The sequence below is a fragment of the Saccostrea echinata genome, unplaced genomic scaffold, assembly GCF_033153115.1.
Source record: "Saccostrea echinata isolate AGI-Se365-2 ecotype Australia unplaced genomic scaffold, CSIRO_AGI_Sech_v1 ptg000005l, whole genome shotgun sequence".
NCBI lineage: Eukaryota > Metazoa > Mollusca > Bivalvia > Ostreida > Ostreidae > Saccostrea > Saccostrea echinata.
Window position 1 is genome coordinate 715,149 of NW_026889754.1, and position 144,179 is coordinate 859,327.

General features: G+C 34.8%; 3 protein-coding genes, 1 long non-coding RNA gene and 1 pseudogene across 4 annotated transcripts in view; 2 read left to right on the top strand and 3 right to left on the bottom strand.

The window, feature by feature from the left end:
* Positions 1–31,824: 31,824 nt before the first annotated feature.
* On the bottom strand, positions 31,825–32,298 carry LOC133179959 (uncharacterized; annotated as a pseudogene).
* An 11,214-nt stretch (positions 32,299–43,512) lies between these two features.
* Positions 43,513–106,033, top strand: LOC133179762 (unconventional myosin-Va-like). Its single transcript, XM_061314455.1, has 46 exons — positions 43,513–43,802; positions 48,602–48,643; positions 50,289–50,399; positions 51,694–51,805; positions 52,036–52,237; positions 54,241–54,397; positions 56,649–56,779; positions 57,423–57,517; positions 58,033–58,140; positions 58,424–58,530; positions 58,715–58,846; positions 59,542–59,675; positions 60,164–60,245; positions 60,346–60,486; positions 64,067–64,276; positions 64,497–64,637; positions 65,310–65,339; positions 67,153–67,250; positions 67,978–68,064; positions 68,189–68,300; positions 68,918–68,950; positions 73,796–74,007; positions 74,299–74,413; positions 74,676–74,867; positions 75,360–75,449; positions 75,832–76,056; positions 76,585–76,678; positions 76,767–77,032; positions 78,241–78,324; positions 78,623–78,787; positions 81,819–81,995; positions 83,988–84,114; positions 84,867–84,905; positions 85,582–85,771; positions 96,600–96,720; positions 101,073–101,150; positions 101,680–101,773; positions 102,171–102,323; positions 102,653–102,804; positions 103,089–103,178; positions 103,414–103,564; positions 103,870–104,003; positions 104,317–104,388; positions 104,569–104,654; positions 105,239–105,410; positions 105,613–106,033. Exons 1-46 carry the CDS (start codon positions 43,776–43,778, stop codon positions 105,850–105,852), a joined length of 5,811 nt encoding a protein of 1,936 aa, XP_061170439.1. The 5' UTR covers positions 43,513–43,775; the 3' UTR covers positions 105,853–106,033.
* Positions 106,034–112,156: 6,123 nt separating this feature from the next.
* Positions 112,157–129,048, top strand: LOC133179764 (atos homolog protein A-like). Its single transcript, XM_061314456.1, has 12 exons — positions 112,157–112,571; positions 114,570–114,763; positions 115,404–115,600; positions 118,948–119,082; positions 119,444–121,547; positions 121,841–121,960; positions 125,029–125,102; positions 125,528–125,654; positions 126,522–126,680; positions 127,055–127,123; positions 127,324–127,490; positions 128,018–129,048. Exons 1-12 carry the CDS (start codon positions 112,556–112,558, stop codon positions 128,172–128,174), a joined length of 3,519 nt encoding a protein of 1,172 aa, XP_061170440.1. The 5' UTR covers positions 112,157–112,555; the 3' UTR covers positions 128,175–129,048.
* A 3,099-nt stretch (positions 129,049–132,147) lies between these two features.
* Positions 132,148–137,487, bottom strand: LOC133179768 (uncharacterized). The gene is made up of 2 exons (XM_061314461.1): positions 137,332–137,487; positions 132,148–134,052 (listed from the first exon to the last, which is right to left on the bottom strand). The coding sequence occupies exons 1-2, from the start codon at positions 137,483–137,485 to the stop codon at positions 132,395–132,397; spliced, it is 1,812 nt and encodes a 603-aa protein (XP_061170445.1). The 5' UTR covers positions 137,486–137,487; the 3' UTR covers positions 132,148–132,394.
* A 6,615-nt stretch (positions 137,488–144,102) lies between these two features.
* The window catches only part of LOC133179960 (uncharacterized), a 5,140-nt gene continuing 5,063 nt past the window's right edge, over positions 144,103–144,179 (bottom strand). Inside the window, exon 4 of the long non-coding RNA XR_009720214.1 lies at positions 144,103–144,179. This exon is cut by the window's right edge and continues 100 nt beyond it. This is a non-coding gene — a long non-coding RNA (uncharacterized LOC133179960).

The window sequence follows — 144,179 nt, forward strand, 5'->3', positions numbered from 1 at the left end:
TCATTCAGATACTGTACATGTATTAATTTTTTTTCGTAGACAGCAAGAATGAAGGGCAGACAGGACAAAAAACATGCGTCCGATCTTCGATCTTTGAATTTAGACATAAAATTTACTACTAAATTCTGTTTCATTGATAATGTTTTCGCACATTTACGCAAATATCCTTTCTATATAATTGTGCAGTGAAGTACATTTATTTAGATGAGTATTTTTCGTAATTTTATATTTTTGGCATATACTTATGTACATATTTTCTTTCTAAATGTTCTATTGCTTAACTCGAGTTATCTTTTTCATTTAAATAAAAAAAAAAATAATGTAACTACAACTCACGCATGCTGTAGAAGACATCAATACATATCTGATTTCATTGTCAAACCCAGAAAGAATATTATGTTCTCCTTATGTTCATACAACGGAGACTTTAAGTTTACAGGGGGAAAAATCAGTAAATTAAAAAAATTATAGTGAACTATTTATGAGGAGCCGACAAAACTATTGCGGGGGGGGGGGGGGGTGGGGGGGGTGGGGTGTGTGTGTGTGTTGTTATCACTTTCCTTAGTCAATTTCTCCAGATACCTAAATTTCTTTACCAATTCACAACGGATCTGTGTTTCCTGGTGTAATTGATATTGGTTAAATTACTGCATGATGAAATTAATGGAAGAGTCTTATGTGACGACCATTTACACGGATAACTGCTCGACATTTTCTCAAATGAAAAATAATCGATGTTACCCGACGTCTGGACTGTCGACGAAAGTCAGCAGGTACAACGCATTTATCAGGCATGTAGTATCGGGGGGGGGGGGGGCTGCCCCCACTTTTTTGCCAGTTATAACCTTTAACTGTTGAAAAATGTTCAGTGGTGGTGAATAAAATTTGGCTAGGTAAGTTGTAAAAATCCCCCCCCCCAACTTTCAAAAACGATACTAAGTGCCTGTTTATAGAAATTTGAGTCGCTGCCACTTGATGTTATTTTTCTTTTAATGAAAAAATATACCCCCTACCTAATTATTAGGTAGGGGGTATATTTTTTTTATTGAAAGAAAAATAAGTAACGTCAGGTGCCTGTGGTTGCATCCTATTTCTTAAAGATTAGGTAGGGGGTCTATATAATATTTTTTAAATTTTTTATACTAAAAGAAAAATAAGTAACGTCAGGTGCCCGTGGTCGCTTCCTTTATTAAAGTATTGGATAGACAGAATTGATTGTCCCTTCTGTAGTATGTTTTAGATACAGGTCAGATCTTAAAATTCAAAAAAGTTAAGCTCCAGACTATATATAATTATAAATGGATAAGAAGTCTCCATATTTTCATGGACGCCTACTCAACACATTCTAGGTAGTACATGTACATGTATTTCCGCTTCTCGGAAAGGCCCCAGAAGTTGCGATTGTTGATCTGAAAGAGACAAACCAAAGCGCATTATGTACAAGCACAATAAAAAAGGTTCAGAAAACAGAGATTTGTTAGGAATTTTCAAAGTCCAAGGGCTGGGGCATGTATATACTAGTATATACGTCCCTGCTAAGGGCCATAAGCCCATAATTTTCGTAAAGATGGGTAAGTCAACACGAAACTCATACTTGATCTGTAAGACATCAATATCAAAAGACATACTAAAAATCAGCTCATTATATACCAGTAGTATCTTCAAGTATAGACATAAAAATCTGGAAAATGAAGGACGGACAGGGGGTAACACTACACAAGACAAAATTGCTAACGCACCACCAAATAAAATTAAAATGCTAATTTTCTATAATTGTTTATGATGTTTTTGAGAAACAAATATGTTATCAAAGTAAAAAATGAAACATTTAACTTATCAATAACTACGATGTTAACTGAAGCGTGACCATTTGTAGAAATAATGAAAATCGTGCTCATACTCTTTGGAGGAAGAAATTTTTATTTTTTTTTCTTTGTGTTTGTATTCTTTATGTTTGTACTAACTAAAAACCCAGAAAAAATTACAACTATGCCACGTTTGACCTTGGAAAAGCGTGCCTAAGCAGTTAGCTAGTATGGCGTGTGCAGGGGGTTGCTTTGAAGAAATTTGTATATAAAAAAAATTAAAACAATTCATACATCATTCTTTCTTCTAGTGAAGATTAGTTACAATTAGATTAACAAATATAAAAATTGTTTACTTTAGATAGCCATGGCATTTAATAAGCACCACAGGACAATTTCAAGATTCTTCCACAAAACTGGGGCAACCGGAAGTCAGGTAGACTAGGTATGGACACCAAGGCACTGGATGAATACTAGGCAATATGATAGTCAATCGCTGTATATTATTTGATTTTTCACTCGGAGACTGCTTTTGTTGCAACCTCACGGACCACAATTTGTAATTACCAACTTCATATATTTGAAAGAAACGATGCGCAGTGCATGTCGGGAAAATGGTTTTCGGGCAAAGAAGGTCACAAAAGTTTTTTGTCATGACACTGAGACATTTGTCTATTCCACTGTATTGGGAAAGATGGTATATTAGATATACAAGTACCGATTATGTAAATGTTCAATTCACAAACAAGAATAACAAGTGGTGCGTTAGCAATTTTGTCTAGTGTATATGTTCCGGCCATTGAAAATGCAAAAAAATTCAAAGTAAACGTGGAAACAACGGAAACAGTGGCTAACTATCATTACTAGGCATTTTCTGTAGCTTGCCGAAATGCAAAATCAGCGACTCTAGCTAGTCATGTTTGATCTGCAGATTACACTCGGATGGATCACTGAAAATAAAGACTACTCCCTTGGATGCAAAAAAGTCATGTCATACCGGATTGTTTCAAGTTGAATTGTACTGTATGAAATCTGAAGCAAAAATGATTGAGAAATGATAAAATTGAAATGTTTTAATGATTTTGTTTTCTTACAAAACAAGTGAAGATTAAAGTGAAGTGGATGCGCTCATGTGGAACAGACAGTCATATTGAGACATTACCAGCTTTTTATTAAAATACATGTGCGTGATTCTGTAAATGTTAAACTGAAAAAAGATGCACGCGTGTTTCAAACTTCCTTCATGCCTCTCTTAGCATAAACATTATAGAGCTTCAGTCTTATCATGCAGTCATTTTGGTTTTCAGTGTACAATGTAGATGGAATTACATGTATTAGTATTGAGATCGATCGGAAGTACATGTATACACGTCACCTTAGATTTCTGTAAACATGATCTAAATTGTACATAATTAAATAATTTATCAGGAAGAAAGGCATTTTAAAGTCCAGTTAACTTCTTTTTGCAGATACACAGAGACTATACGTATCCATGACTTGCATGTTTTTTTTTTTGTTTTTTTTTGTTTGTTTTTTTTTTTTGTTTGTTTGTTTAGTTTTTTTTTTTTTTTTTTTTTTTGGATTTTATTAAATTAAGAGATTGAGAAGAAATATTTCAATTGATCGTTTGGTTTTGCACACATATATATATATGTTTCTTCAACTCTTCAGGGTCAAATGTTCTTCCTGACAGGTTGCTGAAGTCTTCATCCGGGAAAAAAATTGCTGTCACAATAATTCATTTAGTACATTGTTTTGAAAATAAGAAATGGGTGTCCTTAATATGTTAACTGCATCGGATACAATCGTGTGCTGCTGCTGCTGTCTGCTATAGATAAGAAAAATCCTCATTCAATACGTGTGTTCTGCAAGGATAAACACCGAGGTCTACAAGTATACGGTTATGAAGGTAATATAAGCGAAGACAATTTTTCTTTATTTTTTGTACTGTTTCACAGGAAGGTTGGAATTTATTCAAAAACTTCTACACGAGAAGAAGAAAACACTTGCTGTGGCCTTCAACTCGACATTTCGATATATCGACGACGTATTATCAATTAACAACAATTACTTTCATTCATATGTTGACTCGATATATCCCAGTGAAGATACCACAGAGTCTGACACATCTGTTTCATATTTAGATATTTTACTAGAAAAAGACGTTAATGGTAACCTAACAACAAAGCTTCATGATAAACGTGATGACTTCAACTTTTCAATCGTCACCTTCCTTACTTATGTAGCAATATACCCTTATCACCTGCATCTCTCGATACACAAGAGCATGCTCTACCTATGAACAATTTCTAAAACGAGGCAAGCAATTGACAAACAAGTTGATGAAACAAGGATATCAACAGTCTCGTTTGATGTCATTTTTTCGCAAGTTTTACGGTCGATACAATGATCTTGTCAGCACGTACAACTTATCATTGAGTCAAATGCTGACTGATGTTTTTCATACTAATTGTTAGGCCATTATTTATACACTGAACTGTCTATGGGTTTTTCCGTTTTTCCCGATCATGTCAAGGAGCACACGGCGGGGCAGGGGATGCTCACTCCTCCACTGGCACCTGATCCCACCTCTAAATTTTGAGGTCCATGTTTGCTCTGCTCCAAATTTGTATCTTTTCATTGGACTTTCCAGATTGAATACTGTTCGATATATCTTCATCTTTTCATACAGATGACAATTAAGAGAAAAAAAAATTCCTGAAATACAAGTATACATGTATTCTAATTTTGATAAAACATTATAGTTTTTGGAATGAATTAAGATAAAGAGCTACAAAATATTTTCCTCGTCTCTATTTATAAACAGGCATGTAGTATTCGGGGGGGGGGGGGGGTCTGCCCTCCTTTTCCAAACGTACCCCCCCCCCCCAAAAAAAAAACCCACACATACGTTCGAAAAACGTTACTACGTGCCTGATATATATACACAAAGATGTTCACTGCAGGACTTGAACTCATCATGAACAACAAGAACACTCACGGCTAGCTTGTTAATCAATAAAAATAATTTTTGGTGATCGAGTTTTAGATGAAATATTTTTCAAGCTACAAAAATAATGTACTCAGATGTCCGCACTTTACAAAATGCAGTATGAATTTTGGTCAATAGTGCCGCATTTTTTAAAAAAATATAGTCACAAATGAAGAATCAGTGTATTAAATCCAAGATGCTCTCCTTAATTATTACCACTTCGGATTACATTGTACATTATACCAAAGGTTTTTTCTTTTAAATTTTATTTTATCCAGAATCTAACATCTAGCGGCTTGACAAGCTTTCCGTTAAATACAGTTACATATAATATCTATCACCTGGCTGCTAAGTTAAGCTTACAATCAACTCTCTACCATCGACTTATCAGTGATAGAAATAAACAACAGTTCTGCAAAGGAGACCTGCTACAATCTTGAACACAACCATCAAATAACCTACTTTCACGTAAAAGTAACGGCACATACAGAGAGAGATTTCATATTTACGAAATTTTTATTAATCTACATGTATAAAATAGTATCAAATACAGATATTAAAAAATTTTACTAATCCTTTGTATAGGCATTTTATGTTAAAAATCTGTTGCAGCTTGCAAGGGCAGTTCCAGGAATTTTTTCCCAAGCGGAAGGGGGGGGGGGGCTTTCACACAAACTAACACCTATCTTACTTCTAAGGGCAGCTCACTCTAACTGCATAAAACTACCCTATTCGGCAAACCTCGGCTGATTCCGCCACCTTCATCACAGAGGTACGAATCGGCCGAGGTGTGCCGAGTGAAAACTACCCAACAAGTAGAACTCTTTAGTATGCAGTGTTTAGAGCTTCTTTAAGAATTCTTGAAATTAAATAGTCGCAATTATAAAGTTAAAAATTATTAAGAGATATGTGTACCAGAAGTAAACATCTACATGTCGATCTGTAGAAGCCGATACAGAAGATCCCAACGCCAAAGGGTAAAGTGGCACCCGCACCCCATCCCCGCAAGTCGGGAAAAGGTGGCTTCTTCTTTAAACTGTTCAAAGTTTTGTGCTTAACCGAGAAAAACACCATGTGTGTAGCATACACTGTAAACTATTATATTTTTTTTTCTGCACGTTAATATTTCTTAAGTAGGATAACCCGTAAATGTTATGAAATCTTGAAGATCGTTAGTACTAAATAATAAATACTCAACATAATTTGTGGTTCATTAAACTTCCCATTCAAACAATATATAAGAACTACTGAAAATTTTCAGTTGATGAAATAAAAATAAAATCTTTATGTTAAAAATTTTCAAATTAATTGGTTAGTAATAAAATGATAGAACTTTGGATCACGTTGTCGTTTTCCGTAGCATGCTAAAAACGGAAAAGAACATGCATGATCCGAACAATTTGAGTTTAAAGATATACCTTCTTGTATTATCTATCGTGCCTGAAAAAGAAATGTATGGTTAAAGCTGAAAATTAACTGTAGCCCATGTACCGGTATATGCCTATATATTAATATTGCCCACCTGCCACCAAGTTTTAAAAAAAAAAAGTGTTGAACATCTCATAAATCGTTCAATTATAAAATTATTGTATAAGCTAAATGCACAACAACCTAAATCTTCTACTGGATTTGACAATATATATTATTGGCTTGAAGACATCTAATGTTTGCAAGAAATGTTATAATTGCTCTAATTTAAACCAAAAAAATAAAATCAAGCGTAGCAATGGATTGACAGATACAACACATTGAACATGGGGGGGGGGGGGTTCTTCCATAAGTATTAGCGATTTTTTTTTTTAATTTTATATTTTATACTTGTAATTCAATGAGAGTCATTAAATTTTACACAACTACAGGATATAAATTTTGCATGTATGGTGATTAAATGTAAAAAAAATAATTATATTTTTTTAAAATGACCACGAAACACAGAATTTGGTAGAGGATTACACAAATCGGTCGCATATATACCATATACAGTATATTTTTTGTTCTGTCTGTGTTTCATTCTATTACATTTAGTTGTCTATCTGCGAAAACTCTAATATTTCACCTAGGCCTAACTTAAATTTGAACCGTAGTAGGTAAAATTTTCAATCACCTGCAATGTATAAATTACTTATGCTTTTTGAAGTGTATTTAGAACAAAGACTCTGTTTCTGCTTAACCATAATCTAAACATATACAGTAATATACTTGTATGTACATCCATAAATTAATCTGGGCTATCCCTAATTTTCAGGCCCGTAGGAAGCAATTTCAGTGTGTGTGGGGGGGGGGGGGACTACCAAAATTCCTTGACAAGCACAATTTTTTTTTAAAAAAATCCATCAGACGCCTTTTTTTTATAGAGGTACAAGCATCAAATAGCTATTTTTCTATAGTATAAAGCATACTGGCAAAATTATTGGGTGTTGGGGTGGCACGGCCCCTGCCACATTTTTTTTTATTACACTGAATCGAGCCTTCCAATGTTCTGCAAGAATTGGTAATTGTTTCTTAGCGGCAATAGCCAGTAGTCACTACACTCTTTTTTTGGATAATTCCTTCAGGGTGGGTCTGATTTTAATAAATAAATAATAAAATCAAAATATTTCATATGTGCTTTATGATATTATTGCTTCCGTGTAATAAAAACCATCACTGAATTGAAAATGATTGAAAAGGGGTGTGGGGTGGGGTATAAGGCTTGGAAATGGAAAGACTATGTAAATAATGTCCAATATGATATAATTTTTTTTTTTTTTTTTTTTTTTTTTTTTTTGATTATTGAGATATTCCATGTCTTTTTTTTCAGGGATGATTTTTAAAAATAATTTGCGACTAAGTAAACGACCATTTGATTCTGACGGAGCAGGGGGGGGGGGGTATTCATTTCGAACATGTCCAGGGACAGATAATCAATTTTAAGTTAAGAAAAGAAAATTAACCTCTCAAACAAAACTTTATTTCATGTATGTTTGGGAGGAGGCAAAAAACGGTCAGATTATTTATTTCTCCCTTATTTTTAACATTTATTCCCAGAATCTGCCACCACCCCCTCCCCTTTCAAAATCAACTGATCTCGTCTCTTAAGGTTAAAATGTAATTATTGTCGTTTTTTCTTTTCTTCAAATTAATTTCAAAATGGTATTTATCTTCTTTCTAATAATACAAGCAATGTTCAGCACAGTCTGTTCCCCGTTAGATGTAAGCCTACATATTTATGGTTGTGAGTGTGACGTCACATCGACTTTGAAACTCGAGATATGCACACTAAATATGCACCTCTTAGCTGAGGTGAAACAAGTGGGCGGATCATGGATCTTCAAATTTTTGTAACCTGTTTTCTGTACTAAATACTCCCCACTTTCGTCTCCTCTTCTGATATTTGATTACCTAAGTAAAGGAAAACTTTAATCTAAAGGAATAAAGTTTGTGTGTTGTACTACGATGACAGAATACCTTATATTACATACAATGCCTATTCGCCATTTTGACACAGAAAGTTCGGGAAAACAGTGTACGTGTGACGTCGCACTTCGAAAAGTGACGTCGAACAGGAGTTGTCTGCAGTGTATTGGCAGTGTTGACATCGTCGCATTTCTCTGGTTATTTGTTGGATTTAATCGTTGTTGACTGTAAAAATACTTGTTAGTGTTTTCGGTTATCGTAATGAATATGCATTGGTATGTATTTTCGTTCTCTGCGAGTTATTTCTTTAGGATATCGGCATGTATAGTCTTCATTCATGGATACTTGTAGAACGGAATACTTGGGATTTTTAAGCGTAGCATGACAGTACAAATACTTCTACCGTGTTAATTACCGTTTAATTTGTACATCGCCTGGACTGATTAACAATACAGACTGAATACACATTGTGATTAACTACAGGATTTTTACCTATCTCAACTGGCGCATGCTCAAAGGGGTTAGTCGCCGCTCAGCGGCGACTAACCCCTTTAGGCATGCGCCAACTAACCCCATAAAATTTTCATCTAACCCCTGCCATTACAAGCAACCTTGTTTACACAAATAAATAAACAAACACAACAATAAACAAACAAACAAATAAAAAGAAAAAATAATTAGGGTGAGTTAACCATGCATCGGACACATACCTTGCTTCGGACAACTTTCAGCAATAAACTTTCATTGAACCCGAGTCTCCCCGTGTTTTTATTTGTTTCTGTCTTAAAGGTAAAGATATAAACTTTTTAATGATGCCGATTTTTATTTCCATGTTGTGATAAAAATACCACAAGAATGGCCTTGAAATTACGTCATATTTTGCATCATCAAAGGGGAGTAACCAGAATTTTACGATTCTGCAATTTTTAGAGTTGTCGCTCTTTTAAATAGACTTCAACGGAACGAGTCGGACCTAGGTAAAATTTATCAATGATTGATAATTTTACAGAAATTTTTCAAAAATTTTACTTCAATGTTTGTAAAATAATTTTTAGAGTTGTCTTTTACTAGTATGTTTATTTCACCGTACATCGGACAGAAATTAACCATGCATCGGACACTTTCCGATGCATGGGTAATCACTTCCATTTTCATGTAAAACCCAAATGACAGCTGTTTTTTTACGGAAATAGAAAATAGAAACTCTAAATTGTCAGTGAAAATACAAATTATCGATATATGACGACTAGAAGTGGACTCAATTTACTTCTTTAAACAAGATGATTTTAACCCACGAGACAAAGGCGTGAGTTGCCATATTACTAGCATTGTAAAGCCTTTCTAAGGCGATATGATGCAACTAAAATCTCTTCATATTTGTGGATCGAAATAGTCATTCAAATTTAATTAGAAGTTTAATTTTTTAATAAAAGATAAAAATGTTTCGATATCAGTAATTTTAAAGCACCGAGATCAAGGTATGATATTTTTCTGGTATAAATATCGTATGTCCGATGCATGGTGAATATTGTCCGATCCATGGTGAATTCTGACTTATTTCGAAAAAATCGGTTTTTAATGAGATTTTCTCAATAAATAGGGCACGAATATGTCAAAAAATTATAATTTAACCACATACTACATGTTAAGTTCCATTTTGATAATATTCGGTCGGTAGCGATATCGCTAGAACTTGTTGAAGTGCAAGGGTGTCCGATGCATGGTGAATTCACCCTACAAGAAATAAAATAAATTATTTATAGAGAGATAAACAAAATCTTTACTCAATACTGTATAAGACACAAAATGCAGAGAATTAAGGCAACATTTTTTTTCTTCTGAGCTACAAGTACATGTAAGGAGACTTAGTTGCTTATTTTTTTCAATTCTTTATATTCCGAATGAAATAATTATTCCGAGTTAAAATAATACCCTGTTTTGTGATCATTTCCAGTTTCAGGATGAGGATGACTTCAAGGGGTCATAACCTTTATACCATTTAATGAATAATGACTCGAGGGACAATATTATATATGGTTAAGGGGAGAGTTTTCAACCATTTTCAAGATACAATGTATATGATCATTTAAAGTTCTAGGGGTTGGGAATGACCTCTGGGGGGTCATGATCCCATATATCCTATTATGTGTGTTATAATACAAAGATGACTTAGGGGCTTTTGCTCTAATGACAGCTATTTCATTGTTTCCCGTTCCAAAGATCGAGTGGAATGACCCCAGGGACTTGCCTCATTGTATATTTTGTATAATTGTGGCATTCCAATGATCTTTGACCCTTTTCCACCTATAGGCCCCTAACCATTTTCATTTCCGATTATTTTACCCCGTTCTAGTCGCCCGTGTGGCGCAGTGGTTAGAACGTCTGCTCTAGAGTCGTGGAGTAAGGAGTTGATCCTTAAGTTGCGGGTTCGAATCCACTGCGTAACGTGGAGACCAGTTGTTTGTATGAGACTGTATAAACCGAGGTCCCTAGTTGTTGGCACAAAAAAGATCCCTCAATGTTCAATGGCCCTAAGTGTCGACCATAGGTGATGGCGTCTCCACATGAGCGAAAAATTCTCGAGAAGGACGTAAAACAACAAACAAACCCCGTTCTATACTAAACGTTTAAAATAATATATTCATAAGGTACTTACCGCCTGTTATAGGTACTGTTAACTTGATAGAATAATAAATCCATTTAAAACACACACTAAATATTAATAATCCCAGTGGTAATAATGATGTAAATACACCATGTGCAAAACAATAATGATAACGGTAAAAGTAGTGCTCGCAGTGTGACGTAATTTCACGCACGAGTCCAGAAATTTTCCAAAAAGGTGTACATTAGTAAAATTTATATTATAATTACATACAATTTTTTTTTCATAAGTTTGTGTTAAATCTATTCGAAATATGACAGGAAAACGAGTGAATCGTGGGTGGGGGTTGATTTTTGACGAAGTTGATTGGGTTAAGATTTGGAAAGGGGTTCTCCGAGTCCTACCCAAATACTGATAAAAATTTGCACAAGTTGTAATTTTGGCATCTAATTTTTTTTAAGTTCATCAAAGAAGCTATGCACTAAATTAATAATATTTGTTGTTTAAATGACAATAAATTCAACAAGTTCCAATTATGGGTAGAAAATTAACCACCACCCTTTTTTACACAAATCTTTCAAAAAATTCTCTCTTTATCAGAATTTACTTTATTAGGTAATATCAGACTTGTAATGAAATATTTACATGCGCGGATCTAGAGGGGGGGGGGGGTTCGAAACCTATTTATGAAATCTATATACGAAAGCAACTAAAAGTGACCTTGGACCCCCCCCCCCTAGAAAACACGGACCCCTGTTAAGTTGGTACGAAAAGTTATACAAGTGAAGCTTAAAAAGTGAGCAGCCAAACCCCTCTCTTCCCCCCCCCCCCCCACCTGTCACTTGAGAAGCCAAAATTTTTTTTTTTCAAAACTCAAAATACTCATTTAAAACACACCATATATTAATAATCCCATTTCCCATAATCCTATTTCGTGGGGTGGGGGTGGGTTCCAACTTCTTTCAGTACCCCAATTTTATATGTACACTACTACATTACCTTTATTTGACTATAATGCAACAAAAAGTGGGGGAGGGGGTGGGGGAAACAACCCTTTCAAGAACATTTTCAATAGTAAAAAGTTATGTTTCGAAAAAGGGGGGGGGGCAGGCCCCCTCTGCCCCCCCCCCCCCCCCCCCCCGATGCTACGTGCCTGCATTTAGAGGCAAACACATCAGTGCGGGTATTACTGTCTTATGACAGCATCTATTTTTTTTTTTTTTTTTTTTGGTTTGGTTTTTTGCTTCTCAGGAAATTGGGGGCTGGAAATTTTTTTGATTGAGGTGTGGACCCCCCCCCCCCTCCCCGGAAAAATTCCTGGATCTGTGCATGTAACTAAATGTTATGTCGACAACGGGAGATAACTCTTCAGAATGTGAAATTCGTCTATTGTGGCGTCCGATGATCTTTGATCCTTTCTTAACTTTAACCTAACCATTTGCATTTGGGTTTATTTTACTCCAATCTATACTTAAACTTGTACTTACCGACTATCATAGGTCCTGTCAACTTCATGAAATATAATCCAATTAAAACACAAAATGAATTAATTCCTACTGATATACATGTAATGATTGCACCATCTAAAAATAATAATGGTAAAACTAGTACTAGTAGGGTGACGCAAGCCCAATGTGATGTAGAAATTTTCAAAAAGGTATTCACATACATGTACAGTACAAGAACAAATTTTAAATTATCATAACAAACGATGTTTTAACATAACTTTGCCATCTAGGCCTATTTCCAAAAACAGGCACATTGTGTGTGTGTGTTGGGGGGTGGGTGACAAAATTGATTGGTTTTGGCTTTTCAAGAAGGTTTTTGCCTAATCAAATACTAAAAAAAAGTTTGCACATTTTGATAAATTCATTAAAAACGCTTTGTACTAAAGTAGTATTATTTGTTGTTGAGAAAATAAATTTAAAAAGTTCAATTATGGGCCAAAAATTTATATCCCCCCTTTAATCAAAACCTATTTTATATCATTAATTAAATTCTGTTATTTCAGACTGGTAATGAATTAAGCAAAGGAAATACCTATAAGAGGCTCATAGGTCACATGGTCACCTGAGCATTTTATACTCGATTTAACGAAACATGTACTGTGTAAATTGTAGAATTATTTTGACTTTTTCTTTGGTAAGCCCAATTTGAAGGAGTGTGCATTTAGAGGCAAACACCTAAGTGCGGGTATTACTGTCTCATGACAGCATCTAGTTTTTCATTTGTAAGTTATGTACTTAAGTGCGGCCAATTTATATAGAGAGTTCTATAAGCTATATATAAGCGTATTTGTTACGATATCACATGACCTACTTGATCACGTGACGGTCATTTCTACTGTTTTGAAGTGTTTCATATAAATGACTTCGGCGAAGCTGATTAACACAATTATTATTAACTTTCTGTCACATAAATAAACTTGAAGCATCCTTGTGAACCCTAAATGTTATATGACTTATTATAAAGTTATACTATTACTCTGGTACAAAATATTTCACAATAAATTCAACTTTCCGACAAATTTGAGGGTATTTCCCACTCAATATCGTCATATGTATTAAAACAAAGCCATCACACATTTTCCCCAGCAAAATTCAGTCAGAGGGGAAACTCCTCTTACAGATTTCGACAAAAGATCTCAAATAAATCCTCATTAATCACCTGCGCCAGGCTTTTTTATACACCTATTATAAATTCTACTTCTATCCATGTGTCTAAAAAAGGGTAAATGTCAAACATATATTTTCGTATATATTTTGAACATGCTGACTTTTAAACAAGAGTAATAAAGCAAAATTATCTGAAATATTCGGATATATAAGATTTTAAAAAAAATTAAAACACGTTTATTTTACACTACCTTTCTGATACTTTATATCAGATTGAAATAATGTGTAAAGTTTATGACACTCTCCCCATCATAACAACTCAAGTTTGCAGTGACTTGACGTAATTTTCAATTATGACGTCATACATTTGTAGTTCAGAGAAGTGAAGGCACAGAGTACACTGCGATATTCTCTGGGAAGCCTTAACGTACCTGCGTATCAGCGTTTTTCTTTGGTTTTTCAGAGTATCAAAGTTTTCACTATATGGTTTCATAGTTTTTCATAGTATTAATGTTTTCACTATGGTTTTTAAAAAAAAAAACTTTTGACACTACATCATGGAAAATAATATGCTAAACATTAGATTCTTTAATTTGAGAGAGTCAGTTAAAAACTGGGTTCATTTTTTTAATATTGGAATTAAATCATGTGTCATACAAAATGGAATCACATTTTTTACTACATGATTCCCCAAAGGGTATAAAATATAAAAGGTTTAGAAAAACATAATAATTCAAGATTATATAATGTGGGTGTTGAAAATGATTGAATATATGGATTTTTTCTGTGAATTAAAATCAATATGTATCCGAAGATTGATTCACTCAGACACAAATTGGCGAAAACTTCTTGAATCAGAATTAGGAATGAAAATTGAATCTCAATGGGTAAGGGGTTCAGGGCATTAGACTTTACTGTTAACATGTATTAGTATTGAAAAGAGGTTTTACTTAATTGGGTCAAATTATTGAATCCAATATGGATCATCATATGGATCATGGAATATGCCATCAGGTGGCCAAACTGATATGCAAATTCTTCATGGAAAAATGTGATTTCTATTTTTGTTAAAATATTAAAGACATCCTATATATCGGTCACTTGGGAGCCTGCATTTTAGAATGTGTTCATACTGTCTAAACGCGATATAACATTCTCTTGTTAAATGCAAAGTAGCTTTTGATCCATAAATAGTAGAGGGCTGATATTTGGAAATGTATATAAGGAGTCTCCATTCTTTATGTACAATAAAGGTCAAAGTCATATTAAGAAGTCAAAGGTCAAATATTGTGACGTCATTCACTGAATCTTTAATTTTTTGCCATTGAATTTTTTTAATTGCCAAAATATCTGAAAACACCGGTTCAATTTTCCGTATTTTGTCACATTTTATTTTTGGATCCATTTCAATCATTCTGTTGATTTTTTGTAAAAATTGAATTATACATTTTCTATTAAGAGGACTTAAAGTGTAGCAATTTTACATGTGAATTTTCAATTCCGGGATTATGTTTGTTCTATTTTTACATAATATTTTATTCAAATTTACTGGAATTAACATATTTTACTGAATTTTAGTAACTAAAAGTTTGCCTTTATAAACATCATCACATAAGTTTGCATTTGATCAATTGATAGTTTTTAAATAAGGCACATTCTCAAGTCGAATGTCTGACTTCACAATCTTCTTACAGGGGTCTGATAGGCCATTTTTCAAACAATGTGGGCAAAAATTGTGCGGTTAAATTTCTTTCATATTATATATAAAGAAAGATTTTGTATCCTATAACAAAATATAAAGTTTCCAAAAAGTTGAATTTGAGGAAAATTTAGGCCTATCTAATGTGTACTACCTTAAATTAATATTTGTAATGTAGCCTGTTACTAGAAGCTACGTACCTTTACTCACATTTTAAGTCAGTTTCTAGTAGCCAGCTACTAGTAGCTAGCTTTATTTACATGTCGTAGCCAGTTACTAGTAGCTTGTTTTATTCACATTTTAAGTTAGTAACTAGTAGCCACTTACTAGTAGTTAACTTTACCTACTTTTCGTAGCCAGTCACTAGTAGACAGTTATTAGTGGACATTTTCTGTTGTGTGAATATTTACAAAATAGTGACTACGAATTTTCAGTATGGAGCGCATTTTGCACTTAAAATATTGCATACTTTTTATACCTGAGATGGGATGTCGTTAAATATTGCTAATAATTTTTTTTAACTTTTGAAACATTTTTGAATAAAGATACCAAAGCCCGAAGCCCATGAAAGCTTTTGAATGCTAAAGTTTAAGTAGATCAAAAATGAAGTCTTCTGAGAGGACACTTCATACTATTTGTTGTCGTCATTATTGATGACTTATTATAAAATAAATTAAATTTCCATAATAAATCGAAACACCGATATAATGAGCTGCTGAACTGACAGCTGCGTTAGTTTGAGTGTAGTTGGAGACATAAAATGATGCAGCTTGATGATTTTTTTTCTAAATACGCACGTAAAGGACATTTACTAAAAAATTCAAGCAAAAAAAAACATGATATTCATCTTTAATACTTCAATCCTTACAAAAATTAAAATATACTAAAGCTTCTTTCATTTTCTGGTAAATGCCAGTTTCTACATTCAATCAAGAAGGGTTCTCATTCTAGAAATATTCTTGTTAGATATTAAGTGAATACGTTTAGTCAAATATTAATTTGATAAAAATACTTCACAACATGTTCTACATATCGTACAAGTCGAAGTTCATATCATACAATCTTGCCTTCTTTAAAGAAATAAAATTTATTGAGTTGGGTCAATAAAATCTTAATTGGTCCAAGAATTCCAGGCCCTTAAGAACTCTTCCAGTTTGCGGTAGACACTAGCAAGCAAAATTTACTCAGATTCGTAGTATTGTTTTAAGGGGGGCAGTCAGAAAAAAAATCAACTAATCCGAAAAACCTGACGGGCAAATTAGGTTCCAATTTCTCTCATTACTAATTTTTATTCATAAACTAATACATTACACGTATTTGACTGTACTGTAACAAATATTTGGGAAGGGGTTGGGGTTGGCAACCGGACAATATTCAATAATATTTGCAATAGTAAAATATTTTCGTTGGAAAAAATTGGAGGGGGCAGCCCGTGCCTCCCTAATGCTCCGTGCCTGTTCCCTCGCAAGCCAAAAAGGTCATCAGACGTATTTATTTGGGGGGGGGACACATCAAAAAAATAGTTTTATTTTCTGTAGTTTACTATAAATTGTAAAATTATTTAAGGAGGGGGGCTCCACTGCCACCCTTTTAGATTCATATCACCACGAATATCATATTCCTTTCTTAACAATTCATTCCTAATATCCCTTACCCGACGTTGGCTCTATTTCGAAAATTTTGTGGAATGCGTTCCCAGTATCTCATTGTCGGAGTAAAGCTTACTTTTTAAAAAGCTTACTCCAGCTTTCAGCATCACATGTCTTTCTTATTCGCAAGTTTTATAATTTACATTTGGAGCAGGTAGTAGACTTCAAACTTCTGAGTTAGAATTTGAAGCCAACTCTTATAAACAAATTATTTGTAGCCAAACTAAAATTTCTCTTTCAAGCTAGAGTTTGAGCTGAAGCCCTAGGCAACGTTTAAAACCTACTTGCCAGATTAATTTTATTATTTTCAAGGGGTCAGAAATACGGTGGTTAATATATACAGAATATATTATAATATTACGGTTTTGGCGTTTGGTATTTTGCGCAAATGGAACAATATACTTTATCGAATACTTTTTGTTTTGAACCATTAAAACAATTGCAGTATCGAAAGTATCCAATAAACATTTTGATTGACTAGATTATATCATTTGTTTGCATTACTTATTTCATTTTGGCACAACATGGTATCTACGTTTCGTTATCCATAGTCGCTGATAGTTGTAGAAGTTCACCCATCCGAAAATGTCCAAAAGCCAGCTACTAGTAACAAACTTTACATATCTCATACACTATCTGCTTTCGTCTGTTGATAGTAAACTTTTGAACATTTTCAGTTTTTCCTCATAAACAGCTTTATGTTAAAGGTGAAGATAACGAACGGCGATGGATTTCACATGAGTGAAAAATTCTCGAGAAGGACGTTAAACATAAAACAAACACAAAATACAGAAGACAAAACAAATCATGAACACGGCAAAGCCACGGACCCCTGGAACCATCAGAGGGGTGATCAGGTAATTCTAGTCAATTCGGCACCTGGGAAGTTCGGCACCAAGTGAGATGAAAACGCTCTAATGATGAATTTCGAAGATGATGCTACAAACGTAGTCCATCACTGGAGCTTGGACCCTTGGAGCACGGCCAACCAGACGTTTAAGGCATATTCGATATGATCCACAGGGAGGAATTGAAAGGCAGATAGTTGGCTGACGAGCTTGAATACTTTGTCATTTTTATTGTACGCTGTCTATAAGAGTTAAAAATATATCAATTGATTAGATAATACAGATGCTGAATTAACAAGATTGAACCAAACAAATTGATGAAATAGGCATATCAACAGTCTCATTTGAATTCATCATTTCGCAAGATTTATGGTCGATACAAAGACCTTTTCAGCAAATACAACCTATCATGAAGTCAAATGCTGACTGACGTTTTCCATACAAATTGTTAGGCCATTATTTACACACTGAATTGTCAACGGATTTTTCCTTTTTTTCCCGATCATGACAAGGAGCACACGGCGGGTGTGACCGGTTGACAGAGGATTTTCACGCCGCCATGGCATCTGATTACCTCTGATGTTTTTAAAGGTTCTTTGTTTGCTCTACTCCAAATTTTGTATTGCTCCAATGGATTTTGAGATTGATTGCTATTTGTTATTTTTCGTATTTCATTCCAAATTCACTAGATGCCAAATTCACCAGGTGCCGAATTCACGTGTACCCTAGGAAGAGTAAGCAAGTCCTGTTGACACTCTCCATGAACTCCTTAGTCAGTTTTAGTATAAAAGCGATCAGCTAAGACATGGTATGAAATATATCAGCAAAATAGGACCCAGCGATTACAGGTTGTGTTTACAAACAAGGGCATCATAACGATCGTGGACTTATTTTGCTCAGAACAAGGAATAAATTGGAATATCATAAAAACATATGAAATAGAAAAACAAAAAAACATCTAGCTTTAAAACTTTACTTGTAAATCCAATATTAACAATTTTATCTGTTTTATTTGAAAACTCAAATCCATTTGATATGGAATAATTCTGGACCTTTATGTAATACAGTAATCTGAACAAGAGTACAACAGAAATTCCGAATCTTGAGCGTCGAATGAGCCTTCTGACATTTTCTTATATTTGACTATCAAAAAATCATTTAGAGATATAATTAATAAAAAATTAATTAACACATATATTTGTAATTAATTTAGTATTTATCTGATTTTCATTCAATTACCTTGGGATCCCTTTCACTCATGAATGTAACTGTTAGATGCTGTTCAAATCTGTATATGTTTTTACTCCTCTATGGCACCTGATCTCACCTCTAAATTTTGAGGTCCGTGTTGCCCTGCTTCAAATTTGTATCGTTTCATTGGACTTTCGAGATTGAATGCTGTTCGTTATCTTCATATTTCATTCATTATTTTCTTCCTAAGGACAGATTATACCAAAAATCTGTTAATGATGCATATAATAATTTTCTAAAATATTATGTAGTTATAAACCTTTCAAGATGTTTACAATTAAATCTTTCTGCAACCATCCTTATTAATCAATACAACTTTTTGTCACGTTAAATCCAATTTTAGTGAAACTCGGAATGAAAATTGAAAATACATAGGGTTACATTTATTCATTTTGCATATATTAACTGACTTCAGTTGCTATTTTCAAGACTTTTGATAAATGTTTGTTTGTATCACCTGTCCGTAATTGTTTCTTACGTTTCTCTTACGTTAGTTTGATCAAATATACTGAATGAAATGAAATTTTGTTTTAGATAAAGGCAGGCAATCCCAGCACTTCGATGGCTTCTGGACAAGAAATGGAAGGCCGATCTAGATTTGCAAAACTTGGAGTGGTAATAAACGATGTTTTAAATCAGGCATACAGAGATATACTAGAGATGGAGGTCCCCCCTTCCCTTATCTATAACAGAGTAAAATCATCACCAATTTATAAAAGATTGCGTCCAGAGCAAGAACATCTCTTACGAAATGCTAAACAATCGGGATATAAGAATTTTGATATTTCATTAACATACACATTGATTAGAAACATTTGTAGAAAGATTCCTAAACCAACAAATGGAAAATGGGGAGAAGGGCCTTCAGCAGGAGAGATAACAGTGGGTGATGATATTGAGAGAATTAGATTGATGCGAAACAGTGTGACTGCACATGTGAGTTTAGCCTCCTCTACTCAGACAGAATTCGATGAAACGTGGTCGACGATATGTGATATCTGCCAAAGATTGGAAGCATTCACTGGAAAAAAGTACCTGAATCATTTGAAATACATTCACAAACTTCCTTTAAAAGAGAAAGATGAATTTGCTATTTTAGATATAGTAGAAAAATATAATGAGCAACATGATAAAATATTGAAGACTCTCATTTCAAATACGCAAGGTTTAAAGTCAGATATGCAGGAAGTCATGTCATTGACGAAGGATTTAAAACAAAATTAAAGTACTCGGATGACCTTAATGTATTCAAAATCTTACCATAAGAAAGGCATATTTAGATGTTAAAATAGAAAAAGTTAGAATAGAAAGTCAACATGAACTCAAATGGAGTCAATTGTGCAAGAAACTAAAGCAGTAGTGTCGAGGATTGTAAGTAACATGCTTCGAATTAAGAGAATTAATCTTGGCAAATTATGTGGAGCATATCAATAAATTACATGTATGTAATTTGAAACTATTTTTTCTCAATGTTATCTCATTATATTATTTGTAAGGAGATCTTAGACGTGCATGTTTTGTCGACGTAATTATTCGCCGAGTGCTACATAACTATTAATCATGAATATAAATTTTCAAAACATCTAAATGTTCAGTATGATATTTGCCGATTTTTTTTTTATTTTATTACTTTACATCTGTAGTATAACAAAATGCGAAAAATATTAGCATACCTGCCACAGTTTATTTTTCTATGTATAATTACATATATAATATTGCCATTTATATCCCCGTGTGCTTTAATTTTCTGTATTAAGTTTTTGTTTTATGACGAATTGATGCCATCTGTTTCGATTTTCTTCTGTATGTGACTTTGTTTAAATTAAATCTTATATGAAACAAACGTATTAGTTCATTCATGCATTTTCATCACAGAAGCTCAGTCGGTAGAGCACTTGCTCTGTGATCAGAAAGTCTTGTGCTCGAATCACGGCCGCAAATGACCTTAGTCGATAAAAGAAATTGGTAGCAAATGTCCCTTTCCCAAGCGCTCGACACTTTGAACTGACGGTTGTGGGTCATTCGGATAAGATCTTAAAACCGAGGTCCCTTGTCACGGTAGGCGTTGGCACGATAGAGAACCCTCACTGCTCAATGGCCCTAAGTGCCAAGTAAATCTGAAGTCCTTCACCGTAATATGGTGTCGTCTCTTTATGAGTGAAAACTCCCGAACGGGGCGTAAAACAACATGTACATTCATTCAATCAATCAGTCATGCCTTAAATCATGCCAAGGTCTAGGACACAGCAAAACAGGGATATATATTGGTAACTGAAAAATTTAATTTTTTAAACTAGATTCAATGAGAGAAGTGAACTTTTCTGATCAGTGCAGATTTAATTTAAGTGTTTACATCTAATTTCTGTTATGCACACATCAAAATTAAATCGTTACTACTGCGTGAATAAGGTATATCGTGGCGGAATTGTCAAACAAAACAACAAATTGAGAAAGTTGAAAGATATATATATATATAAATAAATCACGAGCATAAGGTATTAACACTATCTCGAATGCATTCATAAAAAAAACAATTTGATATAACATAAATAATGTTTTAGTGAATATAATATTATTTTGTAACTCCAGTGGGTGATCAGATTGATAAATGAACTGCTAATCAGAATGTTAAATGAAAAGCTGCAGTAAACTACCCGGTAATGAAAATGTTAAATGAACAATCTTAATGCTATCGTTTTGTAAAATATATTTTGATTAAATAATAGAATGATGTTTGAAGCAGTTAATCGAGCATTAACGAGAGCGAAGTCTTTTGATTGTGACGTCATAATTGAACGACGCATAAACACGCTGACGCTTCGCCGGTAAAACTCAGTTTGCGACCATTAACGAGGCCCAGCTAGAAATTATGAAAACGGACCGGCAAATATTTTTTTTTTATTTTTGATATTTATTGATATGTACCATGCTAAGAAAAATTAGTTTGAAATTTTGTTACCTTGCCTTGATTGTAGTGGAATGGGGGCATTTCAAAATATGGACAATTTTTCAAACTAAATGGTAAAAATGTTTTGCTTTTAACATATGCAATATCCATTCCTCTTTTTAGAAAATAAAAGTAGGGGTAGCCTTTATTGTAGTGAAAAGAGGGCATATCAAAACACAAAAATAGGACTTTAAATTATATCTTAGATACTTTATAAGTAGCAGTAGGTTTACATAATATCAAGAAATGATTGTTATATTGTATATTTAGTCAATCAAAAGCTCACTAGACCTTGTTTCGTCTTTTAACTACCATACTGACTTTAAAATTTAATTGCTCCTTACATTATGAAAGAATGTTCTCCCCAATCGTTATTTTGTCAAACACAAAACGTAGCTATACGTGAAAAAGAAGAGGAAGGGGAGGGGGGATGCAATAAAATTACAAAGTTTTTAATATGTAGAAAACGTAAGTATTTCTTTCTGGTTTGCATTTTAATGAATCGTAGATTTTTTTTAAAAAGTCAATCTACTGCTTGCATAATTAAGTTTTCAACAAAAATTTTAAATAAACATTGTACTGGCTAAGGAAAGTAAAGAAACTTATTGTAAATGCGTCCAAAGATTTTATTGATGAGGGTGACGATAACTGTTAAATGAGGTTGAAATAACAAATGACGATGAATGATGTAATACGTTCAAATACGTTGAAAATGGCGTTTGACGTAGAAATATGACGTTGAATGACGATTGATGATTTACTATAAAATATACAAAGAAAAAATACTATAAATTCAAGATAATTCCAATAAATCACACATGATAACACATCCTAGCAAATTAATTCTGATGTATTACATATACTAGAAAATAATAGCCTCTACAGATTCAATACGTAAGATTGTTGACAAAATGAAAACAAAAGAGGCATAACTCTTGATTAAAACAGATCATGATAATAAAATATGGCGGAAATAGAGTTATCTCCCGTACATAATAAATGTGCACATATCCAGAGATATCACATATATGTTTCAATAACGTACTTAACTTCCTAACATACTAATGTATTATAAATAATAAACTTGAGTGCACGGGTACATTAAACAATAACTTTATACTGACATTAATAAATATGCAAAATTTACCAAGATATACAAATGCACAGTGTTTACAGCTAAACGATAAACAAAGTAACACTCACCAATTTAAAAGTTTCCTCCAGTAACATAAAAATAAATAATCAGTATAAAGCTGACTGGAAAACTAGTAATTCTAAGTTCTAACACTGCAGGCACCCAGCCCTGCCGCGTCCTGCCATAATATCACGCTCTCTACACAAAAAAAAATGACGTCATTTTAACTGTGAAGTTGTTGTATTCAATTGTAACGGCAATCAAGGGTATTGTTACGCCTCTGAAACAACGCTGCGTGAAAATATGCGCAAACCAAGTAGAGTAATTGAGCCTCATTAAATCAGCATTAACGGTCGGAAATAAAAATTGAGAAGATAATTATTCCCTAATTTTAAGTCAACAAATCAGAAGATAAAAGGACCAGAAAAATTGTCAAAATACAGTCAAACCTCGTTATCTCGACCTATAAAACACTTCGAGATAACCGAGAATTCGAGATATCCAGGGTAAAATATTTAAGGAATAAGCAGTTGGGACTTCGAAATTACTTCCATATATCCATGGTATTCGAGATATCTATCCATGTTCGAGATACCGAAGTTCAACAGTACAACTATTTAAAATTATAACTTACCCAAATTTCATAGCAAAAATCCAATTCTTTATGACACAAGGTATTTTGTAAGAATAATCCAACACGTTCGGCAGAAAATCAATTAATTATGTGTTTCCTAGATTAAACAGAAAACCCGAAGAAATTGTATATCAAAGAGGTTTTAACAACAAAGTACCCACAAAAGACTATTACGTTATATTTAACATTAAACATTCCTAACACATAATCTATATGACTTTTAGCTCTCACATTACGATATAAATTAAAAAGGAATAAAATATAAAATACATTTACGTAAATACTGGAACTAAACCAAAGGTTTACAGAAAGCTTTCATAAAATCCATGATATTTACGAAAAGTAACCTTAGAATAATACTTGCATTTATTTCAGCTTGTCTGTTAATATGTGCCGTTATCTAAGCTATTCTCCTCATAATATTGTTTTAAGCTAATATTGATAGGGATTTATGTGTTTGTTGGGTACACTAGGGCATCAACGAACGTTAGAAACTTGGGATAATTTGCATACGGGAACGAAGATAGTTTCCTGTGACCTCACAAAATCAACTCTATTGCTCTCTGTATAGAAAAATCCATAAAGGTGTCAAACGTGAAGATTGAAGTATTTGCCTATATTCAGACATCACGATGGTAAATACCTGTGCTGAGTTGGGTTGAACTTATCACTTAATAGTTCGTCACTAACAATGCTGAATACGAGGGGAAAAACTGCCAGCGACACAGAAGCAGCATGAAACAGATTTTTAAAAGACAAATGAGGAATCATCCTAGATACTGCAATTTTGTACCTTTGCAACAGTACATTCACTCAACAGACTTCACAAAGAGATTTTGAAGTGTTCAAGAAGTCAAAATAAGATTAACAAATTTCTTTTTGCCGAAAATTCGAATATTTTGACCAATATATCAAAATGTACATCACTAGCCCCAACTTTTTCTTTCATGATTTTAAACCTATAAGCATTTAAGTTGTAAGAAGCTTGATACAAGAAAATATTTTATTGCCTTATTAGATTTTAAATATCCCAAGTACAAATAGGTCATACAATTATTTACGCGCATTAATTTAGACAGATTTTTTCTATCTATTTTTTCTAATAAGATATGAAGATAACGAGCAGTATTCAAGCTCAAAGGTCCATTAAACAATACAAATCAGGAGCAGACCAAACACAGTCCTCTAAAACGTCAGAAGTGGGATCAGGTGCCATGGAGGAGTGAGCATCCCCTGCCGACCGGTCACACCCATCGTGTGCTCCTTGTCATGATCGGTAAATAACGGAAAAATCCGTCGACAATTCAGTGTGTAAATAGTGGACTAACAATTAGTATGAAAAACGTTAGTCAACATATGCCTTAATGATAGGTAGTATTTGCTGACAAGGTCATTGTATCGACCATAGAACTTACGAAATGATGACTTTAAACGAGACTGTTGTTATTCTTGTTTCATCAACTTGTTTGTCAATAACTTACTTCGTTTTAGAAATTGTTCATACGTAGAGCATGCTCTTGTGTATCGAATCAACTGAGAGATATACACCCATATGCAGGTGATAAGGGTATGTTGCTACATAAGTAAGGGAAATTGACGATTGAAAAGTCAAAGTCATCAAATTAAAGTCATCATATGTAGTGTGTGAGTTATCATTTCAGATGTGAGTAGAAATATTGTTTCTCTGATGCGTACGTGCATTTTTAGTAAATTAAAAGCATTACTTATAAAAGCATAAAAATATGTTGCTAAAAATTTCATTCAAACTGTAAACCTTTATCATATTACAGTAAAACTTATCTTATTCGGATGTTGTGTATTCAGAAATCTTGTCTAATATGATTGAAACTTCAAGTCCTTTTCAGTAATTTCAGATGCTTAAATGTTGCCTTATTCGAAATATTTTCTAATCCGGCCAATTTCTTTGGAATCAGTGGTAGCCAGATTAGACAATTTTTGTTGTATTTTACATACACCCTACTAGGCTAGACGTTTTGCATTCAAAGTATCTAAATTAAAAACAATCTTGATAAACATTGATAATAAATGATAAATATTCAAAGTATTTATCAACCAATATTGTATATTTGACAGGTACAGACCCATTTAAACATCTGTACCACACTTAAGACATCTGGCAAAAAGCCAGGAAACTGGCCTATATGCTGGGAGAAATTGCTAAAAAGGCAGCAAATAAAGATCTTTTGCCTTTGATTCGACCTGTAGTGAACCCATTTTTGGTATAGCTGTAGCACTTTAAAGGGGAAAGTTGAAAAATTAGTGAAAAAGTGGTTTGGCATTCTCCATCATGCCACCAACCAACACTTTTGGCCTGGAGGAAGGTAATTTGGAAATCCTTTTAATATCAAATTGTGAATCACTTCCATTAAGCAGATCATACAATATACTTCTGTCACAGTAGTAGTATATAGACTCCCTAAATCAAACCTGTAGGGTTCGATAATTATCTATTTTCAATATATGCTAAAATTGGTTGACCAATTAGATAACTAATTTGTTCACATAATGAAATGTAAGACTAAGGATATGGAGAGCGAGACAAATTCTGCCTTACTCTTGGCTGTCCTAGGGTGGAGTGAGCTAGTCATAGTATTTGGTTCCAAGCATGGGCACCTATATCTATCGATATCAATGTGGTAAAACTACTCACACACTCCTCACTCTGAAATATCTATCCATCATACAACTCTAATCATCACAACTCTGTCACAAGCACATATGACCTTTCAAACATTCAACTCCATGAATATGAATTAGATACTTGTATGAATAGACATAAAGAATTTTTTCATGTTTCCATGATTGCAGATGCCATCACCCAACAAACTCATGTTCAAATGAAAAATGGCTCAGAAGGAATTCATCTGCATTTCACGAACTAAGGTGTGTTTTTGGAAGGAAGTTTTCTATGTTAACTCTTTTTATTTCATTTTCAACAGTGAAATACTGTATTTATTTATTGAACAAAAGTGACACCGTGTGAGAGGATATCAAAATGTTATTCTCACAGTGTGAGAATATCAGAAGTGCGGCAAAACTTTCGATTTTCCTTCCCTTCACGAAGACTTTTTTTAAAAAAACTCCCTGGCCTGTTCTACAGAAATAAATAAACCATCCTGACAGAGACTAATACTGCTAAAGTTTCTCCAAATTAATATGGTCTTAAAAACCCATGTTAACAATGTTTTATCAATCTCGCAATCGCTTAGCAATGATGTCTCAACCGCTCAACTATGACATCACAGCCTATGGCACTGTGTTACGAAAAGACAGAGGCAAAGGGAAAATCAAAGAAAATGAAATAAACAGAAAATTCAATGTTTTGTAATTGAATATGGCATTTATTTCACTCGTGAGACAGGATTTTTTTTATATTTTCACTCGTGATTCGCACTCGTGAAAATATCAAAAAATCCTTCCCACTCGTGAAATACTGTAAAACGACTACTAATTTTAGCGCCTTTGTCTCAAACGCCCCTTAACGCTAAAATTTATTGCGCGCTAACGGATTTCTATATATTAATTTTTTGCGTACAAAGCAGTTCAATGTCAAACGGAACGCGCGATTACGTAATGTCGTAGGGTCGCTGTATTTTTGTATAGTTATACACTCGTACTGGCAAGCTGTAGGGTCGATCGAAAAAGTTCTGCTAAATCATGAATTAATTGAACAATTGTTAGTTGTTACCTGGTACTTATCATCAGCACCTTCAAAGTTGGGCTTCTCGCCGTGTTAATCATCTATTGCCTCGATTGAACAATGCGATCAAGCATGGCGATCGACCTTGCAGAAAAATAAACCGATTGTGAAGTAACTTATTTCCAATGCATGCATGTTTGTAATGTTTCCAGTCTGAGGTTATTGGAAGCGACATTCAACCTCGTGAAGAGGGTAAAAAAACTACAAACAATTCAAAAAGAATCCAAAATAAATGACATATACATCATCTAGATTTACCCAAAAACATAATAATTGACATTAACAATAGTTTCTTGTACATGACTTCACTGAACAAACTGACATTTTACTAGATTATTGAAACATTTAAATTTAGCAGCAGCATTTGTATAAAACAATTCATATATGTTCTTAACATTATTTTTCTTGAAAATTTATGAATTTAGATAATTACTTATTCCTGTGAGGCTTTACCAAGTACAAGCACATGTTAAATTGAAACATTTCTGCTCGGGCGGAAACAAAAACAGATACATAATAATAAAACCTGTAACGGAAAATTCTCCGGATCGGGGACTTAACACTCCCCCTCTGATTTTGTCAAAAATCACTGAAACTTCACACAAAAATTACACTGCACATTCATTATGTTTATGCATATGAAAATAAAATAACCAGCATAAAATTTTGATACATATGTAATACAGTACATCAGTGACCAATGTCACAAAGAAGACAAAAAATAAAATGTTCACTCATCAACTTCCAACAAAAGAATAAGATCTGTTATTGGCCTTAAACACAAAACTTGTTTTTCGTCCTTTACAACAGCTATTTCTTCTTTTCTAACAAGTCCATCTCCACCTTCGAATGTTTGGCGCACGACTCCCATAGGCCATTCATAGCGAGGGGACTCATCTCCAGGCTTGATATTCCTCGACTGTTTTTGCCACTTTTCACGTTTTTGCAATTGGTGCAAATATTCCGACTTCCATCGTCGCAAAAATTCTTCTGCCAAGACTTGAACATTTTTCCAAGCTGACTTAAGAGCATCCTTTGTTCCAAGGGGTGGAAATGGCTTGACATCTGGGTAAGTCTTCATGGTAAGTAGCATTGACGGCGTAAGTAGGTGTGGTGATCGTCCGGATCACATGACACATCCATCAGCGGTCTGTTATTAACAATGGCACATATTTCTGACATAAGCGTAACGAGTTCCTCATGTGTTAAGTCTCTACCTTGTCGTTGCAAAAACATGGAATTCAGTATACGCTTGACTGTTCCAATAAGTCGTTCCCACACCCCACCCATGTGTGGGGCATGAGGAGGATTAAACTTCCAAGTAGTACGACAGTTGGAGAGAAAGTCTAACACCGGTCCCTTCTCAATAAATTCTGCGTTGATAGACAAATCTTCTGACGCACCCACAAAATTAGTACCACGATCAGATCGGAATTGGGTCACGGGTCCACGTAATGCAACAAAACGTCTGAGAGCATCGATGAAAGACGAACTGGTGAGTTGTTCTATGATCTCAATGTGAATGGCTCTGGTAATTAGACATATGAATAAAAGACCCCATCGTTTCTGATTAGCACTACCACCTCTTGTGCGACAGAATGACACCATCCAAGGTCCAAACGTAACAATGCCCACATATGAAAAATGTGGACTAGGTTTGCAGCGATTTTCTTGAAGATCCGCCATCTTTTGTTGACTGAATTTACCCCGAAGCTTGTGACACACCACACACTTGCTGATGAAAGATAAAACTTTCCTCTTCAATCCAACAATCCAATATCCTGCCGCACGCACAGCACCCTCTGTGAAATGGCGTCCCTGGTGAAACACTTTTGAATAAAAGTAACCAATAAGCAGGTGACTGACATGATTGTTTTTAGGTAAAATTATCGGGTTGCGCTATTGCCCACTCAGTTCTGCGTCGTTCACTTTCTTCAGTCTCCCACCAACTCTTAGAACACCTTCACTGTCCAACACAGGAGAGAGAGATTGGATGGTACTGTTGTGTGGAATTCTGCCTGACTCTTTCATGTACTTCATTTCTTCCTTATAGTTGTCTTTTTTAACACATGCAACTATTGCAAGTTCACTGTCCCTTAGCAACTGAGGATGATCAAATCGAGTACAGGAACTCTCACTCCTTCGTTTGCAGCGAGCCCAGTACTTGATACGAGCAACTGTCCTAACCAGTCTGTTCCAAGATGAAAATGTTGAGAAGCGGTCTAAAAAGGATTTTGATGTTTTAGGACAATCTTCTGTATCCACTCCTTGCTTGCAGCTGGTGACTTCTGGTCGAACTTCAATGTCATGTTCCGGATTAACAAGTTCAAACTCTGACTTGGTTGTTACTTCAGGTGTCTCCCCTGCACCACGAAGCCATACTGAATCATCAAGTTGTGATGCATCAATGCAACGGGTAGCAACATCTGCAGGATTACATTCTGTTCTAACGAAATGCCATTGCGATGGTTTGCTAAAAAGACGTATTCTCCAAACACGATTAGCAACATAAATGTAAAATCTTCTTACTTCATTGGAAATATATCCAAGCACAACTTGACTATCTGTAAAGAAGTGAAAGTTGTTCGGAGGAATCTTAAGTTGATCTCGCACATTTTCTTCTATCTCGGTGGCAAGCACAGCTGCACACAACTCCAAGCGAGGAATTGTGCCCATGTGTCGGTGCAAGCTTTGCTTTACCCATCAGAAAGCTAGTTGTGGATTTTTTCTCTTCATATAACTTGAGATATGCAACAGCTGCCACTGCATTCTTTGACGCATCCGCAAATATTAAAACCTCTCTATGGGTGGCATCCTCAAACGAGATATCACTGTACATTCTAGGTATGTGAAGAGTCTCAAGATAGCTTAAAGAGTTCATCCATGAGATCCATTTGTTATACAGTGGTTCTGGTAATGGGTCATCCCAATCAGTTTTGCTGGTCACAGACATCATTTCACGTAGTAAGAGTTTTCCTTCGATGATGACAGGTTGTAAAAACAATAGGGTCGAAAACACTATTGATGACACATAGAAGTCCACGTCGAGTGTATGACTTTTCAGCAGAGTTGACTTTAAATGTAAAGCTATCTGTATCTGTATTCCATAGTAGGCCTAGACTTCTCCGAGTGGGAAGAGTAGCCGTTCCTAAATCATGGTCCTTTAAATCCTTTGCTAAGTCACCTTGGTCCAGCCCATTTAGCAATTGTCTGCTGTTTGACGCAAACTTGTGAAGTCTTATTCTACCGTTGTCATGTAAGGCTTGTTTTTTTTTTTTGCGAAGGACAAGGTCAACGGTGTGTTCAACGGTTTACAGGATACCAATCCGTCGTCAACGTAGAAGCTTTCTCTGATGAGGTTCTGTACATCTTCCTCAGCAGTTTCTACAACTTTGCGGAATCCATAGTTGGCAACTGCAGGCAATGCAGTATTGCTAAATACATGTCTAGTCTAGTCATTTGATAATCAACAAGGGGTTGTTCGAAGTCATTGTTTTGGTGCCATATAAAACGCAAATAACATCGCTGTTCTTCTGGTACTTTGAAATTATAAAATATATGTTGTACGTCCATGGTAATGGCTACCTTTTCCTGACGGAATCGAAGAAGGATACCAACCAGACTGTTCACCAAGTAAGGTCCTTGAAGAAGCACAGAATTCAATGTCACATCTTGATATTTGCAGATGAATCGAACACCACACGGCTTCTTTGGATGAAATACAGCGAACATTGATAAGTACAATCGCTCGACATTAACAGGTAGTTCTGGAGCCAATTCAGCATGCTTATTCTGTAAGAAGCTTCTCTGCAAATTCAACGACTTGCTTTTTCTTCTCTGTGTTACAGCGCAAGTTGGCATCAAATGACTTGGCTCTACGCAAGGCCATTGACCGATTATCTGGTAGAGGTTGTCTACTTTCCCGAAAGGGTAAAGGCGCCTCCCAAATCCATCGCTAAATCTATGGAAACGTGACTCCATGATGTGAAGAAACTTCTTGTCTTCCTCCACCTGATGCTAACTGATGCTAACCCTAACCCTAACCCTGATCTGTTGCTTTGGTCATCTATTAGACAGTAAACTTTTCGTTCCGGATAACGTTCTCCCTCTGTCACTAACACAATTTTTGAACAAGATTTAGAAGTGTTTCGGGCTACATTACATATTTCTGTGCAACACATATTCATTTAAGCATTTTTTGTTAAGGATAAAAATGTAAAATGAGATGATTTTGTTTTACACTCAATTTTCCTGATTACATGTATTGCTATTACTTTATTTGATTAAAATTTCTTGTTCATGAAGGTTTTAAAGATAATGTTCTAAATTTAATTTTAGAACTTATTGTAACATGCATAAAGGAAATATATGGGAGTCCTTGTGCAGGTTATACAAGGAGTAAGCAGTCCAAAGACCTTGGCAGCATCTCTGCCAATTTATCAGGCATAGAAAATCCTGGATCAAGGCTTTTACTTTCAGAAATGAAAAGCAGAATAAAGTGTGGTAAGTTTTTTAAATGTAATGATTTTATTCAGAGTCTGAATTGGCTAAATGATAGCCTCTATATGCTCTATGTAGTTCAAGAAACCTCCGTCTAACTGCCACAGTCACACAAGATTGCACTGGTGCTCTCTTCCCTGCTCTAAGAGGACCATGCTGCCACAAAACAAAATTGCGATATGCCTGGTTCCGGAAAGTAGAGGGGGCAAACGAAGGTTCAAGATTAGTACGAAAACTCCAGTCCAGAATGTTGGCAATCTCCAGCACATCATGCCTCAAACACATATTTCTAAACCCTTCTTTTGTGGTAATGCATGGAGATTGACAACAGCATAGGTTCATGCGAGGATCCTCAAATACTTTGCATCCTCCACATAAGCACCATGCAATTTCTGAACTGGAGTTTTCATACTGTAATTAACCCTGGTTGTAAGATTTCATGAAATCTGGTTCTGCCTCTACAGCTCTTTTCAACACCTGGCGCATTTGGTTTTTATCCATTTGTTTTAAAATATCCTACAAGTATAGTAATAAAAGTTAATGTATTTAGAGTGAGAAAAATAAAACAAGAGATATATGTAAATTTGGATAATATATTTAGATTGAAATAATTTCTCAGTAAAATATAATTTATGATTCTTTAATCCTTTAAATAAATTTTCAAATTGTCAAGAAGTATTAAATATTTGATAAACATAACTTATTTTTAGTACATACTTGCAATGTTGACACTAACTGACTGTCCTCTCTGTTTTCAGGACTTCCTGCTGCCTCTGGCAAATCATTTCTCCTGGGAAGGTGTCCCCTGCTGATCTTGCGTGTGCTCTGGCTAGCATAAGGATGGTAACGAGCAGACTACAACAGTTATAGTTATTGTGAGATCTACGATATAAATGTATAACCATTCTGATCTAGGAGGACCTCATCATGGCGGAAGGGTTAACATCATAGCATTAACAGATGGCCAACACTCCTACGTGTACATGTAGCAATACAATCCATCATACTTACTTCCTGTGTACTTTCGGCTTTACAGTTGCCTCTGTTTTCACTTGGACAGCACTGCTAAATGTAAATTTTTGTAGTACTTCATTTTTCAAACGTTCTTTTGATTTCTAAAATTAATATATAATTCTTATTTTCATTATCAATACATTTTTTTGAAATTACTTTAAAGTTGTCAGAATTATTGAAATATATATGTTTCCTAGTTTAAATTTTGGTAAAATATGAAAATGGTTAAATTTTCAAATACATGGTCTGGAATTGTATACATGTATATCAACTTTGTAAACAGATGCGCATGAAACTTTCATTTTGTGTCTGTATTAAACTTTCAGAATTAAATTGTGAATCATATCATGAACTTACAATATCACCATTTTTTTAGTGAACAGTTTTTCAATTCATCATCAATTACCTAACATTTTATTCACCTTTACAATCTCTGAGGAACTGTTCATGTATAGATGTAAATAAATAGTCATGAAATATTGTGAACATTATTTATGGCTGAGAATTTTTTTTTCATTTCACATTGTTTGTTTCTTTGACACCATTTTACTTCTGTAATAAAGATACAGAAAAATGGTTTTGCTGTATTTTTGTTAACTTTTTTTAATTACTGGAATAAAAACTATATTCTAAAGTTTAGGTAAAGTTCCTATCAAAGATCTAGAGGAACGGGATTAATTGCATAAGTAGGCTGCCGAACTTCATATGTGCAAGTAATTACTTTTCCATGCAAAAAGCAATTCTTCATGTGCAAAAATAGTCCTCAAATCTTCTAAGATGCATGTGGCATATGTATAATTTAAAAAAAAAAATTATAAAATACCATTAGCTATGATTTTGAACTTGGTACTCAACAATACGCTTCAAAAATAGAAATAAATGAAGATATGGTACTAGTATTGTTTTAAAATAATTTTTGACCTCTGTAAAATTCAATTTTAAGAAATGGCTGCATTTTTATCCATCATTGAGAATGTGTACCTCACCCCCCCCCCCCCCTTAGGTTTTAAACTGTGCATATGCAATCCAAATACATGTTTTTGTTGTTGTTGTTGTTGTTTTCAATTGGGGAAATTATACATTATTTCCTTATTAAACAAATTAACCAAGTACATTTTTTTCGATAACGAATCTTTGAAGGTGTAACCTATAGACGCAATGTGAGGTACTATATATCAGGAATCGGTCAGAGATCAACGCAACCAGACATGCTAAACTTCCTCAAACGTAAAGGAATATCTGTCTCTCATTGTGTGTCTTTTTAAACTGAAACACTCTGGGTCCCGCCGCAACGCAAAAATAAATGTAGCTCTGTCCAACGCCCAAACCGTGGAAGCTCCTGGATTTTGGCCGCAAGGAATCTCTTGTCGACTTTGGCTGAGTGAAAAGGACTGGGAATCAAATATTGCGCAAAGTAGACCTCCTGAAAATGATACTTCACAGTCTTGATTCTCTCGCTCTGCAATAAACAAGTATTTTGTCCTATCATTAAAATGTCTAATTCCATAAATATTTTGACTTGGAATATCCGTGGTGTCATATCGTCGTCACTTTGTTTAGCTGAACTCTTAGTAAAAACAAACAGTGATGTTGCAATAATAACAGAACATAAATTAAAATCAAGCAGTGTAAATTACCTGGATTCCATATGTTCTAAATCTACTAATGATACTCTAACCGATATTTGTCGATTTTTGGGCAAGGGTGGAGTAAGTATAATGTACAAGAAACCTGGCATGCCCCGACATAGACTTCAAAACAAAAGGCTCGAACTTCACTTTTAATACGACACGCACTACATTAGACTACATCATCTGCAGCAAAACTATGTGCAATTATGTCATAAACTATCATGTTCCTGAAGAGGGCTCTTTCAGCTCTACTTCTGACCATCTGTCAATTAGTATGGAACTACAAACTGACATTAAAACACTTCTATGTAAACCATCCGTCTCGCTCCCAGCCTGGCAAAAAGCAAATCCAGATCAAATAAAGGAATACGAAAAATGTATTCATAATCATGCAGACTTTCTAAAAAAAGTCTGAAAACTATAGAAGAACTTGACAAGTTCTGCACAGAGTTAAACATTGTATTACATTCTGCATCATCGTTGTCTATCCCCACAGCAAAGTACAAACCCTTTTTGAGGCCAGAATGGACCCCCAAAGTAAAATCGCTACACGAAACAGAGCGTCAAATGCGAAGGGTATGGATAAATGAAGGTCACCCTCGAGGAATGACACACAGCTCCTACAAAAATTACAAACAAGTGAAACGAAACTTCCGGAACGAACTCAACGACGAACATGATCGATACATGTCTGATGTTTTCAAGGATTTAGATGAATCATTGTGATGTTCGCCTGTTCTGGAAGTTAATCAGACGATTAAAAAGCGTTCCTCTTGTACTTATCCTGTTATTGAGTATAATGACGAACAGTTCGATGACCCCCCTGGCGTCTCTTTCGCATTTGCAAAGCATTTCTCAGATATTTATAATGCCAAAGAAAATGCAAATTATCATTCAGAATTCCTCACTTTAATTGAAAACCGTTATAGTGAACTCGAGCGCGCTTCCAGTTCATCAAATGATAGTTTCCCAGGAGGTCCTGAGACCGTCAACGAAATACAAAACATCATTCGAAATCTCAAACGCAGAAAAGCGCCTGGTCTCGATCTCTTTCAAAACGAAAATTTTATTCATGGTGGTATACAACTAGCTAGATGCATTACTCACCTTTTCAACACAATTCTGGAAGTCGGGTATGTCCCATCCTGTTGGAAAAAAGACTTGATTGTGCCCATCTATAAAGGCAATAACAAACCTCGGAAATCTCCCGATAGTTACAGACCAATTGCTCTCCTCCCTTGCACGTTTAAAGTGTTTGAAAAGTTTATTCTCACTAGGATACAGTCAAACTTACTGTCCTCAATCTCATTTCCTTGTTCTCAACAACAACATGGAAAAAGTCCAGCCTGACTTAGGCGCAATTTATTAGACAGACTCAATGTTTCAATACCAGTTTAACAATTTATAAATTAGACGGATTCAGGGTGGACTCAGGATGTATATGACTCGAAATATTTAAATGAGTTAAGACGTATTCCGTGTAAACAAAATCCACCTATTGACGCCTAATAACCTTGATGGATTCCTCCTTAATTATTTAGGCGGATTCCGCCTTAAGGTTAGGCAGATTCCACCTTAAGGGTATACATGGATTCCGCCTTAAGTTTAACCAGAATCAGTCATGTTGTGGTAGGCTGAATCCGCCTTACGATTCCATGGCCACTGCTAATTAGAGTGTAATGAGCCCAAATCCCCTTTTGGTACAGATTAAAGCAAACACCTTTTTTTAAGACTTGGATGCCATTTTGAGTGACTTTAAAGGGAAATATACTTGATTGAAATTGGCCAGTTCCTCCTGCCTTATAGGTAGTCATAATTGTACTGACTCAGTGCATAGCCCTTTGTCTCCAAACTTGTAGATCCTCTGGAGTGCCTTAATAATAGATATATGTACATTTTTTTTTACCTTATAGACAGCCTAAATTATATTTTAACAAAGAATCTGAGACTAAAACTGAATCTGTTTATTATATACAGACATAGTTTTGTTTAAATTTGCAATTTGCTACTTGTATATCATTTCGATAAGATCGCAAATTAAACAAATTTAATGTGTAAAAATGGCTACTATCAGGCACTTGGATCACTGTATTATAAATTATATAGAATGTATTCATATATGTGGTAGTACCTGGGTTTGTTTCATCTTTCTGGACAGTTGTTTCAAGTGATTTATAAATATGCTGTGTAAGTTTTGACTTTTACCTTTCAAAACATCCAATTTATCCTGATCCAGCACAGGTCTGATGTCACCCTTTTTTGCATCCCGAATTCCTTGACCCCTCTACTGGGCAAATTCTTCAGTACTGAAAATAAGCACAGCAAGCTTGCTTCAAGGTGTAGGCTGCTTTACCACCCTCTTAATGGCTTGCAGCTGTAGTGGCTTTCCTAAGCTTGGCCTTAGGAACCCTCATCTCTGATGACTCCAAGAGTTTGACATACTGAAAAAAAAGATAATTTACATAATAAATCATTTCGCTAGTCAGAATTTAATATTTTGATTATACAAACATGTATGTGAAAAAAGTACTCCCCTTGCAAAATATTTTTAAAAATTTCATTATGTTTCAACCATAAATTATGCTTAGAAGTCATGAAAACTCCATACTGATTCTTGTTTTATGAGATTTATTTTCTTTGTTCGAGGTGATATAAACTAAAAAAAATAAGTAATTGTTTCACTTCTTAGGAAATGAAATTTATTAAATGATATATTAAATATTATTGAATGAAGTTTATTAATAAAATTCAATTCAACATGATTGCTGAATTTTTTTTTTTTTTTTTTTTTTTGCTCTTTGACCTTATCATGATATTCATTAAGAAAATAAAAGCATCAATATTCCATCAACTTCACAGAATACTGTAGATCACTAAATTTTTGTGAGATTTGTGTTTGTTATTTATAAACAAAGTTTTCACTAATTCTGGTAATTGCTCTATATAATCTTTAATATTAGAAGTACATGCCAAAATGAAAACTAAATGATCTCACAATTATGTGAAAATAAAGAATTCAGAAATAAATAAGTGTAAACTAATATCATCAATTTTATGCATAACTTACTTCTTGGTCATTCTGTGTCGTTTTATGTTTTCTTGGGGATCTCTTAGGCGAGAAATCCGGAAATGGGGTTATTTGTTGCATTTGCATAGAAGTGTTCAGCTGTTGAAGCATTGATTGGTGCATTTGGGTAGAGGTGTTCAGCTGATGAGGCATTGCTTGGTGCATTTGGGTACAAGTGTCCATCTGTTGAGGCATTGCTTGGTGAATTTCGGTACAAGTGTCCAGCTGTTGAGGTATGGCTTGGTGCATTTGAGTAGTGGTTCTCATCTCTTGATGGTTGGCTTGGTGCATTTGCATAGAAGTGTCCATCTCTTGAGGTTTGGCTTGGTGTATCTGCGTAGAAGTGTCCAGCGTTTGAGGCATGGCTTGGTGGGTTTTGGTAGGAGTTTCCAGTTGTTGAGGCATGGCTTGGTGCATTTGCATAGTAGTGTTCAGTTGCTCTGTGTGTTGTGGAGCCATGACTGGTAGCGACTGATGCAGAGATGGGGTGTGTAGATTTTGTGTAGGGGGGATGTAAGGATCCAATTCCTCTGTTAGATAAGTATTTGAAGTATCTCCTGGCCATTCTCGATATTAAAGTATCAGTGGTCTGTCTTGTTGTTTGTCTTGATTTTCAAATTCCTGAATGAGTAAATTTATACAGACTTCTTTTCAAGATTTGTAAACGACATATTGTCTTGTAATCAAAAAATTGCATGTGAAAGAACATCCATGATTATTTCAAATGAATTATAAATAAATTTTCCTGTAGAAAATTGTTACTACTCTGTTACTATCCAACACACTTATTTTTGTTGTTGTTGCCATAATAAACAAGTATACCTGTACTTACATTTCTTTGTATTTCATTTCTTAAAAAGGTTCTTGCAGATTGTTGTTTGAAATAATGATTGAACTTTCTGAGGTAATCCTGAACCTCCCTTTTGCAAAGAAGGTTCATCATATCCAAAACTGCGGGTGGTGGATCTTTAATTAAGAAAAAAAATGAAAATGTTCATTTAATTTTATCAAAATTTAATTTAACTATGATTAAAAAATTCTATATTGAACTATAAATCAACAAAAGTGTTGACAGACTCACAGATATACAATGTAATCCCTACTTTGCTCTCCTTTTTTATTGGATGATCATGACAAGGAGCACACGGCGGGTGTGACCGGTCGGCAGGGGATGCTCACTCCTCCATGGCACCTGATCCCACCTCTGATTTGGAGGTCCGTGTTTGTTCTGCTCCTATTTTGTATTGTTTAATGGACTTTTGAGCTTGAGTACTGTTCGTTATCTCCATATATTTCATGCAAATACATGTAAACAAAATCTCACAACTATACATAAAAGAGTTTGTTATTCTCAAAGTCTTTGGTGTAAATACTGCTTACCTGGAACATGGTGTAAAGTGGTCTTTGCTGGTGAGTAATCAAATCCACTATCAGGGATACACATTGACCAAGTTGCAGTAAGTGATGTTCCTGTCTGTGGGGATTTACATGTACCAGGGGTAGAAGTCTTCTCTTCCTCTAGATTTATAATCTCTTCATTAAATTGAGCACCCAAGTGTGTCAATTCCATCAACTGATTATTAATTATTTGGTTTATAGCTTTTGTTGCTTTCTTTTGGACATCTTTTTTACGACTGGGTTTTTCTTTCTTATATAATATTTAGAAATTTATTTCAAAATTAAGGATTATCTCCCTCATGCATAGCTCTTATCCTTCGACGTATTTGGCTCCAGTCTTTGGCACTTTTTTCAGCTCTTCCAATTCTTTTTATTTAAATTTTGGATTTCCAACCTTTCGGCTTGAGCATCACTGAAGAGACATAATTTGTCGAAATGCGCATCTGGTGCATCAAAATTGGTACCGTATATGTTTTTGTTCTTTCTTTTCTGGGATGTTTCCTTTTTTTGTCATTTTTGTCTTTTTCTGCTGTTTTCACCTTTTTTGATTTTCTTTTCATTTTTTTCTATGCATTGTAATATTGATTAAATCTTTGAATCATTTTTTTTTTAATTTAGTTACAGTTTTTTTTTTCTAGAACTGTATTCTTTCGCCATGTAGGAAACTGAATTCTACATAGAAGATGCAACTTCAGCCCAGCACAAGCAAATACGAAGAGCGAGAGGATCTAAACGACTCAGAGGACAGAGAAATGGAAATAGAAGGCGATTCTTTGCTGGATGAATTATTTTTTATAGAAGAAGAATATGAGTAGGGCAACGTCGACACAGTGAATTCGCATTATTGCCATCGTCTCCTGATGCTGGTGACAATGATCCCGATTCAGTTCCCTTGTATCCTGGAGCAGGTGTTACAATCGGAGCGTTCCTTTTCCTCTTGGCATTATTTACACACAAATATAATCTTGTAGGTGACGCAATAGAGCAACTTCTCAGCATCATTGCCTTAGCACTGCTCGATGATCATGTGTTGTGCACTACCTTACATGAATTTAAAAAGTTCTTTAGTGACTTAAAAAATCCTTTTATTCATCAGCACTATTACAGCATTTGTTTGGGTCTGGTGGAAGAAAAATCTATAGATAAATGTCCTTATGGTTCATGTGGTCAACCATTTAGCCTTAAAACATCAAGTTATTTTTTAAAAATCCCACTAGCAAATCAGATAAGAAATTTATTCAGGCAAACAGGATTTTACAACAGCATACAGCATCGGTTTAGGAGAAAGAAGAATCTGCATTTGTATGAAGATACATATGATGGAAGCGTATATCGCAGTCACTTTGATAATAATGGCATATTAAGTGATCCACACAGTCTTTCATGTACATTCAATACCGATGGTGCCCCTGTTTTTAAAAGCAGCAATATACCCGTTTGGCCAATATACCTGGTCATAAATGAACTGCTTTATCATTTGCGAATGAAAAAAGAAAACATGATTTTAACAAGTTTATGGTTTGGCAGTAGTAAACCTTCAATGGGAACATTTTTGAATCCATTCCAAAAAACTATGACAGAATTACATTCGGGAATTCAATGCGAGTCACCAGAGGAAGGCATATTTACATGCAAAGCAATTTTACTTTGTGGAACAGCTGATCTACATGACAGGAGTCTTTTGTGTAACCATATACAATATAATGGCGCATGTGTGTGATGGAAATGTGAACAAGAAGGAAAGACTGAAGCTATTGGTAAAGGGCACGCAAGGATATTTCCATTTGAAAAGGATAACCCTAAAGGACCAACTAGGACGCCTGTTAATGTGCTCTCAAATGCCAGGGATGCGGTGGACACCAATTCAGTCATCAAAGGGATAAAAGACCCATCTTGGTTACAATTTTTCCCGGCATTTCACATCATCGATGGTATTGTTATTGATTATATGCACGGGGTTCTCCTTGGAGTACAGAAACTTCTATTTGAGTTATGGTTTCTACCAAAATATGGAAAAGAAAGCTTTGCTTTCCATGACAGGCAGGAACAAGTTGATGAAAGACTGGTCAGTATCAAACCAACACTCAACATTACAAGATTACCAAGATCTATTCAGGACCTAAAATATTGGAAAGCCTCAGAATATAGATCGTTTCTTCTCTATTTTGGGGCCCCAGTTCTTTATGATATCCTGGATAGGGATAGATTCTCACATTACTTACTGCTGGTTAATTCCATGCATATTTTATTAAAATGTGGTTCAACAGATGATGATGTAAACCGTGCAGAGGTCATGCTAAACAAATTTTGTGAAACTTTTTTCAGATCTCTATGACGTTCGCTTTATGCGCCTCAATGTACACCAGCTTCTTCATCTACCCGATAGTGTCAGGGCACTGAGCCCACTTTACACGCACAGTTGTTTTTCCTTCGAAAATGGGGTTCTCCTGAAAATGATTCGAGGAACTCAAAACATTGACAACCAAATTCTGACGGGCGTCTCCTTTATCCAAAAATTACCGGAGCTGAAAGAAAATTGTATTTCGAAGGACTCTGAGTGCGAAAAAATTTACAATGCAGTCGAATCTATCACGCTTCTTATAAGAAATTGCATTATTGAGGAGGGAAATTATGTTCTTGGGGCTGTGGAAGAGAAGACCCTTTCTATTAAAGAAAGAATGTTCTTGAAAAGTTTATTGGATGCGCTCCTATCCAAAGTAAATGTAAAAGTTTTGACAGGATCGAATATTAATCGTTCATTATCTATGGAGAAAATTATTCCAGGATGACGAAAAGAGACAATTCAACAACTGAGTACAAATCTGGAATAAACAAGCGTTTTGGGTAAGTCCAGTTCTTTATCTTTTACGAAAAAGAAACACTGGCTTTTGTGCAAGCATTAGAATGTCAAAGGTTTGATGAAAAAGCCAATATTTTGTCTACATCGATGAATGATTGTCTTGAAGTCATCAGATTGCATAGTATTTTGTCAAACTGCATGTTTGTTACACATGAAGGTGCCAGGAAAGGATATGTGTGCAGTGCAGGTTCCCGAACAGATTAGAATGTGATTAAACCCTCCTTCCTGGGTAATGTTCTTATTCTCTGCTTGTATTGTGTTATTTGATTAAAATGTTAGATAAGAACGGCTGTAATTTGTTTTAATTAAATGATTGTTAAAATGTAAATGCACATGAATCTGCATGTAATTGCATACCATTATCAAATTCAGGCCTCTGGAATTTCTGTTTTATGTCCTCTTCTCATATTTGTATTGTTTATAGATTTTTGGAAATCGATCACTGTTTGTTATCTTTTCCTTTCACAGTGGAGGGGAAACTTCAAGAGGACTGTGCAACAATAAATTCTAGAAGTGGTGTAAATCAGATGCGGATACTTAAAAAATCCAAGGAACTTCAATATTATCAAAAACGTACGACTTTTCAACCATTCCCCGAGATAAATTAACGTCATTGACAGCTGGAATGGAACGCATAAATTTACGAACCTTGTCATTTATCATTTGCAAGATTATTTTGTTAAAAAACATTCTATTTGTTCACACAAGTACTCTGAAGAAGATATTAAAAAGTGTTTTATATCTATCGGGATATAAATACGGGTTGGTACGAGATCAAATTTACCATAAAGCCCTTCGGGCTTTATGGAATTTGATCTCGTGACCAACCCGTATTTATATCCCGATAGATGTTTAAAAATGATACCTTATTTCTTAAATAAACACGGGTTCCTCGCGTCATAAACGTTTGACGTAATTTCTCAGTGACGTCATAAAGGGTCGACGCGCAATTAATGGATCAAATACGTGCCGTTGAGTTTGAAAATTTAAACATTTCACGGGTTAAAGATTATAATCTGGAAAATATAAAATATGAATAAGTCATAACTGTAAATATAAGTATTAATGTATAATTCTTAAACATCTATCGTGATAAATACGGGTTGGTACGAGATCAAATTTACCATAAAGCCCGTGACCAACGCGTATTTATATCCCGATAGATGTTCAAAAATTATACATTATTTCTTAAATAAATTACTTACTTACTTAAATAAATAAATAAATAAATAAACAGACAACTATATGAAGCAAGAGGAAATAGATTTGTATGGTTTTATTTATTAACTTCATTTTATTCCTCATATTTTAAAAAAAAATCAATTTAGGATTTAAAAAAAAAACTATAAATATAAATATACATGTGTGTTAATGTTTGACACAATCACTTGGACGATAATGACCTCTAGCCCTTCTTCCAACATCTTCGCTAGCCAAGGGTTTCTGATACGCTACTCTCCTCATAAACCCTAGGGCTTATGAGGAGAGTAGCGTATCAGAAACCCTTGGCTAGCGAAGATGTTCTTCCAAACACTCGCATACACACGATTAATTTTGGATTTCTTTTTTTTTTCATTAGTTACATGTATATTCATTGTACATTCACTGTGAATGTCAAAGTATAAAATTTAGTCCTCTATGACAAAATGAACATATTCAATTTATTTATTATTTTTGTTTCAAAAAAGAAAATTTTCGTCGGGATCGAGATTCCACACATGAGCCACAAGACAACACGACGAAAATACCTGAGATCATTCCGATAGGTGACAGGTCGTCAGCGGAACGTTTGACATGCACCTGGAAAACCGTTAAGCGTGCAGGTGACAAGATCAGAGATAAATCTCGGATTTTTAGGGTGGGCGGACAGAGACTCACAAGAAAATTCTAAGGTCAGAAAGAGAGCAAAAAATATGATATTTAGACGAGTACAGACGCCATGAGACTCGATCCCGGATAAAAATAAATTACTGACGACAAGTGTGAATGAAGGGGGCGCCATTAAACAATGACTTCGGCGGACCTTTACGTTCAGGTAGGCTGAAGATTCAAAACAAAAACGTGTCAAAGTTGTGGTAGCTTCAAACTGTCAGGTAGCTGACTGTGTGGCTACTTAGTCGGTTCTCGACACAGGAATAACATTTTAAGTCAATGGGAATGTGATATTTTTATCTGCACTGTCATTGTTTTGGAGTACATGACTAATTATCCTCACACAGGTGCCGTTTGACACCTGTCGTTTATAGGTGAGAGGGGCGGATCTAAGAATTATGCAAGTGCTGTTTTTTTTATTCATGTCTCATGATGTCTGTGAATGTTCTTTTTTGACATTGATATTTTTCGACATGTATCAAAACCTTATTCATGAATGGATTTCAATAATGTGAATGAGCCCTAACTGGGACTCCTTTCTTTGAAATATCTTCCATGAAACAGAAGCATTCTGTAGTTGATTTTGTTTTTATAAACTCCCCCCCCCCCCCCCAAAAAAAAAAAAAAATCAAACTTGCCCCATCTTACAGTTTACATTCTTTACAGTTTACATAATGTAATGTAGCTCGCTGGTACAAAATTGAAATGGACGTACGTCAAAATATCCAAATCATGAAAACGTAAAAACCTTAGAATGGTTTGAATCCTTGGTTTCTAGCATCTGGCTCCGGGGCCATAAAGCTTAGACGAGCTCACTTTTGATCTCAGTCTCACTTTCTACTATTAATTCCTTTGGTAAAAGTGAGACTGAGATCAAAAGTGAGCTCATCTAAGTTTTATGGCCCCGGAGCCTGGTGTTTGATTCAGTTTCTACATGAACATAGTGTGTGTCTTAATTGTCAGACTTTGAGGTGAATTATCAAAGATGCAGTATTATGTAAAGTGATTGTGTACTGTGATTGTGTACAGTGATTGTCCTATGTTTTACATGCATGCAGTGATTGTCCTATGTTTTGCTTTAGCAATACTAAAATTAAACATTCTTCTAATCTACAACATGTGAATAGAGAGAGGAGACATTGTTATATTGACATGGTGAGGGATGTTAATTAATGAGCTTTTATGTCAGTAGTATAAGTGAGAGGACTCAAATATCCCCCTCCCATCACCTCCCGGCCTTTAAAAACATCAAGATAGAAAATACTGTATATGTATCATATAAAGTAAACAGGGTAAATAGTATTATTGTAAATGTTTAGGAACTGAAACTATTTGGAGCAATTACAACGTTTAACACAAAACCATGGGAAGGATATACGCTAGGATGTGTGTAGTGTTAATCTATCAGCTGATTCTACACAGGGTATTGCGCAATCACTGTGTTACATTACTGAGTGTTATGTCACAAGAATTTTAAATCTTCCATGAGGTTCTGAAATCTAGACATTCCTAATCAAAGTAAAATGACTTAATTCATGGTTGATTTAGGGAGATATAGTGTTGTCTTGTGCAGCTCCTTTGGTGATTCATGAAATAATGAGACTTTTTTAGGGAGTAAAAGTTTAGGGTCTGTCCCCAGGAATTTCAAAAGATCAGAAACACTTTTATAAAATAGGATGTACCTATTGAAAGCTATTTTAATAAAATGTTTTATCAAAATTTCTCCCTTGAATATTTTTCAATGGAGAAATCATGATTTCAGCAGGGTTAAGTACTGGGTACTGGCAGATTTTGTAAGTCCTGTTTCCCTGACCCTCTGTTGTCTGTTTTCCTGTCCTGACCCTGACCTAGGTTATACATGTACATATCTTTTTTAACATGTTCTCTGTAAATCGTTCCTGTTTACATGTACTTCAACAGAGTTAATCATGTTTCCTTGTGTAGATATGTCTTACACTGAAAAGTAAAATTACTGGCTTCCTGTCTTCTAAAAATAAAAAAATAACAAGAGAGAGAGAGGGAGGGGGGGGGGAGGGAGAGAAAGGGATAGAGAGAGAAAGCAAGAAAGATTGCATTACCACTTAGTGAGTCCTGATAGATGTATTGTAAGAGTAATTTTAAATTGTGAAACTTAAAAAGATACTTCCCAGTGGATAAATAACAAATTTAAGATATGCCACAAGCTTAATGCCACATATATGTTGTTTAGTTCAGATACCGTATCAAAAAAGTATGAACCTGATGCATGTTCAAAAGTCATTCACGTGTCATCAGAATTTTGTTAAAGACTTAATTATGTCCAAAATGGGGTCATGTGATTTTTTTTACATGTAAACATGGTAAACTGTCAGGTAATTGTCGGTTTATATTCCAGAACATCAGATCACAAATTCTCTTTTCTCGGCTTAACAACACCTTTAAAATGAATCTCCACAATTCTTTTACAAATGCCATGATAAACAAATAAGCAATAGTGTGTGTATAAATCAGTCTGGTAGAGGATTGTTCTTTGATTCCACATCTCTGGTCTTGTGTAGATCTGCTTAATATATACAAAATATAAACAGCACCATCCAAAAGCTTATTTCATCCCCCTTCACAAAATTCATTTTTCTTTTAGAAACCAATAATTAAACACAAACATAATTATGAATATATACAGACTACCAGTGCTATTAAGTGTTTGATGGAGGTAGATTTGCCAAAAATAAGCAATGAGAAGTGACGTGTGAAAGGCAATATTGTCAAAATGGTCAGAGACCCTGAATACCTTGTTCTCTCCAAACTGATCGGACCCAAAATAAGAAAATGAGATCATGTCCAATGATTTGAGATTTTGAGGTTAAAATACATATATTATAAGTTGTTTGTATTTTTAATTCACTTTGACATTATCCGTGATATTTGAGATAGCAAAGTTTGAGATAAAGATATTCAACTACATGTTTATACTTCTCACTTTCAATTCTGAGTCTTAATTCTAATGATTAATTAACTAAGTAGAAATAGCTGCTAAACTCATCATCATGTGACCTTGAACTTACTTGTGTGACTTTGTTATCCTCCATTAGTCAGGTTCTCTATCAGCTTCATCAAAAACAGAAAATTATAAAAAAAAAAAAATCTCAAAAATTTTAAACAAATCTAAAAGTGTGTATACATAATGTAGGCAAAGTGAAGCCTGCTTTAAAGATCTACACTAAGCCTCGATTGACATTTCACTGCAGTAATGAAGAACAATTACTGGTGAATTACATTTAGTAATGATCCATAGTGAATGAGGCCAACACAGACTACAGTTAAGTGATGAGGGAGTTCTAGGGCAGTACATGATGACTTTGATCTTTCTGTGGCTATGTTGGCTTCGGAAGTAAACCATTGCATATGCCATCATCTGTGTTTGTCATTGCACAAGCACAGATATACATGTTAATGAAAAGTAAACTTCTTACGTTATTTTTTAAAATATGTCTAACTCCTTTGTTGTGTTGACAATATGTCCTGGTATTCTTTATTCTTGAAATGACTCATAAATTTGGGTCAGCATGAAGATGAGGCTGACCAGGTGTAAAATGTCAAAAGTGACGTTAAACTTTGATTCACACACAAAAAAAATCCTTCTTTTAAATAATAGTGATCTATAGATCCTGTAAATGATATGACACATGGACCACTGAAAGATTGGGATCAGGTGTCTAGGAGGAGAAAGCATCCCTTGTCACGCTGGCACACCTGCAGTGATGATTCTTTTCCGATATTTAGCGGAATTCTGCTAATTTGAATCCAAGAATCCGATATTTATGAGTGCTTTCCGATATTTTGATACTTTCGATTTTTGCAGCGATCCGTTTCCATTTTTAACCGGGTAAAAAATTCAAGTTGTATTGTCTAAGTTCTGATCTAATCTGCATCATCCAGACATTTTCTTATATCTTCAAGTAAGGTTATCACAAAAGCAGGGATGATTGAGACTTCGTTACAATGGCGTGATGGTTCATTCAGCCAGGTCAAGATGTAAAAGTTGTTAAACACACTGTTACACTTCAATTTTTGTCCCTCAATTAAACCTAATTTGGGCTTGCTAAAGCCCATATTTCATCAGCCCCTCGACTTCCAAACTATTTCAGATGTTTTGGCCAATTCACAGAATCATCACTGCACCTGCCATGAGCCCTATGTATTGAGCAGGTAGACAGAGTAATCCATTATTTGAAAACAATGGCCTAAACATTTAAGTCAAAATTTGACACATTGATTGTATCTGTTAACAAGGTCATTACAATAACCATAGGTCTCGCCAAATACATAAATGCATAAATTGTAAAACAGAAAATTTGTTAGGCTAGGCCTACCTGCCCTGTACATGTTATTATTTATAAATATTTATAAAATGTTTGAAGAATGCGGTGACATGTACAATATTGAAGGAATAAACCGTTCACTCAATACCAGAAAATCTGAGAATTAACCACGGAACGGCCATGTATAGACAGACTTGTATAGATCTGAGTATTGTGTGGAATAATTCATGGATGTCCCTTAATGCAGTATGGGAATGTAATGGAGATATTCTTGTCAATTTGATGATGGCTTCTCAATCTTGATTCATATTTGTAGAACAAAATTCAGACTTCTACGATATTGGAAATTGTAGACTAAATGATCTTTATCTGGTAGACATATTTGACTTGGATTTTTCAACTCTGAAATTTCAACTTGAAATTGTTTGATCCACCCCTGAAGTATCTTGTTTGACAGTGTATAGTGGCACATAACGTTTTACAATTCGAAAAAAAAAAAAATCAAATATTCTTAAATCCACTGAGGATTTCTTCTGAAGACATTGAATTCTTAGATCCACTGAGGATTTCTTCTGAAGACATTTAATTCTTAGATCCACCTCCAAACATGGAAATATTAAGATCGCATGTCTTTGATATTTATTGCCGATTTCAATTTCAGACGTTTCTCAAGGAGTCGGAAATAGGCCAGGTTTATGTGAAGGTTTGTATGTATGCTTGTCTGTGGTGGAAGAACGTCAAGTCATTGCTTACAACTTAACATGGTTCTGGGTTTATTTGGCTGAGGTCCATTTCTAACAACTTGATATAACTTGGTTGTGTGTGTTTTTGTTGGGGGTTGGGGGTTAATTTTTAGGGCAGATCAATGCAACTTAAATGTCAGTTCACGGGTTGGGGGTTTTATTTGTGGGACAAACATAACTAACAACTTGACATGGGCCTTAGGTACAGTATTGGGGTAGTTTAATTAAGAGGGGGGGGGGGGTAATGTAACAGGGGAAATCATAACTTAACTTTGACAGGCGTAATTTGGTGGAGAAACATTACTAGATGCTTATTTCAAGGTTGGAAGTAATTTGGCGGAAAAGCCTTAGTGATAGCTTATTGCAGAAGGGATGGAGGTGGAAGGGGGGGGGGGTAAATTTTGTAAGGAAAAGTCTTTACTAGTTTCTTGGGAAACATTTCGTAAAAACAGGGCACAGGAAATCAAAATGAAGAAACTATTAAATATTTTAAAGACTTCTTGTTTAAATTAGTTATTGCTTGACTTTAACATCTACTGCTATAGACAAATGTAGTACCAATAATTATAGATTTATTTAGTGCTATTTTAATTAACTGTCACTTACAAGGCTGTTTTAGAGTACTAATACTTAGGCCACATAAACTTAAATTTATGATTGTCATCCTTATTTGCATTGAAAAAACAATGGGCTGGCAGGTGGTTGGGGGGGGGGGGGGTCAGGATGACAATCTAAAATATTTTTGTGTGGCCTTGTGTGTTGATTTAGTGCTAACCATTCCATACTCACTTATAGTTATCTGTCCTTACTTATTTTGGAAGAGTGTGTAAACTTATCTGACAGGTTATGAAAGGTTTGAAAATTATTTGAAATTATATTCCGCAAATATACTATAAATCACTTTTTATTCATGTATTAAATATGCCAGACTGTCTGCTAGTGAAAATTTGACTCTCACATATATTTTTATTGTAAAAAATTATATCAAAAAAAGTCCAAATTTGTGTTTTGTCCTGCTAATAATCTAGCAAAAGTAAGGTGTTGTGAAAATTTGGTAATCTACATTATACTGAAGTTACTGTATAACTTAGTAGTGTCATCTATCTACTATATTTGTAAACCATGTTTTCTTTTGCTGATAACTAATTTTTCTGTGGACAGAGAAATGGTTAGAGTTCATTGCTTGGGAATTTAGTGAAGGAAAAACTACTAGAAAATAATCTCAATATATTCAAATTATTATACCTAGTTGCCAGCAAAAGAAAGCTGGTTTACAGTGTGTATTAAGAAAAAGAATTTTAGAACTCAACAACACTAAATTAGGTTTTTAACACTATTTAATTAAACATATATAGTAAACACATATAGTAAACATATAGTCTTCTAGGACAATCTGTACTAGTAAATTTAAGTTCTCTTTTTCTGCAGAAATAAAAAAATCTTACCTAAAGTAATGTGTAGAAATATTCAAAGAGTTTTGTTCTCTGTGTAATAATTATCAGTTTGATATTTTTACATATTTTTTTTGATGTAAATATGCATTCATTTCTTTAACTTGAAGTAAGCACTTCTTAAAACAGTTTTGAATTATTTCCAATTTTTCAGGGAGCTAGAATATGGGTCCCAGACTCAGAGAAGGTGTGGTTAGGGGCGGAGCTACTGGAAAACTACACAGGACAAAAGAAGATAAAAATACAGTTAGAAAATAATGGCGAGGTAAATAAAACAGAGAGAGAGAATGTCTAAGAGACAGAATGTCTAAGAGAGACAGAATGTTTAAGAGAGAGACAGATAGACAGAATGTCTAGGAGAGAGAGAGCTTCACAGTATGTTTGGAATTATGATGGGAAAGAGATCCAGGATTTTATGCAGAAAGTTGACATGTTTGAACTGTTATTATTACGTTCAATGATTAATTGTAAACTATTAATTATCTTGACTACCTGAGTTTGTTTGCTTGTGATGTCAACATGTCATTAGGTTATAAGCATTAAAGATAAAATATCAGGACTTTTATTGACAACCAATGGTTTGTCCAGTACTGCAGATAATATTACTCATAGAGAAATGCATTTTTTTTCTAACTTTTAAGAGAACGTAATAATACATTGAATTTTAAGTTTGAACATTACATCCTGTTTATATTTCACAGAGAAAGAATGAATACATTAAAACAATTAACTCCTAATTAATTATCACTACAGTTCCTGATGACAATAGTAAAACAAAAGACAACGTTCCTCTTTATTTCTCTCCGTGATCTCTTTAGTGTTACATTGTGTTTGGTGTTGTGCTCATTAATATGCGACATTAACGTCTCGTTAACGATCGGCCTTCATTATGTCCTGTCCATAAAAACCACATCTGGACATTACAGTGTACTTAGTGTCCTGGTCAGTGACCTCATGTTTTAACTGACCTGCACAGGTCACTTGTCACAGACAATATTACTGGGCACAAGTTCTTCCTCATCTCAAGAATATCTAATACAAGGAGGGGGCATACTTCACCTCAGAGTTTAACTGACCAGAGGTCACATGTCACAAACAATATTGCTGGACAAAAATCGCCCTTTTTTCAAGAGTATTTAGCAGAGGAGAGGCATATGTGTCCTAACATGCTCCCAAAACTGTTGGTCCTCCGTCCATTTGACATTTCCTTTAATTAGTAAAGTCTGATAAAATGTTTAAGCTTCACAAGACTGAAGGTTTAGTCATCTTTATAGTTGTCCACTTAATGCTACAAAACAGTGACCTTCAGAAGATTTAGTACATATTAAGATACTGAGTAATGATGATACAGCAAATATTTTAACAGTCTAGTCTACGATAAAAGACATACATAGCATTATAAATGATCTTTTTGTCATAATTATCTCCAGTAATAATCCAGATTTTAAGAGAGAAGGCCTTGATTGAGTTCTTGTTTTAAAACCTGAATGTTTAAATAAGAAAATGACAGTATTAATAGCCTTTAATTTATATGCATTCTTTATTTTCTTTTATTTAAGGAAAGAGAATTCGAAATCAAGGATAAAAATAGATTACCTCACCTCAGGAACCCGGAGATTCTGATTGGAGAAAATGATTTGACATCACTCAGCTACCTCAATGAACCAGAGGGTTTGTTACAACATATTTAATCATAACAATTGTCATTTGTTACAGAAGATTTAATTGGCTAAAATTAATTTTGTTTTCTGATTGGAGAAATAGACTTGACCCCAGTGCTGTACAATTTATAAGTGTATTTTTTGGATAATAACTGTATCTAAACAATATTATTTGTTTTCAGTGTTATATAATTTACAAGTGCGATTTTTGGAGAGTTACTGTGTTTTTTGTATTTTCAGTTCTGTACAATTTACAAGTGCGATTTTTGGAGAGTAACTGTATCTACACATACTGTGGTATTGTGTTAGTGGCCATTAACCCCTACCAACAGCTCCCTATCTACGGCAATGAACTCATACAAATGTACAGTGGTCAGGACATGGGGACCATGGACCCCCATATCTTCGCTGTGGCAGAAGAGGCATTCAAACTCATGTCCAGGTATGTTAATAAGATGTATACCGCTTGGCATTTAAACTCATGTCCATGTTTTTAGCTCTACTGGTCAGAGACCAGAAGAGCTTATGCGATAGTAAGGTGTCCGTCGTCCGTCCGTCTGTCTGTCTGTCTGTCTGTCTGTCTGTCTGTCTGTCTGTCCGTCTGTCTGTAAACAATTTTTCAAAACGCTACTCCTCCTACAGTTTTGGTCCTATTTCAATATAACTTGGCACACAAGTAGACTACACTAAGATACATAATTTAGTGCATCGGTTTTTGATTTCGATGGACGGTGTTGCCATGGTTACTAAAAATAGAAATTTCTGTGAAATTCCTTTAAAACGCTACTCCTCCTACAGTTTTGGTCCGATTTCAGTATAACTTGGCACACAAGTAGACTACACTAAGATACATAATTTAGTGCATCGGTTTTTGATTTCGATGGACGGTGTTGCCATGGTTACTAAAAATAGAAATTTCTGTGAAATTCCTTTAAAACGCTACTCCTCCTACAGTTTTGGTACGATTTCAATATAACTTGGTACACAAGTAGACTACACTAAGATACACAATTTAGTGCATCGGTTTTTGATTTCGATGGACGGTGTTGCCATGGTTACTAAAAATAGAAATTTCTGTGAAATTCCTTTAAAACGCTACTCCTCCTACAGTTTTGGTCCGATTTCAATATAACTTGGCACACAAGTAGACTACACTAAGATACATAATTTAGTGCATCGGTTTTTGATTTCGATGGACGGTGTTGCCATGGTTACTAAAAATAGAAATTTCTGTGAAATTCCTTTAAAACGCTACTCCTCCTACAGTTTTGGTCCGATTTCAGTATAACTTGGCACACAAGTAGACTACACTAAGATACATAATTTAGTGCATCGGTTTTTGATTTCGATGGACGGTGTTGCCATGGTTACTAAAAATAGAAATTTCTGTGAAATTCCTTTAAAACGCTACTCCCCCTACAGTTTTGGTCCGATTTCAATATAACTTGGCACACAAGTAGACTACACTAAGATACATAATTTAGTGCATCGGTTTTTGATTTCGATGGACGGTGTTGCCATGGTTACTAAAAATAGAAATTTCTGTGAAATTTCTTTAAAACGCTATTCCTCCTACAGTTTTAGTCCGATTCAATATAACTTGGCACACAAGTAGACTACACTAAGATACACAATTTAGTGCATTGGTTTTTGATTTCGATGGACGGTGTTGCCATGGTTACTAAAAATAGAAATTTCTGTGAAATTTCTTTAAAACGCTACTCCTGCTACAGTTTTAGTCTGCTTCTAATATAATTAGGCATACAAGAAGACTATACTAAGATACATAATTTATTGCATTGGTTTTTGAATTCGATGAACAGTGTTGCCATGGTTACTTAAAATAGAAATTTTTGTGAAATTCCCATTAAACGTTACTCCTCCTACAATTTTGGTCTGATTTCAATCTAATTTGGCACACAGTTAGAATACACTACGATACATAATATGTATTTCTGTTTTTTTTTATTTGGGTGAATGGTGTTGTCATGGTTACTAAAAATAGAAATTTCCGTGAAATACTTTCAAAACGCTACTACTCCTAGTTTTCATTTGATTTCAATATAACTTGTCACAAAAGTAGACTACATTAAGATACATAATTCTATTTATTGTTGCATGTTGCAATGTTTCAAATCCAAGTGCTACTTTTCTTTTGTTATACAAACAGACCAGTAGAGCTACAGTCTCATCAGAGACTTCTGGTTGTGTATTAAGATTAGAACTGCTTGACATTCAAACTGATGGCCAGGTTTATAAAGAACTGAAACTCCTTAGGTCCAGGGTTGTGAATGTTTTTACCGTTTGTACCGCTTTGCATTCAAACCATATGGAATGGGATAGATGGTGTCTGTGAAGTTTGCATGAAAAACATGCACATCATTTGTTTTCTGAAAAAAACTCCCTTTTTGGTAAAGATATTCTGACCAACTGTTGTTTTTTCAGATTCGATAAGAACCAGTCTATTATTGTATCTGGAGAATCAGGAGCTGGGAAGACGGTGTCAGCGAAGTACGCCATGCGATATTTCGCGATGGTCGGAGGATCTCAGAAAGAAACTCAGGTGGAACAGAAAGTCCTTGCATCTAACCCAATCATGGAGGTAAAAAAAGAAATTATGTCCTGTCCTGATAGTAAATCAATACATAACTCCATCATGGTAGTAAAATAATCCAATACATAACTCCATCATGGAGGTAAAATAACCCAATACATAACTCCATCATGGAGGTAAAATAACCCAATACATAACTCCATCATGGAGGTAAAATAATCCAATACATAACTCCATCATAGAGGTAAAATAACCCAATACATATCCCCATCATGGAGGTAAAATAACCCAATACATAACTCCATCATGGAGGTAAAATAACCCAATACATAACTGCATCATGGTAGTAAAATAATCCAATACATAACTCCATCATGGAGGTAAAATAACCCAATACATATCCCCATCATGGAGGTAAAATAACCCAATACATAACTCCATCATGGAGGTAAAATAACCCAATACATAACTGCATCATGGTAGTAAAATAATCCAATACATAACTCCATCATGGAGGTAAAATAACCCAATACATATCCCCATCATGGAGGTAAAATAACCCAATACATAACTCCATCATGGAGGTAAAATAACCCAATACATAACTGCATCATGGTAGTAAAATAATCCAATACATAACTCCATCATGGAGGTAAAATAACCCAATACATATCCCCATCATGGAGGTAAAATAATCCAATACATAACTCCATCATGGAGGTAAAATAACCCAATACATAACTGCATCATGGTAGTAAAATAATCCAATACATAACTCCATCATGGAGGTAAAATAATCCAATACATAACTCCATCATGGAGGTAAAATAACCCAATATATAACTCCATCATGGAAGTAAAATAACCCAATACATAACTGCATCATGGTAGTAAAATAATCCAATACATAACTCCATCATGGAGGTAAAATAACCCAATACATAACTGCATCATGGAGGTAAAATAACCCAATACATAACTGCATCATGGTAGTAAAATAATCCAATACATAACTCCATCATGGAGGTAAAATAACCCAATACATAACTCCATCATGGAGGTAAAATAACCCAATACATAACTGCATCATGGTAGTAAAATAATCCAATACATAACTCCATCATGGAGGTAAAATAACCCAATACATAACTGCATCATGGAGGTAAAATAACCCAATACATAACTGCATCATGGTAGTAAAATAATCCAATACATAACTCCATCATGGAGGTAAAATAACCCAATACATATCCCCATCATGGAGAAAAAATAATCCAATACATAACTCCATCATGGAGGTAAAATAACCCAATACATAACTGCATCATGGTAGTAAAATAATCCAATACATAACTCCATCATGGAGGTAAAATAACCCAATACATAACTCCATCATGGAGGTAAAATAACCCAATACATAACTGCATCATGGTAGTAAAATAATCCAATACATAACTCCATCATGGAGGTAAAATAACCCAATACATAACTCCATCATGGAGGTAAAATAACCCAATACATAACTCCATCATGGAGGTAAAATAACCCAATATATAACTCCATCATGGAAGTAAAATAACCCAATACATAACTGCATCATGGTAGTAAAATAATCCAATACATAACTCCATCATGGAGGTAAAATAACCCAATACATAACTGCATCATGGAGGTAAAATAACCCAATACATAACTGCATCATGGTAGTAAAATAATCCAATACATAACTCCATCATGGAGGTAAAATAACCCAATATATAACTCCATCATGGAAGTAAAATAACCCTATACATAACTGCATCATGGTAGTAAAATAATCCAATACATAACTCCATCATGGAGGTAAAATAACCCAATACATAACTGCATCATGGTAGTAAAATAATCCAATACATAACTCCATCATGGAGGTAAAATAACCCAATACATATCCCCATCATGGAGGTAAAATAACCCAATACATAACTCCATCATGGAGGTAAAATAACCCAATACATAACTGCATCATGGTAGTAAAATAATCCAATACATAACCCCATCATGGAGGTAAAATAACCCAATACATAACTCCATCAAGTAGATGAAGAAAATGCATCTACCCTTGTAGTAAATTATTTTGACACCATCATGGAGGTTCAGAAAATGTGTCTAGTACCCTTATAGGAAATATATTTAACCACATTATGGAGGTGAAGAAATGCATAAGTTATGTTATTAATTTGCATCTATTCCTTGTAGGCATATTTAAATGATCAATGCATATATATGTTCATATGTAACATGTATTTCCTATTTGCAGGCTATAGGTAATGCTAAAACAACGAGAAATGACAACAGCAGTAGATTTGGGAAATATATAGAAATCTCCTTCAACAAAAACAACGAAATCATCGGCGCCCATATGAGGACTTACTTATTAGAAAAATCTAGGTAAATCTACCAATATATCCTAAGTCTGTCCTAAGACATTAAGAACTATTTAAAGCTTTATGATGAATTCTGGGTTATTTTTCAGAGTGGTGTATCAAGATTTATGACGAATTCTGGGTAATTTTTCAGAGTGGTGTATCAAGCTTTATGATGAATTCTGGGTAATTTTTCAGGGTGGTGTATCAAGCTTGATGATGAATTCTGGGTTATTTTTCAGGGTGGTGTATCAAGCTTTATGATGAATTCTGGGTAATCTTTCAGGGTGGTGTATCAAGCTTGATGATGAATTCTGGGTAATTTTTCAGGGTGGTGTATCAAGCTTGATGATGAATTCTGGGTAATTTTTCAGGGTGGTGTATCAAGCTTGATGATGAATTCTGGGTTATTTTTCAGGGTGGTGTATCAAGCTTTATGATGAATTCTGGGTAATCTTTCAGGGTGGTGTATCGAGCTTGTTGATGAATTCTGGGTAATTTTTCAGGGTGGTGTATCAAGCTTGATGATGAATTCTGGGTTATTTTTCAGGGTGGTGTATCAAGCTTTATGATCTTTCAGGGTGGTGTATCAAGCTTGTTGATGAATTCTGTGTAATTTTTCAGGGTGGTGTATCAAGCTTGATGATGAATTCTGGGTAATTTTTCAGGGTGGTGTATCAAGCTGCAGATGAGAGGAACTACCACATTTTTTATCAACTTTGTGCTTCCAAAGATCTACCTGAATTTAAGAAGTATTGTCTGTGTAAGTACGTCTGTCTGTTTGTCTGTCCGTCTGTCTGTGTGATGTCTTTGTGTATTTATTTTCCTCTGAGTGAAGGCATATGAATTAGTGCTGATGTTGTCTATGGCACTACATGTAGTATGTCTTTATATGAATGGTCAGTATAATGATACTCAATAGAAATTAATTAATGGTGATTTAAAGTACAGTTCAGTGGAAGCAATACTTTGTGCCTGACAAATCAAAGCCAGTCTTTCTGTTTGACATTTTATTTGTTTGTACTGAATTATACCTCAGTAGTAGGACACAATGAATTGCGGTTGAGAGGACTTATATAGGCAGTGCCTGCTGTCCAATCCAGTTATGTTTAATCATAATAAAATATTGTTTAAATAAAAAACAATGAATTGCCATTAAACACCACGTTTACAATTTCCTTGTACATATATTGTGCTGCATGAAGATAGATTCTATCTGAGTGACAGGCATAAAGAGTGTGTATATATTATACATGTTTAATTTGAATCCTTTTTCAGTGTGCCCTGATGATTTTTACTACACAAGTCACGGCCAGGCTCCAGAAATAGACGGCGTAGACGATGATGAAGATCTGGTGTCTGTAAGAGAGGCGTTCACAATGCTGGGTAAGGGAACCAGGCAGGAAGGGACTAGTTAATACTGAGTATTAATAATCTAAATGTAGCTTTAATTAAATTTAATTAAATTTTTGAATTTCTCGTGTAGTTATATTCCTATGCAAAGGAAAACAAAAAAATGAATTTAAACATATCTGAGCTGATAGCAGCCAGAAAGAATCGACTGTTCAAAACTAACCATGAACCTTGAGAGCCCTTTCTTATGCATTAATTTTCTGTAACTGACTCATAACAAGACATACTGATGTCTCCGACTTGTGGTTGTTTTAAGGAATCTCGGAGAAGGAACAGATGATGATTTTCCAGATTCAGTCGGCCGTTCTACATTTTGGTAATGTTAAAGTACGGGAGGCTGACGGAGAATCGTCCGAAATAAAGGTCAGTGTGACCTAATTATCTCAAGAATATTGAGGTCATCATTTTCAGTTTTTGCTCCAACATCATATTACAATAATTGCATTATCTTTATATTCATCAGCTAAAACCCTTTGACATCTTAATGTTTTTGTGTGCATTTTCCAAGTTAACTTTTTTACAAGGATTTTTTTTTCTGATTTTACAGAAGGATGACAAACATTTAACCATTATGTGTAAACTGCTGGGCATCGAGGAATCTCAGATGAGGATGTGGCTCTGTAACAAAAAAATTGTCACCGTTGGCGAGGTGTTAACTAAGCCGTTAACGTTAGCTCAGGTAAATAGAGGTCGGTGAAGTGTTAACAAAGCCGTTAATGTTAGCTCAGGTAAATAGAGGTCGGCGAAGTGTTAACAAAGCCGTTAACATTAGCTCAGGTAAATAGAGGACGGCGAAGTGTTAACAAAGTTGTTAACTTTAGCTCAGGTAAATAGAGGTCGGTGAAGTGTTAACAAAGCTGTTAACATTAGCTCAGGTAAATAGAGGTCGGCGAAATGTTAACAAAACCATTAACGTTAGCACAGGTAAATAGATTCAGCAAAGTGTTAACAAAGTGTTAATGTTAGCTCAGGTAAATAGAGGTCAGCAAAGTGTTAACAAAACCATTAACGTTAGCTCAAGTAAATAGAGGTCGGAGAAGTGTTAACAAAGCCATTAATGTTAGCTCAGGTAAATAGAGGTCAGTGAAGTGTTAACAAAGCCGTTAACATTAGCTCAGGTAAATAGAGGTCGGCGAAGTGTTAGCAAAACCATTAACGTTAGCGCAGGTAAATAGAGTGTTACATGAAATTTCTATAAATCATGTCTTATCTGCAATATTAAAACTTTATTTTTGTGTAATTTTTAGAAATTGTCTCTTGGGTTGATTTCGTAGTAAAAGCAAGTTAGTGGTACAGTATAATATAGTATGAACTTCGTCAATGAAGTTGGTTTTGTGGAGTGCAATAACTTTAACTTATTTCTGAATTTTCTAGGCATCCTTTGCCCAAGATGCTTTAGCCAAACACATCTACGCACAAACGTTTGATTGGATCGTGGAGAAGATAAATAAAGCCCTACAAAGCGGCGCAAAGTCCACAAAGTTTATAGGAGTCTTGGACATCTACGGGTAGGTACAAAAGTTATCATCAGTAAGTCCATCAAGTTAATAGGAGTCTTAGATATCTACGGGTATGTACTAAAGTTATCATCATAAATACCACGAAGTTTGTAGAATTCTTAGATATCTATGGTTATGTAATCAAGTTATTATTTGTCACAAAGCTTATAAAAGTCTTAGATATCTGCAGAGATGTGCACATCACAAAGTTATCAACAAATGTGCTGTAAAGCCCTACAAATTCAGAGACATCTAGATCTATATGGGTTTATACTTGAATTATTAGGTTTTATAAAGTTACAGGATATTTAGCTACATGAACATGTATATATGTATGTTCAACGTACAAGAATTCACTAAAGTCAATGGCTGCTTGGATAAAGTTTGGTGCAAACTTTAAATACAGTTTATTAGTTTTAGTTGAGATAATTTTTCCATAATGATAGTTCACAGTAATAGATGTAGATAGAGTAATTTATTGATATTTATTATTTCAGATTTGAAACATTTGAAATTAACAGTTTTGAACAGTTTTGTATCAACTATGCTAATGAGAAATTACAGCAGATATTTAATATGGTAAGACATATCCGTGCCTTGTACTTTACAATATTTTTTCCTGTGGGTAATTTCCTCAAGTATTGTCCTTTTAAAATAGATTTTTTTTGTTTATTTGTAGCACGTATTTAAACTTGAACAAGAGGAGTATGTACGGGAGGCTATTGAGTGGTCGTTTATTGATTTCTATGACAACCAACCCTGTATTGACCTGATTGAGAGTAAGCTAGGAATTCTGGATCTTCTGGACGAAGAGTGTAAAGTAAGTACTTATACGTATACTGATGTAAGTAAGTACTGATATAAAGCAAGTACTAGTAAGTATTTATATAAAGTAAGTACTGATATAAAGTAAGTACTGATATAAAGTAAGTACTAATAAGTACTGATATAATGTAAGTACTTATAAGTACTGGTATAAAGTAAGTACTGATATAAAGCAAGTACTAAGAAGTACTGATATAAAGTAAGTACTGATATAAAGTAAGTACTAATAAGTACTGATAAAATGTTAGTACTTATATGTACTGATATAAAGTAAGTACTGATATAAAGTAAGTACTGATATAAAGTAAGTACTTATAAGTACTGATAAAATGTTAGTACTGATGCAAGGTAAGTACTGACATAAAGTAAGGATATAAAGTAATTACTGATATAAAGTAAGTACTGATAAATACTGATAAAAGTAAGTACTGATATAAAGTAAATACTGATATAAAGTAAGTACTGACAAAACGTAAGTACTGATGTAATTAAGTACTGATATAAGGTACAGACCCTGAAACGTGCTACTACCCCAAAAAAGCGTGTGACTTTCGTGCGCTTTTCGTTTTGTGCAAACCGTGTAGCGTTTCGTGTAAACCGTGCAGCGTTTCGTGCAAACCGTGTAGCGTTTCGTGTTAACCGTGCAGCGTTTCGTGTAAGCTCCAAAGCGTTTCGTGCAAACCGTGTAGCGAGCGTGCGAGAAGCGTGTGAGAAACGTGCGACTTTCATGTAAGAACCGTGTGAGAAACGTGCGACTTTCGTGCAAGAATCGTGTGAAAAACGTGTAGGATTCATTCGGAAGTCATTTTATTTTATATATGGATATTGATGGATCAACATGTCATTCTGTGTTGTTTGTAAGTAATATTATTCGCATATATTACCGGTGGTATAAAATAAAAATACGGAAACAACAAATTAAATAAAATTACTCGGTAATGTATTACATATTTGTTTGTTTTTCTTCCTTTTTTTTAAAAAATAAAGATGGACATAAAATATGTTCAAAGTAATTAATTATATGTACATCAATTTAGAGGTATTTGATTCAATACATTTTTTAAAGGGGGCAATACTAAACATTTTTTAAAAAAAGAAAATTCACCAAGAATCCGGTCTTGTCCTTTTCATTCATTCATTTGAGTCTCTTCACATTTTACAATTATGGTATATAAAGATTACAGGAACATATGGGTGATTAATACAAAATAATACTAGATAGATAAGGCAGGCGTGAAAAATAAAATACAAAATTTAGTGCGTTGCTATAAATGTGAAGTATGGGAATTCTAGGCCGGGGAGCACAGTTAATTCATTTTCTTTATAAACGAACATAATTTTCTTATATCACAAGATTGTGTTACAAATAATTTTGAAACGAAGAGTTATTTATAGTCTTTTTATGCATACAATTGGTTGATTAATAATTGTCACATAAATGAATTATAATCCACATGCTTCGGCAAATACAGGGTAAATTATTTCCGGGGGGGGGGGGGGGGGATGTTCAAATGAAAACACAAACTGAGCTTTTGTTGTTAAGTGTTTTATATATAATTTTGTTTTTAAAGAAATCTATTGCTCTTTTTCGGGGTGCGCCCGATGCACCCCTTAAAAATATACTAGAATCTTCTTTACACTTCCAACACTCTTCTTACGACAGTGATCAAGGTCATTCACAAAAGCGATCACGGGCACCTCGTGCCGGGAACTGAAAACTTGTTCTGTTATTATCTCTTGTCAATCATAGCTAAGATGACACGGGACAATAACGATTGATTTTGATTAGTGAAATTAAATCGTTTTATTAGTATTTAATGGGTACAAATCAATACGGTCCGTGGATTTTATTTCTTAAATTTATCCGATTGTCTGTAAACAGTGAATTAATTTGCCAGTGTATTCGCGAATAAAAAAAATATATAGAAATAAATCTTGAGTACAGTATAATTATTAGTTGTTTTATTAATCACGCAATTACAGAACATAATTTTTAGTTTATAGGACATAGGACATGTACATACATGTATATTGAATGTATTACTAAAAGCCGCGACTTTTGATTACTTTTTTTTAATTGTCCAGACGGGGTTTGAAATCAAGGATTTTACAAGGTGGTGGATATATTGTTTTTATTTGATAAACACAATGCCTCAAACGAGAACTAAAGAATTACAATACCTTTCTCCCCGGCTTCTCTACTGTATAAAATTTTATGATAAAGTTTAACTCTGTAATGAAACGATTACTTATCATTCTGAATAAAGTGCATTTAATGAATTACATGTATCTGGTCCCTCAGGATATCCTTTTATTTTCTTAGAATGGGCACCTGTTTCTATAATAATATTTCCCCCAATGTTATACTAACTGAAACAAGTGCCCGTTATATTTAGCCGTGTACAGATTTGAATATACAACAGCAAGATCTCGGTAATCTACCCCCCCCCCCCCCCCCCCTTCCTGGACAATGTAGTTTACATGTCACTTTTTCAAATTATAAACAGAACCTAATCTAATCCAATGAATATATATTTTTTTATAAATCAAAAAATGAATAAATCAATCAATAATTAAATAAGAAAGAAAAGAAAATCGATTCGCTTTCAAAATCCATACGCAATTTAATCATTTTTTTTTTCAAATCAATAACTGAGTTTATTTGTCAGTAATGAAACGACTTTTTAATATCAAACTATAGGATAATTGTAAAAACATTGGATGCTATAAAAGATTATGAATTAAAATATAATTATTTTTTTCAGTGCGTAATTTAGAGTCTATTTAAAAAGGTTTGTACATAGACGATGATAAGCATTTCACCGAGCGGGCACATACTCAATGATAACTACATCTGTATTAATTAATTACAACCGAAGATTGAGTATTTTACCTGTTAATATAGTACTGGTGTAGCGACTTTTAATCTTAATCTGAATGATTGCAATTCTTAACTAATCTTTGATTAATCCGTAATAATTGAAATAAAGTCCGAGAGATTCCGAATAGAAAATCCAGATCGAGGCCAAAGCGTGCGAGAATCGTGTACAAAGCGTGTGAGAAACGTGTACAAAGGGTTTCGTGCAGGCTTTCGTGTAAACCGTGCAGCCTTTCGTGCAAAGCGTTTCGTGTAAACCGTGTAGCGTTTCGTGCAAACCGTGTAGCGTTTCATGTAAACCGTGCAGCGTTTCGTGCAAACCGTATAGCGAGCGTGTACCGTTCGTGCAGCGTGCGTGTGGGGTAGTAGCACGTTTCAGGGTCTGTAAGTACTGATGTAAAGTAAATTCTGTTACATTTAAGTACTGATACAAAGTAATTAAGATATATAAGTACAGTGAAACACAGTTATTAATAGCGAAGTGATTTTTATTCCTGATGTTTTAAAATATCTAGTCAACTGAATGGATATAATGAGTTATATTTATAATAAATCAAAATTGTTGGTCCCTGGTACTTCAATTTAAGCATATTTTACTGTACTGATGTACAGTGAATTTCGTACTAAGTTCTGTAAAATAAGTACCGCTGTAAAGTTATTGTTCGTGTCCAGTAAGTATGTATTGTTTCCCTTACAGATGCCGAAGGGTTCGGATGAGAATTGGTGTCAGAAGCTGTATGATAAACACCTGGGGAAGGCCAAACATTTTGAGAAACCTCGAATGTCACGGTCAGCGTTTATCATTAACCACTTCGCGGACAGAGTTGAGTATCAGGCTGATGGATTCCTAGAGAAAAACCGAGACACAGTACTCGAGGAAAACATCAATATACTGAGAGCCAGCGAGGTCAGTTATCTCCCCTTACACAGCGGGTTTCTCATTTTTTGAACATAGAGTCAGAATTTTATTTTAATAAATAAAAACAAATTTGTGATTTATGAGAATATATGTTGTGTAAATATGTATACATACAATAAAATATGTTACGGAAATACTTGTGAACACAAGAGTTAATGATATCTGTAGTTTGAGCTCATATATACCTCTATCATTTTATATGTTGTAGTTTGAGCTTGTGGCTGAGTTGTTTGAAGAGAAAGTTGATCCCAATGAGAAGAAATCTCGAGCAGGCTCGGCAACAACTCACCCCCTTAGGCAGGCTCCAAAGGGAGGGCGGGGCTCAAACAAAAAGACAGTTGGATCACAGGTCAGTACACACATACTCAGAATGAGTACACATGTACTCAGTACTAGAATTAAAGCAAAGAGTATTTATCAGAGTAATGTTAATGCAAACTCTTAATCAGTTTTCATACTGCTAAATTAACTGAAGCTTCAGAATGGTCCTTAAGCTTTAAACTAAAAAAATATTCTAATTGTGAAAGTGTAATGTAACATCGTGCACATTATCTTTCTGATTAATAAGGACTGATTTGTCATTCACCTCATTTAAAGCTTTAAGAAAAATATATTTGCAAAATATTATCATCTATTTTATGTGTATCTTGTGTAAAAATAAAATTTTCAAACCAAGAATTCAGATACAATTATCTTTCAGAGCTTTTCTCTATGATATTGAGGAATATTTCTGTGTTTCAAACATATTGTAAATGTATTATATTTAGTGTGTACAATATTTGGTGGAAATTGACTTTTGAACAAGCTGGCTAGATTTGATTAAGATCGTTTCTTAAAGTTCTTATTAACATGTATGTACATGTATATATGTGCAAGACATTTAGCATTGTACTTGAATTAGAGGAAGTTGTTTTCTGCCAAATGCGCTAAAAAGAATACACAGCCAAATGTGATACCTTAACAGTAAATTTAATCTGATGGCTTTATATCCACATTACTACTGAGTGTTGTTAATTTTTAGCAAGTACAGAAAGCCACAGTGGGAGATCAGGTATTGTTGTAGTGGTTACTATGGTTACCATACTAAACTGGTTCTCTGGCTTATATGTATCAATGTAGTGGGGAACCAAACTAATATAGTTCCAAGACCAGTGTATATCACATGGCGGGAACAAAACTCATCTTGTTTACTAGCTATATTTGTTCCTGAGTTTGCCAGTTTTCCTGTTACTCAGAATTATGTTACACATACATGTATTAATGATGTTTGTTGCATATTCATATTTGTGAATTAATCCTATTCATTATTCCTGTAATCTCTTTAACTTAATCAGACCTTCATGTGTTTGTGTTGGGACTTCAGAGGTTTAATTTGGTGGCAAAGAAGAGAAGAATTACATAGTTACATTGAACAATACACTATGATATATATCAAAATATATAAAGTATAATGAGAAATTTTAATGTTCATACATTATAAGTGGTTAAGTATTGTATCACGGGAATTTTATGCTGCTTGAATTGTTGATTCAAAGCATTCATAGGATGATTGTAAAATGACAGTTGGTCGTTAATGCATTTTGTTGAGACTTTAACTAATGTAATTGAATTTAAAAGGTTAGTTAGAAAACATGTACACAAAATAGGGCAAGTGTGGATGTAAACATTTTTTTTATTTGGTATATTTTTTGGCCATTTTTTGTACCAGCTTACATATACACAAGAGAAAAAGAGTTGCATGATTGAAAGCAAAAACTGACATAAAAAGGGGGGGTAAACTAGATAGTAAATATTGTACATTTACATAAGTTCTAAGCAGAAGTATTTGTTTATACGGTTAAACTTGTCTAATCCGGCCACAACTGGTTCCAAAGGAATTGGGCGGATTAGACAGTGTTCCAGATTGGACAACATTTTAAACAATTAAATTTATTGGAAGGGACTTTAAAGTTTACATCATATTAAGCAAGGTTTCAGAATTCACAACATCCGGATTAGACAAGTTTTAGTGTATATACATTATAATCTATTTATCTACAGTATTTGTGTTTTGGGTGTGATCTGCTTTCCCCATAACCAAGATTGTTTGTTTACTAACAGTTGCTAAGTTACAGAAATTTAACCAATAGAGAGTTTGTTTACTGATGGTGGTTGGGTTATAGTATATAGTCAATATAGGACAGAAGAAGTATACCATAGATCTTAATTTTAGTGATTTGTTTTTATTTAATGGCCTACATGGTTTGACTTCAGCAAAGTGATTAATTTGAATCAAATTTGAAGAAAGCAAAATTTATTAATTTTGATTTAGTACACGAATATTAAAAATTTCCTCTGAAAAGAACCATAAAATGAATTATGTCAGAAAAGTAGGTCACTGTATGTAATAAGGTAAAGCCATATATATCATGACCTAATTGCATCTCATTATGACATCACAATACTCATTTGAGATGTCACAAAAAATTCTAAAAATTTTAAAATGTACATGTATATTCCTGAAAATCTTCATCTTTGATTTTATAAATATATATGTACAAATGCATTCATAATTGTACATGTATACTGATTCTTTTTTAGGATAAATAAAAACAAGACTGACTGTGACAATACATGGATCAAATTTTAATAATGTATTATATTTCATATTCAAATATGTGAAGTAAAATACACAGTTGTAATGATACAGATTTAGTGTCAAAAGTTTGAAGTCATTTGGTAACATTGTAGTTAATTTATTGCTATTCTTTGATTTAAGTTTAGGAGATTAGAATAACAAGATTAGTAATGCTAACAGAGTTCCAAGCGCTGCAATTTTACTGTGTTTGATCAGGTTCTATGATGACTTTTTTTGTTGTTTGCAGTTCCGAGAGTCACTACATAAATTGATGGAAACATTAAATGCCACGACGCCACACTATATCAGATGTATCAAACCCAACGACACAAAGGAGGCCTTCATGTAAGTCCTAACACTTCATATACAAACATTAAACGCCACGACGCCGCACTATATCAGATGTATCAAACCCAACGACACAAAGGAGGTATTCATGTAAGTCCTAACACTTCGATTCATATACAAACATTAAACGCCACGACGCCGCACCATATCAGATGTATCAAACCCAACGACACATAGGAGGTATTTATGTAAGTCCTAACACTTCATATACAAACATTAAACGCCACGACGCTGCACTGTATCAGATGTATCAAACCCAACGACACAAAGGCATTCATGTAAGTCACAGGCCCCCATATACAAACATTAAATAAATGTGACAAAACAAAACTCCCAGAACTCCATCAATCTTGACTCCATTAATTACCTCCAACTTTGTCAAAAATCATTATAAAACATTCACTCTCTCTTGGTGTATAATGTCAGTTGATATATCCACAGAGACTTCTAACCTTACTCCCTTTATTTTCATCAGAATTCCAGTAAGGAATAAGAAAAGCTTGGGAGAAAAAGTTTTAGAAATCAGTCTTCTTCACAGTTACAGAATGTAATCAGAATAAATATATGGAATATTGTAGTATTTTCTGAATCATTTCTTTAATCCTCTAAATGTTATTGTGATAGAGTAAGATCCAGAATAGCTAGTATTGCTGCTTTGTTTATTTTGGACAATAAGGAGATCTGAAACACATGTAAATACTTCAACTCTGTTGTGTTGATGTAGATTTGAACCAAAGCGAGCCGTGGAACAGCTGAGAGCCTGTGGTGTGTTAGAAACCATAAGAATCAGTGCTGCTGGATATCCATCCAGGTAACTGTCCTCACCTGTACTGGATATAAGTAACTGTTCAAACCTATAGTGGTAGCCAGGTAGTTTATCCATACATGTATCCATTATCTATTTTTAAGGATTCTGATTGGTTGTCTATTTATAGATGGAGCTATCCGGAGTTTTTCCAGAGATACAGAGTCCTGGCTGGCTCTAAAGACATCAACAGGAGTGACCAGAGAAAGACGTGTGAAAATATCCTCACCAAAGTCATACAGGTAGGGGGATCCAAGAACTCTCTCACTTAATATTACTGTATGGAGCTGGGGGATCCAAGAGTTCTCTCAATTGTGTATAGGGTACTAGTTTTTGATCCAAATTTACCTCAGATGAGGAAGAAATCAAAGAAGTCTCTCAGTATTACTCTCATGAGGCCAGGGATCTAAGTATTCTCTACTGTACTTTTACAGTAGTAAGGTGGGGGTCCAAGAAAATGTCATAATCCGCCCCTGTTGTACAATCAGTCATTTCTTTGCATGGACATGATTTTCTTTAAGTTATAGATCTTCAATTCTGTACAAAAAAAATTAAATTTGACAAACGCCATTTCAGTTGTCAATGAGACCTTCATATATTGGTGACTCTACATTTAAATTATTTTATAATTTATTATTATGCACGTTTGTATACAATACTGATGAATGATCTAAATTATGTATGAGATGACCTGATCTGTCTTTATATTAACTCTGTACTATATGTATGTCTACTTATGATGATCACTGCTCACCTTGATCTATCAGGGTAATGTGAACATAATGTATGAGATGTTAAGATCTGTCTGTACAATTTGTATGTGTACTTATAATGTTTATTGCTCGCCTTGATCTATCAGGGTAATGTGAAGAAGACACCACGAGGTCTCGAGGTATCAATAACTTCTGTTATTTCACTGTTATACATGTAACACTGTTCTATAACTTGTTATTTATTCAGTTATTAGTTTGTATTTTGAATATTCTTTAATCTTTATTATGCATATTTATTATTAATTTAGTTTGTATTATGAATATTCATTAACATGTTTTATGAATATTTATTAATCTGCATTATGAATATTTATTAGTTTGTGTTATGAATATTTATCAGCATTTATTCTGGACTCTTTTCTTTCTCTCCTAAGAGTAGTATCAGAGCTAGCCCATGATAGTCCATGATTTTAGGTTGGCATTGGGAAATGTATCCATGATTTTGTAGCAACATTGAATTTTTCACAAATAGAAAGATGAGTGCTTGTCAATGAGATTTTCAGTGTAAAGGCCAGGACTAAGTTTGACCTGTCTGGATATTTGGGTTTAATCTTCAATACAACTTTGTTGTAAATTAATGTAAAGTTTTGAAGGGAAAATGGAAGAAATGTTTGCAATGATTTGCAGCATGTGTATGGAGAACAAATATTGCATGGGATTGATTGCAATGTGTGTACCGGGCTTAATAGTATTTTCAGTTAGAAATCCTTGTTAGCTACAGAAAATATTTTGTATCAATGGGGCAAAAAACCAAGATTTGTTAAAATTTACACATAATTATATACATAATAAGTGTTCAGAGATTACACAATTTACAAAACTTATACATATATCATAGGCATTGGAAGCAAATTGAAAATGGGGTGGGTGGGGGTTAAACCAACAAAAAAGTTTGGGGGGCTAAACCACAATTTTTATGACTATATTATGTCTATCTTTGCAAAAAAAAAGTTTCCGACATCTATGTTTATACATACTTAGTGCTCAGAGTTTACACAATTTAGAAGAGAAACAAAGATCTTGATACTGTATAAGAGTAATTATTCAATTAATAAGTTAAGTGTAGACTGAAAGGGTTGAAACAGTTGATGTTTTATAAATTACCTTTGGGTGGAATGGTATAACAAGGTTAAAATTCATAAAGTGGTTTGTCATTCTGAAATTGTCAGTAGGTGGATTAACAATGACTTACTGGATCCTATCCCCCACACAATTCATCATTTAAAGGTGCTTGGACACAGATTTAAAGTTAATATTTTCTCAAATTTTCTGTATAATTTCATGACTTATATGTTGCTATAGCATTTCATACTAAAATATAATAAAAATCTTATTTCATCTCGAAGTTATTAAAACTTCGAATTTCTGGACACGTTGGATTGACACATCCTTGCGCTTTCACATATTTTAATTTTATTCTTGTGGCAATTTTGTTGTGTATTAACTCTTTCCCCCTCAGAGCTTTGAAGATAAGGCGTTACTGTATACTCCCGTAGCAAGCCACTGCTGCAGCCTTATCTCCACAGCAGTCTAGCATCAGTGATAACCCCATTTACTCAGGCATTTTCAGAAATAAAGAAAAAAATCACAGTGCTTTATATTTATTCTTATTACTCTCAAATTATTGGGTAAAAGTATATAAAACTAAGTATTTTTATTTTCAGCACAATCTCATCTTTACAATGATGATAACTTAAAGCCAATCCTTTATTTTTAAACTAAGAAAAAGTTTGGTAAATGTCAAGAGTCAGCGTATATACACACATTTTTCATGACAAAATATTTAGAATTTAATCATTTTACAGTCAATAAAAAGGTTTCAATGTCTATTTTGGTATGTGAAAAGATCCACATTTTGCATAGATGCACACTGCGAAGTTTACACAAACGGATAATCTTTTTAATTTCTTTTTTTTGGCCAAGTAAGCCTTCTTTTCTGCTTCAGTGATTTTGTACCAGACGCAGTCTTCCTTTCTCTTCTGTGCATTTATTCGCTGTGCACTTTTATTTTTGTGATGCACATAGTCTATAATAATGTTTGGAGAAAACATATCACCCAAGAAATCTTTTGTTGCAGTTGTTTTTACACAAAAATCGGCTCTGGAATACTGGCCATGTGACTTTCAACTCGCACGCCATGAAATGTCGAAGGTTTTCTGGCCAATTATAATGTTCCAAATTAATTTTTTCTGCACAAATGAATTCTTTATGAATATATGTATTCGATTCAGCATCCTAAGCCCATAAAGTTTATCTAAATCGTCGCGTGAATAGAAATAATCTCACCGTACATTGTTCGTAATCCGCCATTTTGAATTAACAACTTTTGTTTTTCCTACCATACAAGGTAAAAACCATCTTTATTTATAGGTACACGTGAATTGATGACAGTGCACATACTTTATTTTTGTAGGCCAATAATAACGCTTCAATTTGATACCTGCCCCAAAGTTGACGACGTCATAGTCTCGTTTTCACATAGTCTTAAAATAACAAGACGTCGAAAGGCGCTTGTGCGGAAATTCTGTATAGGCGTCGAGAGACGCTAGTGCGGTAATCATGGATGGGCGTCGAGAGACGCTTGTGCGGAAATCCTGGCTAGGCGTCGAGAGGCGCTTGTGAGGGGGAAAGAGTTAATGAAAAATATTAAAACTATAACCCAGAAAATTCAGAGTAGAAATGTTCGAAAGCAAAACCCACTCACAGTATTGTAAGTCCATGCTCAGTGGTGTGCGCAGAGTTTTAAGAAATGAATTTAATTTTTGAAGATTCATGAGTACATGAACTACGACGCTTCACGCTGACATATTTCATGAAGCGCGGTAGCGCTTCATGATAAATATGCCGGCGTGAAGCGTTGTAGTTCATGTACCTCATGAATTTTCAAAAAATTAAATTCATTTCTTATATTTACATTATTTTTCTAATGATATGTCTCATATAACACCATTCAACTGTCATTTTAAAGCAAAAGAGTTTGCACTTTAGTTTTGACGTCAAGTGAGGTATTATGACGTAACAATGGAGATATTCATGCCCATTCATGGTAGTTCATGAGAAAATGAACTGTATTCTATTTTGTAAAGAATCATAGGGGAAATTTATTGGAAATGTAAATATTAACAATTGAACACACCCGATGAATCGTAAACATTAACAATAACAGAGCTCGTGCCCTGTTTACAAAAACAGTTTACGTTTCACGGGTGTGTTCAATTTGTTAAACTTTGTACACATCACAGAGCACAGACGGACAATACTGGTGAGTTGGTTTTGCTTTCGAACTTTACTGCTCTGAATTTTCTGTATTATAGATGTAATATAACAAAATCTTTTCTTATATGATAAGGATAAAGTTAAAATTTGTGTAAGTGTAAATACAGGTGACTCTCGATCTCTCGAAGTTCAAGGGACCGTAAGAAAAGTTCGAGAGATTAGGGGGTTCGAGAGATAGAAAGTGAATAAAATCTGGAATTTTCAGTTTCGATCATCATTGTTTAACTATCATACATACCGGAAGTATATGTTGATAATGTCATTACACGTTTTCATTCGTATTTTAGAGGTAATTTACTTCATTTCAACAACAGTGATCGTATTTGAATAAATAAAATGATTATTTTAAGTTTCAATATTTATTTGTTCTCAATTAATGATTACACGAAACCTGAATAGCAACTGTCTATTTGACTATCCCCCTGGCGCGGGCTTGAACGGTCCTTCACAAGATTGCCCGTAATCGGTATACAATTCTTGAGATAGAATTTCTTGTGCAATGTTTGCCAAACTGGGATTGTGTAGACTCTAATGATGTTAAAGTTCACAATCTATGGGAAATTACTGACACGTTCCTAAATTATTTTCTCAAATTTATCGTCATGTCCAGTCAAAATAAGATTTGAAGAGATTAGTTTATAATTTACCAATTAACCTCGGACGACATACAGGTGTAGTATCATCTATGTAAACACCCAATTAACACGTCCATCCCAGCCCCAGGCGTTCACTGTTATTCAGGTAAGTCAAAGCTGCATCATAATTTTACGCTTGATTGACGTGTATACACGCGCAATCAAACATTCGAGAGATAGAGAGTAAATAACAATGAAATATGTGCAACGGGACCCAGGTCTTGGTTCGAGAGATAGAGAACTTCGAGAGATCATGAGTTTGAGAGATAGGGAGTAAATTTGCTTAGTTATATAGAGGAAAAAAACGGGACCGGAGGTTCACTTCGAGAGATCGAGAACTTCGAGAGATCGGAGTTCGAGCCATCGAGAGTCACCTGTATGTGTTATTCAAATGCATCCCGGAATTTGTAGTTCCAATAATTTCCAGATAAAATAAGTATTTAATTATAATTTCGTGTGAAATGCTATTTCAATATATAAGTCATGATATTATACAGAAAATTTGAGAAAATATTAAGTTCAAATCTGTGTCTAAGCACCTTTAAGGTCTAATTCCACAATTCTGTAGTCATCCATAAGCTTATATGTCTGTTTCTTCACAAGGATTATTTATATAGCTAACCATAACATTGCCCTGTGGAAATAATAGGAATCTAACATTTCTAAGATATGATTCTGAGAGGGGTATATTTAACTGTTAATGATAAGTCATTTAAGATATAGAAGAGAACTATTTCATTTAAATTTAAAAATTTGAAACTGAATGATAGCCCTTTAAATGTCAGTCTGTTAAATGTTTGAAAAAAGCATGTTGCTTGGCAATTTCAAAAGTTGAAAAAAAAAAACTCTTGGAAAGAGAATTTGCAAATGATTTTTGCATGGTTTGAATACCGTGGAAAATGTTTGATTAGTATTTAAGAACATGTTTTTTTTTTATCTTTTCTTCTTAATTCAAAAGATAGTTAAAAACTTAAAATTTTTGCTATTTTAAAAAAAAGCATAAAATCTAGGCCGTTTTTTTTTTTTTTTCTACTTTCACTTTCATTTTCACAGGATCCAGACAAGTACAGATTTGGAAAAACCAAGATATTTTTCCGCGCGGGTCAGGTGGCTTACCTGGAGAAGTTACGCTCCGATAAACTGAAGGCGTGCGGAATCATGATACAGAAACACGTCAAAGGCTGGTTGGCACGACGACGATATCAACGAATCATGAAGTCCATCACCCTGTTACAGAAATATGGGCGGGGTCTGCTGGCCAGAAGGTCAGTTAAATTAATTTAAATAAGGGCAGGGATTTACTGGCCTGGAGGTCATTTTGATTTATGAATATAAAAATATGGGGGGGGGGGGGGGGTTCTGGTCTCGAGGTCAGTTAATGAGTATTAAAGATATGGGTGGGGTTTGCTGGCTAGAAGGTCAATTGATAAATGCTGAATATTACCTCCTAACACTCTTCTGTGATATTCTGAATAAATATCTCTATATATATTGATGTAAGTTTCTAACCTTCAATAGTCAAAGATAGTAAAACAGTACATTTAATTTTTTTTCAGACATGCCAAATTTCTACGGGAAACGTTTGCCGCCACTCGTATTCAAAAACACTGGAAGGGTTACAAAGCAAGGTCACATTATATCAAAGTCAGGAAATCTACCATTATTATACAAGTAAGTCATTCAATTTCTTCATCTATTCCTTCTCTTTTCCTTCATGATTATAAAACCTTCCATACAGGAACTCTAAGAAACTGCTTATTTCTCGCCAAGAGATTGTAATCAGAGCAGCATATAATAAAACCTCACTGAATCCTTAGCATCTCGTGTCTGGGTCCATTGAATGAGACCTTAAAAATAATGTCCCAACCTAACATATCAATGTGTATTTCCTTATGAAAACAACCATTAATTTAGCTTTGTGGTCTTTTAACAGTCAGCCATTCGAGGATTCTTTGGACGCATTCTGTTTAAGAAGGAGCTACATGAACATCGCGCGATCACGATTCAGAAACTCGTACGATCCTGGCTGGCCAGGAAGAGGTACAAGAGAGTAATGCGGGGGATCGTGTTACTACAGAGTCACTTCCGACGACGCCGAGCCAAGAAGGAGCTTAAACAACTCAAGGTAGGGGGCATTAAGTCAGCATAAAGCAAGAGTAATTGTTAGGGAGTGTTAATTATTGGAATTTATTTTGATTGTAATCACTGATTAAGCAGGTAGCATTCATTAAGCTTGGATTAATAATAGATGTGATTATCATATAGATTTTGTTTCAAATACATGTCATGATGTTTAATAGAAAATCTGAAATCCAAATATGAAATATTCTATCTTAATATACAGGATCCTGAAAGTTATAACTAATTTCTCTAATATTCAGTTGATGATTAAGGAGAAGCATCCCGTCAACTGAACTTCTTAAATTGATAAATTACGTTCAGTTTGCAGGTTTTTTAACTTTCAACATGTAGTTATTCTCTTTCAGTTTTTAGCTTGTAGTTATATACTTTCAGTTTGTAGTTATGTACTTTCAGTTTGTATTTATGTACTTTCAGTTTGTAGTTGTGTACTTTCAGTTTGTAGTTATGTACTTTCAGTTTCATGCTTTGATTTCAGATTGAGGCTAAGTCTGTGGAACACATTAAGAATGTTAACAAAGGCCTGGAGAACAAGATCATACAGCTACAACAGAAACTGGATGCCAAGGTAAGGGAGGGGATCCAAAAATTGTACAAAATAGGGAGTGCATCTGAATCAAAATTGGGGTGTGGATCTGATTCAAAAAATAGGGTGTGGATATGAATTGAAATAGTGTGTAGATACAGTAAAAGATCAGTATAAGTAAGTCACCGTGATGTTGAATTAGAATTCTTTATAATAGAGATTCTTTATATCAGTGTTAGAAACAGTGAAAAATAAGGAAGTTCTTTATAACCAAGTTAAATTGTATGGTGCGACTCTGAATCAGATTATTCTGCTTGTGTGGAGATTGAGATACTCACCAGCAGATAAAGAATTCAAATATTACCTACATCATCTGAATTATACATGGATCAGAAATATAAATTCTTACTGTGTTTTATTACAGAACAAGGAGGGTATGACCATAAAAGAACAAGAGGTTTACATTAAACAACTGAAGACTGAGATGGAGAAGCTGAGGTCCTCGAGTGAGGAGGCCAAGAAGTCCTCAAACAAGATCACGGACCTGATACAGCAAATCAAGGACCTCCAGGAAGAACTCAGTAAAGAGAGGGAGGACAAGCAGGTCCTCATCACAGAAAAAGAGGAGTTAGTGAAGGAACACACACAGGTAAGAGAAAGAGAGAGAGAGGGGGGGAGGACAAACAGGTCCTCATCACAGAGTAAGACGAGTTAGTGGAGGAACATACACAGGTGAGAGAGAGAGAGAACAGGTCCTCATCACAGAGAAAGGGGAGTTAGTGAAGGAACATACACAGGTGAGAGAGAAACAGGGGAAGATGGAGAGAGAGAGAGAAAAACAGGTCCTTGTCACTGAGAAAGAGAAATTACAGAAGGAAAACAGAGAGAGAGAGAGAGAGATGGGGGATGTAGGAGGCAGGTCATCATATTGAGAAAGGACTGTTGAAGGAACACACACAGGTAACAGAGAGAGAGAGAGAGAGAGAGAAAGGAAGAGGTTCTTATCACAAAAAAGAGTTAAAAATAGAAAAGCACAAGGATGAGAGAAAGAAAGAAAAAGGAGAAATAAGTCCTCATAGCTACTAAAGGAATACACACAAAATAAAGTGAGAATGAGAAGGCTTAGCCTTTTACTTGTATTCATAAAGCAATATCTACCTATTCTTGTTTGTTACAGGTGTTAAGTAAGATGGCAGAGGAGAAATGTAAACTGAAGGAAGAACTAGAGGAGGCCAACCTTAAATTACAGCAACAGGAGACCAGCACGGATGGTAGGGGGATCCAAGGTTTCTTTCGATTAATATATTAGAAATAGTGGTGGATCACGAATCTGCATAATGATTTTATTTATCATTTAAGATGTGCTAAAGAGGAAATTAGAGGAAGCTACCCAACAACTCCAGGCTGAGTTTGATTCCGAGCGTAGCCACCACCAGAGACTCGTTAAAGAGCACGCTCGACTCCAGCAGAGGTTCGAGAATCTACAGTCTGAGATGCAGATGGTGACGTCACCACACGGCCACAAGCGGACTCCGTCTGACATCAGTGCGATAAGTCTGGAGTCCTACACCAGCTCTGCGTCCCCTGACGAAGTCAAGTATGAGGAGGAGGCACCAGAGGACAAGGTAAGTAACTTAAGGCTCATTTACCTTCTTATAAGAGAGATAACTCTTACTGTAAGGGGAAAATAGATTAATTCCTCCCAAAAAATTGTAATATGATGGAATTGTTTTTATTTTATTTATGACTTAGATTTCTTTTGGAAAATCATTGTCTTCAAAGCAAATTTTGTTTGAGTAAACAAAGAGATGATGAAATTGTGGTGTTGATGGGTTTTTTAGCTCACCTGAGCCGAAGGCTCAAGTGAGCTTTTCTGATCACATTTTGTCCGTCGTCCGTCCGTCCGTCTGTCCGTCTGTCTGTCTGTCTGTCCGTCTGTCTGTCTGTCCGTCCGTCTGTAAACTTTTCACATTTTTGACTTCTTCTCAAGAACCACTGGGCCAATTTTGACCAAACTTGGTACAAAGCATCCTTGGGTGAAGGGGAATTTAAATTGTTAACATGAAGGGGCAAGTCCCCTCACAAGGGGAGATAATCAAGAGAAGACAAAAATAGGGTGGGGTCATTAAAAAATCTTCTTCTCAAGAACCACAGGGCCAGTAAAGCTGAAACTTATATGGAAGCATCCTGGGGTAGTGTAGATTCTAAATTGTTCAAATCATGACCCCCGGGGGTAGGGCGGGGCCACAATGTGGAATCAATGTTTTACATAGAAATATATAGGAAAAATCTTTAAAAATCTTCTTCTCAAGAACCACTGGGCCAGAAAAGCTGAAACTTATGTGGAAGCATGCTGGGGTAGTGTAAATTCTAAATTGTTAAAATCATGACCCCCGGGGGAAGGGCGGGGCCACAATAGGGAATCCAATTTTTATATTGAAATATATAGAAAAAAAATCTTCTTCTCAAGAACCACTTGGTCAGGAATGCTAAGACTTTTGTAGAAGCATCCTGAGGCAGCGTAACTTCTAAACTATTCAAATCTTGACCCCTGGGGGTAGGGCAGGGCCACAAAAGGGAATCCAAGTTTTACATTGAAATATATAGGAAAAATCTTTAAAAATTTTCTCCTCAAGAACCTCTTGGCCAGTAAAGCTGAAACTTATATGGAAACATCCTGGGGTAGTGTAGATTCCAAATTGTTAGAATCATGACCCCCATGGGTAGGGCGGGGTCACAATAGGTATTACAAAAAGATCGTCTGGTGAAGAGCAGCAGGGCCAAAGTTATTCAGGTGAGCGTTGTGGCCCATGGGCCTCTTGTTTATGTATAGGATCAAGGTTATGGAACAAAGAAGAAGAAGAAGGCACCTGCTCCTCCTGTACCCACAGCAAGTGCCATGGAGAAAGAAATGAAGGTAAGACTTTCTTCTAAAAAATTAGAAACTATGTCACTGGAAACAAATTTATTTTATGACTATTCTTAATGAATGCCTAGAGTGAAATTAATTTATTATTTTAAAAGAAATCCAGAGAACTGGGATCTTTGTATACACATGGTCAAGTGGATAAATTCTATTTCCACTTATATTTCTGTTTCTCAGCCATACATACTTCTTAGGAAAAAATTAAGTCTGTGTCTCAGTGGTGGATCCAAGATTCAAAATTTGCAGTTGCCCTGTCATGAGTGGTGGATCAAACTTTTTTTTTTTGTAGGATGTTGATGTTGGTTTGATTCTGAGGCTACAGAACAAGATGAAGGAAATTGAGCAACAGAAAACAAAACTAGAGGAGAAGCTGAGGCAGTACGAAGAAGAGGGTCACCCAAGGGCAGGCAACTCTGACGATGTTATCTCAAACTCAGCTTTTGATGCTCTTAAGGTAGGTGTAATCATTACAGTACTTAGAAAAAAACACAGGAGTGGATCAAACGTTTCACCATTTCTGGGATGGATCAGTCCCTCACCCACCCAAATATATATTGAACTTGAAGGCTGCAGGACACAAAAAAGGAAAACTTCTCTTTTTGTTGTCAAATAAGAATTTGAATTTTCAATCTTTCTAGCATCAGATTTAGCCTCTGTCATAAAGATTTCACATTTATCCTGCTCCACTCATGCTAATTACCAGAATTTATTCTTATCAGCCAATCAAATTCCCAGAATTTACTCATTCTAGCCAATCAAATGTCAAGCATTAATTCCTATCCAGCCAATCAAATGTCCAGTGTTAATTCCTCCCAGCCAATCAAATGTCCAGCATTAGTTCCTCCTAGCCAATCACCAGACCTCACACTGTATGTTGTTCTTCCTTTTCAGTGTGCTAAAACTCAGTGTTTTAAGTTTAGGATGTATATTTTTTTTAGTTCTTACTTTGTAAAATTTTATGAAATTTTATTATAGTTGTGATAGAGCATGAAGTGTGTGCTGATGTTAAAGAAAAAAAAATGTTAAATTTGTTAGAAATTTCTGTATAAAGTCTCAGGGGAGGTAACTCATTTAAAATTGAAAAACAGAAGAAAAAAAAATCACCAGTAAATCTTGTAACTAAAGAAAACTTGTCATCAAATTTTTTGCTTTTCTTCCTATACTTCTGTAAAATAAAATAAATTTATTTCTCTTCTTCACTTTTTCATTTCTTTTCTCTATAAAATCTTTCAAATTAAATTACTAATTCTGTCAACTATTACTAAACTACAGCTTGTATACAACTAGAAGGGTGATATTTCTTTGATATAAGTATATTTATTGATTCGGCAAAAGGAAGATGATAATTCAGAAAACAATTGACATATTAATTACAGAAGAAATAATTCTGTCTCAATGAATATTTTACATAGATAAAAGGGAGATAACTTTCAGGTTAAAGTTAGATAACTCTATTCCATCTCATATTTATCTCTATTTCCTTATGCAGGCTACACAGCATTACAGACAGACCGACAGGCTGAGTTTTAACTTGTTCTCTGTCTTAAGGACATTTGTACTCACTTGTCTACATTATATTGTTGAATGGGACTTATTACAATGATTTAATTATAAATCCTATTTATAGACATGTATATCTACCTGTTACGGCTATCTAAACATTGTGTACTGGACAGATTTCATTCATATTTATATTTTTTTTTATTTCTACTTATTCCTTGTCTTTTTTTGAATTAAATTTATTTTTTAAAAGTGAATTGGAAAAGTGTCAAGATAATTTGACAATTTTATTATATTTCTCAATTAGCAAACCATTTTTGAATGTTGTAGATTTACTTAAGGGGATTTAGTTTGTTAAAACTTACAGAAGAGAAACTCTTCAATTTATACCATTTGTAGCCTGCATTGACTTTAGCGTACATGCAAAGTTTCAGAAAAATCTACCAGCTGGGTATTTTTAGGGACCATCTCAAAATACACTTATATTTACTGTAGAATTGTTTGGAGAAATCCATTTTTTTTCACTTCAAAGTAAACACTACAAGTTTGTGCAATGGAAACCCTTGTTGGCCCTCTTAAATGAATATTCTACAAATATATTAGGTGTAAGCCTTACACATTTGAGCAAAGAATACTTATTTGAAATATATACCCATTATCACTCTGTGAAATAAACTTTTCCATGAAGATCAGTCATTCCTTGTAGCAGATTTATGTACCTGGTACATTCAAGTAGAAAAGGTGTCAGATAATTTTGTTCAGAAAGTGTTTGTAGCATGTTACAATTTGAATAATAAAATGAAAGAAATGAGGGAAAAGATAGCTAACAGAAAACAGAAAAATCCCTGATTACAGAATGGGGGTACTCATCAGGTAGCTTAACCAAGGAAGACAACTCCTGTATGACTCGAGGGGTTAAGGCCTCTCTTTATCAATGCTTTAAACAGATTTGGGTGAATTTCTCTTGGTGTAAGTGCATGACCTAAGAAGAAAATGATGTGTTTTATCATAAATCCCTAACTTGTTTAATATTTATTTAAACCTCACTGAAGAATAAATCTAACATATACAGAATGGGTCTTGGCCATTTTCAACATGTATCAAAAACATTTCTCTGTAATTCAAAAACAAACATTTTATTCTGTGTTCTGCTTGTCATTTAAGGTTGTTTTTTTGTTAATTATTTGGAGAACTTCCTCATATAAGCTTTTTTCTCTTTCCCATTGTACTTCAGGTGAGGGGAATTGCTCTATGTTTTAATGATAACTGTTTTAATCTCTTATCTTAAATTTAAGAACTATCTCTCTTAAAATTTGTTTTAAATTGATTATGGAGAGTTGAATCAGAGGGCAGGTGACAGAAAATAAGACAATACCCTAAGCTTGAGGATGCTACATATGACTCAACTGAAACGAGTTTTTGTATAACATCATAAGGGACATGAAGTAAGAGTTATATCCCTTACACAAAGTTACCTCCCCTGTAATTGCTCGTCTGCTGAAGTATTGTGTAGGAAATGCCCATGTTTTGCTGGGCATAGCTTAAGGTAGTACATTTAATTCAATTTTTATTCTGAGTTTTGATTTTTGTTGCATGCTTGAATTTTCCTTGTTTGTGTGTACTTGTTTGTGGTGGATCTAGAATTTCTGAATAAAAATTGAAGTTGAATGTAGAAATTTACTTTATTAATCAATTTTGAATTTTTACCATGTTTAATGATTCTTGTTATTAATTCATTGATTTAAAACTTAAAGAACCCATAGCAAATAAAAATAAAATGAAAAAACAAACAAACAACAAACTAACATAAACAAAAAACAATAAGCTTAAAAGATAAAGAAAAGGAAAACAACAGAGAAAAAAATAGCGCTTCAGATTCAACAGAATATACCTGTAACTCTTAGATCCACCACTGAGGTTTTGTTTGATCACCTGTTTATTTTATGCACGGACCTTTGTATCTTTTCTCTCCCCTCCCCCTGCAGCAACAGCTTGTAAACGCAGACGATGTTCAGCTCGTGATCAAGTTACAGAAACGTGTGGCTGAGCTTGAAATGACAAAATCCAAGCTCGCTGATGAACTTGATGAGAGGGACGATGAGGACGAGGAAAAATCGGGATTTAAAATCACCACCCCCGAGTTTGCTTATAATAACTTAAAGGTAATGATGGACAGGGTTTCAGAAACAAAGAACAAACTGGTCTGTAGTTAGTTCTATAAAATTATGTCAGAGTCAACACATTTTAATGTTTGTTGTTAATGTTGATCAAAATTGTCCACTGTTCTTTACAATGACATGATAGCCCCCCCCCCCCCCCCCCCCCCCCAAAAAAAAAATTACGTGTAGATTTTCTCCAAAATATCTCTGAAATTTAGAAATTGAACTTCAGACTTTCAGACTAGCTGTGAATAATTCACAGTTAACTAGATGTGTAGTTTAACAATAGTCAAGCTTTACATTAAATGTTTTCTTTACTTTGCTTTACTATGCAAAATCACAATTTTTTTTTTTTAGCTTCTAATTAGTATATAGGTGTTGAAAGTAGAGTCTAGCAACTTAAAACTTTTTGTTGCAATTTGACCCAAATAACTGTCACATTACCTAGTAAACTGTCACATGACCCAGTAAACTGTCACATGACCCAGTTACATGTACCTAAGAACAGTAAGCTTTAATTCATGTGACCAAGTTAGCTTTTTAACAGGTGACCATGTTGGCTTTTTGACAGGTGACCATGTTTGCTTTTTGTTATGTGACCAAGTTGGCTGTTTGTCATGTGACCAAGTTAGCTGTTTTGTCATGTGACCACATTATGTCATGTGACTATAGCTACAGCCTTTGTTACAGAGTATGAATGGACATATAGACAAGGAACCTCCACATGATAATAAAGAGGAGGTAACTCTGAACGGAAAAAATAGCATTATTTGAAAAAAGACTTATTGGACAGTAATAGCAATGTAATAAATTATACAGTATTAGATTAAAAGGGGAGATATCACAATAACAAAATTATGATAATAACCAAACTTAACCTGTAGAATCTGATTGATTGATTGATTGTATATTGTTTTACGTCCCATTCGAGAATTTTTCACTCATATAGAGACGTCACCATATACCGGTGAAGGGCTTCAAATTTTGACCTTTACTCGGCACTCAGGGCCATTGAGCAGTGAGGGATCTTTATCGTGCCAACGCCTGCCGTGACACGGGGCCTCGGTTTTTAAGGTCTCATCCGAAGGACCCGCAACTTTCACTTCAAAGTGCCGAGCGCATGGCGAAGGAACAGTTGCTACCTATTTTTTATCGACTTAGGTCTGTCGCGGCCGAGATTCGAACTCACGACCTCCCGATCACGGAGCGAGCGCTCTACCGATTGAGCTACCGTGAACGGTTGTAGAATCTGAAAGATTACCATCTAATTTAGACCTGATGTAAAATTCAGTCTAAAATAAAACCTGGATTGTCTGCAGTCATGAACATTATTAGTGATATGAATTCACATTATTAGCATCTTGGATATTAACAATTGTTCATTTTGCATGAAAATCTCATGAGAAATCTACATGGTAAAATATAACATGCCTCTATAAAATTGAAAGAGAACCATAAAATACATGGTGAAATTTGTAATCAAATCTGTTCCCCCTACAGTATAGGTTCTAAATTTATTGTATTTCCTGAGTCTTCCAATTGCATCACACATCCTCCACTCCCCTCTGTATTTACCTTGAATGTTTTATGTATTATAAAATGTCTGATATAAATAATAAGATCTCATGCATGTATTGTGATATTTACTTTCCTGTATATTGAATTCTTTATAATTGAGAAAAATAATATTAATCATGTTGAGAGAGTTAGGTCATTCAGAAGAGAGAAAACTGAAATTGTAACCTTTGAAATTTCAAATGCAAGTATAATCTCTTACATAGAATATGGAATTCTTATTCAATTTGTTTAAAGAGAGGTAACTCATACAAAATTTCTCATTCAATTTGTTTAAAGAAAGGATACCATTATGAAAATCTATAACCCTTACAATATTTGATGCAAGAGATAACTTTTTCAAAATTTAATTAAAAAATAGAGATAACTCTTACAAAATTTGTTTAAAGAGAGATAACTCTTACTGGTTCTCCTAAACAGATGCAGGAGCTTCAGAATGAGAACGATAAGCTGAAGAGAGAGGTGTCCAAGTTAATGAAGTCCATCTCCGAGAATGTCAGCTTCGAGAAAGGAGGAACTAATTCCCCCGCCGGCAAGGAGTTTATGGGTAAGTCTATATATAGTCATTGGACTTGTGGTGACTTGTGATTTTATTGCTTGCTCAGAATCAGTCTATGTGGTGTTGTGTTACTAATGTTGAAATACTAATTATCTTGCATTAATGTTTGTTATATTGGTTTCTACAGGCAGAGAATGTTTAAAGTCATTTTTACACTTTATTTCTTTTGTCAAGAGGGCATGGCACCCTAATTAGTCTAGAACATTTTAAAGAAATAGAAATAGTCAAATTAAAAAAATCCTCAGTAAAATGTAAATGTATTGTACTTGCATGAAGTATATTTGGCAAAAATTAATTTATTAATATGTAAGTGTAGATTTGATTTCAGATGTGTTAGATATAGATATATATGAGCTTGAATGCTGTTCGTTACCTCCATATATTTCATGTAAAGACATCTAGCTATATACTTGAGTAAGCAGATGCTGCTCTATGCAAAAAGCGCTAAAAAGAATACAAATCCAAATATAATACATTTACAGTATTCTGTAGTTATTTGTTTTTCTTTAGCTGGCCAGTAGAGAATTCCTTGTTAGTGTTGATTAGTTTTCTGTTTTCTCTTTCTATATATTCCTTCTATCTGCATGCTTCTCTTCACTGTGATTGGTTGATTTGTTGTCATGTGATCTCTGCTTGGTGTGTGATTGGTCCTCCCAATAATCACTATTAACTGTGAAATGATTGGATGTTACTAACAACATGCTGTGTTTCTCTCTGCTTTGATTGGCTGATTTTAAAAGATGCTAAGAAAATAGAGGATCAAGTGAGAGTATTTAAAGGTAATCATCTTAAATAAGGAAAGAGAGTAAAATTTTAGTGTTATAAAGTAAGATCAAAAATATGTTCTAAAAAGAATGAGATAATCAATTTGAAATCTTTTTATAAAATCAAAGTGATTTTAAGTTTTAAAACAACAGCAGATACACAGGTATAATGATATGACCCCGTACTAAAGGATTCCAATTGCTGCAGAAACTATCAGATCAAGGCTTCTTTTAGTTCTATTTTTTTACTCAACACTGTAGAATATTGTAATGAAATGTTTAGAAAAATTCTTTAAATTTCTGGTATTTCTTTAATTACCAAATGTTTTATGTTTGAGTGACAATTTTGGACTTACAATTTCATCAAGATCAAAGTTATGCCCAATCGATGATTCAGTGTCTGCTATTGTACAAAAAGAATCTGTTAAAGTCATGATGCACAAAATTGTATTTATATTTAAGTCCAGGTCAGAAGAGATGAAAGCAGTGAGGAAATGTAGGTTAATGTTATAAAAATAATGAATGTAATTTATCAAGGACACACTTTACTTGAACCTCTATTTAATGATATTGATCAATGCATAAAATAGTTAGAAACAAATTGTACAACAATCAGATCTAGATTTGAACTATGCACTTCAAACATTATCAACAATACCACTTAGAGTAAAGGTTACTTTGTTGTTTACAGACCAGTTTACAGCGATGGCTGACGAGTTAGACAGACGTCGTGAGGAGTGTTTACAGTTACGGGCAATGTTAGCAGAGAAAAGCATCACAACACATGCCATCGCGAAAGAGTCATACGGAGGGAATGATGACCTAGTTAATGAAGATAATGAGCTAGCACTTGCTTACAGAACTCAAAAAGAACTCAACAGGTAAGTTAGGCTCTCATTTAGAACTCAGATAGAACTCAACAGGTAAGTTAGGCTCACATATGCGACTCAGATAGAACTCAACAAGAAGTTGAAATGTGACCTGGAATTATGGGTAAATAGAGATTTAAATAGATACTCAGTAAAACTTGAATAGAAAGTCAATAGAGATGGAAGTCATGTGTAGATCTCGTAATGAAATCTGACAGGTGAGTGAAAATTCATCAGTCAAAGAAACACATGAGATACTACCAAAATTTACCTGGCTGCAGGACATGGGAAAAAAGTTAATAGGTGCTTGTGTACCTAGCAGGTGTGTGAGTGTACTTTGTATGTGTGTGTTGTGTCACCAAGTGTGGAAACATAATTAGCAGTGTAAATGTGTACTTGATAGGCATGTGAGTTTGCTTGGTATGAGAGTGTACTCAACATGTATATGACCTTAGTCCACAGGTGTATGTGCATGTACTCAACATGTATATGAGCTTAGTCCACAGGTGTATGTGAGTGTACTCAACATGTATATGACCTTAGTCCACAGGTGTATGTGCGTGTACTCAACATGTATATGAGCTTACTCCACAGGTGTATGTGAGTGTACTCAACATGTATACGAGCTTACTCCACAGGTGTATGTGAGTGTACTCAACATGTATGTGAGTTTACTCCACGGGTGTATGTGAGTGTACTCAACATGAGTATGAGCTTAGTCCACAAGTGTATGTGAGTGTACTCAACATGTATATGAGCTAAGTCCACAGGTGTATGTGAGTGTACTCAACATGTATATGAGCTTAGTCCACAGGTGTTTGAGAGTGTACTCAACATGTATATGAGCTTAGTCCACAAGTGTATGTGAGTGTACTCAACATGCATATGAGCTTAGTCCACAGGTGTATGTGATGTACTCAACATGTATATGAGCTTAGTCCACAAGTGTATGTGAGTGTACTCAACATGTATATGAGCTTAGTCCACAGGTGTTTGAGAGTGTACTCAACATGTATATGAGCTTAGTCCACAGGTGTATGTGAGTGTACTCAACATGCATATGATCTTAGTCCACAGGTGTATGTGAGTGTACTCAACATGTATATGAGCTTAGTCCACAGGTGTATGTGAGTGTACTCAACATGTATATGAGCTTAGTCCACAGGTGTTTGAGAGTGTACTCAACATGTATATGAGCTTAGTCCACAGGTGTTTGAGAGTGTACTCAACATGTATATGAGCTTAGTCCGCAGGTGTATGTGAGTGTACTCAACATGCATATGAGCTTAGTCCACAGGTGTATGTGAGTGTACTCAACATGTATATGAGCTTAGTCCACAGGTGTATGTGAGTGTACTCAACATGTATATGAGCTTAGTCCACAGGTGTATGTGAGTGTACTCAACATGCATATGAGCTTAGTCCACAGGTGTATGTGAGTGTACTCAACATGTATATTATTATTTTTAAATCACATGATCTTAATACAGTAGAGATAGAGAAGTTTTGTTATTGAAAATGGACTAAAACAAAAATGGTCAATCCTGTCTCTGTGTATGAGAGAAATTTTTTTTACAATCACATTCCAAGCAAATGTCAAGAATTTTATGATAATCTACATTCTCTGCAATGGAAAAACCTTTCTGGAAAGAAGAATGACAAGTGTGTCATCCAGAGTAAAGAACTTGAAAGATAAAGGGGTGGAATGACCCTACATCCACATCAGCAGCATTACTATGTTATTTTGGAACCAACTAACAGTACTTGATTTGGATTTCGACCCGGATCCCCGGTAATGTCAGCAGACATAGACCAGCAGACCTGTATGTCTATATATTGACAGATTGTAATTCTATGTCAGTGAGCCTTACTCTTGATAGACCAGCAGACCTGTATGTCTATATATTGACAGATTGTAATTCTATGTCAGTGAGCCTTACTCTTGATAGACCAGCAGACCTGTATGTCTATATATTGACAGATTGTAATTCTATGTCAGTGAGCCTTACTCTTGATAGACCAGCAGACCTGCCTGTCTATCCATCAACAGATAACACATTAACAATTCTGTCCTGTATCAGTCAGTTTCTGGAAGGTGATGACAGTATAGAAGTAGCTAACTTATGGTAAGTTTATCCATTTAATATATTTACTGTATTAAAAGAATAAGACTTTTTGAGCTATTGAGTGGTTAATACAAGTAATCAATGTTGTGATACTTGAACACTTTCATTATTTAGATTGTTTGGGGAGTTGTAACCAGTACATAAATCTAGGAGGAAGGGGGAGGTCTTCATCCTTGTTTAAATGTTTGTTGATATTGTTTTTGACCTTTGAGACGACAGTCTATAAATAGATTGTGGGGGAGGTTTCACCTAAGAATACAGGTAACACTGCCCTTGTCACCTGTGTCAGGTGTGGTAATCTGGTTGTTTGTGTTTTAGTTGGATTAGGGAAATTTATTTTTCATGCATTGATATTAAGAAATGATGAATAATTTAATTTATATGTATATTATGTATAGATATTTTTCATGTATAATGGAGAATTTAATGCTTAGTGTAATTGTTGGGTGTTGAGGAGTCGGACAGATGGACACTAGGGGTTCCACCCCCCGTAGACTCTCACTATGCGTGTATAATTATGTTAATTTTGTGTATACTGATGGGCCGTATGGCTTAAAGTTGTTTAATAAAGAATTAAAGATCAGGTATGACACAATCCCAGCATTCCCTCTGATACTGACTATGTCATGTACAGTATATATGTAGCATTAATTGTGTTCTTTAAGAAACTTAATTAGTATTGTAATGAGGAATATTTAGATAATCTGTATATTAATGATTTCTAACAGTGTGCAAAATATGTAATAACATGTGTCTTAATATAAATGTGTAATCATTATTATGATACCCATAAACTCGAAGAGACTGTATAATTAAATTTGAAATTATTTTCAAAATGTATGAAACTTTAAAAGTATTAATCAGTTGTGCATTTAATTTTAAAATCCAACACACAAGTTCTCACAATTAATCATCTGATTTAAATAAATAATTGGCTGTAAAAATAAAAATAAATAAACAAAGTGTGAAAGCACTGGTAGGGATTAGAAATAAAAGGGAATTAATTACCTAAACTAATTAACATCAATTACCTTCTCTTGACATAATTGCATATATAACCACAGGTAGATTTTAACACCTTGAGAGGTAAACATTGAGTCAGGTATAATTGAGTTTTTGTTACCTATTTATTTCTCTGTTTACAATTCAAGGTAAATCCACTGTGTGGTACGTATTTATACATAAACTCATTGTCTACAAGCCCAAGTGTTACATACAGAGATAACTAAATTCCACCGTTTATGTACCAGTTTTAAATGAAGTCAGGATACCTGGCTTATATTTCCACCTGGGAGTTACCTGTGATTATATTTACCTTGATTTACTGAGCATTGTTTAATCTTCTTGCTGCAGGTAAAATATATCTATTAACTGATCATTCTGTCTATATTAAGATTTTCTTTGGTCAGTTGATTCATTTTATTTTTCAGACAGGGTTATAAGGGTTAGACAGTTGTGTTTTTATTTTACGTGAACTAGAATTGATGAATAGATGTGTATGTAATATGGCAGATTAGATCTGAATTTCAAGCTAATTTAACTGGTAACTTAAACATGTGTTACATGGTGCTTTGTTAAAAATCAATAATAATGTTTGCAATATGCATTTTAAACAACTGACATTGTATCACAAGTGTTACTCTCTACATGTTAAAATAATACTCCCTTTGTAAGGATCAGAATCCAGTTATCCTGACAAGAAACCCCCACCCCTAAAGCACCCTGAAGTCTTCTATAGAGGGGATTAATATAGTAAAGTGCAAAAAAATCCAAATTTCAACTGAAGTTATTTATTTTTTTTTTTTTTTGCAATAATATTTTCAAATGGAAGCAAATTAATGAATATAGATCCACTGAATTTACAATGCATGAGGTTAATAGTCAGTCAGACCCCCGTGTCTCACTAAGAGAGGATTAACAGATATGACAGCTTTCCCCTCCTCCCACGCTCATGTCCCTTCTTCCTCCTCCTTTCCATTCTTTCCTCATGCTCATCCTGACATGCAGTTTCCTCATATCCATCCTGAGGATTCCATCTCTGGAATTTCAGGGTTTTATGCCCTATAGCTGTACACAGATGTGTTTTTCTTGTAGATTTTTTTTTAAATTGATCACTGTTTGTTATCTTCTCATTCAGATTCTCCTTTCTGTCTGCAAACTCTCAATCCCCCCTTATCTTTATCTCCCCCTCCCCCCATTTCTTTGTCCACTCTCCCATGGTGACTGCCTCTTCCAATTTTCCCATTTTAACCCAGGAGTTCTGCCCCCTTTAACTGAGTTAACCATCACACTCGTGTGGTCTACTATGAATACATTGAGCTCTCGGTATTAATCTGCTAAAAAAAACAGTCTTCTGATAGAATTTAATATTTAATTTAATATTTTCTTTTCATGTAGATTTGTTTCACATAATACATAACCTGTCATTTACAGCCAGTGTGACATAATTACCCACTGGAAATTTTCAGCATTTTAAATTATCTCTATAAAATGCTTTAATTCTTTTGAAGGGATTTAAATGTATATTGAAATGTATATAATAATTAAAAAGAAACCTAATGAACAGTTTAAAATGAAAATGTACCCCATCACATAACAGAATGACTGACTGTCGATGACGTAACTATTTCTATATAATCTGTGTCCATCTTTTGTATTCACTCGTCGATGTGTATTGAGTGGTTTTAAATAATTACCTTTGATAACGAAAACAGGTTTTGATACAATCCCTGGAATTCAACCAGGCATGCTACCTGTGTTAGGTACAAAAGATTCGAGGGAAAATCAGGAATTTAACACAAAATGAACATGAAACGTTGAGGGGTCAGGTTAATCATCAGAATGGAGACAGGAAGTACGGGGGGACACCATTATTGTGTTTGCTTTGTAATCAGTGATAATTAACGAATTAAATGACTCCAATGTCCATTGCAGAGAAGATGCAGAGGTAAGTATGTGTTACCCTAGAGAGTCAGACCTGTGGAAGTTTTAAGATAATTTCTGTGTTATAAGTTTACAAACCCCGGGGTGGATTTTGATGACATTGTGTGTACGAGTTCTAGGGGTACATGTGATGTTATGTACCTTACATGGAGAAAAATAAAAGTTATATGTGATATTAAAAAATTTCTTGGGGTAATTGGAATGTGCGTTTGAAACTCCTCTGTTTAAGATTATTTAATATGCTTAAAATAAACATGTTGATGGAGTGGACAATACTTGAAATGTGCAGGACTAAAGGCTGCAAAAAATACGCTACAATGATAGGCTGTTTCTATATCTGAATTTGAACAATAAAAGGGCTTAAGTTTACATAAAGAGGACAATCAAAGAGATACTCATCATTAGATTATCTAAAAGTGCAGACACTGTCTTGTGTGAGTAATGCATAGTTTTCTTTAATGAACCTTTCTAATATAACCAGGGCTCTCGATTGCCTGTATTATAGTTCTGCTACCTAAAATTCTGCATTTTTAGTTGTATTTTACAGGGAGGAAATGACTATTTTTAGTTTAATAATACTTTAAGGTTTTAAATGCATTTTTCATTGGTTGTCAGACCCATTCATCCCCCTTAGAAAACATTTATGAAGTTGTGTAATAGTGGACACCCCCCCCCCAAAAAAAATTTTAACAGCTTAACCCTCTTCCCGCAGTCACGCATTTTAATGCATATACCATTTCCTTTTTCTAATGCAAAATCACGCATATACCGTTTCCCTGCAATCACGCATTTCTCACGCACTTTGAAAAGTAAATTTAATCTTCAATTTAATGCCAATTCCCTTCTAATTTATGCTTGCTAAAATCTCATAAAATAAGAAAAGTTTTAATCTTATTAAAATATTACGTCATAATTATTTACGCTAAACTTTAGAGAAACTTGTACCTCGCTATAAGGTGCTTGCGGGGAAAAGGTAACCTCAAATTTCTATGACGTGAACATTAAGTGTATGTTGCGTCACAGTTCAGTAAGTTGTAAAGAGTTAAAGAGTCACCCCTATTATTATTTAATTAATAAGTAAATTAAAACAGACATGATAAAGACAACTTTTATGGGTCACCATAATATACTCATCAATTAAGAAATTTCTTGGCCTGATGTATAAGGAAAGCCTATCCATTATTCTGCAGAATTCTGTCAAAGGTCTGGGTTTATCTTAAATGATGGATAAAGAATGGCATAAACCTCACTCAAAGACTGATCTTTTTAAAATGACAAAGAGAGCATGGTATCGGAGACATTCCATGTTGATTATAACGGGAGGGTATTACCATTGTGATCAGTTCCAGGATTAACTCGGATATAAATATGGATTTAAAGAGGACGTCGTATTTACCTCAGGATAAAATGATAATCACCACAAAAAAATACAGGCTTAGGGAGACTTTCTTGACAAGAATTGCTCATTTGTAGGAAATAAATATAATGGGGAGGATTTTCTGCTTGATAATCAATGTGCTAATCTGTGATCAACATAAGAATAGTGATTTATACATGAAAAAAAAATGAATATCAGAATTGATAATAAACTTTTCATTCAACAGAACATGTATACTGTGCAATATGTCCTATCCTTAGGTAAAACTTGATGTCAGGGGACAGTTTCTAACCATGATCAGACTTTTAGATCCCAGAGAGAAATTATAAAAATCCAGAACCGATCATTAAGTTTAGACCTTAAGGTGCTCCATCCCAATAACCTACTGAGGAATACACATTATTTGTACATTACCTGATACTTGGTTTCTACCTGTGAACCTAGGAGAATGATAAATTAAGATAAGATACAAACAGGTCCATATACAGATAAAAGAAAAGAGTTTATTTGTCAGAAACATCCTCATTTGTACTACAACCTCCTAATTATGGACTAACACCTCGATCCCATTGGGGGTGTGTTGTTATTCAGATAAGGGGCTTACGAGGAAGGAGCAAATGTATAAAGTATCTTGTGAGGAAGATAAGAGTTTATTTGTCAGAAAACATCCTCATTTGTAAGACAGAGGCATTCTTGAATGGAGTTAAAAAAACAACAACTGGATTTCAAGTTTTCTTAAGATTCTGAAATAAAGAGAGATTTTCCTGTGATTTAGTGTTACTTGTGGACTACTTTCAGCAGCATTGATATTTCTTTTATTTCTTATTAGTTATATTTCTTTTCTTTTTTTTTAATAGATTTTCTGAATCAGATCATGTTTGTTTTGTGGATTATTTTGATGTTAATATAATGAATACTAGGTTTTTCTTGCGAGTAATTTTTTCTACTTCTGAAGGTAAAATTTTTCAGAATTAATCAGCTGGAAAGATAAACTCTGTACAAATTAATTGTTAATGCTCCCCTGAAGGCCAGGCTACAATGACACCTCCCTAGATATGTTTGTTGTAATTTAAAAAGCAAGTGTTAATTTAAAAACATATATTTCTTATGTTTATTAAACAGATATTTCTTAGATTTGTTTTTAAAACAGATTTTCTGTTTATTTGAGCTATTAAATGAACAAAGATTTCCTTAAAATAGAAATTTCTGGCTGCACTTCGGGGTTTCAATGATTGAACATGGTAAATAAAATAAATGATTTGTTAATTTTTGTTTCCCAATGTTTTTCATAATGAAATTTTCAAAATCTTAGAATTATTTAAGGAATTAAAATAAATTCTCCTAGCTGATGAACTTGTTTAAAAAAATAATTGAAATATGAAAGTTATCTTTTTAAGACAAAAAAGGGTCCTTTCCTAATTTTCTGCCATTTGTATCTAAAATGACCTTGATCTCAATCCTGTCAAAGTACATAAAAATGCTTTAAAATCAAAAGATGTGAAACATGACTACATCATTCATTATTTGGAAGTTTGGGAGAACATTTATTGTTACCAATAAGGAAACAGCCATGTAATCCGAGAAGTAAATGGCTGTAAATCTTATTTTTATGTTTTACATAGTCATTACATTTTTTGTAAGGTTTGGTATTGCTAAGAACTTAGCAAAACTTAAATGTTTCAGATTATATTTTAAACATGTTAAGTTTAAATTTTGATCTTTGTCTTTGATGTTTTTGTTTTCTAAAGTCAAAAATCAATTTCTTTTTTTTCCAGCTCAGTAGAAAGACAGGAGTGGATAAATACTCAGAATGGAGAAGAGTTATTTCCCTTTGACTGTAGAAAATGACAGCATAATATCACAGAACGGTTCAGGAAACTCAGGACCAGTGTCCAATGTCAGCAACACCATGGGAGGCAAGGAATCTAAAGATGAGAAAGGTGAAAAATCAATCGAGGGCGAAATCCGAGGTCAATCTTCCTCGGACAACATTAAAGACAAAGAATCAAGCATAGAGACAAAGACAGGGAACAGAGACTGTGGTGTTTTTGTTTTAAATATCAAAGAAGAAATAGGAAAGTCTGCCTGTGGTACAAGAGAAGAGGAAATGTGGTCTAACGGTAATAAAGATGATGGTGGTTTTCCCGAGGCCAGACCCCAGGATCATTATAAGTTAACCCTCTCTCTGGGAGATAACTTTAAGGAGAATGATAAAAAACTTAACTCTAGAGAAGAAAACTCGCTCGACACAAAGAGTGACCATGCTGTCATTGAAAACATTCACAACAGAGATGAAAATTTTACAGACTCTAAGATAAATGTTCAGGAGGATTTTGAATCTCATGGTAAAAGTAGTCTGTGTAATTTTAATAGTTTTAGTGATCCATTAGGTGACTACACAGACACTTTACAAAAACAGGGACAGTGCAATAATTGTCAGAATGAGGATCAAATCCATAAATGGTGTTCATGTTCAAAACAAGCTGATGTGTTCAAAGACAATAACAATCATACAGATGGTAATTCTCCCTGTGGGACTTGTTCACAAGAACTGGGACCTTTACAGTCACCTCAAACCAAAGGTCTGGATTCTGATTCTATAGCTCAAACTTGTCAACACCAAAGTTGTTCAGCAAGTGTGCACAATCAACAGAGTAATGCAAAAAGTCATGAACCTTACAAGGGTTCAGCTAGACATGAACCAGTAGGTGGTTCACAAACATGTTCACAATGTAGTGAGAGTAGTAATGTGTTGACGTCAGTGTTTGATGCTTTATTCTGTGAAAAGTGTTATAAAGAGTTTGAGATGAATGTTTCTGTGGCTTGTTCAGTAGAAAATAACTGTTCTGAAAAAACTGGTTCTCATGAAATCCCGGAGGAAACTGGTTCCTTGCAGAGGATGGAAGCAGAAGATAGCCATTTAATAGACAGATCCCGTCCAGTTCAGGGAAATGATTTGGGAAATTATAAAGATTTAGGAAACAATGACATTTATGATGACAGTGGGTGCAGTTATGTGGAAATTGTTGATCCACATCAAAGTAATCAGAAAGATGAGTATGAAGGGGAAACACAGTCCACTGAAGATGTTAGTAAATACATAGAAGTGGAAAACAGCCTGCATGGGATTGATTTGCATGTGGAAGACTTTCCTGGAGGTGGAGTATTGGTGGATGAGGAGATCTTTGACAATGTGGATGTATTTGACAATACTGTGGAAGCCAGCACTGTGATCCAGACATCCGACTGCGTCCAGTGGGAGGGGAACTTTATGTGTACTTGTGAGGAATGTCTGAAAGGGCTCCGGATTGAGCGGATCATGACTGCAGATAAATCCACCATGTGTCCGGATGATCCACCATACGTACTGATGTGTGAGATATGTGAGGAGTAAGTAGAGATTTGGAAACAGAGAGAGAGAGAGAGAGAGATAATTAACCCCAGGTGATGCTGATAGACCTGGGAGTCAGTGTGTGTGTGTAAGAGTCAGCTATGTTTACGTGTGTGTCAGTTAATGTGTGCGAGAGTCAGCTTGGTTTATGTGTGTGTCAGTAACTAATGCTGATGTGAGGGTACCCCCTTCAATGTAAATAGGTGTGGGAGTCAGTTAAGTTGATGTGGGTGAGATTCAGTTGAGTTGATGCTTGTGTAAGTAACTGACTATGGTTGATGTTAGTGGTAGTTAATTATGTCTGTGTGTGAGGGAAGGGTCATTCATATAGTAAAACAATTACATGTTTTGTCCTGCATTTCTGAATTATGTCTGTGTGTGAGGGAAGGGTCATTCATATAGTAAAACAATTACATGTTTTGTCCTGCATTTCTGAATTATGTCTGTGTGTGAGGGAAGGGTCATTCATATAGTAAAACAATTACATGTTTTGTCCTGCATTTCTGAATTATGTCTGTGTGTGAGGGAAGGGTCTTTCATATAGTAAAACAATTACATGTTTTGTCCTGCATCTCTGAATTATGTCTGTCCTATCAACGTAAGTACTGAGCATTCTTTTTTGAAAGAAAAAAGAACTTTCAAAGAAAGCAACTTAAGAATTACAACAATATATTGTTTTTTGTAAGCAAAAAGATTTGTAACATTTACCGTGAGCAACATTGTCATTGATACAGTAAAACTTCATTATAACATAAAAGAAATTTTTTTTCATGAAAATAAAAATATATCTTTTTAAAAAAAAAAAAAATTTCTGCACATACAAGTTCCAGAAATGTGTTTGAATTTTATCAGTCATTGTAAATGCAGTTGAAAATTCATTAAGCTTTATAAGCTTAGTATTACTTTTTTATTCTAAAAATACAAAGATTGAAAATTCTCTTCTAAAAATAGAAAGTTGAGAATTCCTTTTCTAAAAATAAATTTTAATATATCAATAACCAGGTTACTGGAGAACCAGCTACAAAAGACAGAGAAGGACACGAAGAAGAAAGAGGAGAAACTGAAACGGGAGATAAAGGAACTGAAGCAGGAGAATGAGGCAGCGCAGAAAATCATCAGCCAGGTAACATGATACACGATACACCACGATACATAACCATACATAATAATAAAACGGGAGATAAAGGAACTGAAGCAGGAGAATGAGGCAGCACAGAAAATCATCAGCCAGGTAACATGATACACGATACACCACGATACATAACCATACATAATAATAAAACGAGAGATAAAGGAACTGAAGCAGGAGAATGAGGCAGCACAGAAAATCATCAGCCAGGTAACATGATACACGATACACCATAATACATAACCATACATAATAATAAAACGAGAGATAAAGGAACTGAAGCAGGAGAATGAGGCAGCGCAGAAAATCATCAGCCAGGTAACATGATACACGATACACCACGATACATAACCATACATAATAATAAAACGGGAGATAAAGGAACTGAAGCAGGAGAATGAGGCAGCACAGAAAATCATCAGCCAGGTAACATGATACACGATAGATAACCATGCATAATAAAACGGGAGATAAAGAACTGAAGCAGGGGAACGAGGAGGCACAGAAAATCATCAACCAGGTAAATACGATACACGATACACCACGATACATAACCATACATAATAATACATAATGAAACGGAGATAAAGGAATTGAAGCAGGAGAACGAGGCAGCACAGAAAATCATCAACCATGTGAAATGATACACAGTTTACAGTGATACAGAAATACTATCAGTTAATTTGATACATGATACGCTGTGATTCAGAAAACAACAGACAAAATGATCCATGATACAGAAATATCACCAGTCAGGTAATAAGATACAATGTGATAGAGAAATATCATTAGTCATGTAATATGATTATATGATACAATTTTACAGAAATATCATCAGGTAATGCAATACATGATACAACATGATACACACAAATAAAAATCAGGGAGTTTTATGTAGCAAATTTTTAAGGAAAGAAAGTGACTAAATTTCAGCCACGTGTTACACATTACCAATCAAAAGCTTTATTCCATAACCTTCCCTTCACAATCTACACGGATCAGCAAATCAGAAACCAAAACCATCCATGTAATCCAATCAGAAGTCAACCAATCAAAATCTTCCTTTCATAACCTTCACAGGTTAGCTAATCAGTAAACCAAATTATATCTAGTAGGATTTACAACCAACCAGTCAAAAGCCTTGTACCCTTGCCAGTTGTTTTCACCATTCCCCATATAATGTACAAAGTTTATCCAATCAGAATATCAGAAATTACACAGATTATTCAATCAGATGCCTAGAAAACTGCCAAGGTTGTACCTTCTCTTTGTACTGTCTTAATCAGACAAGAAATGTTTTAAAAATATTTGATATTCTCATATGCCCCACCCCCTTAATTACTTTACATACAGTGAGTATAGTGAAAGGTGTAAATGATAGAATTGATTAGTTCATCTATTTAGATCTTTTTTTTAAATGATTTAATTTAATTTTAACTTTTTTTGAAATGATTTGTTTTATTTATGGTGACAGTTGGTTTTTGTATATCATTCTTTTCTCTATCTTTTAAATAGATAATTTTTTTTTAAGTTTGTAGATTTGAATGATATTTTTTTGTCTGTGATCAGTGACTTTATTGTTTTGTTCTACAGTTCAACAGCATCACTCGCGTATGTACTGATGTAGAGTTGACATGTACTCAGTGTTACTATTTATAACTCAGAGTTACTATATATAGCACTGTTTATACTGACTGCATTGTGTTCCTATTATACTGACAATCAGGGGGTGGATCTCATAATATCTGTACGTGAAATCTCCAAGTATTCTGTTGAAGCACAAGGGTTGTTTTTCTAGGAAAAGGTACAAAAATTCACACACCACACTGTAAATATACTGGGGTCATTTGAGATCAAATATTTGATATTTTGGAGGTTGACTGAAAAATACACACTTTACATATGAAGCTAACATTTTTTTGTAAGGGATGGACAAAAAAAATCACATTGCAACAGCATAGTGATCAAAGAATTGAGCACTGCTAGTGTGATAGTCATGATTTTATATAGGCTAATTGCTGCTCCGGTACACTAGGGTTAACTAAAAAATACACACACAATCTTCAAAGAAGGTCTGTTTAATTTGTGATTTTTTTTTTTTTTTTTGATTTATTGGGGGAGGGGATTTGAATCCTCAGAAAGGGGGTTGGGCAGGCTCTGCTATAAGAGAAACAGATGTAGACAGTTACTTTATTGTTCTTGAACACTCCACCGTGAAGTCATTACTGTCTTTTAAGAAATTGACATTGGGATAGAATAAGCTTTTGATTCTGATATGGACCTAATGCCCTGTTCACACGGAGAGTTTAATTCGCAGTAAATTAATGCAAAGTAAAATAATGCGAATTAAAATAATGCGATTTAAATTGCATTCACATGGCAGCTAATGTGAAGTAAACTTATGCGAATTAAAATTTTATTTCTACAGTAAGGCTATTCAGTAAGGCTATTATGACGTCATTTTCAAATCATGTCACCTTATGCGGAGCAGACCCATATGACATTCTGTCATAGTGTCTATACACATTTCAGTGATTAACATAATTTTTCTTTGTTTTCCACTAAAAAATAGCATAAGTACCTACATCTGACCAGCAACATGTGGCATGTGACTTAATTGTGCCATTACGCATGCGTCGAAATTGAATTCGAATTAGCTTTGCTTAGCGTTCACACAGAGCTAATGTGAAATAATTTAATGCGCATTAAATTAATTCGAATTAAACTAATTCGCATTAAATTCCCCGTGTGAACGCAGTTCAAATTTAATTCGCAGTAACTTACGTTTAATTCGAATTAAACTCTCCGTGTGAACAGGGCATAAATTATGAAAATGTCAACTTAAAAAGAGTCTCCAAATATGTCAACAGGAAATGTATCAATGTGTAAAAGACATATACATCATATATATTGTAATACATCATATATATTTGGGGAGGGAGCTTAACCAGATAAAAAAGGTTTTAAAAAAATCTTGTACAGGTTTAAATCTTGAGGTGAAAAGAAATTAACTTTTTGAGTTGATCTTTTTTTATTGTGTGACAATGCTTGCACTGAAATCCTTCACACCTGGGGCCAGGATTCTGCCACAGTCACCCCTCTTCTTAATTAAAAATCTCAGACTCTTAGTACTCTGCTCTGTAGTAATTAATTTGCTTTTATGTCACCTAGAAGATTCTTAGAGAGCTTTTCTGTACCCCTTGGCTTATATTTTTCCCCTTAGGGTTTTTTTGAAAATTTATAAAAACTCTCTTGACCAAACTTGCACAAAGAGTGCATCTAATATCTTAGATGTAAATAATAAACTACCCCTCTACAAGTGCCAAATTCAGCATTAAAGGTCATCTCAACATGACCTTTAACCTTTTATATATGACCTTGACCTTAGTGAAGCAATGGACCACAATATGTGTTTATATTTTGTTCTGCATGCATTTATATATTCATTTGGTATTTATTTTATACAGTAACAGTTATATCAGCATATACCCAGACTGAGTAGATTATATTTATAACACACTCTGTAGGCGCTTAGAGTGGTGTTAGCTTGCACCAAGCAGTTTTAATGATGAGTGTGTTTGGGGTGTGTTTATGTATATATATGTATGTGTGTGTGATATGAATGAGTTTGTGCCTGTGAATACATATGTGTGAGATTTCCATTTTTGGGAGAGATTTTTTAATTTGAAATTAGGAACATCAGCATGATGCAGGTTGAAAGTTTGCAAACTATCAGAACCCATAATTTATAACAAATACCCCTTATGTCCAACTGCATTAATATTTTTAATGGAAATCCCTCTTTAACCCATTTCCTTTAAGCACTCTGAATTTTGACCCCCCTCTCATTACCTGTATGTTTGACATGTGGCATGGTAACTGATTTTCTAGGTTTAATATTCAATTTGCAGATTTACTATTTTTGGTATTTTAAGTATATAATGTTAATTATGTTAATTACTAATTTTAATGTACCAATTTCTCAGCCCTGGGATCATTTTTTGGTACACTCAGATTTTTATTTACTTTAAGTTAACATAGTTAAAGTTACTTAACAGAATATTTACATCAGTCTGTCTAATATGTATATATTAATATGTGTTGAGTCTAGTATTATAAAGAACTATAAAAATGATAAATTATAGAAAGTTATTTTAATTTTTTACAAGCATTGGAAATTTTATAAATTTGATTTTTTGTGACAAATACTGCTCGGCATGGTTAACTTAGATTGATTTTGAAATGATGAAGTTAAGAAATGGCATTCTCAATGATTTTATAATTGTTAGTGTACAATTTCTGCTCCCTGAGCTATAAATAATGACTACTCCCTTTGTGTTTTGTAGAATCTTCAGTTAGGTCCTGAAGCCAAGATTGAAGCCACGATGCAACATGAGATTACTCGACTCACGTCCGAAAACCTGGTGAGTATTGCTCAACATGAGATTACTCAACTCACATCTGAAAACCTGGTGAGTATTGCTCAACATGAGATTACTCGACTCCCACCTGAAAACCTGGTGAGTATTGCTCAACATGAGATTACTCGACTCACAACCAAAAACCAGGTGAGTATTGCTCAACATGAGATTACTCGACTCACATCTGAAAACCTGGTGAGTATTGCTCAACATGAGATTATGTGACTCACAACCAGGTGAGTATTGCTCAACATGAGATTACTCAACTCACATCTGAATACCTGATGAGTATCACACATTCCGTCATTCCTGTCATAATAGACACCACTATTATTGAACCTTTTCTCTTGTTGAAATGCATTGAATTATGGCAGAAGATATACCACATGAGGAACTTGAATTGAATTTTTATTGAATGAATATATTTACTACAATTAACCCTCCAAACACATGGAATCTCTTTTATACATGAAAAGAAATATGATGTAATATGAAAATAGAAGTAGTTTTTTCACTGAGTTTTATTTTTTAGGACTTGAGAGAGAAGGCTGACAAGCAGGCAGACCAGATCCGTAAAATGAAAAAAATGCTGAAGGTGTACGCTAAAAAACTCAAAGACGGGGACGGTAAGTTTTAGATTTAATTTGGGGAGGATGGAGGTGTAAGCTAGGAAGTTCAAGGATGGGGCCATTAACTTAAAGGAGAATGTGGAGGGCGGATGGTTAAATGAAGTTTTACATTTAAAAAATTTAAAGCCCATGAAACCTTTTTAGTTTTAGATGACAAATCAACGAAATTTTATCCCCATGAAAATTTGTGCTTCTAAAGTGTAGTATTTGTTATGTAGTGTGAATAGTGGCTGGGGGGGGATGTCATTAGGTAAAAGGACAGATTCATTATTAAAGAAAACTGAACAGAAGATGTTCTAAGTAGGTAAATATACATTATCTCTAATACCAGTGGGTGAGATCTTAGAGCAGAAGATGTTCTATGTAAATAAATATATATTGTGTCTTATAACAGTGGCAGAGATTGAAGCCGAACTGGAGAAAGATGACAAACAGAAGAAGGCGGAGGACAACGTGGCGACGGTTAAACATCTGGACAGGACGTACATGGGGATGTTAGAGTATAAAAGGGAGGACGAGGGACGACTCGTCAAATGTCTCATCATGGGTCCGTGTCAGCTAAATTATCATCTACTTTATCACGCCCATACTTGTGAATGTCAGATTATAAAAGCAAGGATGAAGGTTGACACATCAAGTGTCTTTTCAAGGATGCATGTCATCTAAATTGTCATCTAAAAGATCATCTACTTAATTAAACTTGTGCATGGGAATGCTATTGCATTAGGACTCTGTATCATGATTATACTTTATTACTTTCATGTTGTGTTGGCTGAACTTCAAATTTCTTATTTAAGATCTTTTTTAAAGTATTTTTTTTCAAAATAATTACATCTGTCGAAAAACAGTTTGTAATGTAGACTCTTTCTTCTTCAGATTTGAAGCCCAAGGTAGCTCAGGGTCTGTTACCCGGTCTGCCAGCGTACATCCTGTTTATGTGTGTACGACACACGGATTACATCAACGACGACGAGAAAGTCCGGACTCTCCTGACAAACACAATCAACGGCATCAAAAAGTGTGTCAAGGTGAGTCAAACATCAAAAAGTGTGTCAAGGTGAGTCAAACATCAAAAAGTGTGTCAAGGTGAGTCAAACATCAAAAAGTGTGTCAAGGTCAGTCAAATGTCAGAAAGTGTTTCAAGGCTTGGTGGTGTTCATGGATGATTTACATTCAATGTAAACATCAACAAGTATGGTGTTCTTATTGATGTGATATTTTTATCAAAATAAAAAACAAGTTTTTCGGTTGTTTGGAGCAAGATTTCAAATAAGTCTTTTAAATGTTTTATGTTTATCTTATGTTTTTATAGAAACACAACAAAGAGTTGGAGAGAGTGATACTCTGGTTGGCCAACACGTGTCGACTTCTACACACCCTTAAACAGTACAGCGGAGAAAAGGTAAGATTGATACACACACTTAAACAGTACAGGAGAGAGAAGGTAAGATTGATATAGATTGATACTAAAAGGTAAGATTCCCTTTACTGTTTCAATAGGAAGCAAATACCAGTATACAGCTGGTCTCATAGCATTATACATCTCTTTTAGGTTTGGTCAAGTTATTAAAAATTTACTCTTTTTTCACTGGGTACATTACATTCACTTGCAACTGATTATGAAATTTATGTTTCAGACATTCCAGTCAGAGAATACGACGAGACAGAACGAGCACTGTCTACGTAACTTTGATCTATCGGAGTATAGGCAGGTGTTTAGTGACCTTGCCGTGTGGATCTTCCAGACAATGATAAAGTACATGGAGGAGGTCATCCAGCCCATGGTCGGTAAGTTGTCTGTGTCCAGTTATCCCAATGACTGTCTGTGTATGTCTATCTGTCTAGTTGTCTGACATTGTTTGTGTCTGTCTAACTGTATGATAAAATACATGGAGAAGATCATTCAGTCCACAGTAGTAAGTTGTCTATGTAATTGTCCATCTCTCCAGATATATCCCTGTGTGTGCTTTTTCTGAATGTGTATAAGTATTTTTCTCCATGAAGTAAAACTTGTATATAAAGATTACACCTTTTTGGCAGAAACTGTCACAGACTTAAATAATAATATCTGATGGAGTTGTCTTCCCTTGTAGTGCCGGCGGTGCTGGAGCATGAGGCAATCGCGGGTCTGACGGCCAGTAAACCCTCGGGAATGAGGGGGCGCAGCAGCAGTACCGCTCAGGACGAGGACGTACGAGAACTGTCTTTAGACACACTTATGAAATCTGTAAGTTTCTATTAAAATTGAGACCAGTCAGAGTGCCTCAAATTTTCTAATTAAATAATAGAAGTTAAATTCTTAAAGATATGTTATGATGAGGAAGACTTATTGTTAAGGTAAATATTGACATCAGTTTTGTCTACATATGTTGCCCCTTCATGTGGATATTGTATTAAACATTTTATCTTAGATGTTCTTTTTTTCTATAAACTTATTGAGTTAAATTTTAATGTCCATTTTATCTACACATTCTACTTCATCCTGTGGTTGTAATTTTATTATTCATTTTAACTAACAAGTTCTTGTGTTCGTTCACCAGTTGAACAAATACAACCAAGTTCTGTCTCAGCATGCAGTGGATCCAGAATTAGTCAAACAGGTGTTCAGACAGGTATGTACAATCAAACTCGTAAGTTCTTCTGTTAAGTTTAGACATTTGTAATAATAAGGTTTTCTGTGGATGGGTTGGGGTGGGAGGGGGTGTTACATTCATAATGATAAAGTTTCCTTTAGTTTACAGATACTGATAATTCCCTTCAGAGGGCTTATTTCACACTTCTCTGTGTTTCAGTTGTATTACTACATCGGTTCCAATGCCCTGAACAACCTACTACTGAGAAAGGATATGTGTAACTGGTCCAAAGGCATGCAGATCAGGTAATTATAGAACAGATCAGGTAATTATAGAACAGATCAGGTAATTATAGAACAGATCAGGTGATTATAGAACAGATCAGGTAATTATAGAACAGAGCAGCTAATTATAGAACAGATCAGCTAATTATAGAACAGATCAGGTGATCATAGAACAGATCAGCTAATTATAGAACAGATCAGCTGATTATAGAACAGATCAGGTGATTATAGAACAGATCAGGTGATTATAGAACAGATCAGCTAATTATAGAACAGATCAGCTAATTATAGAACAATCTTCTTGTAAAGAAAGGATGCCTGTAATTGGTCCAGATAAAGTGATACAATAACATGTATTAAAGTAAAACAGGTAAATTATTATGAGCCGTTTTGAAGGTAATTTTAGTACAATCTGGTTGTATAACTTACAGTGAATGTAAGCTTTTTTTTCAATTATAACATCTTTTTTATATAAAGAATAAGAATATTTCTGTTCAGAAAAAATGGCAAGCAAGGTTAACCAAGATGTCTGATGTCACAAATGAAAATGATGTATAGTAATAATGATCTACATTTGATGTAATTTGTTTATTTGCTGTTTACAGGTATAACCTGAGTCATCTCGAGCAGTGGCTCCGAGATAATAAACTGAACGAGTCCGGTGCTCAGGCCACACTTGAGCCCATCACTCAGGCATCTCAGCTCCTACAAGCTCGCAAGTCTGAAGCAGATGTAGACAGTATATGTGAGATGTGCTCTAAACTTACCACAGCCCAGGTAACTCAATGTCACATTAAGATTTTGTTAGAATCTGGTAAATGTTTATTAACAAAATCTCTGGTATAGTAAAGCTCGTAAAATCTCAGCAAATTCTTAAGATTTTTTTTATTGAATATACCTTTTTTTCCCATTTTTAGATTGTGAATTCCCCTTTTTTCTATTTTTAGATTGTGAATACCCCCTTTTTTTCTTTTTTTAGATTGTTAAGATCCTGAACCTGTACACACCTGTGGATGAGTTCGAGGAGAGAGTTCCGATCAGCTTCATCCGTAAAATCCAGGAGCGATTAAAATCGACAAAGAAGGAGGAGGACAACACACTCCTCATTGACACTAAGTATTCGTTCCCCGTCACGTTTCCGTTCAATCCGTCAAGCATCACTCTGGACTCCATAGAGATCCCGGAGAGTTTACATCTAGACTTCTTAACACGTGTTTAATGTCTACAAGTCATAGGATTTATTTATATATCTGGTCAGATTTATTTCTATTTATGTTTCTGATTGGTCAGATTTATTCTTATCAATGTTTTTGATTAGTCGCTTATTTACCCTATACTGTGTGATAGCCAATAGTTTTTTTTGTTATATAATTTTGAGCTTTTTTATTGGTCTTTTTATAGATTTTCACTTTCTGTGATTTTTCTTGTATTTTTCTGCATATCCTCCTTAATAAAAGTCAAAGGTCAAAGGCCTCTTTCTCAATCTGAGTTCAAAAGGTCATGACCCTTTTGTGAATTATTGTCACTGTATACTAGGATGAAATAATTTTGTGATACTTTAAAAATTTCCCCATTTTATGTGCTTTTTTTTTAATCTTAGCTGCTGAAATATTAAGAACATTATATCAATGTGAATCTGATTTGAAACTGCAGATCAGTATAGGGTATGCTAAGATGTATGTACATGATAAATTATGATAAACAATAATGAAGCATATCTTAACAGCACAAAGTCTTAACAAAGTTACACCACAGACAGATAAACCTTACTTTTGGTGCTTTTTCACTGTGTAATATTTTTTCATTAATTTTTTAGTCTTGTGTTGTTTGCATTCTGTTCAAGGCATTCATGCATTATTGACCTATTTATACTAATCAGGTTTATACCATTTTACTTTTGTGACAAATTGTGATAAAATTTTCTTCTGTGAAACTTTTGTTTATGAATGACATTGGAATTGTTTGTGTCTAAGTTAGATAACGCTGATGAGGTCATCCCTGTATTAAACAAACATCCTCAATAAGTGTGGAAATGCACACATGACCATGATGACTAAACGTTAAACAAAACTGCTTCCTAATCGGTCAAAGTTAGATAACTCTCCATAAAACAGAGAACAGAATTGATTTTTTTTTGTTTCATGACCGAAGTTATTTAATCAAATCTCACTTAAAATTAATTTTAAATTAAATTTAGAATAACATATAAATGCATTTTCAGAACTATATATGAATTAATAATGTACTTACCTTGTAAAAACTAAAGGATACTATAGAGAAGTGTCTCTCTCACTCAATGATGTATCATTCAAATTGAAATCACGATTCTTGTTTAGTGTTACAGGAATATCCCTCCGTACTACATCATTGTATCAACCCTGTTATAATCTGTTCGAGTGTTTGTGTCTCTCCTAAATCTGTGATGTACTGTATACCTATATATCTGTCTAATGTCTATATTGCAGCATCGTTGACATTTGTGTGGTAATGTGTGTATGTAATTATTTGTTTGTTTGGAATCTTGTACATGACTTTTTCTGAGACAGGCATTCCTATCATTTAATTTCCTAGCATGTAAACTGGAGGCAGATATATATATTTTTTATACTAAACACAGTTGACTTTCCCATCGGATAATACTGGGGCTCAACTCCAAATCAAACAATAACAATAGCTGTAGAGATTTGTTAATTAATTGAACAAAGTAATGTTTAACTGCACATTTTCATAATCTCACACTGAATTTTAGAAGATAGAATTCTGAGATTTAGGTAGACTTAGATGTAAAGATTTAAAGTAAGTGTGTTTTGGGTTATGGCAAGGCAAGTAACTCTTCACAGAGCTAATATACTACCAGAGTTATCTAACTTGTATCAGTTACACCATTAAATGTGTGTTAAATAACTTTTACTATCGGATGTTATATATATATATACATGTGTTATTTATTTGTATTGTTAAATTTGTATAGTAATTAGAATATTTTCTGTGTTTTTATACATATACATTGCAAAATTTTATGGTATGAATTGAAGAGCATATCTTAGTATGTTAAATCAATCTGTTAATACAAAGAAATATAGATCGCTGCAGACCTTGCTTTTATTTAATGAGCTAGAATTTTCTTTGGGCTGGTTGAAACAATGTAAAGGAAACAATGCACTTTATACCTCAGGTTTACAGACATGTGTTGTCTGTCTGTCTGTTTGTTTATTTCCCTGAAACTTTGAAAGATGGCCACCTTGATTTAATGTAGGGTTGTCCCTAATAATTAAAATAGCAGGAGATGTTAAAAAAGTAGGAGGAGGTCTGAGGTTCCTTCCTTAACAGGGGGATGAGGGGGAATACCAGAGTAGTGAGGGGAATTATGTCATTATTGGCGGGGAAATTCCCTGGCCCCCAGGTCTTAGGAACAACTCTGTAATGTATTGTTTTTCTATCTTGAAAAGAAACACACCTTTGGATAAAGGAAAACTGGGAACTAAAATGACTGCATTCAATTTCAAAATTGCCAAAATATGAGGGGAAAAAAACAAAGTTTGCATAAAGCATCTTTTTACAGCCAAAACTGTTGAGCTGTATATCATAATTCATAGACATCTGTTTGAATTAAAACTTCTTAAATAGTATGCATTTCATCACATTTGATAGCATAGTGTTTCACAATCTTTTTTCAGCAAAAACTACTTTTTTTTTGTAATTATGGAGTGTTCTTGTATTTGGTATGACTATATTGGTGCTGTTCTTAATTTTGGGAAGTTTTATGGAACCTTGGTAATTTATTTGAAAAACTGATTTTTGGATTAAGTTCAATCTTTTTTCGTAGAAAATCAGACATTCCACTTCAAAGATCGACATTCCAGAATTTTTATGCGAAATTAAGCTAATCTACTCCCAAACTAAAATATATTGTATTTTTGATTTTTTTTCCCATGTGCTAATGTAAATACAAAGCTCTAAACCAAAAATTCAAATATACTTAATTTTTTTAAACATTTTTTCAAAGTTCATAATGCTGCATTTTTTTTGAAAAGTAACATTATTTCATTGCCAAACTGTGAGCTCTTCTATTTTCTTCCTTTCTTTCTTTTTTATATTTTTATAGATATTGTATCTATTCTATCAGTCTAAATTTGTGTTTCAAACTGTGTATTTTTCTTTTTTTATTTTGGGAGGGATAGGTGTTGAGTAAAAGAATTTTTGGATATAAATGTTGATAATACAATAAAATATGATGATAATATTACTTCCTGAAAACCAGGTGGAAGTATTTAGTGTGTAGCTGTATATGACAATAGTTGCACAGGTTTATCATAGTTTTGTGTTTTGAAAAAAATGCAGTAAGTAAATTATGATAAATCTATTATTATAATAAACATGCTATTGTAATAAGTGTATTATTATGATAACAGGTTTTAATGACTTGAGTAGTGTATCTATTTATAGAATTCAGTGTGGCAAGATTAATTTTCTACAAACCACACTTTATTTGTTGCAGGTGAAATGCTTTGCTACGTGGCGCAGGCCATGATACACAATTAGCAGTTTACTTAAAAAAAAATTAAGAATTAATAAAAAAAAAGTTAAACATGCCAATTTTCTTGTTTTGTTTGTGAATATTGGAGAATGCAAATTGGGGTATGCAGAATATAGATGTGTACGACTATAGGTTCAGATTAGATCACTCCTTACATTCCTGGGGCCCGTTTTACAAAAGAGTAAGACCAAAATTCAATTCTGTTTATAACTTTCTTAATTATATTATATTGAAAATGGTTTTAATCTTTTTAAAAGGAATGTAGTAAGATATTTTTACACTGGCAATTTTAAACAGAATCTTTAATTTTTCAAAAGTTTACATTCAACTAAAGTTTTTGGTCTTAGTCGTAAGTTCTTTTGTAAAACGGGCCCTTGGATCGTAATTGACTTCAAAGGAGCTGAAAAATACAGTATCACAAATCAAGGGTCACTGACCCTCTGATACGATAACTCTTACTTCTTTTAACGACTATTATTCCATTTAAAAAATTGTGAAGTTAACAGGCCATTTCTGTTAAATTTTGCAACGCAGGGTATATGTTGAAATTGTTTGCATTTACATTATAATGTAGATTTCTTGTGGAAAATCCATATCTTGTATGATTAACAGAGGGGTGGTGGCCCTAAATCTTCTTGGCTATTTTGGAATACAAGTGGTGTGATGTATACCAGTTTTTGTAAATTGAAGCGACTTTAGTCAGACTATTCAAATAGGTAGAAAAGGGGTACAAACGCAATCTTCGATTCTTTAACAAAGAAATGGCCAGGAAAAGGAAAACTGAATTTAAATGTTGTTTTCCTATAAATTAAAACAAATATCTACTGTATTTCACTTCTCCAAAATTGCTTTTAAACATAACTAAATAACATTGACAACTAATTTACATAACGTTGACCTTTAACATGACCTTGAGTCAACGTCATGAAACACCTCAAACACAAACTCAATCTAAATAAAATTCGAATTAGGCCTATATTATGAATACTCAAATTTGATTTTTATTCCAATACCATAGTTCCAAAATTTTTCTAGATATAACAAACTTCCCATCTTCCCTCAGCCTCGATCTTGACGAATTTCATGATACCCTTAAGGAACCTATCTATATAAGGAACTGCTCACTGAAGAATTCTAATTCCATTGTAGTTTTATATGCAGTTAGAGTGATCTGCTCTTTCATGTAATATAGAAAAACAGAAATCTTAAGTAAATGACACAACTTGAAATAGATTAAAGTATTCATAACATTATCTTAGACCAATATAAAGTCATTGAAAACATTATTTACATGTATTTTCTCAATGTGAGGAAAAAACATTGATTTCTGTTCATTGTTATTTAAATGCATGTGTTTGGAAATTTTTCCGGGAGAAATATGCCAGGTACCCTACGTTGAAAATGAAATAGATAAGCTCAATGTGAACACCATTATAATTTTCTCAAAGTCTAACAAACATTTTTCATTAGTGTTTTAAAGAGCTTCCTTACGGTCATATACAGGCAACAGCATACTATAATTTTCTCTGTCGCTAAAACATAACATTACACTATTTCAGTTTGGTACTAAAAGACCTTGATCTATTAAGTATAACTTTAAGTTAAAGGTCTGTAGTGTAGGAACTTCGGGGGGGGGGGGGCTATATCATTATTTATCCCCAATAAAGAATTCGTTTTTATAGTTCCTTATGTTCAGTCACTTACGATTGACCAGGTAAAGACACGGAATTAAAGTTCAATGGAAAATTGCTTACTATTGTATAAGTACTCATTGATACATTTATACTTCAGATGATTTGCTCACTGTTATTAATTTTACTGGTTCACTTTATTTTTACAATTATACATTTTTTTAAATACAATATGTACATGTTGTGAAACATTGATGCCCTCTTGTGGAAGCTCAAGAAAGCCCTAGTATCAACCGTTCAGGGGTTATGGCCCAAGCTAGGTTAGAGTATTCAAAGTATGTCAAACCCCAATGTCAAAAATATTGATAGCCGGGAAAAGGTCTTTCACAAGGAATACGCATATGTGAAAAATGAACATGCCCTATATATATAGCACCAGCCGTTCCGCAGAAGTTATAAGAACAAAAGTTAATTTTTTTCCAGTTTGCGGACAGATAAACATACGGACGGACAAACCAAAAACTATATGCCCCAATATCCCCGATTTTGGGGACAGAGTATCGTATGAATGAAAGACAGATAAACACACAGACACAAACGCACAATATTCATGTCAGAATATTCAGGGCACTGTCTTGCAGCAATCTTTCTTTAAAAAAAAAAAATAGAATAAGAAAAGGTGTTACAAATGTGCTAATGGACCCAGATTTTTTTTCCGGAGGAAGAACTTATGGTCTTGCCCACTGAAAAGGAAAGGAAAGAAAGGAAAAAAACCAAGTTAATAAGAAAAAAGTATACGCATGAATTTAAGAGATATCTTATTTCAATATTTGTGTTTCTGCTGTGGGGAATAAAAAATATCAAAAACTGTATCCCGACAAAGAGAGGGTTCTTCAAATAAATGTTAGTAATTGATAATTGACCATATATAGACACTACACAACTCTGATTTTGAAATCACAATTTAAAGTGTATAAACTCTTGATGAAACGCGGTTAATTGTTGCTGGGTGGAGTTGCAAGCAAGGCGATCCGTCTCATATCATAGTTTGTCGGACATACAGATTGAAAAGATAATTAAACTCTCTCTCTCTTCTTGAGATTATTACAACAGATATAATTTGAAAAGCAGGTATAGGCCTATGCATTATTTTTTTTAGATCCGCGCCTACAAAGCCTAAGTATTGAAATACTCAAGAGTAAGTTCCCTTACAAATCTCAAACAATAACAAACGAGTGTCAACAATAAACACCCGCTAGAAAACCGTAAAATAAACAAAGCCGACCATATTTTGAGTATTTGAGAACTTTTACAGCAAAAGATATTTTTAAACGTTAATTTTCTCACAAAAGATTTTCGGAGAGAAAAATTCGTCTGTCCGTGAAAAGGTCAAAGGTCGATGAGATCAGCTGTCAAATTCTGTGACAGGAAAAAGAAGAAACTAGTCGCCAAACTCTGAATGTGGATATCCCGGGGATAATATTTACTTTTTATGAATTTAAGAAAAATTGTGCCGACTCGCTTCGTTCATTTAATAAAACCCGAAAATTTAGCGAAGACCAAAGTCACGTGACCTTGGAAGTTTTTCGTAAACAAGAACGGAAAAGGCGAACAGATGGAGGGATAAAACTTCGCGTGAAATTTCCATAAAAGGAGACGATTATCATCGCGAAATCGTCGGAAGATGTAGTGTTAATGTCCGTCTGTCTGTCTGTGCACACGATGTCGTAGCAAGCGAGGATTTGGGGTGAAATATGAAGCCAGAGACAGGTAGATATTGTTTTGCCCTAAATCCATATTTCCCCACTGTCTACGTGTAAACGGTCAAAATTGTAATAATATACACAAGGTAGATCATTCGTAGATATTTAGAGCAGTAACGTTTAATGGGAAGTTAAATATCTGTAGAAATCGTGACTGTGTGTGAGTTTTCATTGTTTCATCATCAGGTTGTCGTTGTCCTGCATGAGTCACGTCAAAACAGCTGATTGGTCAGCGAGAACTCGCACTGATCCCCACCCTGCACATAATAATACCCCCTCTACTTTAAGTCAATAATTGTATGAGATTGTATGAGGGTGGAAAGTAACAGGCCTATAGGGGATTACTTCCCCCCTTTTCAACACCAGTCCTCCAACATGGACAGTGAACAGTGGTGAAGGCAGCACACATGCAAGTTTTCCTCTTCACCTAGAACTATGTCTAAGTGTAAGCTAGGAAGTACAGTCAAACCTCAATTCTTCAGCCTTGAGAAAGAAATTGAGATATTTGAGATATTGATCGATGTTAAAGTACAAAAAGAAAAATTGCACGGCTATTATTAAAACTTCCAAATTACTTCAACATATTATCCAAGCTATTTGGATACTGATGATCGAGATAATGATGTTTAGTTGTACAAGAATATGTTGGGGGTAAGAATGGAAGAGAAAGGGTTGGTAGCAGTGTCCTCCCTAAGAACCGGCTACCGGCCAAATTGATCGCTTCAATTGGTAAAAATGCTTCTTTGAAATAAAAAAATCAAATTTAATTGGTGTAATTAAGGTCCACAGAAATTTGTCTTCAACCCAAAGCCTGTTACAATTTGATCTCTAACCCTTTGCTTTGAAATAAATTGAAAACACTGCGCAGGAACTACAAATAACAAGGGCATATATTACATATATCACAGAGCCCCCTCCCTCCTTCCCTCTTTTCATGTTCAATCCTGCAATCCTGCTCACAATTCTGTCCTTAGATAAAGTGGAAACATCTCTACACTTGTAAAGGTGTCAGTGCTGAGTGACATCATTTTATTTAAGTAAACGAAAAGTTATTTTTTGAAAGTTTAAATAATGATCAATGTGCACTACGAAGTCTCTGTAGAATTTAAAACTTCTCCCTAAATTTCTCTGAAATGTAGAAAGATGATATAATATGCAGATGCACTGTCAGAATGATGCTCTTTAGTAATTTAGTTTTACTGGTTACATCATAATTGGATTAACTATCTCAAGGAAATATAGAGGAAGTACTTTTCCCTTTTCCACATTGGAACCCCCCCCCCCACTACTCTGTGTCAGGTTTTTCAGAATGGTAAAGTCATATGGCACTAGAGCAGATTCAGTTCCCATAGCAGTCGTAGAGAGTTTGACCAGTCTGGCTCCTGCCTTAGAGTTGACATTTAAGTTGTCCCTTTATATAATTATAATAAAACTGTCTTGAGGTCATCTGGTCAGTACAATTTGTTGTTGTTTACAGTTTTTTTGGTCTGAAGGAGTTAGGTGATTAGAGAAATCTGAAAACAAGTGTAAATTACATACATGTAAGAAATTCCACGTAGTTTTCTATAATTATTTAGTTCTGATCCAGCATGTCTAATGAACCCAAGATATATAATAGTTATTTTTGACTAAAATTTGCTTTAAGTTCTACAGTATACACTGGACATGTAGTGGGTTTTAAGAAATTGTGATAAAATTGCACATACTCTGACCCCATCCCACCTGTCTGACTGTGAGGCATACACAGATTACCTAGATTTTGTTATGAGAACTTAAAGACACAATCAATTGTGAACAAAGGGACCATGCAGTTACCTGATCTAGATTTAAATGACTCTAATGAAGCTAATAGATCCACCCCTCTATTTTTAAATCCCTGTACATGCAAGTAAATCTAGGATACACCTGTGTATATTTCAATGCCCAAACTGTAAAATCTTGGATCCACCTATATGTATTTCAATCCCCGTAATGTAAAATCTTGGACCCCCTTTTGTACTTTTAGGATCGCCAGACATGGAGGAATGCGTTTGGGACCCAGTGATGTTCTTTGTGGATGTTGGAATTCTGATTGTTGAAGCAAGGACCCCTGACCTTTCACCCAAAGGTCGAAGCGAGGGTCTTCACTGCCCCCCAGCACAGACAGGTCGAGGGGTCAAGGTGAAGCCCAGTCACCTCTGTGATCTACACAGAGAACAGGTCAGTGATGCATGAAATCAATTTGGTTTTAGTTTTGTAAACTGACCTCCTGCATTTTATGTAAAGACCAGAGGCCTGTTCCACAGAGCGAACGTTCACGAGCTCTCGCAAAAATTCCTTATACCTCCAACAGAAATGTTCGTGAGCGCTCGCTCTGTTGAACAGGCTTAAGGTGACATGTTTGCATTTTTCTGTAGCAAGTACAACAATCTGTTTATCATGTAACCTTTGTTGTTAACTATTGTTGTAATATTTGAATATTGTATGTAATTGAAGTTTAACATAAAATTTTGATATTGTCACCCTGAGAAATCCATTGGCACTAAAGGCATTTAGAAATTAATGTCTGACTCAGTTTAGAGACAATAACACACTCATTTGAGGTCTGACCATCATGTGATGTTTCCAGCTCTGTGCTACGTAATGTTTACATTTACAATTTTACATTTTCTACCTCAGTTATATTATGTTTATGATTTTACAATTTACACTATTTAATGTTAGTAATGTTTCTAAAAGTTTAGGATTTTAAAGTCCAGTGCTATGTAATGTTTGAGTTATTTGACAATTTAGCATAAACTATCTTGTTTAGGATTTTGCAGTGCTGTGCTATGAAATGTTTACGTTTATGATTTTACAGTGCCGTCGAGCAGACCAGATGAAGTCCCAGATCCTGGGTCTCTCTCGGAATCACATTCCACTAAACATTGATGTGATGCTGTTGCCAGACTGTGATCATGGTCGTCTGGAGGCTTGTTCTGTAGATGGGAGTGGGGTGGGATCTAATGATGACTTGATTCTACTGGAGAGATGGGAAATTTTACTACAGCAGAAGAGGTATCTATCTGTCTGTCTATCTGTCTATCTATCTGTCCATCTGTCTGTCTATCTGTCTGTCTAGCTGTATATCTGTCTATCTGTATGTCTATCTTATGTCTATCTGTCTGTCTATCTATCTATCTGTCTGTCTATCTGTCTATTTTTCTGTCTCTCTAATGACTGGACTTGTGTGGTTGGTAACAATGATTCAGTGCTATTGGAGAGATGGGAAATTCTTGATCAGAAATTCTGGGGGCAATCACTCTTACACGCTAGAGAATACCCAGGTCCCAGAATGGGCAACAAATGGTAGAAATATTACAGAGACGTGTATATGCCTATGCTAGGATTTGAACCCGGGGCCTCTGGCTTGTCAGTCGAGTGCTCTACCAGTTGAGCTCAATTGGTAGAGCACTGGACTGGCATGTAAGCCAGAGGCCTGGGAATCAAATCCTAGTGGAGGCATATACATATATACAGTAAAACTTGTTTAGTACAAACACGGATATAGAGAATTCACGGATATAGCAAAGTTTTTTAGCTCACCTGAGCCGAAGGCTCAAGTGAGCTTTTCTGATCACATTTTGTCTGTAGTCCGTCTGTCCGTCTGTAAACTTTTCACATTTTCGACTTCTTCTCAAGAACCACTGGGCCAATTTCAACCAAACTTGCCACAAAGTATCCTTGGGTAAAGGAGATTCAAGTTTGTTCAAATGAAGGGCCACGCCTTCTTCCAAGGGGAGATAATTAAGAATTTGTGAAAAATTAATGGCATCATTAAAAAATCTTCTTCTCAAGAACCACTGTGCTTGAAAACATGAAACTTATGTGGAAGCATCCTCAGGTAGTGTAGATTCAAGTTTGTTCAAATCATGACCCCCGGGGGTAGGGTGGGGCCGAAATGGGCAATCAAAGTTTTACATAGGAAATATACAGGAAAAATCTTTAAAAATCTTCTTCTCAAGAACAGCAAAGCCATGATTGGTCATATTTATATGGTAGCATCCTCAGGTAGTGAAGATTCAAGTTTCTTCAAATCATGACCCCCGGGGGTCGGGTGGGGCCACAATGGGCGATCAAAGTTTTACATAGGAATATATGGGAAAATCTTTAAAAATCTTCTTCTCAAGAACAGCAAAGCCAAGATTGGTCATATTTACTTGGAAGCATCCTCAGGTAGTGTAGATTCAAGTTTGCTCAAATCATGACCCCCGGGGTTCAGGTGGGGCCACAATGGGCGATCAAAGTTTTACATAGGAATATATAGGAAAAAATCTTTAAAAATCTTCTTCTCAAGAACAGCAAAGCCATAATTGGTCATATTTACATGGAAGCATCCTCAGGTAGTGTAGATTCAAGTTTGTTCAAATCATGACCCCCGGGGGTCAGGTGGGGCCACAATGGGCGATCAAAGTTTTACATAGGAATATATAGGAAAAAATCTTTAAAAATCTTCTTCTCAAGAACAACAAAGCCATGATTGGTCATATTTATATGGTAGCATCCTCAGGTAGTGTAGATTCAAGTTTCTTCAACTCATGACCCCCGGGGGTCGGGTTGGGCCACAATGGGTGATCAAAGTTTTACATAGGAATATATAGGAAAAAATCTTTAAAAAATCTTCTTCTCAAGAACAACAAAGCCATGATTGGTCATATTTATATGGTAGCATCCTCAGGTAGTGTAGATTCAAGTTTCTTCAACTCATGACCCCCGGGGGTCAGGTGGGGCCACAATGGGCGATCAAAGTTTTACATAGGAATATATAGGAAAAAATCTTTAAAAATCTTCTTCTCAAGAACAACAAAGCCATGATTGGTCATATTTATATGGTAGCATCCTCAGGTAGTGTAGATTCAAGTTTCTTCAACTCATGACCCCCGGGGGTCGGGTTGGGCCACAATGGGTGATCAAAGTTTTACATAGGAATATATGGGAAAATCTTCAAAAATCTTCTTCTCAAGAACAGCAAAGCCATGATTGGTCACATTTACATGGAAGCATCCTCAGATAGTGTAGATTCAAATTTGTTCAAATCATGACCCCCGGGGGTCGGATGGGTCCACAATGGGCGATCAAAGTTTTACATGGGAATATATGGAAAATCTTCAAAAATCTTCTTCTCAAGAACAGCAAAGCCATGATTGGTCATATTTACTTGGAAGCATCCTCAGATAGTGTACATTCAAATTTTTTCAAATCATGACCCCCGGGGGTCAGGTGGGTCCACAATGGGCGATCAAAGTTTTACATAGGAACACATAGTAAAAATCTTAAAAAAAGCTATTTGTTAAGAACAGCAAAGCCATGATTGGTCATATTTATATGGTAGCATCCTCAGATAGTGTACATACAAACTTGTTCGAATCATGACCCCCGGGGGTCGGGTGGAGCCACAATGGGCGATCAAAGTTTTACATAGGAACACATAGTAAAAATCTTTAAAAAAACTATTTGTTAAGAATAGCAAAGCCATGATTGGTCATATTTAAATGGAAGCATCCTCAGATAATGTAGATTGATTTCAAATTTGTTCAATTCATGACACCCCCCCCCCCCAACCACTTTTATATTTAAACTTTTCAACCTTTCAAGATTGAAGTGATTTCTGCTTTTTCCTAGCCATAGTGCTCAGGTGAGCGATGTGGCCCCTGGGCCTCTTGTTTGAATCCCCGGCAAAATTCTTAACAAATCGTAGGAAAATATAACAGAATTATTACAAACTCTGATATAACGAATTTACAGATATAGCAAACTGATTTTGTGTCCCGTAGAGGTTAAAATAATGAAAATTACATCTTTTATAACAAATTTTCAATATTTTAATCTTCAAAATATAAAACTGACATTATTCCATTCCTCAGAAATATTTAGTACCCCAAGTAAAATTTTCTATTTAATACCTCCCAGAGTATATTTGGTAGTCATATTTGAAGGAAAAGATGCATATTGCGAATTCATTATATATACTTTAACGAATTCGTTATATGGATATAACAAATTACAGATATAATTATAAATGAGTTTTACTGTATTGCCTTGCTGTCTTTTTATTGTATTTTACCTCTTACAGGAGTTATCAGGTGGAAATGGAAAGTGTGACTGGGCAGTTCTTATTCAGGCCCTCAGTTGGTCTATTTGTTCTAATTGTTGTTTATTTATAATAGGAGTGATCAAGTTGACGAGGGAAGTGTGACTGGGCCATTCTTATTCAGGCCCTCAGTTTGTCTGTCTGTCTGTTTTATTGTTTTTTTTTATTATAGGAGTGATCAAGTCGACCCGTGCAGTGTGACAGGGCCATTCTTACTTCAGGCCCTCAGTTTGTTTGTCTGTCTGTCTGTTTTATTGGTTTTTTTTTATTATAGGAGTGAACGAGTCGACCCGGGAAGTGTGACGGGGCGATTCTTACTTCAGGCCCTCAGGTCTTATCTCCATTTCTCACAACTGAGTTCCTGGCTCATCTCTCACCGGGGTCATCTACCCCTGCAAATTATATACAGGTTTGTTCCAAAATATTCACCTTACAAATTATGTACAGGTCTGTACTAAAATAGATAGTTACATACCAATTTTCTTCAGGTCTGTACTTAAAAATGACCTAGTCTGTACAAAAATATACATAGTTTATAAATTATGTACAGGATTTACCAAAATATATACTTCACCAAGTTTTAAATTTTTTGTACATACCAAAAGTATTCAGTTTGAAACAATTTATATTAAGCAATACCAAAGTTATCTGTCTGCATATTTAGCAAAATCATTAATTATGTGAAAAAAATGTTTTTCCTAGAAAGATATTTTCAATTTTGAGAAAAGAAAGTGCAAATTATTAAGGTTTAATGAAGTTTCTATTTATAGGCTGTACTCCCCTGGCGAGACGGGGATTCACGTATTCACCTCTGACAGTGAGACACACAGCTTCCCCATCGCAGATCTCGGGACCGAGATACTCAAAGTCTCAGTTATCTCACTACCGAGACTTCCTGAGATCCCCATGCTTTTGTGTCAAGACTATAAAAATGTCTCCATGAGGAAAAAACCTAGCCCTGAGAGGGATCTGGGGTTAAAGGTCAAGTCTGAGTCAGGCAAACTAAATACCAACAAGATATCAAGTGCAGCTGAACCAAATGTTCAGCCCAGTCCATGTGTACCGGAGGGAAAATGGAGCAAGAAAACAGAAGAGTTACGGAGAACATCCCCTGAGTTGTTTCAGGATCAGGGGACCAGTTTAACCAATCTTAATCAAAGAACCAGAGTAGAAAACATACATCAGGAAAAAGGACTTTCTGGAGGTCAAGGTTTAGGAGCCATTCCGAAAAAGAAAAACTTGATGCAGAAGCCTGGTCCTGACTCTCTAGCCTCCAAACCACCAGTTGTCAAGAAACTTCAGGCTAAGATGGGGGCTGACCAACCATTCAGTCCAGATATGTCGGAACTAAAAATGTCCTTCAAGACACGCCCACTGCCACTCTTACCTGATGATCCAACCAATCAGAAAGACCCAGACTTCCTGATTGCTAGGTTACCAAGTCCTAAAGTCCTGTTATCAACAGCTGGAAAATCTAATCAGACATTCTACAAAAAGCGCCATTTAGACCTCAGTTCACCGGAATCATTCGAGGACCGTGTCCTGACCAGTAAGATATCGAGCTTCGTGAAGCCTCCAAATTCCGAAGATCTGGAGAGTTACCTAGCCAGCCTAACGTCACACCAACCAGAGAAAGGCACTGGAACCAGTCTAAGCAACATTCCCACAATGCATTGTAAATTCTTTGACGGAGATGAAGCAAGTAAAAGTTCTTCTTCAATGAAGTCACACAGAAAGACTAAACAGTGTCTCCAAGAATCGTCCGCTTCACCATCACTGGCTGAACAGGTTCAAAAGAAATATCCTGGATATGACTCAAAACAAACTCCACAGAAATGGAACAATAAAAGATCAGGGACATCTGTTATCTGTGACCTTCAGTTCTCACCAGAATCTCCCAGTACCTTACACACACAGAAATCATATGAACAGAAACATTCAAGAGACCAGTTAGAAACTGACAGTGTATTACCGTCCAGTGATTCTGTAGAAAAGTGTGAAATTAAAGACAAGTATACCTCATCTCAAAGACTGGACACTGACAGAGAGTGGAGAAGATTTCAGAGTCCAGAAAGACTGTCCCCAGAATCCTCTAACACATACTCATTGTTTGATGATTTTGTCGATGATATTTACAACATTAAGCCCCAGTCCGGTAGCACACTACAGAGTATACCCTGTGTTAATAGTAGGGCCTATGTCGACAACACAGAGAGCAAAATTGTAGATGCACAAAATCCCAACTCAAATTGTTTACAAAACAAATCTGATTTAGGATTAACTCCAGACTTCCATAATAACTCTAATCTGTACAGATACTCAGATTCTAAACCTAGTTTCAAGAAAAGCTTTTCTGAACCAGAGATGCTGGGGAAGCAGTTGACATTATGTCAGTTGGATGAATTAAAACTTTCTCCCGACGAGAATCTATCAGATCTAGACGCTGTGTTATCGAAATCATTCCATGACATTTTAAGTCTCGACAAATCGTCCAGTGACTCTACGCCCACCAATAGTCTTTCAGAGTCCAACGGATTCAAGCATTATTGTGATACAGATGTAGGTATAAACTCAGACAGGAATGTGACAATTTCCTCCCCTTCAAAGTGTTCAATGGACCAAGACATAGCAACTCTAGCCAATACTGTGAATAACAAATGTGATGGAGAAATAGACTCCAGAAAAACAAAGCCTGTTAAGTCTGCAAGTAGTGAAGCTGAGAGGAATGGATTTATAGAAGGTGGATCCAATAGTGGTGGATGTAAAAGGAGAGGGGACCTAGAGGATGGATCTAACAGGGGTGGATCTCAGAAAAATAAGTCTTCACTGTGTAAACTACTGCTGAGGAAAGAACTACAGCGGTCTTATAACAATGTAAGTACTACTGTTAATCTGATAAGAATCATCACAAAATTATCACATTATCAGACATATTATATTAAGTTTAATTGTACTTCTACATCAAATTGGCTTTAAATTCTTTCTTCTCAGCAGATATTAAGTGAAACCTCTGGGTGGTAATTGAATATGTTAATGCATAATGAATATGGAGTAATTGAAATTCAATGATTTTTTTCATGTTAATTATCAGTAAAAAAAACTTGAGAAGATCCAGAATGATTTAGAAATATTAAGAATTGAGGCTAATTTTTAAAATGTTTTTATAGGATCCGTTGGAGACAAAATTTCCAACTCAGGAGCAGGTGAACCACTTCCAAAGAAATCTTCAGCAGTCGTCCAGTATGGTATTCAACTCTAGTACAGGTCTTCCAACTCGATCTAGTCCAGTAAGTCACAAATCACGAGCTATTGTGTTTAGTCTCTAGCTGTTCTAGTTATAGTTACAAGCAAGTCAACTGAGTCACAATTTTGTTAAATGAGTCAAGAGTTTAGTAAGTCATAAGTTAGAACAATGGATCACTCCACTCAATCTAACATCAACTCTCCACTCAATCTAACATCAACTCTCCTGCTTAACCTAACATCAACTCTCCACTCAATCTTTTATCAACTCTCCACTCAATCTAACATCAACTCTCCTGATCAATCTAACGTCAACTCTCCACTCAATCTAACATCAATTCTCCTGCTTACGCAGTACAGTTAAGGTGACAAATGGAAATATCAGCGAATTTTTTATATAGAAAATACATTCTTTACAAGGATGGGCGATTCTTTTTAGGACTTTACTATTATCAGACAAATGTAATGTGGTTGAAAACTACATGTTGGGGACGATTAGATTTCTTACCTAGACTTGTGACGTAATGTGGCAGTCATGTGATTTTAGCAAATATACCTGCAGTATTGAGGTCATCTTCCAATATTGCAAGGGCATAACCGAGTTGAAAATCTAAGTTTAATTTATAATTATTTTCAACACTCTTTGTAGTTTGTGAAAAGTGCTGCGAACCTATATAGATTCTACTATATGACTGCTAAAATTACGTTTGTTAGACCATATGCTGAATATTTTGCTGGTCAAGTACATTAAATATAGATATAATTAATTCATTTGCAAGATTTCATCAGGTTCGCAGCACTTTTCAAATATCTTCATACCTTTTGAGTTTATGTGTAAAAGCTTGTCATAATTCATTGAGGGTATGCCCTTGCAATATATCGATTTATTACGACCCTTCTATTACCCTTCAATGAATCTGCATACAAATATACGGCAGTATCGCTTGTCTAGGAAATGTACAGGAAGTATATGATTAAAATCATAAAATATACATCGCATCCGAGTTAATGGCCTCTCATATATCTGCAAATATATTTTATTTACTTACAAAATACATTTTTCATTGTATAAAATATAACTTGATCCGCCTCTCTCTGCATACAAACTGCGTCAAATTTTGCAATATAACGTCACATTGATAAGTGCATTGCGATCAGTGAACTGTTTATATATTGCTCTGTGGGATTAAACCAACGACAAAAATACATGCAATAGTAAGTATTGATGTAGTTTAAAGCTATCCAACAGTTTAAAATAGCAAATCATTTCATTTTGTAGTAATTTGAAGAACATATACATTTGTGTGATGTCATAGTAAGCATTTCCCGTAAAAATTAGGCCCCGCCTCCTTACTGCAGCCTTAACTGTGCTGCGTAATCTAACATTAACTCTCCTGATCAATCTAACATCAACTCTCCACTCAATCTAATATCAACTCTCCTGATCGATCTAACATCAACTCTCCACTCAATCTAACATCAACTCTCCTGATTGATCTAACATCAACTCTCCACTCAATATAACATCAACTCCCCACTCAATATAACATCAACTCTCCTGCTCAATCTAACATCAACTCTCCTGCTCAATCTAACATCAACTCTCCACTCAATCTGACATCAACTCTCCACTCAATCTAACATCAATTCTCCTGATCAATTTAACATCAATTCTCTTGATCAATCTAACATCAACTCTCCTGATCAATCTAACATCAACTCTCCTGATCAATCTAACATCAACTCTCCTGCTCAATCTAACATCAACTCTCCACTCAATCTGAAATCAACTCTCCTGCTCAATCTAACATCAACTCTCCATTCAATCTAACATCAACTCTCCTGATCAATCTAACATCAATTCTCCTGATTGATCTAACATTAACTCTCCACTCAATATAACATCAACTCCCCACTCAATATAACATCAACTCTCCTGATCAATCTAACATCAACTCTCCTGCTCAATATAACATCAACTCCCCACTCAATATAACATCAACTCTCCTGATCAATCTAACATCAACTCTCCTGCTCAATCTAACATCAACTCTCCTGATCAATCTAACATCAACTCTCCACTCAATCTGACATCAACTCTCCTGCTCAATCTAACATCAACTCTCCATTCAATCTAACATCAACTCTCCACTCAATCTGACATCAACTCTCAACTCAATCTGACATCAACTCTCCTGCTCAATCTAACATCAACTCTCCACTCAATCTAACATCAACTCTCCTGCTCAATCTAACATCAACTCTCCACTCAATCTGACATCAACTCTCCTGCTCAATCTAACATCAACTCTCCACTCAATCTAACATCAACTCTCCTGCTTAATCTAACATCAACTCTCCTGATCAATCTAACATCAACTCTTCTGATCAATCTAACATCAACTCTCCACTCAATCTAACATCAACTCTCCACTCAATCTAACATCAACTCTCCTGCTCAATCTAACATCAACTCTCCACTCAATCTAACATCAAATCTCCTGATCAATCTAACATCAACTCTCCACTCAATCTAACATCAACTCTCCTGCTCAATCTAACATCAACTCTCCACTCAATCTAACATCAACTCTCCACTCAAACTAACATCAACTCTCCTGATCAATCTAACATCAACTCTCCACTCAATCTAACATCAACTCTCCACTCAATCTAACATCAACTCTCCTGATCAATCTAACATTAACTCTCCACTCAATCTAACATCAACTCTCCTGATCAATCTAACATCGACTCTCCACTCAATCTAACATCAACTCTCCACTCAATCTAACATCAACTCTCCTGCTTAATCTAACATCAACTCTCCACTCAATCTAACATCAACTCTCCACTCAATCTAGATAAATTATGAACACAGAATATGTCAAGGGCTAGTACTTTGTTAAGTCACAATTCAGTCTTGACTAAAAAGAATCACATATGCTCTTGATTGGTGGTTCATGATCTAGTCTAGTAAGCCATGGTTTAGTCTGATAAATCGTGATCTAGTCCAGTGTAAGCAGCACTTTGTGGTAAAAGACAGTCCTATATTTTCTAAATTGACTGAGAATTGACACCCTCCTCAATGTGTAATTCTTTTCTTTTACAGGCCCCTTTGAAGAGGAGGACGGTGGGAAGGTTTGACTACGACAACACTCTCGTCAACTCCAGGGCCATCAAAAAGTAGGTCAAAAAACAATGTATCAATACTCTCACTAACTCCAGAGCGATCAAAAAGTAGGTCAAAAAACAATGTATCAATACTCTCGTCATCTCCAGAGCCATCAAAAAGTAGGTCAAAAAACAACTTATCAGTATTCTCGTCAACTCCAGAGCCATCAAAAAGTAGGTTAAAAACTAAAAGTTCATGTACAGCGAAGATATATTTTTTTTCTTTTGATGCAAGAGAGATAACTCCTGTTTACTTATTACTAAGTTTTGAAGCAAATCACCATTACAGATGACTTGTAACTTAAAATCTTTAGAATAAAATTTAAAAAAACTTCAGTATATAACCTCTACAGATATTCCTCATTAAGTGTTTATGCTTGTTTTGTGATTCAATTGCATTAAATCAAAATTAACAACAAAAATAATTAACTTGACAGTGCTCTCTCCTGTTCCAAACTGGCCTTGGAATCTGAGAGTTCAAGGTCATCTGTCACACCTGACCAGTCACGAACCCTAAGTACGTCTGCACCTGCCTCTACCAACTGCCTTCTGGGAAACTTTGAGGTGAGGCATCATTCTAATGTTTTTAAATAAAATGTGATATTACTTTTTTAAAGTGTTTTTAAGCTATATACCTAAGGCTTAGAAACTCATGATTTCACCTCGATTTCATCTGAGTTGTTAGAATTATGCAGATAGTTACATATTGATATGTATATTGTAAATTATATTGATTATTTCACTAGACTTTATTTTCTTGAGAACGTACATTGAAGCATAACATTTATTTGCTTGACAAAATTTACCGTATTAATGTACAGAAAAAATGTATAGAAAAAAAGAAAAAAATTAGGGTTATTGATTTTTGCTGAAAAACATTGCATTCATGTTTAGTATTTTTAACTTAAACTGTTAATATGACTGAATTGTAACTGCAACAGAGTGAATCTCTGTCAACTTTCACTGGATACAAAATGTTTCAAAGTATATTTTCCTTGTTTGATATTTTTTCAATTATTATTAAAAAGAACTGCAAATGATAGTAATGTTCTGCTGCCTACCTCCAAGTCATTTTTCAAAAATTGACATCTTTCAATGATTTTTTCATATTTATGTAGATATTTTTGTGAAAAAACTTGATTTTAATGGAAAAGAATATTCAAAGACTGTGAATAGTCGCGTTGAATTTTTGACACAGTTTTTAAAATTATTAAAATTAAAGTTTTAAAATTATTAATCAATTATAAATGCACTTTTCTTTCAATTAAATAAGTTTTAATGGGCAAATTGCCATTTATATTGAATTAAATGGGTTTAAAATGTAGGCAAAAATTGAAAGTTAGCATTCGTAGTTTTTTCAGTCTCTTTAGACATATTATGATATATATCATAGACTTTGAAATAAATTGATGTGTGATATTTATTTTTCAGGAGTCTGTGTTGAATGGTCGGATTGAGCCAATAGGAGCAGTGGAGGGCTTTACCTGTGATATTGGAGCCGGGGGATCATTCTGTCCCAAACATGTGTCACTTCCTGTCACGGCGTATTTCTTCCAGCTGTCGGACGACAACGCCCCCTCACCTTATCTCGTAAGTTAACACAGCTGTTTCACAAGCCCTTTTTTGTCAGGCCTTATGAAATTGGATTGAGGGGAAGGTGTCTTGCAGTCCAAATACATGTAGCAAGAAGCTAAAAATGAAATTTCATGGCTATACTGAGTCAAATTACTGTTAGAAGTTCAATTCTATGGTGTTAAACTTTGTAAATTTCTCAAAAACTACCACCTGCAATTGTTTTAATTTCAAGATGAAAGAAATCAATTTAAATTTAAAGAAATTTTGTTTTTGTACTGCATTAAAATGTGTTAATATATTAAAATAAATGACGCAAACAGGTAGGCATTACACAATTTCTTAAATTTTTTCTTAAATGAAATCTATATTTTTTCTCTATAATTTTTCAGGGTCATATAAATCTGGAGAGCTTGGGAAAGAAAGGCTACCATATACCAAAATGTGGGACAGTGCAAGTTGTACGTATCACTAAACCTTCTGCATATACATATTACTAATAACATTATAATGCAAACAATTACAAAAAATTGATTTTTTTTTGGGGGGGGGTGTATTACTGTTCAAAAAATCTAACTGAGAGGAATGGAGGTGTTTAAATAGGTGTCTAGTGAAATTTTCAGATTCCAACAGCAGATTATCAGAATTTTTTTTTTCCCAGACCTTATTTAACCCGAACAAGACGGTCATCAAAATGTTTGTCGTCTTGTATGATCTCAGTGATATGCCACCTCAGAGTCAAACATTCCTACGACAGAGAACTGTGTACATGCCAGTGGAAGACAACAGCTCTCAGCCATCATATCTCAGATACCTCATACATCTCAGGTGAGATATATCTTAGATACTTCATACATCTCATGTGAGATATATCTCAGATACCTCATACATCTCAGGTGAGACATTTGACTGATACCCCATACATCTCAAGTGCAATATATTTCAGATACTTCATTTATCTCAGGTACCTCATTTATCTTGAGTAAAATATTTGTCTGATATATCATGTGAGATTTATCTCAGAAATCTCATTTATCTCAGATACCTCAATTATCTCTGATACCTCGTTTATCTCAGATGAGATATTCGACTGATATCCCATATATGAAATATTTGACATATCCTCTTTGTCTCAGGTGAGATTTTTAAGTTTACTTACACATATAAAATACTTATTAGATATCTCATAAATCTTAGGGTTATATTTGTCAATTACTTCATTCATCTGAGTCTTATTTCAGAGATCAATATATTAACCTGAGATTTATCTTGTATTCCCTAAGCATCTCATTTATCATTGGAGTCAACTTCCAAAACACATATCTCACTGCACTTAAAAGTTCTATGTTTTTAAGGTTTGCCAGTTCCAAATCTGGGAAGATCTTTCTGCATACAGACATCCGTGTGTTGTTTGCAAGAGACAAGTTTGAATTTGACCCAAATGTTGCCAAATATGAACTCCGATCATTCACTGAGGCTCCTTCCAACCCCAAGTTCTCTCCACGGAGGTGATGATGGCCTTAACTAGGTCAAATCTGGTGTAAACTAGGTCAGATTTGGTATAAACTAGGTCAAATCTGGTTTTTAGGAAAACCGTTCTTTGATTGTGGCCACGTAAAGACCATAAGCTTGTTAAGTCTGTTAATCTAACTCAGATCTAGTTTATTTTGTTGTTGACTGATTTATAAATGGTTAAGGCTAAAACTAGGTCATTGTATCTAGGTCATTCCTGGTCATGTATGAATGTTAAAGTCTACATGTGTATCATCTTTTTAAAAACTTTATGTCAAAGATTATAATCTGTGTGTGCTGGGTTGATTTTTTTTATTTATGTATGAGAGTCAGTGAGTGTTTGATCCTTATTGTTACCTGTAGGTAGGCTTATTGATTGACACCTGTCATATTAGAATATTAAGGATGTACAGAAATACTTTAACAGAATTGTAAATGTAATACCGTAACTTCAATATTTGTAATATATGTGATATCCTGTCCTCTTTATGAATTTGCTGAAAACAGAAAACACATGAATCCTATCAATACTGTAAACTTTTGTATTGAAAAGGAAAGTATCAGTTTTTGAGTATTTATCTGAAGAGATTTAGATTTCCTCATTGTTCAAAAAATATGTACAAAAGTAACACAAGGAAAACCATATCTAATCTCTCTATTTCTGTCTCTCTCTCTTATACACAAAATGACAGTGTAGGTATTGTTTAATGATGCCTTGTTTATTATGGAGTCTATGTTGATTTTGGTCTGATTCAGATTATTTCAGTTTTATTTAAGATTTGAGTGTGTAGTTTTATAGCTTATTCTAATATTTATTTGTTTAAGATCACTATGTAATCATTTTTTTCTGATATAAACTTGTGTAGAAAGATAATGTTGTCATTCGTTTATGCTTTATTCCTCTCCTATGACAATTATATGAAAGTATAAAGTTAGATGTATGTAATCAAATATAAACACATAATACATATAAATACAAAAACACAAAATTACAAACATATCATATAAATGACAAAATGAACATGATAGAGGAACGAAAAATGAAAAAAAAAATAATAAAAAAAATTAAGTAAGATATTAAAAAAATGATAGTTTTGGCATATTTACAAATTTGTGAATTGATGGCTACAGTAGTTGGTTGGCGGTTTTATTACTGGAATTGAAGAGCCCGGTTGTAATACGTGGCAACGTTTCGTATGTAACGAAAGTTGGTCATATTAAGTTGTCAGAGACCTTTTTCTGATATTAAATGAAAGAAATATGTCCAAAAAAAAAGGAACTGACCAAATGAAACGGGTTCTGATTTTTAGCTCACCTCGACGAAGTCGAGATGAGCTTATGCTATACCCCCGGCGTCGGCGTCGGCGTCGGTGTCGGCGTCGGCGTCCCAGGTTAAAGTTTTAGGAGCAAGTCCCATTCCCAAGTAACTATAAGCCCTACCTGGACCAAACTTGCATGGATGATGCATCTAGGGATGGACACTACCACACTTGCTTCGGATGCTGGATCTGACCTAGATTTTCCAGATGAGTGACCAGGTTAAAGTTTTAGGAGCAGGTCCATTCCCAAGTAACTATAAGCCCTACCTTGACCAAACTTGCATGGATGATGCATCTAGGGATGGACACTACCACACTTGCTTCGGATGCTGGATCTGATGTAGATTTTCCAGATGAGTGACCAGGTTAAAGTTTTAGGAGCAGGTCCATTCCCAAGTAACTATAAGCCCTACCTGGACCAAACTTGCATGGATGATGCATCTAGGGATGGACACTACCACACTTGCTTCGGATGCTGGATCTGACCTAGATTTTCCAGATGAGTGACCAGGTTAAGGTTTTAGGAGCAGGTCCATTCCCAAGTAACTATAAGCCCTACCTTGACCAAACTTGCATGGATGATGCATCTAGGGATGGACACTACCACACTTGCTTCGGATGCTGGATCTGACCTAGATTTTCCAGATGAGTGACCAGGTTAAAGTTTTAGGAGCAGGTCCATTCCCAAGTAACTATAAGCCCCACCTGGACCAAACTTGCATGGATGATGCATCTAGGGATGGACACTACCACACTTGCTTCGGATGCTGGATCTGACCTAGATTTTCCGGATGAGTGACCAGGTTAAAGTTTTAGGAGCAGGTCCATTCCAAAGTAACTATAAGCCCTACCTTGACCAAACTTGCATGGATGATGCATCTAGGGATGGACATGGCCACACTTACTTCGGATGCTGGATCTGATGTAGATTTTTAGATGTGTACCAGGTTAAAGTTTTAGGAGCAGGTCCATTCCCAAGTAACTATAAGCCCTACCCGGACCAAACTTGCATGGATGATGCATCTAGGGATGGACACTACCACACTTGCTTCGGATGCTGGATCTGACCTAGATTTTCTGGATGAGTGACCAGGTTAAAGTTTTAGGAGCAGGTCCATTCCAAAGTAACTATAAGCCCTACCTTGACCAAACTTGCATGGATGATGCATCTAGGGATGGACATGGCCACACTTACTTCGGATGCTGGATCTGATGTAGATTTTTAGATGTGTACCAGGTTAAGGTTTTAGGAGCAGGTCCATTCCCAAGTAACTATAAGCCCTACCCGGACCAAACTTGCGTGGATGATGCATCTAGGGATGGACACTACCACACTTGCTTCGGATGCTGGATCTGACCTAGATTTTCTGGATGAGTGACCAGGTTAAAGTTTTAGGAGCAGGTCCATTCCAAAGTAACTATAAGCCCTACCTGGACCAAACTTTCATGGATGATGCATCTAGGGATGTACACTAACCAACCTGCTTCGAATGCTGGATCTGACCTAGATTTTCCACATGAGTGAATTTTAGCCATATTTTAACCAAATTAGCATGGATGATGTATCTAGGGATGGATACTTCCAGACTTGCCTTGGATTCTGAATCTGACGTACATTTTCCAGATGAGTGACCAGGGTAATTTTTTGGAGTAGCTATATAATATTATGGCCTGTTATGATTAAACTTGCATAGATGGTGCATCTTAGGATGAAAACTTCCAGATTTGCTTTGGATGTTGGAACTGACCAAAATTTTCTTGATTACTAAACAGGTCAAAAGTTTTTTGAGCAGATCTATAATTAAATCAAACTTGCATGGATATTGATCTTGGGATGTACCCTAACTAGAAAAAAATATGATGTGAAATTTGCCTTACATGTAGATAACATTCGTCGAGGTGAGCTTCGTAATCTTTGATTACCTATGTTTGATTATAGACAGGAAACGGCGAAAATCACTGTCGTTTAACTTCATTGCTTCGTTGTGTTTTGTGTTGTTTAGACACTGAAGATCTCAAAATCTTTTTCCAGGAATGCTTTGCTGGAAATAAATCAAAAGTGAGCCAGGTTTGTAGGTATTCAGTAAGTTTATAAGGAGATAAAACAGTGATATAAGGAGATAAAACAGTGATGACATCAGGAATGAATCCATGTTGTGGATTCCATGTCCTCCAAGAATGAATATAAACGTATACAATGACAAAGACCTTTGGGAGATAACGATGTCATTGCACATTTCGGGAGGAAGTTGAACATTTAAAAATTTATTGGAAACATTACCCAACATCAGTTACATAAATCAAATGTCGGCGACAAATGCAAGCGACATGCATGAAAATATCCAGTAATCAGCAGATATCTAGATTCTGTTCGGGAGGACTTCCTATGAGTTTACAAACGATGATCCATGTGACAAAGTCGCCCGAGAAACAGCAGCATACGGATGTTGATTTCAGTGATAGGTAGGACATTGAAAAAAAACTTTCACAGATATCAGATCTTGTCTTTGTATGGAGATTCAGAGCGTTTTTTTTTTACATATAAAATGTTTGAAAACATTCAGGCGTTGGTAATCAGTTGTAGAAAGGTTGTTCCAAAGCTCACAACCGTAGAGGATAGATTACTGTTTGCTGTACAACTGACTTATCAAATCTCATTTCAAAATATTTTATTTTAAATATGCACTTTTGCTTAAGATGATTGTCATGCGTGTCAGAAAACGTTAAGTGCTTACGGAGAATTTTTCTCTTATCAATTTGCAAGTCGTTTATCATAATATATATCAAGTATATGATTGTCAAATAAAACATTACAGCTGTATCAATTGATCAGCAATTAACATTCATATTTCACCGTGTTTATTTCAACTCCATCAAGGATGTTTTTAAATTCTCTGTTTGCTATAGATACTTGTACACTGTTATTTTGTTACTAAACTTCTCTCCGACATAAAGGTTGTGTTTGTTGTCCAAACACAGGGCCGTTGGATTGTATAATCCATGTTCTCTTGTCAGCAGGAGACGGAGGAACTTACCATCCTGATCCAGGAGATGGACACTGGGAACTAAAATATCAGAGACCAATACCTGTCCTAAGATATCAGTACAGATTCCACGAGGCCCGAAAGGAGACGGACGCTCATATTGATACAGAAAATTAGAGAAACCCTTAGAATTATAGTCACACCAAGTCTGCTGACCTGTATACTTAAGCCGATATTGTCCTGATTTATCAAATACCATCACTGCTTCTTCCAGGAGTTCAGAGACCCAGATGTCTCCGTTCTTATTTTCTGTTATGTACATCGGATAATAAATCTGGAATGTCCTGTTCATCCTAACGTCCGCACTCAGCTTCCCCCACTTGTCATACCTCATCAATCCATAATGACACCCCAGCAGAATATCGCCGTTGATTCGGGAGGAGTGAACACAGTATAATTCCCCTATGTCTGGCTTGATGAGTGTAGTGATGATCCCGTCTGCAGTCATCTTTTGCACTTTAGTGTGATCAATAAACAACAGATCCCCGTCCTCTGTGACAGTGTGAACTCCTCCTTCACTGCAAAATGTAGCTTTTTTTCTCTTCTGTTCACAACCGGAGGAGTCCACCTGTAGAAGAAGTCTGTCATCATTGACCCAGAATCTGTCTGAGGGCATACAGGAGATATGGAAAAGTCCATTAACTCTGGATATGATAAAACTAGAAGTGATTACAAGGGCAGAATTCAAATGCGGAGAAACTGAAACATCAGTTTCCTGAACATACTTATACACCATTATTGTGTTACTAAACATCTGTCCCATATAGAGCTTGTGTTTGTCGTCCACACAAAGAGCAAGGGGACTGTATAATCCCTGTTTTTCAGTGAGAAGGAGACCAAGGAATTGACTTTTCTGATCCAGTAGATGGACACTTTGATTGCCGCAGGCATTATCACACACTAGGATCTGCCCGAGGACATCAGCGCAGATACCACGGGGACAAAAGTCATACTGATTCTGCTGACCCCTGTATTTAAAGCGTTGTTTTCCTGATTTATCCATTGCCACCACTACTCTCATATGCCAGTTAGAAAACCAGATGTCCCCATTTTTGTTTTCTGTGATGTACTTTGGATAATAACAAGTCTCATTTCTCCAGATCTTTGCCCGCCGTCCCATCCTGTCGAACCTCCTCACTTCATTAAAACAACCCAACAGTATGTCTCCGTTGAGGCGGGAGGAGTGGATACAGAATAAGCTTTCCCATGGTTGATGGATGAGTGTAGTGATGGTGCCGTCTGACGTCATCTTCTGCACTTTATTGTCATCTATAAATAGCAGGTCCCCTTCCTCTGTTACAGAATGAATTCCTGCGTATGCCAACTTGCCAATTTCAATTTTCTTTTTCTGTATTTTGTGTCCGGAGGTGTCAACCAGTAGGAGATGTTCGCTATCGCTGACCCATAGCCTGTCTGACGTCACACAGGAGATATGCCAAATAGCGTGATTTCCGGGTACAGTTATACTGGACGTTGAGACAATGGTTGGACAAAAGTCCTGGGAAAATGACATATCTATAAGAATGAAAATGTTCAAAATGTAGCAATAATATTTATTTGACAATAGATTGAGAAAGAGGAGATTCAGTTAAGACAATAATCGCATCCCAAGTCTATTGGCCAAATTCTCCACTTTTTTTAGCTCACATGAACCAAACAAACAAGAGCGTTTTTTTTGGATCGAGGTTTGTCCGTCGTCCTTCAGTCCGTCTGATCGTCTCTTTCTTTAAATTTTAGTTATAATACTGTCTCCTAAATCCTGTCGTCCTATGCAATAATGCCATAGAGGGTTTTTCTTGAATTTAATAGGGAAACATTTATTGCTGATTCATCAAATCACCTTGTTTCATAAGGATTTTTTTCGATTTTATTTGAACTGGGAATAATAAAACGCCAGTGAACTTATTTCTTAATCCGCTTTTCATAGTGAATATAGTAAATATCTTTGTTTATAAGGCTCAATGTTTAAATTTTATTTCAGAGGATTTTATTCAACAAGTGGTAATCCAACTTATAGTTGGATATAGTTATAGAGGTCCGTGTTTGCTCTGCTCTATTCTGTATTGTTTAATGGACTTTTGAGCTTGAATATTGTTAGTTATCTCCATATATTTCATTACCACAAACATTAGTTATAGCTGACTTCTAACATTGTTCCATAAACATAAGCATTTGCTATCACTGTTATAAAGGACACATATCTATTTGTTATGCCTGTTGTCACACACGCTTTTCCATCGTAAACTTTCCTTATTTATGTAGTAATATTCCACTATCACCTGCTTATGGTATTTGTATCTCCCACAGTATTTGCTGCTCAAGAGCATGCTCATATTATAAACCGAGGCAGGCTAATTACAGATAAGTTGATTTTATAAGAATTTCAACTGCCTCATTTAAAGTCAGCATTTGGTTGATTCTATTGTCATTATTATGACTTTGTTAGCAAACGTAACTTATTATTACGTTGTATTTGGCCTAATTTGTTTCATCCCAATTATTAGGCTTTTGATTTTTACACTAAATTTGACTCGGGATGATTCGTCTACTTGATCAATGCATAGGGCTCACGGCGGAGATGGCCGGTCAGCAGAAAATGTTTACTCGTCTTATGCACCTGATCCCACCTCTGGAATTTTTAAGGGTCTATGTTTATGCCCTGTTCACAGATTTGCATTATTTATAGAATTTTTAAGACCAATAACTGTTCGTTATCTTCACCTTTTTCATTTTTAAGTTTTAAATTTCTAGTAAAGGTGGGATTCTTCTCATATCTATTATATTTAAAATGAATGAAATTTTCACAGGTTTAAGAAGACGATATCACTTAGTGATGGTTTTAATTAGGAAAAAATGACCATTTTTACTTTAGAACGAAGGTTAGGTCAAGGCTATTGTCTTTTTAGGATTAAATGTTTTTTTTTGGAATAGCACATTGATATAAATGATTTAACTATAATTGATTTTTGGCTAACGTAAATTTCCTAGACTAGTTTTATAGGAAATAGTTAAATTTATTGCTTCTTAGATTTTTTTTTTTATTTTCACATATGGTGAATTAACCATATAGAGATACAAATGATGCAAAAACAAAAAGGTTTGAACATTCAATAAGAAAACTTTTTTTCTGATTATTTCCTGAAATCTGTTTTATATTGGAAGCTTTCTAGAAGTTTCGTCTTTACAGCAGTTTATATTTTTGTAAGGAGTAAAGATAAGAGCTTGGAAGAGCATTTGCTTGACCCGGCAATATATGTTTGTTTGCAGAGATTTTTATAAAGATTATAGGTCGGATAGGAAGAACTCACCTTGGTTGACTGAAATGTTAGAAGTATTAAACACTGACATATGATTTTGAAGAATTTCATCTTTGGAAAGAACTATGAGTATATGTAGGATTTCCAGGCGTAAAATTAAAACCAAATTCTTTCAAAATACAGTTATAACAATGAGCCTTAAAAACAAAGACGATATTGTTACAAGCCTTGTTTGCTGGAACCATACCATATTGCTTCTTTCTAATTCTTTTGATCACCTCCGATTTAGTGATAACGAAAGGATAGACGGATAGCATTTTGTCTTTTAATATTCTAATACGATTTTTTAATATATTACTAAAACACTTAATCCATTCTGAAAAAGTGTTCATGTCTTGTTTTTCATACTTAGTCCAACGTTTGGCATAATCTTCGACAGAATTCAAAATAGAAATGAAATTCTGTCGCCAATCGAAAAATCCGGGCTCACTGTATTAAGGACCTTTTATGCTGTACCCTTTCAATTGTATCACCAGTAATGACGTGTCCAGTGGAACTGTTGTTGAAAAAAGAGGAAAAGCAAGAACACATAAGAGGATTTTGCTTTGGATGTTCAATATCTAGGCAGTGTAGGCTTTGTTTATGATTGAAAAGTTTGGAAGCAATAGTGTGGGCATATATATAGGAAATGTAGACTTCAACTTAAAATACTGTGGATTCTTAATCTATTCTTTTGTTGGAAACTTTAAGTTTATGGAACCAACTCGTAGTGTCAGAACTACATTCCGATACATTGTGGTGGCTCAAAGAGCCTATGCTGGGCAATATTAATATTCACAAAAACTACTTTGTATTCTGCAGTTGAAGAATCAAAGTATGGATTTGCTTTATCTTCTTCAAAATATCCATTGAAATATTTCAAGGAAACCGAGTAAAGTTAAGTGTCAATGTGATGAAAACCTAACTGTTTATTGACGTAAGGCAAAAGCAAATCAAACGAAAGCAACAAAAATCGTTATAGGGTGTGACCGGTCGGCAGGGGATGCTCACTCCTTCATGGTACCTGATAACACCTGTGTTTGTTCTGCTCCCGGTTTGAGTTGTTTTAGTTGACTTTGAGCTTGAATACTGTTCGTTATCTCCATTTTTCATCATAAAAGTTTAACCGTCCCTTTTAAATGTCCTTGAGATAATTTTAGGGCGCATCAAAATGAGAAGTAAACATAAAGATATGCATAAATTGCATTAGAATTGAAATAACTATCTTTTCATTTGTTATTTGCGACCTTTTACGGTCATCAATAACAAAGGAGAAATAAATACTCTCTAATTATCTTCCCTTAGAAAGATGACTTTTCCCTTCATTTGAATTAACTTGAATCCAAGCGACAGTGCTTGGCAGAGGACAAAATTAAAAATAAGCCAGCTTAAGTCTTAATTATGACATAGTTTAAAATGATTGATTATTGTTATTACGCATATCTGAATTCAATAATTTACTGGTTTAATTTTTTCTTTTCTTCAAATTTATTCATACCTTTGGTTGACTGCAGTTTCCATGTCTTTCTTGCCCTATTAATATCTTCTCTTTCTATACATGTAGGTTTCGATATTTGAAAAACATCTTGTTTGGTTACAAAAGGAAAGATTTTGTCAAAGTACCCTGTATCGAAGTTAGAACTAGATGCCATCTCTGGTACAGCTAATTCTTGTTGACTTTCTAAAGAAAATCAAATTCAAAAATAATGTTTAACAAAAGCATTGTGTAAGATTTTTTTTCTATTGAAATATCATGTAAAAATGATCAGATATTGAATAACTGTTTTATGCTAAAACGGAAAACTTTCCTGCTAAACTGCTAGTCTAAACGTTTAAATTCTCTTTCAGAAGAATAAGTATTAATATTTGTATTTAGTCATCCAATCACTGGTTTCAATGGTTTTAAATGTATGTTTTATAAGACTTTAGTCTTTATTTAAAGAGATTGGAGCTATATCTGAGTGAGTGCATTATTACTTACAAAAAGCTTATGTAGCCTGATATAAAATCATTTTCTAAAAAAAAAAACCCAGCCGTATACAAAACAGAAAAAAGAAAATAAGATGTGGTTGTGAAACGCTGCTGCCCCCGTATGGCAGCTTGTTGCGAAGGTTAAAGTTTCTCAAATGCAAGTCAAAATTCAGGACAAAAGATAAAAAATGTTGGTACCCAAAGAAAGGTCTTGTCTCGAGGAATATACCTGTGAAATTTGAAACCCTGTTCAAAAGTTATGGCGAAGGTTAAAGTTTTTTAAAAGTAAGTAAAACGTCAAGGTCAAGGTCAAAGTTGTTGGTATTTAAAGGAAGGACTTGTCACAAGGATTACATTTGTGAAGCATGAAAGCCCTAGCTCCAACCGTTCAAAAGTTGTGGCCAAGGTTAAAGTTTTTCAAAAGTAGGTCAAACTCCTAGGTCAAGGTCAAAGGGTCAAAGTGGTTGGTATCCAGAGAAAGGTCTTTTCACAAGGAATACACATGTGAAGTTTGAAACCCCAAGCACCAACTGTTCAAAAGTTATGGCCAAGGTTAAAGTTTTTTAAAAGTAGGTCAAACTTCAAGGTCAAGGTAAAAAGGTCAAAGTGGTTTGTATCCAAAGGATGTACTTGTCACAAAGAATACGCATGTGAAGATTGAAACCCCAAGCCCCATTTGTTCAGAAGTTATGGCCAAGGTTAAAGTCTGATAAAATTTTGCAAGAGTGGGTCAAACTCCAAGGTCAAGGTCAAAAGGTCAAATATGATGGTACCCAAAGAAATTCTTGTCACAAGGAATACACAAGTGAAATATGAAAGTCATAGTTCCAACCAATCAAAAGTTATGGGTAATGTTAAAGTTGACAATAGACAGACAAACAGACAGACAGACAGGACAAAAACAATATACCCCCGGGATATTTCGATCCCGGGGCATAAAAATATATAACTAAGGGACGACCATTTGATTCTTGATCATGGACATATAATTTATTTTCTTTTTCACTGAAAAAAAAATTGTCAAGTCAAAACTCACAATTCTATTTCGGGGGAAGGGGGGGGGGGGGGTTAAGTAGAACTAATCAATGACACATTACTAGAATTTATTTCATGCCAGTCGAGGATAAATTATTTATTTTCAATTTCAAGATAGGAGCTTGGTAGAGAATAAGCTGGACTCGGTAATGTATCTTTATTCGTAAGGATTTTATGACGTTTGGGAATCCAGTACAGGTAGGATAGTATTTGATCTACCTCACCTTGGTTGACTGGAATGTCAAAAGTATTAAATACTGAAATTTCATTTTGAAGATTTCGAATTTAATCTTCGACAAAATTTGTAAAAGAAATGAAAGGATCATTCTGCAGCCTACACTGTCTTCAAAGTTTTAGGTAATTTTTCCCCATTAAGCTATATGCATTAGTAGGCTAATGATCCAATTTAATGATTAATGTTGATTGGTTAATGATGCTGTTGTATTTGTTATGAAATGGGGTCACAAAAATGTACTATAAGTCCATATGAGCATTAAGGTAATGGGAAAACTCAAAAGAGTGACGGTGTATTAGGCAACTCCTACCAATGTCTTAACCACCTTTTAACAACACCAAAATTTGCATGTACACTTCATGTAAACATAAGAAGTGACAACCAGATTACAGATACCAACTCGGCTAAAGGTGGTTATGACATGTAAATAAAAACTTTTCGCTTTTATTTTTACGAAGAAAAAAAAGTTCATTGGATTTGGGGTAAAACAGAACAAACAGCTTTTGATTCCCTAATAGAAAACCTTACGTCACCCCCTATTTTAGCCTATGCAGACTTTTCCCAACCTTTTATTATCAATGTTGATGCTAGTAGGGAAGGTCATGGTACTGTTTTACATCAGAATCAAGAAGAGTTAGACAGGGTTATTGCTTATGTCAGTACCGTATGTGCTTCTTTTATTTTATTGTTGGTTCATGCCTGTAATGCAACCAAACAAGAGACAACTGGTTTTTCACCACATTACTTAATGTTTGGTAGCCACCCAAAATTGGCAGTTTATGCATTTTTGAATTAAGAACTTTCTGAAAAATCTGATGTCAATCATCAAACTTATGTTAACAATTTGATTGATTGATTGTATGTTCTTTAACGTCCCATTCGAGAAATTTTCACCCATATAGAGACCTCGCCGTATGTCGTGAAGGACTTCGAACTTAGACCTATACTTGGCACTCAGGGCCATTGAGCAGTGAGGGTTCTTTATCGTGCCAACGCCTATCGAGACACGGGACCTCGGTTTTTAAGGTCTCATCCGAAAGACCCGTGACTTTCACTTCTAGTGCCGGGCGCTTGGCAAAGGAAAAGTACTACATATGCTTACGTCTTAGGTTTGACGCGGCGCGGCGAACGAGAATCGAACCCGGGCCTCCTGATCACGAAGCGAGCGCCGTATCACTAGGCTACCGTGACTGGTTTGTTGACAAATTGAAAATTGAAAAGAAGTTTAAATTTTACTTATAATGTGGAAAGATCAAGTGTTCAAAAAATACATTAAGACACAAAGAGAACTATAACAGAGGCCTATGGTCCACATCGCTCACCTGAGCACATTGGTTAGGAAGAATCAGAAATGAGTTCAGTATTGTAAAATGTTTGCCGGGGTGGGGTGGGGGGGGGGGCAAATTAAAATTTACACTACCTCAGAATGCTTCAATATTACTAATCATGGCTTTGTTGTTCTTGAGCAATAGAATTTTAAAGATTCTTCTGTGTATTCTGTGTAAAACACTAATCGCTCATTGTGGCCAAACCCTGTGCACTCTAATTTGAACAAATTTGAATCTACCGGAGGACGCTTCGTTAATAATACGACTAATCGTGGCTTTGCTGTACTTGAGCAGATTTTTTTCAAGATGATTCCGATATATTCTTATGCAAAACTGAGGGGTCATAATTTGAACCAACTTGATTCTATAACACCTAAGTTTGCTACTGTATAAAAATGACTATAATGGCTTACTTGTTCTTAGGAAGATTTTCAAAGATATTTCTTATGTAATGTGTATGACCAGGTACCTACAAGGGATGTATAGGTTTTCCTTCTATGCTGTGTGAGTTATAGATTGGAATGATTTAAGAAATAAAGTCTGCGTTTTCGTGAATGTTGCAGAATAACCTCCGAGGTCGAGAAATGTTGTTTGAAATATAAAAGCCGGGGCGTTAGCCGAGGCTTTTATATTTCAATCAATATTTGAGACCGAGGAGGTTATCCTGCATCATTCAAGACAACAAGGACTTTATTTCTATTCTACTAACAGCTCTAAAATACGACTGATCGTTTCTTCTATAGAGAAACGAATTAGGTCACCATGTCGCGATTTCGTTGTTTCATTTTCCATTTAACACCAGAGGGTCAGTTTGGTTGATTACTTGCATAAAATGCAGACGATATGAGCTTTTGTTGGGTCAAATATATCCTTTAATTATTTATAAATTTGTTTGTAACATATACTGGTTAATTTTTAAGAATGAAAAAAAAAAACAAAATCAGTTTTCTGTTTCATTGCTTTATCAGTAAAATCACGGAGTGTAAATGTTGTGGGGAGGTCCGTGGAACTGCCCAACTTAGCTATAAAACCTGACATTATTTACAGCTGTTTTAGGCAATACACACTTTTTAGACTGCGGAAGACGACACAACGATATGGTACAAATAAGTATTAGATTCTACAGTGAAATATTGATTTCAACTGTACAGGTTTGGGTTTAATATGTACTTCTGATTTGATATTTTTTGATGACGTTCATGATTTATTGGAGAATGATGTCCGCGGAATTTCTTTGATCTCGGGAATGTGTAGTAGAATAATGGGTAAGGTACTACTTGCACGTGTTTCTCCCCTAGGTTCCTACTTATAGATAAGAAGAATGTGTCTATCTTCTCAGATTTACTTCACCAAGAACATAACATCAATATCATTATTTAGGACTTGCCTCTAGTGCTTATAACTTTTATACTTTTATTTTGCTCTTTCCCTTAACTTCTTTATTCCTGATTCAACATCCAACTCCTTCAGCTAGCTTCTGAATGCCTGACTTTCCCAAATCTTTTCCCTATATATACCCTTTGGCTATTTCATTCCAAGGGTTGTCGGGTCATTCCACAATTTGAAGTCTTCAATACGTTTTACACAAATGCCCCTTACCCATTACACCTATACATTCCTATGTTAAACTTTGACCCACTGTTGTGGTCCCTTCCTATTCCCGGGGTCTTGACTTGAACAAACTTGAATCTACACCACCTATATATTTATATGACTAATAATGGCCCAACTGTTCTTGAGAAGATTTATAATGAAACTTTCAAATAAGTTTCATCTTTTCTTGCCCAATCGTTCTTGAGAAGGTTTTTTAAATGATGCTTCCAAATTTTCCCGAATTTTTAATTATATCCCCCTTGAAAGATGGCGCGACACTTCCAGTGAAGAAACAAATACCCTTTACCCAAGAATGCTTTGTGGCAAATTTGGTTGAAATTGGCCCAGTGGTTCTTCACAAGAAGTCGAAAATGAGAAAAGTTTACAGACGACAGACGAAAGATGGACGCCGGACACTCTTTGATCAGAAAAGCTCACTTGAGCCTTCGGCTCAAGTGAGCTAATAATAGAGTCCGTTTCTCAAAGTTAGAGATCGGGAACAAGGTTCTAATTCGACTTTTAGCAAAGATTTAAAAATGCAAGTTAACTGATAAATGGGAAAGAGATCCATCTGTAGTATTAGACATTCCCAATAGTGACATTACTGTTGATAAGGTGCAGAGGTCATCTGGCAAAGGATAGTAAGATTACTTCAATTCAAAGAAACTTACTGTTATCTTTTATGTTCTTGTCAGATGATGATTGTCTTTCAGATAATACGATCAAGAAAAGTAGGAAAAGTATTTAAGCAAACATGTTGTGTCTACACAAAGTGGAACAGATTCTGATCAAGTGATTTTAAATTGGAAGTTTTCCTGGTTACAACACCAACGAATTTAATTAAATGTAAAAATATTCATAACACTTCACGTTTTATCCATAATATTCATCTCAATAGTTCAGATGAACAGATGAGATCAGGTTCTTTGAAATTTAATACATTTGATATTTCAGATTTTAGTAGACCAATGTCAAGATTATTCTTCCGTTGACCCTACATATCGATTTCAGGACAATGGTTCTTCTTTTAATTCAATATCAAGTACAAATTTATCCGATATGCGAAATCTAATATTCAACCAAGTGTTAGGCATTAAATTATAGAGTTCAAAATCTTCTTTATAGATATGCAGATTGGGTGGTAGGAGAGGCTCAAGTCTGGTATGTGTAGGAGTAGAATGTCACAGGAATATGATATGATTTCAGATAGTAGCTTTCAGATTGTTAGTTGTATATATTTTAATGACTTTAATATCCATAGTGGATAGTTTTAGGAATTATGTGATCTGTCGTTGGTCCAATTAGTATTATTTAGATTTAATGATGTAACATTTTCAGCTAAGCCATACATGAATCAAGTTTTATGACAGTAATACATAGATAAATTGATCGAATAATTTTGTATTTCAGCTTGTGGTTATACAGAATGCTTTCTGCTACAAAGCAGAAGATGATGCAAAACATCAATCATACATGTATGTATGTTTATATCTTTACATAATATCCAAGAGTAGAGAAGAAGATTATATAATCAATAGATTCTCGCATTAACATCGGAACCACTGACACAGGGGTCATGAAGTTTTTTTTTATTTTGGAAGAGGCACCCTTGCTCATCTTAACTATGTACTGAGATAGTTTGTTCAATACCCAGGAGCAGAGAAGACGATTAAAAATAATCTATGTCACTATATAATCAATAGAGCCCCGCCCTAACACCAGAACCCCTAATGAGGGGCCATGAAATTTACAATCTTGGAAGAACAGCCCTTGCTTTCAAAGAAATAATGCACTTTCAGTATATGATCTATATAGTCCTAACCTAACACCAGATCCCCTGACCATGGGACCATGAATTTTACAATTCTGGTAGAGAGCTCAATGCTTATTACAATCATGCTAACAGTTTGACTGCTTGCTGTGCAGGACTAAAGAAGATTTTTAAAGATTGCATTAATTTGGTATTTTAGCTCAACCCCTCAGACCCCAGCTTAAGTCTTAATTATGGCATAGATTAAAATGATTGATTATTGTAATTAAGCATATCTGAATTCAATAATTTACTGGTTTAATTTTTTCTTTTCTTCACATTTATTCATACCTTTGGTTGACTGCAGTTTCCATGTCTTTCTTGTCCTATAAATATCTTCTCTTTCTATACATGTAGGATTCGATATTTGAAAA

Bases quoted from the DNA above. Each gene is read 5' to 3' on its own strand.
- LOC133179768 (XM_061314461.1), bottom strand. From the start codon at position 137,485: ATGGCATCTAGTTCTAACTTCGATACAGGGTACTTTGACAAAATCTTT. The intron at 134,053-137,331 runs GTATGAATAAAT...TCATTCTTATAG, and splicing joins GAAACTGCAGTCAACCAAAG to ATATGTCATTTTCCCAGGAC.
- LOC133179762 (XM_061314455.1), top strand. From the start codon at position 43,776: ATGACTTCGGCGGACCTTTACGTTCAG. The intron at 60,246-60,345 runs GTAAGACATATC...GTTTATTTGTAG, and splicing joins TACAGCAGATATTTAATATG to CACGTATTTAAACTTGAACA. The intron at 60,487-64,066 runs GTAAGTACTTAT...TTTCCCTTACAG, and splicing joins TTCTGGACGAAGAGTGTAAA to ATGCCGAAGGGTTCGGATGA.
- LOC133179764 (XM_061314456.1), top strand. The intron at 121,961-125,028 runs GTAAGTCACAAA...TTTCTTTTACAG, and splicing joins TTCCAACTCGATCTAGTCCA to GCCCCTTTGAAGAGGAGGAC. The intron at 126,681-127,054 runs GTAAGTTAACAC...ATAATTTTTCAG, and splicing joins ACGCCCCCTCACCTTATCTC to GGTCATATAAATCTGGAGAG.